Below are 136,598 nucleotides of genomic sequence, written 5' to 3' on the forward strand. Positions count from 1 at the left end.
TCCGGGGCGGGGCCGCTGATCTGCTCAGTTCCAGGCAGGAGCGTCCTTGCTGTCCTGGGCCCTCCCGGCCTCTGCCTGTTCCGGGGGGAGGCCGGATCCTGGGCTGGGTCCCTGCGCCCTGTGCTCCGGGGCCTGCGCTGTTGAATTCGTGCTCCCGCCCCGCAGCCCCCTCCGCGGAGCCGCCGCCCGAGCCCCTCCGAGCTGCTCCGGGTCCCGCCGTGCGAGCTGCAGCCCTTAGGGAGCTCGGCGCACTCTCCCGGGGCGCAGGTGCCTGTTAGTGTCCCTGGGAGCCCGAGGGCATCCCCGCCCTCCTGGGTCCTGCTCTAACTCCCTGCGGGCCCCTTTCCGCCCGGGAAGGTTGGTGCAGCTCCTGCTCCTCCGGGACGGGGCTCTCCTGTCCTGGGGACACTCGCCCCGGCCTCAGCCCGGCTCCTCGCGGGGCCCCTCCCCCTTGGAGGCCTTTTGTTTCTTTATTCCTTTTTCCCCGTCTTCCTACCTTGATAGAAGCGCGAACTCTTCTCACTGTAGCATTCCAGCTGGTCTCTCTTTATTTATTTTTTTTTTAAACTAGATTTATTTTTTTTTTAATTTTTTATTTATTTATGATAGTCACAGAGAGAGAGAGAGGCAGAGACACAGGTGGAGGGAGAAGCAGGCTCCATGCACCGGGAGCCTGATGTGGGATTCGATCCCGGGTCTCCAGGATCGCGCCCTGGGCCAAAGGCAGGCGCCAAACCGCTGCGCCACCCAGGGATCCCTGCTGGTCTCTCTTTAAATCTCAGGCCGAATTCGTAGATTTTCAGGATGATCTGAAGGTTATCTAAGTAATTTGGTGGGGACAGGTGACTTGGGGATCCTACTCTCCTGCCATCTTGCCTGAAATCTTTATTTAATGGTTATATAATACTATGTGGTTGGATTAATCGCTGAAAACTAGTGTTTTCTGTAAGAAACAACTTTTCTTCCATATTTACTAGAACATGAGTTATCTGCTATGATTTCTTTCTACCTTGGTAACTATGAAAAATATTATTTTCTTAAAATTGCATATGATTTATATGCTATGAAAATATTACTTTGGCATGTGTTAATTTAAAAATTTTAGTTTGAATGAGCTAATTACTAGTTATCAACGTCAGATAAATATTTTATATATATATTTACATATTCACTTAGAAATATGTATATATACACATGTGTGTGTCTGTATATATGCATATATGTAAGCAGTTAAACTTTATACTGTGAGGATTAAAAAAAATTCTGTTAGATGGTTTGGAGACTAGTCATAGTAAAGACAGTAAGTTGGTTAAAACCAGACTGAAGAGAGTCTGGTTGAATTTATTGTAAAGGCTGACATCTCACTAATAAACATCAAGTCTTACAAGCCTCCATACAGCTATGTGTTAGGTGTTATGTGTGACTCTCTGACTCCATTCGTAACTACTCATACTCACCTTATTCTTCACATTTCAGCTCTAATGGTTTTTTTTTTTTTTTTTTTTTTTTTTTTTTTTTTTTTTTTTTTGCTTCAACATTGCCAAGCATGCTTACTGCGGGGTTTCTGCATTTGCTAATTTCAGTAGCTGTACACTATCCCCAAAGAGTCATATGACTTGCTCACTCACTTCCTTCAGATTTCTACTCAGAAACCACTTTGTCAGTGATGGCTTTCCTGGTTAAGCTATTCAACTTTGCATCTGCCCTTCCACATTTTATATTCCATCTCCCAGATTTCTATTTTCTCCTTAGTATCCATTATTTTCTTGCATACATGCATCTCTCTTACTTATCTCTTTATTGTCCAGAACACAAGCCAAATGAAGGTAGGAATTTTTGTCTGTTTCATTCATTACTTTATCCTCAGCACCTAGAACAGTGACTGACATCTAGTAAAAGCCCACTAATACTTGTGGAATGAATGAAAGACAGGGGTTCTAATTCCTAGGTATTTCAGAGCATCTGTGAATTAGCTGAAACTTATATAGAACTTTGATGTAGATGTAAATATAATTGCAGTTTTGTTGGGAAAGTGCCCATAACTTTCAGCAGATTAGCAGATTTATTGGTGCAAGAACCCAAAATGCTAGAAATAATTGATGTAAAGAATTTAAATTATTTTTTTCAGATGTAGAGTCAAGAGTTATTGAAGCTTTTTGAGAAAGATTGTGATGAGAGTAGAACGGAACAGAAGATTAATCAGGAAGAATGATGGATTCAAGTCAGGAGAGATTAAAGGTAAAGAGACCAGTCAGGAGGTTATTGGAGTAAGTAAGACAAGAATTAATGAGGTCCTGAACTGGGAGCATGGTTTGGGAATGAAAAGAAGCATTCCATCTCATTATGTGCAAATACTGTCTGTACTGTTACTATGTTAGTGTGATAGCATTTCTGAAATCGAAATCAAGTATCATATTCAGAAAAGTACATTCTTATTTTAAACTAAACAAAACTTCAAATAATGGGATGTTGTGAGCTGAGATAACCTCACTGCATTAAAGTGAGAAAGCTTTCCTTAACAATTTGAATCTTAATCCAAAGGTCATCTTTTCCTTCTGCCTACCAATATCACCATGAGTACAATTGTTTATGAGAAAGATGAGGAAGCATTATTTGCTGAATCCTGTTAGAGATACTGGAATAAGACTAAATAGCACATTATTTACCAGTTCCGCTCCTTTGATTTGACTAGCCATAAATGCATTCAAATATATTCATTTTCAGCTAGAAATCTAAAATATCATTTGGAAAATATCTTAATGGAAATTATTTGAAATGTTTCCCTGAAATGTTCCCTGCAGCAGAGAGGGCATATAACCTTGAGAATTGGCTTTCACATTAAATTAATTCCACGTCCTATGTTTTATGTGCATTTTGTATTCACATCAATAGTTTATCTGTGTAATGTTGATAGGAAACAATACTTAAAATTATTCATTGGCTTGATTCTGATGGAAAAATTGTTTAAGAATACTGATGCTCGGGGATCCCTGGGTGGCTCAGCGGTTCAGTGCCTGCCTTTGGCCCAGGGCATGATCCTGGAGTCCCGGAATTGAGTCCCGCATCGGGCTCCCTGCATGGAGCCTACTTCTCCCTCTGCCGGTGCCTCTGCCTCTCTTTCTCTCTATGTCTATCATGAATCTATCTATCTATCTATCTATCTATCTATCTATCTATCTATCATCTATCTATCATGAGTCTATCATTTATCATGAATAAATAAATAAAATCTTAAAAAAAAAAAAGAATACTGATGCTCTCTTCATAAACCCCCAGCACAATGCTACCTACTCGATTTGGGGAAAAAATGGTCTTCATAAGAATTAGTTTCCTTTTTCTCAAACTTTGCAAAAGGGCTACAAAAAGGTGAACCATGAGCTGCTATAAAATTAAAAATTAAATAATAAAATGTTATTATCTGAGAAATCTGCTATTATATGGAAATTCGTAGTACAATAATATAATTGTGCAATTGGGAAACAGATGCTTTTCACACTGGATTTCTTTGCAGACATATATGAGTTTGATACCCTTACTGCCCTGTTCCTGCATGCTTAAGTCAGGTATCTCTTCCCTTCCATGAAAAAGTCCTAGTTTACAATCTTGTCCCTTAAACTTACCTATAAAACTGCTATATTTCTTCAATTCCTGCAATTTAATAGGTGACCCATCCAAAGCATATGTACCTCATACTATGTCATGGGTGTTTTTCTTTTCTTTCTTTTCTTTTCTTTTCTTTTCTTTTCTTTTCTTTTCTTTTTCTTTTCTTTTCTTTTTTTTTTTTTTTTTGTCCTAGATGTTTTTCAAAATGTGGATTCCTTCTGTGGTATTATGATTTATAACAATATATATTGAGGAAATACATATTTGATCTTCCTTGTTTCTAGCAGAGAGCTCCTAAAACTTAGGATTTCTTAAGTGATAAAACTGATAAAGTTAAAAAAAAAAAGAAGTGATAAAGTTGTTTTGATATATATAACAAGCCCTTTCAATCACACCTGAATCTGTGTTATTGAAATGACTTTTGGACACCGAAGAGCAGGGCTGATTCCTGGGAGAACCAACCTTGTGAGTAGAGGGTTGGAACTTTCAGCCCTGTCTCTTTGATCTCTAGGGAATGGCAAGAAGCCAAAGACTGAACTGGCCATCAATGGTCAATGATTTCATCAATCATGTCTGTGTAAGGAAACCTCCATAAACACTCAGAATAATAGGGTTCAGAGTGCTTCCAGATTGGCCAACCAGAGTGCATCCGTATGTTGCTGTGTCGGGCCCCAGTCTTTATGGAAACAGAAGTTCCTTAGTTTGGACCTTGTCCCATGTATCTCTTCATTTCACTGTTGGTTTATATTCTCTAAATATCCTTTGTAATAAACCAGTAATCTTGTGGGTGAACTGATTTCTTGAGCTCTGTGGGATACTTTGGCAAATTAATCAAACTCAGGTGGGTTTGGGAACCTCTGATTCCCAGTTGGTCAGAAACATAGGTGATAATTTGGGCTTGTGTTTGGCACCTGAAGTTGGGGCAGTCTTGTGGCATTGAGCCTCTGTGAACTCTGAAGCTATTTCCAAGTAGACGGTGTCAGAATGGGGTTGAAATATAGGACACCCAGCTGGGTCAGAGAATTGTTTGGTGGTTTGTTAAAAACACACATATCAGGGGATCCCTGGGTGGCTCAGTGGTTTAGCGCCTGCCTTTGGCCCAGGGCGCAATCCTGGAGGCCTGGGATCGAGTCCTGCCCCGGGTTCCCGGCATGGAGCCTGCCTCTCCCTCTGCCTGTGTCTCTGCCCCTCTCTCTCTCTCTCTCTCTCTCTCTCTGTCTATCATAAATAAATAATAAAATCTTTGGAAAACAAAACAAAACAAAAAAAACCCACACACATCAGAACTGGGTATAGAATTTGGTCTCCCTCTTACTTGTGGCCCTTCTTCTCCTTGTTCATTGACACTTGTCCATCTCAGCCAGCTCTTTGCATCAGTGTCCTAACCGCTGTCTTAGCCTTCAACATTCAAATGTATCTTCCTTGTTGCTGGAAATCTGATCACACTATTCATTGACTTAAAATCCATCAGCAGGTTCTCAAAACTATAGGATATAATTTAGATTATTTATGCATTCACACACACCCCTGATATTCTGACTTTGCGATGAGACACTTGTCTCATATCCATTATTTTCATAGGTTGTGTATTTTCCTTCTTTTTTATGAAACACCATGCTGCTCTCCCCATGTGCGCTAATTCTTCAGCCTTTGTTTCACTGACTCTATTCTCTTTCCTAGGCAAATTCATCCTTTTCTATTTCTCCGTACTGTGTATATTTCTTTTTTAATACTTTGCTCTCAACATAAGTATTTTTTATTTTAATTCCAGTATAATTAACATACAATATTATATTAGCTTCAGTTGTACAATACAAGGATTCAGCAATTCTATCCATTACTCAGTGTTCAGCACCATAAGTATACTCTTATCCATTCTCCCATCCACCTCCCCTCTAGTAACCGTACTTTGTTCTCTATATTTAAGAGTTTGTTTTCCTATTTGACTCTTTCTTTTTGCTTGTTTTCTTTCTTAAATTTCACATTTGAGTGAAATCATATGTGTTTGTCTTTCTCTGACTGACTTATTTTACTTAACATGATACCCTATAGATCCATCCATGTTGTTGCAAATGGCAAGATTTTATTATTTTTTATGATTGAATATTATTCAACCATAATATATATAATATATAATATATTCAACCATAATATATTATGAATGTCAATATTACAAATATGAATATTTTATAATATATTATATATTTAACCTATATATTATATTATATATATAATATATATTATGGAAGCAACCCAAGTGTTCATGGGGATATATATATATTGCTTCCATAATTTGGCTATTATAAAATAATGTGGCAATAAACATAGGGGTACATGTATCTTTGTGAATTCATGTGTTTATATCCTTTGGGTAAATACTCAGTAGTGTGATTACTGCATCATAGGATAGTTCTATTTTTTTTTAAGGGTAGTTCTATTTTTAATTTTTTGAGGAATCTCCATAGTGTTTTCCACAGTGGCTGCACTAGTTTGCATTCCCATCAGCAATGCACAAGGGCTCTTTTTTCTCCACACTTTTCGCCAACACCTGTTGTTTCTTGGATTTTTGATTTTAGACATTCTGACAGGTGTGAAGTGACATCTTATTGTAGTTTTGATTTGCATTTCCCTGATGGTGAGTGATGTTGAGCATCTTTCAATGTGTCTGTTAGCCATCTGTATGTCTTCTTCGGTAAATGTCTGTTCATGTCTTCTGCTGTTTTTAAATTGGATTATTTGTTTTTGTGAGGTCTTGAGTTATATAAGTTCTTTATAGTTTAGATAGTAGCACTTTATCAGAAATGTCACTTGAAAATATCTTCTCCCATTTTATGGGCTGCCTTTGAGTTTTGTTGACTGTTTCCTTCACTGTGCAGAAGCTTTTTATTTTGGTGTAGTCCTAATAGGTTATTTTTGCTTTTGTTTCCCTTGGCTCAGGAGACATAGCTAGAAGGATGTGCTATGACCAATGCCACAGAAATTACTGCCTGTGCTCCCTTTTAGGACTTTTGTGATTTCAGGTCAGGTCTCACATTTAGGTGTCTAATTCATTTTGAGTTTATTTTTGTGCATTGCATAAGAAAGCGGTCCAGTTTCATTCTTTTGCATGTAGCTGTCCAATTTTTCCAGCACCATTTGTTAAAGAGACTGTCTTTTTTCAGTACTTTGTGTATTTCTGTTGAAGCATTACATCATCATATACTAATGACTGGACAATTCCTTAGTCGTTTTTTACCTCCAATCCTAGAATAGTGATTAGTGCATAATTTATTTTTGCAGAGACTATACCTTCAACCAAATAATGATTCTAATAATTGAAATTCTAGGTTACATTCCCATAGGTAGGAAAATAAATATTTTTCAACCGTTCACTTGTGTTTAAGATAGTCTAATCACTGCTATTCAACTGCCACATTTGGGAAACCTCAATCCACCTTTGGCTGATTCATTTTCTGAGTTCTGGCTCTCATAATGAGGCCATGTGGACATCTAAGAATGAAAAAGGATAGAAGGAAAAGTTCTCAGGGAAAAATCGAGGAAATTGGTACTTGGCTTCTATAACCTCATGCATGATGACTTCTGGAACTACAGACAGCTGGGCAGGGAAAGTACTGGCTCTCAAAGGAGATAAACAAATGCCAATGATTTGAATCCTTGCTGTGACTATGCAGGTAAAAAATACAACAGAATAACAACAAAAATCCCACCTCTCAACAAAGAAGTGACATTTTTCCCTCTGTACCAAGGAAATTTCAGCGGTCATGACTGCTACCTTTATTCAGATACTGCTTTTCCTAAACGCAAATAGTAGACCATCCCAGGAATTCTTGGCAGCCTGACAAGAGAGGCATCTAATCTCACTGTCTACTCAAGCTAACCATCTGGAAATGGAATCTGTTTGCTAAGATGAGCCACCTTGTGTGTATGACATCCAGACAGACTGGCAGAGTATCCCTGGCCCAAAACCAGGGTCCTGGTATAGTAGGCCCAACTGCTAGAGCTACAGAAAATACTCTAAATTTCTGGAATGGAGCCCTAATACCTATGAACTGATAGACTGAATTTCATTTGTTAAAGGGTCAAGTTTAATTTACAAAAAATTAAACAATGATTATTTTAGAATAATGACATTCAAATCATTAATGAGTATATAAATTATACATCATTTTTAACTTTTAAACATATTCCTTATATTTTTTCATAAAACCAAATTTAAAATGTATTACCAATAATAAAGCTACTTTTAAAAAAATTATTTATTTATTCATGAGAGACAGACAGACAGAGAGAGAGGCAGAGACACAGGCAGAGGGAGAAGCAGGCTCCATGCAGGGAGCCCGACGTGGGACTCGATCCCGGGTCTCCAGGATCATGCCCCAGGCTGAAGGTGGCGCTAAACTGCTGAGCCACCTGGGCTGCCCTAAAGCTACTTTTTAAAGACATAATTCCACTAGTTTTCTTTTTATTACTATTTTTATATACAGCAAAGTGATATACCTATAATGTGATCGATATTTTCGTATCTTATAATAAAGAAGCAATGAAACTATTCCAATAAGAATTCTATTGAAATCACTCTTATATTTATCCTCCCTCTCCTCATGAGAATTTGAGGGAACAATGTGAAAAAAAAATGATAAAGCATGTACTACATTCAGTGCTTCCTTTTCTCCTTTCTCTTTCAGTATTCCAACTGGCAACATTTGTAAATCATGCTTCATTCAAGATTTGAGAAAAATAAGAAGGGAAGAACATAATTTATATACATAAACAGAATAGTATATTATTTGACCTTGAATTTTGCCCAGGATGTATTTTATTATGCTATCATCTAAGTTTGAAAATGGGTCTGTGCAGTTCTAAGAAACAAAATTTAGAATAGAGTTACCAGGGTATCACCCAACAAAAATATCACTAATTAAGAAATATGTTTATTTAAAAATGATCTAGCTCTACTCCACTAGGAAGGAAAAGATTCATTCTTGGCTCTTGTCCTCAATATTTTATAGATCTCTGGTTACTTCTGAAAGTCTTCTCTATTTTTAAAAACTTGAAACCATATTACAAAATATTTGGTAATTGCATTTCCATTCTATTTACAGAGCTTAGCATCTATACATATTAGTTAAGCAATACTTTTCTTAATAAGGAAAGAAAGGAGTGTTTTGTTTGAGGCAAATTATGCTCAGAGACAGAGATTGTCTTTGCCAATAATTTATCACAGGTTCACTGTGAGAATTATAATTTAAAGCTACAATATTTTACAAGCCAGTAGCATAGAGGATAATATCTCTTAATAAGCCAATAAAGAAATAACATACTCGAAACTAATGATAGGTTAATTACACTCCTGCTCCAGGCAAAGGGGAGATGAAAGATCTAAATTCCAACTTCAATTGAGCCATTCCTTTCTACTAGTTGATTCTCAGTGGAATTGGCCCTTCCAACTAAAAGCTGGGGATCTGCTGCTGGTGTTGGTCCCTCACTGCTGGGTACACAGTTAGCAGATGACGGACCTCGAGTGGCAGGCAAAGTAAGTGCCCTGAAGGTTATTACTCCAAGGACCATTACACAGTTTGTACACTGCCTACGAGGAGTAGCCTCGCCAATGTAGGCATGGATGTCCCTTCTCCTCCAGAGACTACTGCATGATTTAGCCCCACTACCGACCAGGAGTGTCCTGCCCGCCACAGAGGAGAGTGCTGCAAGATCTTTGAAGAGCTATTTAGCTCAGCAAAGAGTAGACTGGCCCAGACTGAACACTCTCGGTTAGTCCTCACAAATTCTTGGTGTTTAAAACCAAAGTGTCCGTTACATCAGAAGAGCTCTTCCATACATTATCGATAGTCTTTAGTGGTGCCCAACTGAATCAACATTGAGCTACTGAGTGCTTATCAACAATAGATGTTGATGACAACATCTTGACACAGCTCAATGTAAACAAATTCATCCTGGGATCAAAGTAATTTCGCTTAAGTGGGAAACAAGGGGATTTGAAATCATAACAAAGCAACAGACAACAGGGAGGGAGGAAAAGAAGAAGGAAGAAAGGAAAGAAATCTAGATCTGAAACCAGGAAAGGATTTTTACCATTGTGCTCCAGTGCCAAAACCACAATACCTTCAATGGGCAATGGCAGAAGTGATCATGTTGACCAGTCTAGGGCTGGCATCTGTGATTTTTCTTGGTACCAACCACTTCAGCAGCAGCAGGAAGCAGTGGTGACAGGGTTGGTAGGAGAGATGGCAGTGGGTAGTGGTGCTGATACAGCCCATAAGAATGCTTCTTGTGGGTTACTTAACAAAGGAGGTCTCACATAAAAGCATGCAAGAATGACTTCTGGGGGACTCTGCCTAACATCCGCAAAAGTCTTTGAAGAAGCTAAAGATACTACTGTATTATGTTTCCAATGAAACAGTTTTACTTACACTGAATATGGCACCATTTTTATACCTGGACCAGAGTAACTAGAAGAAATGGAAGTTAAATTTATGAATTTGTTTTTCTAAAGAAAAATAAGTTGATAAAAATGTGACAGTTCCAGAAGTAATTCCTAGGAAAAAATATATACTTTCAGGGACACTGCAAAGTCCAAAGCCAAAAGAACCAATCTCCAGTTTGAGATCTCATTCAATAGTAATCAATGTAACATAATTGTGAGAGATACAAAGACCCTTTGAGGACTCCTAAAATCACAGTCTAAGTTTTTCTCTGCCCTAATCATTTAATAAATGTAATAGTCACATGAAGTCTCCTAGAAAGGCATTGCCTTACTGCTTGACGATGTGTTATAGACATTTTTCTTATAGAACATGTATTCATTCTTCTCCTTTTAAAAAAGTTTATAAGTAGTTATAAGTTTATTAAAAGAAAGTAAAATCTTTCCTGGGAAATTTGACGGCTGCTGATTAGGACTACACTTCACCCTTAAAAAGGGAGAAAGGATTGGTAGAGCAGATGGAAACATTTTACCTTTTGTGTACTTATTTCAACTCAGGTGAGTTTTATAGCAACTAAAAGCAATTTCATTTGAACTTCTCAGTGACCTTTATGAGATTAGGTATTGGCAGCTTGAGGCTACCTCCTAGAGGACCTGGCCATATTTCAAAAGCACCAACATAATTGGCACTCCTTCTAATAACCTTTTGAAGAGTCATAAGGTTAAGTGGAAACAGGGACCAAACCAAACATCTACATTGGTCTTTCATGGACAAGGTTAAAGTCTTTTTTGTTTGTTTTTGTTTAATTTTGGTTTCTTTTGTGGTCATTTTTCATTACAGAGTGGTTTATCCACAATTCTGCCAATCTAGAAACTTTTATAAATATGGAGACAGAATAAAGTCAACTGAACGTTATATGTATTACCTGTATTATTTACAAACATCGAAAGAGATGTGGAGAAATAGTAGTCAAAATCTGATGACAAAAATGCCCATTTATTAAGCCTCTTCGTAGTCCACGTACTACAGAACAATATAGTTAAGCGCTGAATGTGAGAAGAGCCAGAAGAGCTTTTTTCTTTTCTATTTTTCTGTGCTGGTAAATTGTACAAATAGTATGAAAGTCATGGGGTTGACAGTGTATCATTCTGTTCCTCCACGATTTGGTAATTAGTGGAATATACCAACAGTAAATTAATTGGAAGTATTTTTTTTCTTAATCCTAGGCATAGGGAAAGTGAAATTGTTCCTGCTTCTGGCCCAATGTGTTTTGCCATCTGGACTGCCACTAACTGCTGGAAGTGCCCCCTTCCTCCCAAAATAAAAAAATCAAAGATAAATGCTTCTGAACACCACCTTATGCCTGTTTAAACATCAATTTCTGACTCTACACAGTAGTTTCCCCACCCCTCCCCCTCATTCTCTTCATTTCCCTCCCTCCAACTATCCTGACAAGGAGACAGAAAGAAGGAAATCTTACATGTAGAACATTTCCTTTATGATCTCCAGTGTGGTGCCATTAAATAGTACCCTTTCTGAGTGGGTCTAATTGGCCAATATATGGTGCTTTCTATTGATGCTTTTTAGTCACTACAGAGTTCGATATATGTATATAATTCATCACGCAAAGGTCACTTTCTTCTCTCTCATTGTTCCGCTGTTTAAATTGTTATTCTATGTGAATTTCCATGTAATTAACCAGTTTGGTTGCAATTTCAAGCACTTCAGAAAGACAAAGGGAAAACTGGAAAAAAAAAAAAAAAACACGCCACATTTGTGAACGGATTACATTCAGAAGCATTACTTGTCATTTCCCTAGACCACCAGATGTCAGCCTAAATTGAAGAATGGAAAAGAAACCGTGTATCATGTTAGTGTCTAGTGTGCCAGATGGAGTTTTACACAGCCCTGCAGGAAGAGTTAGCCAGCAGCAGTTAAAATTCAGTGTTAGAAATAGCACAAGTGACACTGCATGCACTGTAGCGTTTTTTGATTATGGAACTTAATTGTATCATAGATCAGTGATAGCTTAATTTATGAGGATTGATTTTGTTAATTCAAGCAGTTCAAAAGTCACTGTTAAAGCTTCAGTCCATTTAATTGTATCTGACTTAAGCTTTACTCATGCTATCAGAAGATAAATGGCTGTATAGAGGTAATACATTTTTATTTTTCCTGCTGTTTGTCCATTTATTTCTACAAGTATCATTGACTGTGATTTACATTTCAGTGAACAGTATTAGATACACGGGGTAGACTTTTCTTTTTGCTTTTCATTGAGCTAAAAAACCAAATGTTAAACTAATGTTAAAAATGTGTCACTTTTGATTTCACTACCACAGGAGTACCCAACACCATAGAAAGTTAAGATTCCCCTCGTAATATTACCATCCATTTCAAACTGGGAGATTATAGATGGTACTTCTTAGCACCAAATTGTGCTTTGGGCTAATCTAATAGAAGTGGTCTGCTGTATTTATTATTAATATACGCAACATTAAACATGTAGGGAAATTCTAGTAACGTATGTGCTAAGAAAAGCAGTCAGGAATACATTTATAATGATTTTACTTATCTTTTGAATTTAACATAGGAGGATGAGTAATATATTAAATTGAGTAACAGAGGAATGAATTTCGAAGATTGAACCTGAGAGAGAAAAGAGAAAGAGAGAATGTGTATAATTTGCCCTGATGGTTTATTTAGGATTCAGTCTTGCTCAAGCTATCTCTCATCACTGATGTATCAATGAAATGAGGCTTTTCTCCCTGTCTCTTCACCTTCTCCTTGAATTTTTAACCCTGACGTTTATTTGAACACCAGCAGCCAGGCTCTTATCTTTTTTCACCCCACCGAGCTATGAAAGCCAAATTCCCTTTGAAGCCAATGATAATGATAATGATAATAAAACCTCACATTTGCTTAACATTCTGAAAATAAAAGAGCTTAAAATACTCAACGGACGTGATCTTATTAACCTCATAATAAAGTCCTTTTTGACATAGTAAATGCGAATTTCAAAAAGGTTAAAGGCCTACTCCATGGTTGCACAGTGTATCGATGGCAGAATCAAATCAAACTTCTTATTTTATCTCAACAGTAGCTTTGACATCTGAACTTCATTTTAAAATCAGATCAGCAGGAAAGAAGAACAAAATAGGAAGCTGGCTTTTTATTCAGTTTTACCTAATCCTTAATAAAAAGATCTTTTATGGTGGCTTTGTAGAAAATAAAATCTGAAGATATAGGTTTGATCATATCCTACATATTATGTTTGTATATTTTGAATCTCAAACATCTGATCTATATGTCTTTCACTTTATCAAATATCACAATAGCTTGGAATTACATTACAAATAGCCTATGATGCAGATTTTGTATTATTTCCAAAATTGGTAATCTTCAGATGGTAGAGATACTAATATCCTAAAGAAAAGAGAATATTCTACTTTCCCAGCATAGCTGCAGTGCATGTTAAGGAAAAGTAAAGAATAGATTTCATTCGATATTTGTAATCGCAGAAATAAATTACAAAGAAAACAGAAGACAGAATGCCTAATACAAGCCTATCCAAATTATCTACACCAGTAGATGTGGAAGTGACATAATGTGCCCTATTACCATGGCTGCAGTTAGAGAATAAGTCTGAACTTCTGCTTCCAGGCACATAAATGTAACAGCATGTAGTGGTTTTAGTTCTGGTTTTTGTTTTTTTGTTTTTTGTTTTTCTTGTCCAAAGTGGTACAAGAGATTTTCTGGGTGTTTTTTGGATTTTTCTTTGCCTATCTATGCTCTCAAAAGTCTCAAGTAAAAAAAAAAAAAAAAAAAAAATAGCTTCTTGCTCTGCAGAAGCCACAAAATAGTTGACAGTAGCAGTTGAACTATTCCAATTTCTGCCAAGTAATTGCTTATTGTTTAAGTCATATAAAGCTTTGAGAATTTCCTCTAGGACCCCCTCACTTCTGTATTCCATACAGCCTTGATGCGAATGAGGACCAAGATTGTGGGGTTCCTTCTACCGATTTGGACTCGGATCAGTAACAGCCCAAGTCCACCACACATAGGAAATGAGCAATGATTTTCCCTCCCTGTCAAGACTGCATAATAATCAATGCTCTTTTTCTTCCAACTCTCTATCTAGTCTCTCAATCAGACAAAATACTTCTCAGAATGACATATATCCCTTTTGTTCTCTGCTCACGCACCTTCCCCATTACGCATCTTTGAGTTTATAATCCGCAACTTGCTTTATCCCCCTTTCCATACTCAGAGCTATTCAGCAAACATATGCCTAACTATTCAGTTAGGCACTGCAGATGGGATTCAAGGGGAGTTACTCTTCCTGTCATGCACAGTCCAGCAAGGACAGTGGACACGATGAAGTTACTGCTTTATCAGTGTAATAAAACTGTGTTAGAGGAAACTGGCCAAAGGAACATTCTGTTCTTTCCTGGATGAGAAAGAGGTGTTAGGAAAGATCCCACAAAGTAGCCTTGAAGCATGGGTAGGATGTTTCAATGTGAACAGTTTATTCTAGGTGGCAAAGGCACATATTCATAAACATGCAGAGGATGTCTGAAGAAAGGTGTGTGTAGAGTGTCCTGGAGGAATGAGAATCTTCAACACCGACTTTATCTAATTGTTTTACTTCAGCTTATAAACCTTCTTTTAAAATGCCTTTATTTACTACAATTCCTATCTAATACCCATTAAGCATTAGACTATGGGGGGATAAATACATCTCAGATATCTTAATATCACTCAATTTTTTCCCCATTCTTTATAAACCTCACCACATTTTGTATTAATTCATTACCTTCCATGACTTCGGAAAAATTGGCAACTCCAAACTTTACTGCCTATTAGGGTCACTAAAAGAGATTTTTAGATATCCATACCAAGGGGCACATGAGTGGTTCAGTTGGTTAAGCATCTGACTGATCTGATTTTGGCTCAGGTCATGATCTCAGGGTCACTGTCTTAGGGTCCTGGCATGAAGCCTGGCGTTGGGCTCTGTGCTCAGTGCAAAGTCAGGTTGAGATTTTCTCCCTCTCCCTCTGTGCTTCTCTCCTCTCTCTCTCTCTCTCTCTCAAATAAATAAGTAAATAAATAAAACCTTAAAAAAAGATATCAATACCCAGAGACCTCTTTGGACAGATTAAAGCACATATTTAGGTGATTTTCCTTGAGAATCTCTAATAAGGTGGTATAAGGAGATCTGGCTTTTTCTACTGCTCATAGCCAGGGCCACTGAAAAGAATTAGCAGGGTAGACCCCTAATACTAGCCCAGGGCCATCAGTATGGAACAGATTAACATCCATCAATCTCTTAAAGCTGTAGCTGCTTCTATCTTTCCTGAATAAAATTCTTACAGTATCTTTCTCTGGGTCTCCGTGGGCTTCAGAATCAAGTTAAAATTCTTAACAGAGCATACAAGACCCTTCATTAATTTCTCGTGAGATGCATGTTCATTCTCATCTGTCGCCACACACACACACACACACACGCCTGCACACACACATGCACACACACACATCCCCAATGATGTGACACACTTGATGTTTTCAGAGTGCGTCAGGATCCCTCACAACTTTCAACTTTGAACATATTTTTCCTTCTTATCCAAGGGTTATTCCCTCATTCACTTCACACCTGTGCAAGACTAATGTTTTTTTAGGCTCTATAAGCAAGTGATTTTTACCAGTGCCCCCTTCATCAGGATGGATTAGTCCTTTCTTTTCTCTGCTCTCCATGCAGAGACCTACCACACTACTTTTTTTCACTCTAATTGCTAACTTTTATAGAAGGTGAGCTCCTGCTGAGTAGACAGGAGGTCATGTTTACTACTGAAATCCTTTATATGTATGCTTGGTATATAACAGAGGCTCAAATGTGTATTGGGGAAAAAAGAATTATATGACTTCCTTGAGACATGTTCTTATTCCAAAATATTTCCAAATCCCTACATTGTCACTGAATGGTTTTTAAACTCTTGGTACATTGATGAACCAAATTTGTGTAGCATGCTTAGCAGTTGCCAGACATAAGCTATCTATTCATGAATAAAACTCCTTTAATTTAGGATTATGTATCTGAAAATTATTCTATATATTTAAAAAAAAATCCCTGAAAATGCAAACTCATGAAATGCTAAATTGTGTAGTCATTTCTTCTTCATATGAATAGCAATTATGTGGATAAGCTTTTCTTTATTTGGAGGGAAGTTGCAATATGAGAAACAAAGTCCTTTTCTTTGCATTTAATTCAGTGTCTATTTCAGCCTTAAGAGAGCAAAGGGAAATGTGAAGAAATAAATTTATTTAAATTGGATAAGCAATTGACAGGTCAGTAAAAAAGAACCTAACTATCCTTGGAAGATCCCTTTCCTTCAAAATTTCTCCCATTAAAAGAGTAAAAGAGCATTGAAATTGCATAAATAATGCTAATTAATATTTAATGAGGGATTGACCAAATGCCAGATGTAAACCTACCGTGAGCAAACCCAAGGAAATATCTTTCAATGGTTTTCACAGCCAATGTCTTTTGGGAATCATTTTGAAATAGGTTGTTAAAATATTCCTAGTTTGTATAATTAGGCATTTAACCTCTGCTTCTATATTTAGGTGAGAAGTAAGACTCTTTGGACTTGTAATCAATGAACTAAAAATTGTCTTGTGAAAGTACAACATTGTGTATTTCAAAACTACTGGAAGCATAAGATAATTTAAATCCTACTATGCCATTTTGACTGCTGTACAGAAATATTCCTATAGTGTAATAACACTTGAATTTAGAGCATTTCCTTTCTATTTCATCTCCATTGATTGCTACTTGCTCTCCTATTACCAGACTGATACTGCCAAGATGTTAAAACTAAAATTTTCCTTCTTAAGTGTTGACAACCTTGGTTTTTCCACTTCATACTTCTTCCTCTCTTATCCTATTTTTTTTTTAGGTCTCTCCACATTTGTAGTTTCCCCATCCCTTTCAAATATCTTTTTACTTATTATGTATTCCTGATAAGAGACTATTGTTTTATTGTCTGGGAAGTCAACTTGAAGATGAAAATTCCATTTAGAAAGTTGATGAGAGTGGTCTTTGGAATAACAACTATGGAAAGGAAAGGAGGAAAGCAGGATTGAGCACAGGGAGGGGTTGAGTGACAGCAACACAGTCAAAGCAAAGACTTTAGCTCAGTTGGTCAGCTGGTCACAAGAGGAGCACCGGGGCTAATGTGGCCTGTCAAAATCTCCTGAGTGTAAGTTTGCAGCCAGGCCTTCATATGTCCATCCAGACCACTTATTAGTTCTGAGCTATCCCTAGAATAGCAGCACCATTTTGGCCAAGGAAGGGCTCTTCACCTGAGCCAATTCCAGGACTTACAGAGAAATCACCAGTGGCTGGGGAAGAAGTTTGTTCCTGAAAGGGAACCTTGGTGGCACATCACAGTGCCCACTGCAAGACCAAATAGTCTCAGCTGTGGCTTTTTGGCAAAGAAAGCTAAACCAAAACTTAACTAAAGTAATTTAATGACTTGCTGACCAAAGGCTTTTGATAATACCATGATGTTTGACATTAAAGGCCTTTTTAAGTAAACAATTGGAGGAACTGAATTAAGAAAAACAATAACAACAGAAAAAAATGGAGTGGAATGAGAACTGTGTGAGGTGGTTTATGTATAGGTATTCATTCTATGGAACAAAGTGTCAGTGAGAAATCCCAAGTACCATGGTAGCCAGAAGAATCTTAAAGAACTTGGTTGTCAATGTCTGTTTGAAAATGGTTGATGTGGTTACAGTGTAAATCTCCCTCAACTCCACCACTCTTACCAAAGTATTTAATTAAGTTTACTTCATGCATGTGTCCTGAATGAGTGATGTCATTTTAGTGAAGATTAAGATATAAGCTTGAGATTCACAAATGGATTGACATAGTATGTGTGCAAATAAAACCCTGGAGATAGAACTGACCATTTAAATATAAGTTCTTGAGAATGTTCTTCAATCTTAGCAAATATTCTCAAATAAGTCTTTCTTAAATCTTGGAAAATTATACATGTGCACAAAATAGGGTTCAGGTTTATCTTAGTGGGTTTCAAGGGAGTGATAAAACTCCAGATGATACATGGATTATACTTATGAAAACATGCCTGGTAGATCTCACATAGTTAATGAAATATTGATAATACAGAATTTAGCAAAGAAACAGCTTTTGAATTCATCTGCCTCCGAAATACTGAAGACACACTAAATATGTTAGTAAAGGACATTTTTATTAGTATGTTCAAGCCACACTCAGCCTAGAAAGACTTTCTTTTCCCACATAAATTAATACTGAATAACCCTCAACTGTGGCTACAGAAGAAGGTATTTTGTGGGAGAAATGTATACACAGGACTTGTCAATGGTGTGTACACACTTGATAGACCCTTGCTGCCAGAATTCCTTTTCTTACATAGATGTTAGTATCAACAATTTAAGAAATAGAGAAATATTTAAGAAATAGAGCAATACAAATTGGGTTAGTAAGATTTGAGAAAGAAAATTATTGCAGTTTTGAGATTGAACCTAGAACAACTGGAGAGAGAAAAAATGAACCAAAGTAAACTTGCCACTTATCAAGTACCCACTCTGCACCAGGTCCTGAGAAAGGTGTTGCAAATCTTCACATGACTCTGAATGGTATGGTCCCATTTTGTACCCTTGGGTCCAAGGGTTATGTTACTGGGTAAAATTTCTAGAATTAGAGGATACACTCTTTTAAATTCTTTTAACATTATTTTTCTAAAGAGGCAGAATAAATAACTATTTGACACCCCTTATACAAACTTCTTTTTTATTTTATTTTATTTTATTTTATTTTATTTTATTTTATTTTATTTTATTTTTACTTTTTAAAGATTTTAGTTGTAAAGCATCTTTACACCCAACATGGGGCTAGAACTCACAACCCCAAGATCAAAAGTCACATGCTCCACTGACTGAGCCAGCCAGGAGCCCTGCAAACTTCTTGTGACTCTAGTGTATTAACCACCACCCCCACTTTAGTACAACTCAGCAATACTTTTCCATCCTCTCTTCAAAGAACTATTCAGTCTTTTTTTTTTTTTTCTGTGTCCCTGGACTTTCTGTCTTTGTGACTTTATCTTGTTCCATTCTGCAACTCAAAAACATTAGGTGAACGAGTGAAAGAAACACTAGAATAGTTTCCTATCACAAAGCCAGTTTCAGTATCTTCACCAAAAGAAGATATTACCACACGGTTGAAAGAGAGCAGATATTTACCAATCAAATCAGGGCTGTCCCCTGTAGGTTCTAGTTCACAAAAGCTTGAATCTCCAATTACTCAGAGTCTGGTCTCAAATATGTTTTCCTTCTAAGCAGGTTTTCAGTAACAGATCCCGTGCCCATAAGACTCTCCCTTGGGCAGAAGCAAGAACAAAGGCACCATTGTCTTCCTCTTGAACAAGATTCAAGGCAACAGCCCTGATTTCCTTGCTTCTCCAAGCCCTGATTTCCAACAGTTCTCCAAGCTGTTCGGAGTGACAGGAGAAAGCAGAGTGTATCTGTGGTCCTCCCACCTGCCACACCACTCAGAGTCAAATGGGAACAAAACTTTGGGTGTCCACATCATGCTTTTGAAGTCCAGCCTACAACTCTTAACAAGAATCTTAAAGAAAAAATCTTTCTTTTGGTTATAGCTTTATAATTTACCTAGTGCTATTTCTTGGTAAGTATAAAGACACATCATTCTGTCTCAGAGGGCGGACATATTCAAGAAATATCAATAAATGCAAATTAACATTTTTCCACAGATCAGAAGGAAAAACAAATGCTTTTTTTCTTTATGTTTTACAGATGTAAAAGTTCTATGTAGCATGACTTTCTTTCGTATAGAATGAAATAATCGTGACTGAGCTCCCACAAATGTACTTAAATGGCTGCTGATGGGATGGAAACCCCAGCCTCACACAGGGAAGGTACAAGTTCTATCAATGAACGAACTATAGCCTTTAGGAATTATAGATTTGTTTATGTGCATCGTGGGCTTCCTTGCTTACTTCTGCTAAGTGGACTTCATATCTTCTATCCTTCCAACTTTTTTGGCAGCAGTTGCCAAATGCTATGCTTTCCCCTTTGTCATTTCCTGCATTTCTGTGTGTCTTGCATTTAATTTACATTATTCATTATGCTGTAGTCTTTTAAATTTCTTTGTCATTCTAAGGCCAAACTAATAATCTGTTTCTCTCCGGTGTTCATATTTTTATAGTCTTTCAACACTTCTGGTTTTAAAGGTTTTTACCTGTGCTTAGTCACCTTCACTCTCATTTCTCTCTTTTTTCATACTTGCTTTTGGGTTAGCATTCCTCGACTGTGATCCCGCTGGGCTACTGCCTGCTACAAAACAGCACAGGAATCCCCTGGGAGTAGCCTGTCAAAATTGTCTACTTGGTGATCCTTTACAATGCTTGGCAGGTGGTGTGTGACTGATCACTGCTTGAGCAGAAATATATTAAGCTGCTATGTGGCCATATTAGAGTCACCTAAACAACCAATTCTAGATGATAAAGGAGCAGAAAAATAAAATTTGAACAAAAAATGAAATTACCAACAAAACCAAATGGAATAATGATAAAATGTCCAAGGCTGGGCCAAAATATCCTTGTTTCTATTGTTCTGGGACATATGTTTTCTCATGCTATGAACTAATTTTGTATACATATGTGAAACAGCATATAGTATGGATATAATTGTGTAAACAGTGATTTTTCAAAATATTTTCTAATTCACATCTTCGTGTTTCTGTTCCCTGTTCTTTCCCAATATTCACTATAACTGACCTAGATACTTCACACTGAAAGCATTTAGTAGAAAAGAAAACATATGGCATTATGGGAACGAATGGAGAAGAGATAAAAACTACTAGGAATGTTACGGGGGCTCCTGATGAGTCCTGGCATTCTGTTTAAGGAAAGCAGGTCCCCACAATATAAAGTTCTACATTTGGGCCTTAATAAAGCCAGAAACTATTATTTTATATACAGTAAATGAAGAAGAGTAAGGATTTCAATTTTGGAAAAACAGCGAAGCAACTATATGAAAAAGGAAATTCAATTTGAATATTTCTTCTCCTATAAAATCAGTAATTATATTTAATCACAGAAATGTTTGATTTTAAAGGCAGCCAAATAGAGAATGACTGTTGTTAGTGAGGACATGGAGAAATTGAAACCCTCATACTTTGCTGCAGGGAATGTAAAATGGTGTAGCCACCATGATACACAGTTGGGCTGTTCCTCAAAAAGTTAAAAATAGGGGATCCCTGGGTGGCGCAGTGGTTTGGCGCCTGCCTTTGGCCCAGGGCGTGATCCTGGAGACCCGGGATCCAATCCCACGTCGGGCTCCTGGTGCATGGAGCCTGCTTCTCCCTCTGCCTGTGTTTCTGCCTCTCTCTCTCTCTCTCTTTGTGTGACTATCATAAAAAAAAAAAAGTTAAAAATAGAATTACCATATGAACCAACAATATCATTGGAGATGTATACCCTGGAAAATAAAAAAACAGGTATTCAACAAAATATTTGTACATGAAGGTTCAGAGTAGTACTATTTACAATAGCCCAAAGTAGAAACCATCCAAATATTTCAACCAATGAATGGATAAACACAGTGTGGGGTACCCATACAGTGACATGTTTTTAGTAATAAAAAAAGAATGAAGTATTGACACATACTACAATAAGGATGAGCCTCAAAAACATTATAATGGATGAACTAAATCAGATGCAAAAAAGTCACATATTGCATGATCTCATTTATGTGAAATATCCAGAACAGATAATCCACCGAGACAGAAAACAAATTAGTGCTTGCCAGGGGCTGAGGAGAGAGAGGAACAGAGAATGACTATTTAGTGGGTACAGGTTTCCTTCTGGGATGATGAAAATGTTTTGGAACTGAATATGGTTAGGTGTTACACAACATTGTGAATCCAGGAATAAATCCTCCTGAACTGTTCACTTCAAAATATTATGCTTTGTGAATCTCACCTTAATTTAAAAAGAGAGAGCCAAATAAATCTTTTTATTGAGAACCAAGAAAAAGGTAAAAATTTTCCTTTTATTTTTTTAAAGATTTTATCTATTTATTCATGAGAGACACATACACACAGAGAGAGAGAGAGGCAGAGTCACAGGCAGGGGGAGAAACAGGCTCCATGCAGGGAGCCTGACATGGGACCCAATCCTGGGTCTCTAGGATTTGGCCCTGGGCTGAAGGCAGTGCTAAACCGCTGAGCCACCTGGGCTGCCCTGTTTAATATCTTTTTAATACATTTTGTTCCTTTTAATTTCTCATATCTTTGTGCATTACTCAATCCCAGGACTCCAGGATCATGCCCTGGGCCAAAGGCAGGGACTAAACCGCTGAGCCACCCAGGGATCTCCCCCTTTTTCTTAAATTTTCATAACAATATGTAGAAATATGTATTTTCACAAAATTTCAATTATCATTTTATATTTGAATGAATAAATGAAATGATTGTTTTATATCTTTTCCTTAGACATTATTCACCATTTATTTATTTTAAAAATATTCATAGGGTTCCCACTATGTTCTGCTCAATTTTAGTATCACTTGGTTCCTCCTGGGGAGATTTTATTTTTATTAAAACAATGTTTTATTACCTTTATGAATAAAAAGAAATAATCACGTCTAGTTAAAATCTATTTTCACATAGTCATAAACTTTAAGAATTGCCAATCCACGTTTTACCTTAAAAAGGAATACATTTGGGGATCCCTGGGTGGCTCAGCGGTTTAGTGCCTGCCTTTGGCCCAGGACGCGATCCTGGAGTCCCGGAATTGAGTCCCACGTCGGGCTCCCGGCATGGGGCCTGCTTCTCCCTCTTCCTGGGTCTCTGCCTCTCTCTCTCTCTCTCTCTCTCTGTCTGTCTATCATAAATAAATAAATAAATCTTTAAAAAAAAAAAAGGAATAAATTTGAAACTGGAATCCAGCCTAACCTATGATCCTCTCCCATTCTCATTTTTTTCTTTCTTACTTCCTTTTTTTAAATTACTAAAGTAGATATATAGAAATTGTTTTTAAATGATAGCTACAGAAATTTAAAATATTATATTCGTTGATATGTTGTATATATGAACATAGCTATGTGGTATACTTTAAAGATGTTCCATCTTTTCTATCTTTAGAAGAGCAATGACTTCCTAATTTACTGTAAAGCAGAATCCTGCTTTTAAATTTAATCCCATGTTGAAGTTCAATATAAAAAACAGATAAAAATGGAGCCTATCTATTTGAAGCTGCCTCAGCTTTGCCCTTCTGCAAAGGCGCCTCTGACCTTGGAACACACTTTGAAAACCACTACTTCAACCAGTTCAATATATTTAATGACATTTATTCTTCCCCTATTTCTATATAATTTGTTGGGCCTGTTACTACAAGAAAGGAACAAATTGCTCATTTTCAGTGATACATGGACTCGGGGATTCCTCCAGAATACATTTAGTAAATTACTTCTAGTGAACTAAATTGTACTTTAGTGGCCTGAAAGAGATCATGAAATTTAGAAGAAAAAAAAATCTATGTCTCATTCAGTTATTTTTGTTAGGTTCTGGACACTCTGGGCAGTTTGGGTCTTTTAAGCTGCTTCATTGTTGTAGTTTGTTTGTTTTATTCCCTTTAGGACCAGTCAAGGATCAGTCTTGGTCTCTCTATTTTTTCACTGTTAACCTCACAGATCATCTGCCTGCACTGTCTTCATCTAAACACATATGACTTCAAAACTGATTCTTGGAAAATGACCAGACATAGTTAATTATAGCAGGAAAAGGCAGGGACTGCATTGACTGATCTAATTGTGGCCACCAGGCAAATTTCATCCCAGCAAGATGCATCTCCACAGGTGTTGGAGGAAGACAAAAATTGAACTTATCACAGCCGCTTACATGATAATGCATTAAGGTGCTACCAAGATAGCTATGTACTAATTGGAATTCAGAAGCTGACCAATGCTTATTCCTACAGAGCCCCAAGACATCCTCCTTCTACAAGTATCAGAGACTGTTACTTTTTCCAAAACTTTGTAGAGACCAAGAAGTTACAAGTGACATCCTTCACTGGCTATCTGTGCTATGGTTTAGCCATAAATCCAACTGTTCAATATAGAATATGTAATTTCAGAGAGGTTGAAGTGCCATAGCCTTCTACGCTCTTCCTCCTTACCTGTACCAGCAGCATACTGCTTTGACCAATAACCCTGAAAAGCTTATATCCACATCATCCTCCATGCTTTTTGTCTCCCTCTTCCTGCTGCCTAGCTTTTTTTTCCTTGACAATATTCATGATAGCCTTACCTTATTATCTTTTTGTTGTTTCATTTTGGCAAAATAACAATATTAGACCAACATAACTCCACTTTTCTATCCCATACAGGAGATACCGAATTCTTACAATTGCACAAATTGGTACTATAGTAAATTCAGGGCATCCAATCTTGATGAACAGACTCCCACTGCTGACTGGCAGTCATTCGGTGGGTCGTCCCCTAGGTATTAAGTCTCTATTATGTGTCAAGAGTTATTCTATGCTCTGCTGATGTAGCTGTAAAGAAACAGAGAGGGATTTTTTTTTTCCCCTCATGACACTTCTATTCCAATTGAGGAGACAGACTATAAACAAGTTAACCAGTATAAAAAATAATTTTAGTTACTGTTGAGTGCAGTCACCAGGATGATATATGATAAAGGTATAAGAGAGGGTCAGTTTTAGGTCAAGGCTAGAAATGGCATCCCTCTTAGAAAAGGTGACATTTGAGTTGATCCAGTAAGACAAAGAACACAAGGAAGGCATTTATATAGCAAATAACTAGATTTGCAATAAAACAAAGGTTTTCAAGACAGGGACAGAAGGCCAATGAGGTCACAGCAGAGTGTATAACAGTAATAGTAGAGGCTGCAGGACTTGTAGCCCATAAAAATAATATTATTCTGAGTATAAAGGAAAGCCCTTTAAAGGTTTTCAGTATTTTTTCCACTACCAGAGAAAGGGATTACAAATAAGCAAAAGGTAGGATGAAACCCAATGATACTGAATTTGATCGGTGTCAGTAGCAACTAATTAAAAATACATATCTACAAGGAGATAGTTATATAAATAAACGTAAATGTAGGTGTGTAAGGGTTGATATACTTATATTTCCTAGCTTCAAACACTGAGAGTGTCTAGAAGCAGTGACTAGTTCATTATCAAAGAGTACATCTAATGTCCAGACCTGGATCTTTAAATGCATTCTCCAATACGAGAAAGCAGAGCCCCTTGGAGAAGCCATGGCAGGAAAAATACAGGATGATTCTAGAGCATCTTGCAGGGCCAGAAAAGTACAAACCTGCTAAAAAAGGGGCAGTTTGGAGGGTATTAGTGACATTTAGAAAAACAATTTTGTCAGAAAGGTGGGGGCGACAGCCAGAGCTGAGCAGATTAAAGAGGGAGAAGGAGGTGAGAAATTACAGACAACAATGGAAAACAGAGAAAAAGTGAGTTCCTGAGAAGTAGTTGTTGAGAATTGGATGTTCAAACAACCAATGGGTCCCTCAGTAAGTGTGAGATGTTGAGCAGACCACAGGATGAACTGTGGGATAGGAAATGACAAAGGTCAGAAAAGGCCCAAATCAGAGGTGACTAGAGTGTAAATATCATAAATTAGACATTAGGCCAGTACCAGACTAACAACAAATGACTGGTTTATACTTCAAGTGAAAAGCATTCACTATAAGTTAACAAAATTCAAAGCCAATCTCTCCATCTATCAGAGTCACAGATGTCAAAGAAGCTCTTAACTCCCAGTTGTACTTTAGAATTTTGGTAAGCAAAAGCAAGTTCTTCTGAATGCCTACTGACTTTCACATCTTCAATTTGTTTTTGTCAGTCAAGCAATTTTAAAGGATCCCGTATTAGTGGAAGAATCCTGTGTAAATTTTTTATAACTGCTGTAACAAATGATCGCATACCTGACAGCTTTACATAGCAGAAATGTATTCTCTCACAGTTCCTGAGATCAGAGTTCTGAAATCAGCTATCACCGGTCAAAATAAGGTGTCAACAGCAGGGCAGCACTCCCTCCAGAGGCTCTGGGGAAGGATCTGTTTCTTGCCTCTTCCAGCTTCTTGTCACTCTGGTGTTCTTGGCTATGGCTGGCTCATTCACCTAGTCGCATACTATTTTCCTCTTTACCGAATACCCCTCTTCTCCCTCCCATAAGGAATTGTGGCTGCAGGGACGCCTGACTGGCTCCGTGGTTGAGCATCTGCCTTCAGCTCAGGGCGTAATCCCAGGCTGGGATGAGTCCCACTTCGGGCTCCGACAGGGATCCTGCTTCTCCCTCTGCCTATATCTTTGCCTCTCTCTGTGTGTCTCTCATGAATAAATAAACGAAATCTTTTTTTTTTTTTAATTTTTATTTATTTATGATAGTCACAGAGAGAGAGAGAAAGAGAGAGGCAGAGACACAGGCAGAGGGAGAAGCAGGCTCCATGCACCGGGAGCCTGATGTGGGATTCGATCCCGGGTCTCCAGGATCGCGCCCTGGGCCAAAGGCAAGCGCCAAACCGCTGCGCCACCCAGGGATCCCAATAAACGAAATCTTTAAAAAAAAGTTGTGGCTGCATTTAGGGCCCATCAGACAGTCCAGATTATTCCCACATCTCAAGATCCTTACCTTCTACATGAGATCAATCTTACAGGTTCTAGGAGTTAGGTTTGGGAGAGAGGCATGCTATCTGGCCTACACAAGTCCTCAGAGATCACTTAGTGTAACATTTTCTGATGAAGGACTAAGAGGCAGAGTTGAAGCAACTTATTTGGACACACACTTCATCAGGGACAGGGCTGAAGCCAGATGCCAGCCTCCTTGCTGGAGACAGCTCACATTAAATTAGAAGCAGGTGACACATTTTCCTGTTTTCTGAAACTGGGCTTGTACAGGCAAACTTTACACAGAGAATGGAGATAAAAAATTTAGAAAGAAATAATAAATCACGGGTTTTGGTTTCAATGATAACCCTACAAACTCTTTTTCACAGTTATACAGATGAAGCTTCTCATTTATAGCACCAATTCGTAATTCAAAACCTTCTGTCAGAGTCAGAGTTGAGTATCTTCCATTAATGTTTATCAACTGGGATTTGGGATAATTTTCCCAAGGATTCTGAAAAATTTTCTTCTAAAGAAAAACAGTATTTGGAAGCAGTGGTATAGATTTGCATTTCAGTGTATTAGTCATTCAGAAAATTAAATATTATTTCCCCTCAATTACCTGGAGAGACTAGTTAAGCATTCTGTGGCCAAGGTACTCCCTGGTGAGGCTGCAGGGAAGACTGGCAGGGTTTTCAGGCTTCTGAAACCATTTTTTACAGTCAGATAGGCACGCTTTTTTCCTCCATTTTATTTGTTTACACTCCAAAATAAGGTTTCCTAGCCAAAGGGAGGGGGAAAAAAAGCTAAAAACAGTGTCTTAGATGATTCAGTCATACCACTGGGAGTACCAGTGTGGTAAAATTGCTGTTGCCAGTCTTCATTCCAGCCTTCACATCAGTCCTATTAGGTGAAAAAGCATACAGTATAAGAGAAAAACGTGCAAATTTAAGTTGAATATTCCACAGTCATTCAAAGCTGTCAGAGGGAGGGATAAAAAGATAAAATTGGCATTTCTTGACAATAAGGGGGTGACGCCTAAAGCTGTTTGAAACAGTTGTGAGTATCTATTGAGGAAGTTTTTCCAAATATGAATGTGTTCAGCCCCACCACACCACTCTTGAAAGATGAGCTTTGACAAATACCATGTTCTGATTCTTGTTTCCTGATTTTATACTCAGGAAAATTCTTCATTTCATTCCTCTGCATTCCACCAATACTTGTTATATTCAATCATTTTATTTTTAGTAATTCAGTGGTCTTCTACTTTGCTTTTCCTGATGTTGTGCATTCCTGAAATGTTCTGTGCCCATTTGAATATCCTTTTCTTGTCTTGTGGAAGACTTATGCCCGGTTCTCTTTTAAGCTGTATTTTCTGGGAATCCCTGGGTGGCTCAGCAGTTTGGCGCCTGCCTTTGGCCCAGGGCGTGATCCTGGAGGCCCCCGGTTCGAGTCCTATATCTGACTCCCTGCCTGGAGCCTGCTTCTCTCTCTGCCTGTGTCTCTGCCTCTCTCTCTCTCTGTGTCTCTCATGAATAAATAAATAAATAAATAAATAAATAAATAAATAAATAAATATCTTTAAGCTGTATTTTCCTTGTTGGTTTATAGGAGTTCTTTGTATGTTCCAAATATAAATCCTTAGTTGGATATATGTATTGAAAATAATCTCTTCCATTCTGCAGGTTGCCTTTCACTTTCTTAGTGTCATTTTTGTACATGGGCCAATGATTAATTTTAGTATCAAAGATTTTATTTATTTATTCATGAGAGACACAGAAAGAGAGAGAGAGGCAGAGACACAGGCAGAGAGAAGCAGGCTCCATGTAGGAAGCCTGACATAGGACTCCATCCCAGGTCTCCAGGATCACACCCTGGGCTGAAGGCGGTGCTAAACCACTGAGCCACCTGGGCTGCCCTCCTTTTAGTATCAAATAAAATCTCTGATTTTTTTTTATTATGGTAGGGCTTACACAACCATTTTTAATGCTAGGTATTAATCACATGATCAACCAGCTGCATGAATTTAAATGACTATTTTGAAACACCAGGTTTATGGAATAACATCAACCTTAAAATAATGAATCTTCAGGTACAAACCCCAATTAGATTTCATTCCTAATTATTTTAATGGGAGTTATGTGTTAGTGTAGCATAATGCGGAAGAGAGTGGATTTTGGCATCAGACATGGCTCATATCCTCCCTGTGACATCCAGTTCAGACTAGTGGATAATCTAAATTTTGTGAGTGCTTCAGTAATTTCTTATGTAAAATAGGAATAACAATGTTTACCTGGTAGAGTCATTTTGAGTTTTACATTGTTATATATAAAATGTCTTAATATGATGTTATTCTAAGATGCCACTTTTGGAAGCATTTAAAAGAAAAAAAAGTACCAAAATGTTTTCAACCTGAACTATAGTAGGATCCAGTAAAGTTTCTTGCTGTCACTAAATATATGAATCAAAAAGTCCCTCTAGCTGTGGAATAAATACAACTCACGTGAAAGTGAGAATTATAAAGCACCATCCAGGTGATGGATGGATGCTCACAATTTTACTTTACAAATGACACTCGGTCACTTAATCAATTTTTAAATTGCTTTTTGAGAGATGAAAAATAAACTCATATATCATAAACATAACAATGTCAACTGAAACTATACTTCAGAATTATGGCCTTAAAAGGAGAATATAACTTAGATGCAACAATTCCAGAGCCACCTTTATTCAATAATTAAATCCCACGGATCTTAATGGTACATTTAAGACAAATGGGAAAATTTTCGGCAATATTAGCAATAAGGTGCTATACAAGCTCCATGAGTAAAGAATAAACCTTATTTAAGACAATAACATATGTTATATAGAAATGTGTGAACCCATGATCAAGTATGTCAAATACAATTGACAGGCCCAACAACGTGGAAGCTGACAACACGCGGTTATCAGCATACCTGAGCAAATGATTGGTACAATACTCTGAAAGAGGCAGCCATCATGCTGTGGAAAGATCAAAACACAGATAGAAATTTCTCATTAAGGTTGTTAGGTTGGAGGCAATTGTGTGTGTTGTCAGATCTTTTTAAAATGCTCTTGCCTGGGGAAGGCAAATTGTTTGGTACCAAAGTAGAATTAAACATCCCATACGGGCTATCTATAAGAAATGATCTCTGTATTCTATTATTATTTTTTTAATTCAGTTAGTATTTTCCACTTTAGACAAATACTTATAAAATTTGCTTGCTGACATAAATAAGTTATTTTGAACTCAATATCTCCTCCAAGGAAATTCACTCAACCGAAGCATTTGATATAGATGCTTACAGATGATATAGACATAGATATAATGTTAATAAATAATATTGTATATTACATATTTATTTATGTTAATAAATAATATTGTATATTACATATTAATTTATCATTGTAGATAACCAATACATATATAAATGATATTATATATAATATATATGTATTTGTTTGCTAGGGCTGTCATAACAAAATTCCATAGACTAAGTGGCTTAAACAACAGAAATTTATTTTATCTGGAAGCAAGAAATCTAAGATGTTGGCAGGTTTAGTTTTTTCTAAGGCCTCTCTCTTTGGTTTGCAGATGGCCCCCTTCTCACTGTGCCATCACATGATCTTTCCTCTGAGAGAGTGGCCCTCTAATTACAAGGGCATAGGTCAAAGGATTAGGCTAACCCTAAAGACATCATTTTAACTTAGTTATCTCTTAAATACAGTCACATTCTGAAGTATTGGGGGTTAGGATTTCAACATATGAATTTTGGGGGGCACACAGTTCAACGCTAACAATATATTTTATATGAATTATGTGTATTATCATATGATTAATAGAGTTTGCTTATAGTTGTTAACCTTTATCATTAGGTTCAGTGTTTCATTTTCATTTCTAGAGGTGTCTTAAATAATGTGACATGGCTCTAGACTCATTTTAGATCTTAGCTGCGACAAAAGTGAGGAAAGATGCCTATGCTCTTATCTCAAATGACCTTTGAGTGCCACTTCCAGGAAAACAAAGTGTTGGGCAGCCCCGGTGGCTCAGCGGTTTAGCGCCACCTTCAGCCCAGGGCATGATCCTGGAGACCTGGGATGAGTCCCATGTCAGGCTCCCTGAATGGAGCCTGCTTCTCCCTCTGCCTGTGTCTCTGCTTCTATCTCTGTGTGTGTCTCTCATGGGTAAATAAATAAAATCTTAAACAAAACAAAACAAACAAACAAAAAAACCCCTGAAAGTGTTGAGAGGTGGACATTGGCAATCTCAGTATCAAGAGTCTGACAACCCGGACAATTCCTGTTCTGGGTTACCTCCCACATGACATTGAATTTTTCCTTGGAATACAGCATTCCCTTTGGGGTATGACGCTCTGAAAGAGGCACTGAGGAACAATAATAAGGCCATAGAAATTATCTTCTATGTGACTCTGGTGACAGAATTAAACTCACTTGTGAGAATAACAGGAAGTGCATTTTACCTTAATATTGAGAACAATGTATGTGCCTTAAAATAGAATGGGCTTCTCATTATGTAATAACCCCCACCACCCAATAAAGTATTTGGAGGCAGGATAATCCCTAGACCACCTTCCATGAAATACTCTTCTCTTTTAATTTCTGTTAATGTAACTGGATTATTTGCATATTATCTAAATTCTGCATGCAATTACTGATTTGTCTGTACCCAGAGAAAAGAACCCTGTAGATATGTGCAAAGCTGCATGCCCTTTTAATATCTGAAGGCATCCAGGGTTTTTGGAAGGTCAAAGACTGTGAAATACAATAGGCTAGTTACCATATTATTCTTCTTAATTTAATAATTTATAATTAAATTGATTTCTTATGAAATTATTATTTTAATTTATTATTAAATTTGTTTGTTAATTTATTACTATTATTAATTTAATAATTTAAAAATCAGCATGAGAACTTCTTTTTAATGACTTCTTTTTGTATTATGCAGTTGTGTTCTCCTCAATATAAAAGACACTATATACTGATGCACCCTGTTTTTTTCACCAGAGAATCAACTGCGCAGTCCATTGTGTGGCATAAGAGCTATATTTTACCATACTAAGCAGATGGATTTTTTAAAAAAAATATCAGAAATGTTGCTCCACTCCGATTATATATCTACTCTTTGTATTGTCTCCTAATTCATGACAGATCAAATGACTAGACCAAAGGAAGAAATTTTTATTCTCAATGATACAGAAAGGCCTGTGCGAGGGAGCCACTCTCCAAGAGAAAAGCAGGCATAAGAGGGAAGAAGATGGGAGATGAGGGTTAAGAAGTGTGACTGAATTAGATTCCCCAGGGTGTCATGTTCCCTGCATAGGATCTCGAAGTCAGGAGTTAGATTTCATCTGGAGGGAGCCAGTACTAGGAGAAAGGGAAACGAATTTGACACCTGTCTTCCTGGCGGGTTGATACTGCTACACCTGACAAGTAGCTTGGTCCTTTCTTCATATTGAATGTTAAGGTGAATTTTTCTCCAATATTTTGTTATAGTTAAGTAAACACATATCCTAAAACAATTTAAAGATATTATCATGGTATTTTTTTTCTCAAAATCAGGCCTTTTTATATAGTTTTAATCTATAATCATGTTATAATTCATGCCAGTGTTATTATTCTCAACTCTAAACAGAACAAGATATTCACTTATTTTATACAATTGCATAAAATAAGTGGAATTCTGAATTTCAGAAAATAATTTCCTATTACATTTCCCCTTGTCTATACTCTCATTTTAAATATCCAGCTTTTTCCTCACAGACTGACTGCTTTACTAGAGGTTAATGACACATTTGCATTTCAGAAGTAGATGGGAAATCCAGAGAACAATACCATTTTCTCTTGGTGCTTTTTTCCCCTAATATTTGTTTTTCAGATGTATGTGTATACATATATATGTATGTATGTATATATACATATATATGTATATACATGTGACAGAAAAACCATAGTATCTTGTTAATTCATTGTCAGTTTTCATCGTGTTGCTTTTCTTTCTCTCTACCAAAATCAGTAATCCAATAGCACAACTGAGTCAGTCTTAACCTAGTTAATTCTAGCCCCATCCTGCTCTACCTATCTGTACTCTTTGTCAGTGGATGTTGGGTTGTTTTAATATGCTTATTCTTTCATGAATAGTCCTTTACTCACAATACCTTTTTACAGTGGTCTACTACTCTGATCTGTGTTTTATCTATACAGAACACTTCACACACCAAATGTGTAGGGTTTTCACACCGAGCAATTCTATATTCTCTGTAGACACCAACTGGGTGTTTTACAATTTAATTCAATTCTGACTAACTACTCAAGGTTAGTGCAGATCCGTAGGTTAAGGGTTCAGTCCCACAAGACTGCCTCCCCACCGTTAGATGCCAATCACAAGTAATAGGTCCCCAGATTACCTACATTTCTGTCCAACTTGGCTACAAACTGGGGGTCTCTATGACCTCGTCCTTAGACTTGATAATTTGCTATTGTGGCTCACAGAACTCAGGAGAAAAACTCTGCTTACTATTACCAGCTTATTATAAAGGATACAGATGAACAGTCAGATTTTGAGGTACATAGGGTGAGGAATGGAAGGGTCACAAGTGCAGGTGCTTCTGTTTCCATAAAGTTTGGGGTACACCACACTCCCACATGCAGATGTGTTCATCACCCTCGAAACCCTTTGAACCCCTTTGTTTAAGGTTTTAATGAAAGTTTCTATTATCTAGACATGATTGATTTAATCGTTGATCTTTAATGATTAACCCAATCTTCAGCACCTCTTCTCTCCTGGAGGTCAAACAAGTGGAGCTGAAAGTTTCAACCCCTTAATCACATGGTTGATTCCTCTGGCAACCACCCCTCATCCTGAAGCTTTGTAGGTTCCAGCCATGAGTCAGCTAACTAATATAAACTCAGGTGTGGTTGAACCAGGCTTATGAATAACAAAAGACACTCCTCTCAACCATATCACTCAAGAAATTACAAGGGTTTTAGGGACTTTGTGACAGGAACCTGGGATAAAGACCAAATATTCATTTCTCATTATATCACCCACATCACAAGTGGATTTACCCACTCTGTGAAATACCTAATCAGAATATTTCTGACTTTCTGCTTCAGTGACAGATAACTATATCAAGCATGCAGGAATCCAAGTGGATTAAGTTTGAACCCTGTGATTTACCTGTAACATAGGCAAGGAACTTCATCATGTAAAAAAAGCTTTAACAGGGCAACAAAGATAGAAGGAAATCATGAGTGGGAAATTGATTTTAGTACTGGAGTATTTCTGTTCTACATTGGCTTACTCAAGAGATTCTTTAAAATATATTTTCTTTTTTTAAAAAAATTTTTTATTATTTATTTATGATAGTCAGAGAGAGAAAGAGAGGCAGAGACACAGGCAGAGGGAGAAGCAGGCTCCATGCACCAGGAGCCCGACGTGGGACTCGATCCCGGGTCTCCAGGATCGCGCCCTGGGCCAAAGGCAGGCGCCAAACCGCTGCGCCACCCAGGGATCCCCTAAAACATATTTTCTATAGCTTTGTCCTTAAATTTGTTTCAGGCAAGATTTGAAGAATCTCAAAATATTTCTTTCAAAGAGATGTCTCTTTGAAATTAAGAAAAAAAAATTTGTTAGATAATAAATTGAAGTGGACAGCTCTAAGCAACACTATACTGACACCCAAAAAGTTTGTATCACATTGTATTTACTTCGAGGTTGTTAAATAATTCTTGCCATCATTTTTTAAGTGAAGAATTCCAGAAACACTACTGGTGAATACTCCAAGAGTACTGATCATGTACCAATTGGTATTCTAAATGTTGCATATTAATTATTTCAATCCAGCACCAAAGCTGGGAGTTACATATTATTATTATTACTTATTTTACAGAAGATAAAACGGAGACTCAGAGAGATTAAGTTACTAACTAAAGGTCACACAGCAAGTAAGTGGCAGAGCCAGGTTTTGAGCTAAGCATCCTTGCTTGTGACCATTATGCTTTCTGCCTCTTTAAACCTTTTAATCTGCCTTCCTTTCGTGTCTTTTCCAGTGTGCCAGAGAAGGGCACAAATGTTTTTATCCAACATTTGAAAATTCTTACTTTAGATAGTTCAATCAAGAAAGTTTAGTGAAGGGATTTTACCAATATTGAACCAAACAATTTTTAGTAATATAAAATGATTTCCTTAATTTTTGTGCAATTTTGATGCATTAGAACAGCCTGTGAAGTTGGACAGCTTTAGCTTCTACCTCTTCTATGTGATTTTTTTTTGACATTTCTGATTTATATAACACCTAAATAATCTATGAAAACTATAATGATACTGATTTTTAAAAAGACAACCATCAAGCTAAAAGTAGATTTTACAAATTTATTCATGTGAAGATTTTGCTTTATCTTAGCAATGATTTCTTTTCATTTTCTTCTATAATTAACCAATTTTTTTATATCTCTGCAAAGTTAAAACATGTCACTAAACATAAAGAAAAGTGGTGAATTAATACAGCACCTAAAATTCAACAAATAATTTTCTGTTGTATTTTCTTCTTCCTCTATCTTCATTTCCCTAAACACTGATGTGTTAGTTCAGGATGAGGTAACAGGCTATTTCGTTTCAGAATTATAACTGGGGCTCAAGGTGCAAGAACCGCTGGCTGGGGGCCCCAAACAGATCACCTTGGGCCACTGGCTGCTGACAAAACCCAAATGCAAAGAAAGGAGTGGTGGTAAAACAAGAATGGAATTTAGTTTGGTGAGACCAACCCCGGAAGACAGTGGACTAACTTCTCAAGGAATGTCTCCACAAAGTGTTGAAAATACTTCTAGGTTTATATAAAGAAGGTTTATATATGGATCAAAGGTCGGTGAGTACTTGCAGGTGGGCAGTGAGGGTCAAGTATTTCATTGTCTTGAGGTCAATCGCGTGGGGACTTGCTGACGTCAGTGCAGTCCCTATTGCTGGAGGGGGTTGTTTCAGTTCTGTCACAGGATGCTTAGCCTGCCCTGTCTTTTGCCTGAGGTAAGAGATAAACTGGGAAGAAGAATTTAATCAGTTAATAAGTACAGACTATGGTCAAAATAGAGGGAAAGTCTGCTTTCAGATGTATGCAATCCAGCCTGCCGGACTTATCTTTTTATCTGTTGTTTTTTTTTTTCCCCTTCAGTTTTTCAATGTCACATGATGCTTGAGCAAGTTTTTTTCTGGTGACATCTGGTGGCATTTTTTGCCCTATTCATTTTCACTAGCTTTCTTATTCTACTAATTCTATTCATTTTGTTACTTTTCTTTTTCTTTGTTAAAACTCAAATTAAATAATAAGGAGTTATGGAGAGCTTGCTGATCACCTCTACTTTTCTATGCATCCCCCATTTCCCCTTCACCATCTTCTTCCTAGCATGACCGTGCTAGCTGATCAGAGAGTTGCTAAGTGCTAGTCATTGTGTTTGATGTTTTACATGCATTATCATCCACATGAGAATCCTAGTAATAAGTAGGAACTGATTTTTATGGCTATTTGCAAATAAAGAAAATGAGGCACAGAAAAGTTCAAGTCAAATGACCGAAGGCTGGAGTTTGAACACAATCCATCCTCACTCTTCAGATCCCCCGACCTTTATAGATTGCCTGTCACATAAACCATGTGTGACCTTTGGGTTTGACCAACTGACAGCTGATTTTGATACAGCAGGCCAGTTCCAAGAATCCAGAGGGGATCCAGCATGACCAGCCAAGAGTCTAAAGCTTTGAGCAGGATGGAAATCAAACGAGCTGAGAGGAAGTGGGAGCCAAGTTTATTAAAGATGTAGAGAGAGTGTAGATGTGAACAGAGTGTCTGGAAGACTTAGAAAGGAAAGAAGAGTAAGTCTCTTCTTTGCTCGGGGTCTGGGTTTTTTATTGAGGGTGGTGGTCTAGTGCACCCTTCTTGTCAGGCATCCAGGAACAAAGACAAGTGTTTAGGTGTTCTCCATAAGTCACTTGTACCCTGGAGGCAGGGGTCCTGATGAGTCAGTGGTCTTGGAAGACGTGTATGGTGACTCTGCGCAGTCACTCCTTAGATGTTATCTATTGTTCTGGAAGACTCCAAAAAAATCATTAAATTTTTTACCTTTACGTGGAGAACATAATTTATTGTATAAGGTGTGTGGAGGCAGGGGTGTAGAACCTAGTAAGAATAGAAGTAGGAAAAGGAGCAAAAAAAAGTGGATTTTTAGGGGGCTCCTTTAGTTTCCCTGTCTCAATTTCTGGCCTTGTTAGGAAAGGAACACCTGATTTTCTTGGCACCTAAATCTGTGATTAATTCTGGTCAGAGAATTTGCTGTAAGTAAGAAATAATGAAATGAAAACTTTTAGCAACACACAAATAGTCAAACTGTAGTATATAAATGATTCTTATAGCCTTCTATTTGGATTTGATCCAGTTCCATGGATTTAATTTAATTGCTACACTGAACAGACAGAGGATTACAGGGAACTGCAGTTATAGGGAAAGGTAGTTTTTATGAACATTTAATATGACTTTTACTATATCAACACCTGTATATATAAATCAAGCAATTTTTATGACATCTTTCTGTGGAGGTAATTTTAGTTACTCTCTTAGGCAACATGACATATTTGTGCACAACGAAAACATATGTCCTATGAACACTTCACTCATATATTTATTTTTCAAGTCAAGCATTCAGTAAACAAATAGTAAACAAATGCCTGCTATATGTTGGCCACTGGGCTGAACCTTGTGAATATTACAAACATCAAGAAAAACAAAAAATAACAAAGAAGTAGGTATTGCAGATTTCTGATTCTGGGATTCTTTTTCTTCCCTCCTCCCCTTTTAAAAAAAATTCTGCAGTAGCTATGCTGAATATAAATACTAAATACCAGTGTTTCTTTGTCATGAAAAGCAGTACGTATAGGGTTTCAGAAATCTTTTCTTTTTAAAAATTTCAGTCATTTGCAAAGTAGCTTTGATTATTTAGAGAGGTCTATAAATTATCCTTTATTCAAAATGTCTATGATTTTAATCATGTTATTTTAATTGCAATAGGTCGTAAATTTGCAATAAAATAACAAGAAGGGAGGCTGTAACAGATGTCCTGTCAGCACATGTGATTTTATCGGAGACAATCAAGCATTCATCATGCTTAATCTTCATCAATTGAAATGTCCTGATTTTCAGTAATGTGAGCTCTGTACACTCAAAGGCTTCTGATACTTAGGAATAAATTTTTTTACTGGGACCTTTTTTTTTTTTTTGTATAATGGCTAATTTACCCCAAGGACTTCTTTATTCACCATTATAAATAATTTTTTTTAGGGGAGCTTGGGTGGCTCAGTGTGTTAAGCATGGGACACTTGGTTTTTCAGCTCAAGTCATGATCTCAGGGTCCTGAGATCTAGCCCCAAGTGGGGCTCCTGGCTCAGCAAAGAGGGTGTTTCCTCTCTCTCTCCCTCTGCCCCTCCCCTGCTTGTGTGCACACATGTGCATGTGCTCTCTCTAGGAAATGAATAAATAAATAAATCTTTAAAAATAAATAAATGATTTTATTTAGTTGTGTATCATGTTCATATTACTTGATTAAAAGGTAGCTATTGTTTTTTTATAGATAGAATCTTTTTTTGTTCTTGTTGTTCAAAACAAAAAAGTTTTGTTTTTTGCACATGGCAGATAGATATTTCATCTACAATAAAATATCATCTATTCTTAAACTAGATACAATTTGTAAATAATGATGTTAAATTATTTCTTTGAGATATACTGCTCAGATAGCAGTTTATTTAGATAGCTATAGAATCCTATGAGCAGCACATTAGCAGTGATACCTTCATAAAGAAAATACAGGTAGGGTTGCTTCAGTACTGTATACAACGAAAATAAATTTCATTGAAAACACAGTACTTCCTAGGATTTTGAATTATTATTGAACCTTAGAAAAAATGGGGTAAAAATAAACTTGGCAAAATGAACATCAAGGTTTTATAATCTATCCATTCTTTAGATAATGCTTTGTGAGAAAGTGTGTAAGCAATGCAGAGTGGAAAGGAAAAAGGACAGGAGGGAGCAGAAAAGAGAATGAAAAATAAGAGGAATACAGAGATAAGCAGAGAAAATACAGTCAGATCAACAAGATAAACAAGAGGGGAAAAGAGAAGGAGAGGCAGGGAGGAAGGGCAAAGGGGAAGGAGAAAGAGGAGAAAGGAGTCACAAAAGAAGCAGTCATGAAAGTTAAAGACCAAAGCTTTTCCTTTCCAGAGCAAGGCCAGACATTCTCTGTGGATGTTCAGAGGCTCACGTAGAGAATCAAGCTGTTGGGTAATGGAAAGGTGATATCCTGCCTTGAGGCTTGCTTTCATAGAAAAGAGTGGATGTGTGTGTGGGGGGCAGAAATGAATAAAAGTTCCTGCCAATGGGACCTGGGGAGAGGCAATTAGGTCTTGGCTACTTCTCAGGTACTGTGTTTGCCCTTTGTCTGCACCTGGAAGCTTCCCGGTGACTGGGTAAATGCAGTGGTTTGAGATGTTCCTGAGGAAAGACAGGGAGAGTGAATCTAGAGGTCCTAGTAAGATGTAAAGTGGGCAGAAGTGGAACAGAATTACTCTTATTTCTTTGCTTTTTCCAACCAAAGGCTTGGAAAACAAAGTAGTGTAACTTCCAGAATGTCTTTCCATTCAACCTGAAAAATTGTCATTTTAATCTTGGATATTCTGTCTCAGGAAGGGAAAATCAGAAGAATGTGCCTCTGATACTTGTTCTGAGATTTTATAAAAACCTCCCCTTCCAAGCTCCACTCCCACAGTTATTTATTTCAATGTTTGTTTACAAGCATTCTCTCCTTTTTCCAAAAGAGATGCAGGTGAAATCGATGAAATTTTAGTTCAGGTGGAAGTTTTCTCTTTTAAGAGCTGTTCTGGAGAGAGAGAAATATGTATTATTACAACCATTTTCTTTCCTTTTTAAAATTTTTATTTATTTATTCATGAGAGACACAGAGACAGAGAGAGAGGCAGAGACACAGGCAGAGGGAGAAGCAGGCTCCACCTAGGGAGCCTGACATGGGACTCGATCCCAGGTCTCCAGGATCACGCCCTGAGCTGAAGGTGGAGCTAAACCTCTGAGCCACTCGGGCTGCCCTAGAACCATTTTCTGGTCAATTTTTATGCTGAACCTACTTTATATTAATGGAAATCTGAATTCAGTGTATATTCATTTTAAAGCTGCTACTCTAAGAAATTAAAAAAAATTCTATAGCATTTTCTTCACTTAGAGCTCAGAAAACATAAAAAAATCTAAATTTGCTTACTTCCTACATTTATTCAGCAGCAATGCCTGTGTAGAAACTTAGCAATTCCATTACTGGAGCTTAAGCTCTATTTATTAAAAAATGTACCCCCTTTCCCCATTTATGACTTTTATTTTAACTTACAGAGCTGCTTCATAGGACTTCAAGAAGTATGCTGAACAACATATGATAATCATGTTATCTTGGGATTCTACTAAAAGAATATGTGTGGGGTGTTAAGTTTTTCTCTTGTTAGACAATTTGTCTGACAATTTGCCATATTTAAAGAAACAAGGGAAGAAAAAATAAGAACACATTAACCACAAAGAATCTTGGGATTTAGGGAGTAATCCGTGTTCCTTTCCTTCCTAGTTTGTGAGGCTATTGTTACAATTACTCAGACTAGCATTCCCCAAAGTCAAAAGGCCAATATATGTCTTAAAGTTTTTTCAAGACAAATTCACAAGATTTCAAAATGGCAGCTGGGGGGTAAGTAGAGGCAGTAATTTCCTTATCATAAATTTCTTCTGGGGGCCCCTGGGTTGAACATAAGATTCTTTTTTGTTCATGGATTGTGGGTTGGAACCGCATGTCAGGCTTCGAGTTCTGCTCCTCCCTCCACTCATGAGCTCACTATCTCACTCTCACTCTCTCTCAAATAAATAAATAATTCTTTAAAAAAAAATAAAAAAATTTCCTCTGCTAGTTTTCTATGTTATCTGGGCCAGAGAGAAGTTGATGAAGTGATAACAGTATTTTACAACTCAGTTGCTTTTCACTCTTTATCTGTCTCTCACCACTGACCAATTTGGCTCTTTTTTTTTTTTTTTTTTTCCAATTTAGCTCTTGGTTTTTCTTTTCCTTCTTCCTGCCTTTCTCCTCTCATTGACACTCACCTCCTCCCACTCTTCTTCCTCTTTCTCCTCCTTATTTCTGATTTGTTCTTTTTTCTTCTTCTTCTTCATATCTCTGCTATTTTCTGACAGCTACCAGAAGCAAAAAGGAAAGAAAATACATAGGAGTTTTCTCCCTGAAGTTTGCATTGCTTTTGACTTTATAATTGTAGGGGGAAATGATGTTATAACTTGTAAACTGTAGTGATGTAAGAGAGATTAGTAACTTGAGGTCTTGTGTACCTCAAAAAGAAAATGGCAGACCAAATTCTGCCTAATTCTTTACTCTTTTTTTTTTTTTTTAATTCTTTACTCTTGAAAGTGATAATTTTCCCTGAGGTGGTAACTGGCCCTATTGCAAATAGTTGTCTCACAAGGTCACTTGCTAAGATAATTTTTCCACTGGTGTGAAAAAGATGTATCTTGTTGTCAAAACTACATGAATATATTAAGGTTATATCTAGAGCATGTAGTAGCTATTTGCTACATCCCAGAATGAGAGCATTTCAAGAAAATTTCATGTTGTCATCATAGACCTAAAACTTCTAACAAAGATGTCACCTTTTAATTTTCTAGATTAAAAAAGAAGAAAAATTGGAATAGTTTTGGGATTGATGATTACAAATTCAAGTAGGTCTCCATTAGTCTGAGTAAATTAATTTTCCTAGAAAATTTTCTAAATTTCTAAAATTTAATTTAATGAATTTAAAGTATTTCATTCTTTCCACAACCTTAGCACATTTTGTGCATTTACTAATATCAATGACCTTCCACTAGCTGCAGTGCCAAGAACATTATCAATAGGCCTCATGGAATTTTCAGAGGCTATATAGGCATCTTAGTCTGTCCATTTTTCAGAACAGACTGCAAAATCAGTTTTCAGATACCAATATTGCTCCATAATACCTACAATGTATTAATATTTTTATGGTACTCAATAATGTCTTTAGGTTATATAGGTGTTATTGTTTTCCCAAACATGTTCTACTTTACATATGAGAAGCCAAAATGATACAGAAATGCTGTGATCATTTTTGGTTATTACTTCCATTCATTGCAGAGGGTAGAGTTCAGAGTTTGCTGTGAATGTGGAGACAGCTGTGTTATGGACTAAAACCCATTGATGACCTCTTAGTGTGCTGACGATCTAAAGGAAATAACATTAGAGCATATGAAATAGAATCCTGATTCAAAAGATTTAATGACAAGATTCAGAAAGGACAAGGAAAGTCACATTAAAAAGACACGTGATCTCTGGAGGGTCTTTTAAATTTCATCTACAGAATAATTTCCACACTATTTAGCTGGCTCCTCAGCAGGATTAAAGAGATCTAAACATATTCGTTAAATAGCAAATCTACAATGATGAGAGAGGGAGTAAGGGATAGTAGGGAATTGAAAGAAAATGAGACTATGGGAGGCATCTCTGTGGGATATTCTCTTAACAGCAAGATAACTCTGTGATAAATCATGAAAATCAGTGCATGTGAATATATCTATGAAATTAAGGTTAAAAAGTGTTTTTGATGTATATTTGATGTATAAGTAGCCACTATCTTTGTCAAAGTTTAATATTTCTCTTATCATATGTTATCCATCTAGCAACCTCAAATCATTTTTGGAAATGACTAGGTAATATGAATAAATGAATTTTTCCTACACTTTTTCTGACAAATTACTGCCATCCTAATCTACAGATTTCATAGAGATAAAGAAATAGACATGTGGTTCCCTTTATACAAATTATGCACCATCTAATGATTTAGTGGTAGTGATGGTGGTGGCAAAGATAAATGAGGGTAAATAAATTAAAAAAAAAGTTTAGAAAATATTTGTAATCATATCCTGGTAAGAATCTAGTGAGCTATTTTTTCATTAGTGGCTGAAGTAAGCAAAGTAGAGTAGTATTTAAAAAAAAAACACCACCACCCACCCTCTGGATAGTGTCATGTAGTATTCTCACCCTTAATTTGAATAATTTGAAACAGTATTTATTTTAATTCAAAAAGTAGGAAACTCAAATAAGTATTTGAATCCAAATTTTTGGATTTAGTTTCAGATACACTGAAAAGACACTGGAAGAAAAACAAAAACAAAAACAAAAACAAAAAAAACAAAAACAACTAACTCCCAGATTATGTCATGGAGCATTTTCACTGTGATCTTCAGTGGGCTTGATATTAAGTATTTATTTGCATCTAATAGGAAATCACATTACAACCAGAATCTACTATAGAGTGATATTTTTAACTATGAAAATAACATTTTAAAATATTCTAAATATTACTACATTCAATGCTTGGTAACTGTAAGATGTTTTGACTAAAGCCTTTGACAATTCATGAAGCAATCCATGAAAAGAAGTAATGAAAACTCCAAAATTTGGACTTTTTCCAGAGTTTAGGATTGTTTAATTAGGATGTCAGCCCAGAGAAATGAATGCTACTTTGTTGTTGTTTTCTCTAAACACAAACACAGTATAGCTCATTGAAGATTCTCACTGAGCTGTGATAAAAGCTCTCAAGGGAAGAGGCTTTATAACTCTCCTTGGCTTGTTGATGAAACCTCAGATTTGAAACCACTGGGGCAGCAAACATCTTTGCCTCCGACAAGGGATATCCACCCAACTAACTGTACAGTCTAAGAGGGCAGGCTTAGCATTCTAGCTTTAATGTGTCCTGCATGCGCCTTGCAAGGATAGAGGACAGAGGAAGTTTGAATAATAAGGAAAATTTTGTTACATTAAAGATCTTTTTTAATGAAGATGAAGAATATTCCTCAACTAGTTTTTTTAACTAGTTTTTAATATGAAAAAGTTGATAGTAAAAAAAAAGAAAAAGTTGATAGTAGCAGTAATTTTTTTTAAAAGGTTGTCAACACATTTTCTTTAGACTCGAATGAAAAGTATGTGATCAAAACTTTAAGTTTTATAAATATATATTATAATTTATATATGAGATAAATATATATTTATGTTAAATATATATTAGATCAATGAAAATTTTAAGTTTTATGACTGAATGCATATATAATATTAATACAAATATATTTATAAATAACACAATTATATATAATGTAACTGAGCTTCTACAAACCAGAAATTAGCCTGGGTGGCTCAATGGTTTAGCCCCTGCCTTTAGCCTGGGGCATGATCCTGGAGTCCCGGGAACAAGTCCCTCATCGGGCTCCCTGAATGGAGCCTGCTTCTCCCTCTGCCTGTGTCTCTGCCTCTCTCTCTTTCTCTCTCTCTGTGTCTCTCATGAATAAATAAATAAATAATCTAAAAAAAATGGAAATTCATTTGATTCAGTAAACTTAAACTTTGAAACAGATGAACAGTGACAAAGAAAATCCCCTCTAAGGAGATTAAATAGGCTAGTCAACCGATAATCAAGACGGCTTATTTTAATAAATTTAAATTGTCATTTCTTAATGCTCAAATGATACTAGCTCATTCTTCCAAAAGAAGAGTTTTGACTGATACAAAAGAATAAGGAAGAACAACTTAGGCACACCTGGCTTTGAATATGAACTTTTTCAATTCCTGGAGTGATACAAAGGAGGCAATGGGAGCTTGGTCACAGATGCAGAAAAAAAAGGGGATTGTTATTAAAGATACATTTACCATCCTTACAGAGCTACTTATGATTTCAGTGGTAATAAATGTCAGCATGAGTCTGGATAATGTATTTCAAATGCAGCATCTGTCTGTACTGATTTATTTGATATTTATTTTTATGTTATTTAAAAATATGATTTATCCTGCCTGTCACAAAGTAGGTATTTATTAAATAATTGATTAAGGAATGGATATGAGATTGTCATCAGTAACTAGAGTCCAACTATACTTCAGGAGCTTGCTGGGCAGGAGGATCTGGCACTAGAGAAGGGCTCCAGAATTTAACTACAAAATAATATCCATGTAAGTTGCTGTCTCCATAGGAGAAATCGAGAAAACCCCAGTGCTGTATTTTTTACACATGGATAAGTTTGGCCATGACAATTAGAAATACATTATATTGGGTGGATTTTAAAAAAATAGCCAAACAAGATCATAGCAACTTAAAAGTTGCTACAATGTCTCTTTGCTATTGGTAGCAATTTGTCATATGTATATTTCTAAAATATGTATAAAAATAAAGAATTATATTAATAATTAAAATTCCAAACACCAAAGCATCATTTAATGCTAAATGTTCTTAATTATCTAATTAAAAAATCAATAAACTAAATTGTGCATGGCAGTGTCAAATATTGTCAAATGATTTACTTTCTTCTGTTCTAATATATTTTTTAAGATTTCATTCATTTATTTATTTGAGAGAGAAAAAGAGAGCTTGCAAGTGCAAGGAGGAGCAGACAGAGAGAATCTTCAAGCAGAATCCCTACTGAGTACAGAGCCCAATGCAGGGCTTGATCCCAGGACCCTGAGATCATGACTTAGACCAAAACCAAGAATCAGATGCTGACCCAACTGAGCCACCCAGACACCCTTGTTCTGTTAATATTAAAGTACATTTTAAAAAATACAGTACATTGAAGTCTTTGGAATCTATATTGAAAGTACGTTTGTAAGACAAAAATTGTTTCATCTATGAGTACTTAAAGAAATACAATGAAAAACATTTTAGATTGTGATGCAATTTTAGGCAGGGACTAAAGAAACTATCAAAACTTTCTAAATATTTTTGAAAATGGCACATTTACACAAAATGGAACAGAAATTGCAAGTCACCAGTCCTCCACTTACCAGTATCTAGCTCACGTAATTCCTTGGTAGCCTGAGTCTCTTACCGTGTGAGGCTCTATAAGCTATTTCGGCTCAAAATGAGACATGCTGATGGGTAATACTAAAGTTAAGGACACTTAAGTTGTATATTTGGAAGTTGCTTAGAGTGTAATTCTTAAAATTTCTCATCACTAATATATATATATATATATATATATATATATATATACACACACACACTAGTTATAACTGTGTGAGGTGATAAGCATTAATTAAATTTATTGGGTAATCATTTTGCAATATGTACATGTGCCAATTCATCATATAGTGTACCTAAAACTAATACAAAATTATATGTCTATTATATCTTAATTAAAAAAAAAAAAAACACTCACTCCATACTTTTCTGCAGAGTGGGCCAAGTTTTATGAAGCTACAGTTTGAAATATTCTCCTACATAATTATTATGAGATTATACATGTTGTTGCATGCTAAATTCCTTTTTACTGCTTGGTAGTCTGCTGCATAGATACACTAGAGTTTGCTTAACCATTCATCTGCTGCTGGACATGTGGGTGGTATTTAGTTTTTGGCTATCACAAATGAAACTGCATGAACATTCATGTACAAACAAGTCTTTGTATGGACATATGCATTCAACTTTTGGCAAATCTGAAATCTTTTCAAGCTTCTGCTATAAGAAAATACCATTTTCACCTAGATTGGCAATATTTTAAAAATTGTCAATTTTGATGAGGGTGTAGAGGGAATAAAGAACACTCTTTCTCATGGGCAAAATGGGACTTTGGATGGGCACAAACTTTTCATGGGCAATTTGATAGTACTTATCAAAATTTTAAAAAATATGTTTATCTTTTTTTTCAGAAATTCCCCATAACTTGCTGTAATTACCCTCTGTGTATCTCTGTTTCCTGGTAGTAGAAAGACAATAACGCTTAATATGTATCTCATAGGTTTAATATGTAATTCATAGGATTATAGTGAATATTAAATAAATTAATTCATGAAAAATGCTTGCCATGCCAAAATTCTTTTCCATTATTATTTTTACTATTACTTATAGGAACCTATTCTTCAGAAATACTTTATCAAATATGTAAGAAATGTACCTTTAAGGGTGTCCACTACAACAATATTGTTATAATAAAACACTATAGAAATGCCTGGGAGGCTCAATGGTTAAGCATCTGCCTTTGGCTCAAGTCGTGATTCCAGGGTCCTGGGATCCGGTCCCCGTATCAGGCTCCCCACAGGGAGCCTGCTTCTCTTTCTGCCTGTGCTCTCATGAATAAATAAATAAAGTCCTAAAAAAGGCACTATAAACAATCTAAAGAGATTATTACATAAATTGTGGTATATCTGTTGGAGGCAATATAGACAAAGTGTGACAGGTGGCCCTGGAGGAGACCTGGCCTGGTTCTCAATCCTGCCTCAGTCCTAGCTAGTTGTGGAGCTTGGTACATTCTTTAATCTCTCAAAAGTTTCAGTTTCTTCATCTGTAAAAATGATAATACTAATATCCTCTTTATAAGAGTTTTTGTGCAGAATGAATGAGACATTACAGGTAAGCTCTTTAGAAGAGAATCAGGACGTAGTGAACATTCGTAAATCATAGTATTACTTTGGAATGTTATGTGCCCTTTATAAGAATATGAGCAGGCTTGCATGAACTGCCTTGGAAAAATATTCATTAGAGGAAGCCTTTATTTTTTCTCTGGAGATATTGTACAATGGAGGCAATAAAATAGAGATGTAAATGTTTAATTATTTGTCAATTATTACTTTAATTGACTTCTTATTATAGGTGGATAACAATAGGTAAGCATATTTTAAGTTTCAAGTACAACTTTCTTAATTTTGATTACAAATGAAAATTTAAATACATAAAGTTGATCAACCCAAGATTGAAGAATAAAAATCAAAGTTAAAAAAAAAAAAAAAACCCACTCCTTGGTCTTTGAGTAATTTACTTGAATTGTGAATTTAGGAACTATAAACAAAAGGTAAACATTTTATTGGAAAGACTACTGTGACCAACACAATTGAATGATTGCCATTTAATCATATTACATTGCAATAAAGTGACTTAACACAAGAGAATAAAAGTCATTATGTTATTAAATGCACTTCATTGTCTCTGCCACTAAATCTCTTTAGGAGCAAGAACTTCTTTATATACAGGTTATCCACAAGATATTCAAATAATTTTATGACATAAACAAACTTATGGCCTCATTCAGATTAAAAAAGAAATTAGTTTTCATTTCATGTAGAAAAGCCAAAAACAGAGCAGATGTGCATGCAAAGATAAGTAAAAACACTGGTTCCTTCTCAGTAAAGGTGATAGTCTGTCTTTCATACTAATTTATGTACGGTATAATAAGTAACCACTAAATGTAGTAGCAGGCGGAAATTTGGCTGGAATTGTTCCTTTTACAAGTCGCAACCACACTTCCTGCCCATAATTTAATTCTAATAAGGCATCCCCGGTTAAAACCCTGTCACAGCGTATTTCACTGTTAATATTTTCTGATTCAAATGCAAGCTTGTCTATTCCATCAACCACTAAAAATCCAGAGATATGGGCACTAAATGACTCAATGGTATACTTAAACACATACACCCCAAGATAAGGAATTCTGAATTTTCCAGTTCTTGGAGTATAGGAAGCTCCATAATTGACATCCAAGTTATTAAATAGGATAGGACCAGGTATCGTCATTCCATATGTGTGAGATGCAAAAAATGCTACCATCGGTGCATATCTGTATGATCCTTGGGAAAAATCTGTTGGAGGAAAAAAATAGGGTCAGGTTTCATGTTTTTTTTTATCATGTTTTGTCTTTCTTCACTTCTTTATCATTTTATTTCAGTTATAAAAAGGGTTATCAGAAGGAAAGAAGATCATTCATCAGTTTTAACAAGGGTATAGGTGTCTGGATTCTTGCCTCTTCTTTTGGCTGAATTACCTGAAATCATTTGCTCTCTGTGAGCCTCAGTTTCTCTATTTTTGTCAAGATAGAATGATAATAGCGCTCGATACATCTCTCATAGAAATGCCTCAAAGATTAATTTGCATGTTGCTTTGATCTCCCCAGAGATAAAGGAATTCAAAGCGCTCTATGATTATTATGGTATGCCAGAGTGTTTTAAAGCCCCTTGCAGGAATTGAAGCTGACATGATGTAGAAACAATTTTTCCAGCACCTTGTCAAACAGTTCCTAGAGGCTAAAACGGAAACCAAACCAAGTCATACGTACTATAGAGAAGTAGACAAAAGCAATTTTCCATGTAATTAATGCCAAATGTACTTACAAAGGCTGAGATTTAAATAATAGGCCAAAAATTTTACTCTTTGCTATGCAGTGTATTATTAAGAAAAGCCTGATTTGGAATATGTTTTTGCAGTCAATAAAGAAAATATATTTTAAATGTGGCACATATTTTCTTATATAGAAATCAGAAAAGGTACACTCTTTAAGCTAGTTTATAACAAGCAATATTTATGAAGGGAAATGGACAAAAAAAGTATCTTGTCCTACTCAATCCATTTGAGCATGTTCTAAGAGTCCTCACCCAGGCGAAATGACACTATTAGCTTAACATTCATGGAAGACATGCTGCTGATTACTTTTTAAAATCTTCATTTAAATAATCGTATCTGATACAAATCAAAGATATATTTCTTTATCAACTTGTTTCAAAAAGAGTTTATACCAATCAGTTATATATATATATCTATATATATCTATATATATCTGTATTTTCTTTCAAAATCCACAAGAAAAAAAAAGACTGCTTCTGTCATATCAGTATTGAAAATTTCAACAAGTGTATGGATTTGCCTGACAGACATTTCCACCTGTAAATCGTGTGTATTATTCAATTTCAGATGTGAAAGGAATTAATTCTCACATGAGTCCAGATAACCAGGTTTCAATATTCATTTGTAAGTATTTTCAGAAAGTGTTTATGTGTAGGATACTGAGCAAATCCAAGGATGCATGTACTTTCATACCTGGAGCTAAAGCATTTTCCTGTACCAGCTTGATAGTGCAGTTGTCGCCAGTGAAAGGATGTCGGCAAGCACAGACAGAGCTAGTTCTTCCATTTATACAGGTGCCCCCGTTTTGGCATGGGGAGCTACTACAGTCTGAATACTCCTCTGTTACTGAAAAAGAACCAAGATAAAAGAGGGTGAGAGTGACCTATTTTCTCGTTGATCTTATGGTTTGCAACAGAACACGGAAAAACACTGAAGTAGAAATAAGAAAAATGGGTCCCCAGGTCCAGGCTGGCTGCCAGCGTAGTCACAGGACTTCATATAGACCTCTTAACTCTCTGAGCTCCTTCTACTGCTTCTTTGAAGTAGGAATCATTTTGTGATATTCAGAATGGGGATAGTCCGTTGCATGTCTTTGTGTGAAAATGTTAAGATTTTGGTCAACTATAGAACAGAAAAGGGTTTCAGACACAGATTTATATATATTTGGAACTGATACATAATAAAGGTAATATTTCAAATCACTGGAGAAGAAAAATATTTATTCAATCCATGGTGCTAATATAACTGAATATGCACAAAAATATGCTTTCCACATGTACAAAAATACTAAATGTAAAAACAACAAAAACAACAATAACCCATATGATTGTATTACAATCAAGTAAAAGGAATATCTTCATAGAGCTTTAAAATTTTGGAGAACTCAAAGCAAAACTTAACAAAAAATCCAGAAGCCATAAGACAAAAGTCCTGACATTTGACCACCTAAGTATTAAAACATATTTGCATTATCAGGTTCAAATATAAGTGACAGAGTAAGAGAAAAATGTTTTGACAGACACAAAGATCTAATGAATAATATCTATAACATGAGAAGTTCTGACCAATCTAAAAGATTGTGGGAAAAAAAGTGAAAAATGGGCAAATGATAGGAATTGGCCTATTACTGAACAAAACCACAAAAGTTAATCAAAATTCTTAAAGCCTATTCAACCTCATTGCTAATTATGGAATAATAAATTTCACCACCAACATTTTACTATCAGGTGCCAACATTCAAAAAGATATTCAGTCATGAAGAAAATGGGCATTCTCACACAATGATGATTAGAGCTTAAATTGTTAGAACCTCTGAATGAACAATTTAACCGTATTTATCAGAATTAAAATTAGCAGGCTTGGAGCCTGCTATATCCTGATATACTCCAGAGATGCCTATATATACAAAGAGAATTGCTAAAAAATGTTCTTTACGGCATAATTTACATTAGTGAAAAATTGTGATACACCTAAATGACCATTTCATTGTTAAATAAATTATAAGTATTTTTTTCCCCTGGGGAATATTAGACAGCAGTTTTAAAGAATAAGATAGATCCCCCAACACGTTTGATTTACTGAAGGCAGCAAGCTTCAGTTCACACATTAGATACTCAATAATTCTAATTATTTAGAAAACCTCAAATTATGAATATGGTTATAAACATAATACATAATTATGTAAACAAAAAAGATTGGGGAAGAATACATTTCTGGCCACAGTTACCACTATGGCGCCACCTCGTGACAAAAGTGTAAACAGTTTAAAATTAATTCAGTCATTTCAAATCCTAATTGTTGATGATTTTTAAATCTAGGATTATTTGTTTTTTTTAACATTTTTCTCAAGCAGTGAGATCTGTAAATATTTTATATACATTATGTTTCGTGTTTAAATAATTCAAATTCACATAGAATGTGACCAAACTACATGCATGTATTATTAGAATTTTTTGCAAAGAAAATAGATATTATTTATGCAACTAGAAACTGGTTTACATTATTTTGGTATATTCTCTGCAATATTCCATAAACTATTTTGCTCATTAAGACACATATGGAAAACATTACATATGTGCAATATCTTTTCAAAAATGTTTCAAACTGGCTTATGTTTCTTTAACATCATTTCCTAACCAAATGAATAGGTTATTAAACCATTCCATTTACTGTTAGCTATCATTCTAAAACCTAGCCCATTACTTCCTAGCTTTAAAAACTTCAATGATTCTTTATTACCTATGGAAATGTGAATTATTGATGTCAAAGCACTGGCTTCATTTGTTTTCACATTTTCTGAATCTAGAACAGTGATCAACTCACAGGGTAGTGTTCATTTACTGTGTTTCCCTTAGGAATTAATCAACTATACTGTGGGGCTAGGGGGACACTGAATTATTTATCCAATCTGATTAACTCTGTAATTCTTATTTTCCCAGATGGGGAAATGATACTCTCACCTGTAGACTCTGCCCCATGCATGAATCAGGGATCAAACAGAAATGTACAATTTTGTGTTGCTATTGGCTCTACTATGATTCTACATGACCAGGTCCTTTGCCTTCTGTTTAATGTCTAGGATGCACCTTTTGTTTTTTTCCTCCCTCTATTCCATTACCTCTAGGAATGGGGTATTTCCTTGTTCTCTTTGAGTCGTTTTAAAGGATGCCATTTTGTCCTTTATTCTGATTTCTTTGCAGGGTCATTCATCTGGAGAAAGGGTTCACTTGAGTTTGCTTGGAGCCTGCTATCTCCTATTGCTGTCGTAGCCCGAACTATGAGAGTATACATGGTTTGCCTCTGGGGCACCTCTCATCTTCCCACTGAATTCCTGTCCAGGGTGCCTCACATATTTGTCTGCACCTGCTTCTGTCACTCATGTTTTAAGTTCCTTTCTTGCCTTCTTTGATATTTTAGACAGCTCTGGTCTCCAAGTCACTGCCTAAATAATTCACATTATGATACATAAAATTATGCCCATGGCTCTGAACACTGGGTATATTAGAATAGACTCTAATTAGAGCAGGCTACAGTAACAATTGCCAGTATGATCTTGTACTGAAATGAAGTGACCTTATACTTCTGTTAACATTATATAGGCATTAAGTGTTCATTGTCTATTTTTTGCATCTGTATTACATTGTGTCATAACAGGTCTTCTATGCCCTGATGTCACCGAAATTGTCAAAAAATCTCATATTTATTTAATTTATCTTAGCATGAATTTACAATCATTACCAACAATTACATTTATCTTATTAAACTCGACATATCACTTGTCCATAGAAACTGTTCTTTGTTTTACTTCTGTGTACAATGTTTTAATTAACTCTCCCAGCTTCATCATTTCCAAATGTATGTTTTATGTGTTCATCCAAGTCACTAATAAAAATCAGTGTCAAGCATAGAGCTTTATAGCAACTAAAGACGGTTTGGCATTGATTTATAAATTGAAACTTTGTACATTTTGATATGCAATCAGCTAAAAATCTCCATTTGTACATCATCCAACTTGTATATTTTTTGCTTTATTACTAAAATACTTAAAAATGGTTAGGCATCTTTATAAGTTCTGCACATATTTGTACTCAAAAGGCAATTTTTTCTTGAATTAACAACAAAAATCAGACCCCCACAAAAGCATAATTAGCATAATTTTCTTTTTGAAATCGTCTCTTATCCCTGTCATTTGAATTAATTATGTTAATTCCCTCAATTATTGTCAGATGCTCAGAAGTTCTCTTGTTGAATTTATCACACTCCACTGTAATTGCTCCCATGTTCTTCTGACTTCCAATTAGATTGTGAACTTTTGTGAAGTCAGGGCTTGGGTCCTCTACTAAACTTTGTGTCATTACTAACTAGCACAGCGCCCCACATACCGAGTACTAAAATGTCTTTTTAAAGATAAACAAAAAAGCCCAGTGTGATGTATGGAATTGCGGAATCACTATATTGTACATCTGAAACTAATGTGTAGGTTTTATATAATATATTTTATTTTTATTTTATTTAGTATTTTTATTTCATAGTCTTGTTTTACCATCAATATTTTCTTTTTTTCTTTCTTTAATTAAACAATAACATTACAGAAGGCAGATCACCTTGATCTCTGCTTAGAGCAGAGTGGAGTTTCCCATAGATTAGTGAGGAAACCTAGCATTGCCCTGGGCCAGTTTTGTCAGACATGGAGAAACACATTATATACAAATCCACTACTTTGCTCAAGGTAACATGTCCACACAACATTAGGACTTTATTTCTCATCCCAATTCTGATGCTTTCTAAAATCATTTCTTCCAATCCTCTGGTTTCTCTTCAGATCGCATAAATCTTTCGCCTTTTTAAAACGATTTCTTCCACTTATGGATACATTAACTTTCAGCACTATACTGTGTCCCCATTTATCAAAATTGTTCCTATCAAATAAGGTTTATCCTTCCATTGCTCTAAAAATACTCTGTATGCTCCTTTCCAACAACTTCAAGAAATGTGAATAATTATTTGTTTATATTAAATTTCTAAATGTATTGTTCTAATTACTCATATTCTGTCCATGCCATATAGATGGATAGAAATATTGTTTCCAACAATCTTTACTACTTTTTCCTTCAAATGATTAGTTCTTATTTTTGTTCTTTTTAAATCACATCTGTTGTTCTTAATATTGCTTCTGGGATCTTTTTTCTCAGCCCTTCAAATATATTTTTTTCTTCTTTTTTCAAATATAATTTTAAAGCTCATTTAATCATATAAGCAATCATTACCAAATGTATTAGCCCTGTCCCAGAAGATTTAGTCTAACCTTTGTCATTAAATTATCATTCATATATCATTATAAGCCATGACCTAGGAAATGAAATGTTTTTATTTGATATTATCAACTCTTTTCACCTTTTTCTTAAAAGTTATAACCTTTAATCAAAAGCACTATTTAAAAAATGAAAAATACATAAAATTTGTTCAACATCATTAGTCATTAGGAAAATACAAAATAGGGATCCCTGGGTGGCGCAGCAGTTTGGCGCCTGCCTTTGGCCCAGGGCGCGATCCTGGAGACCCGGGATCGAATCCCACATCAGGCTCCCGGTGCATGGAGCCTGCTTCTCCCTCCGCCTGTGTCTCTGCCTCTCTCTCTCTCTCTCTGTGACTATCATAAATAAATAATAAAAAAATAAAAAAAAAATTAAAACCCCAGGGGTACCCAGTCATAGCAGGGTACCCACAATTTAAAAAAAAAAAAAAAGGAAAATACAAAATAAAATCACAGTTAGATACAACTACACACCTATTAAAATGGTAAAATAAACAATATTGAGAAATGTCAAGTATTGGCAAGCTTGTGGAACAACTCTTGTACATTAATTACTAGTGGAAATGGCAAGTGGTTAGCCATTACTTATTAAAGCTATGCTTATTTATAAGCAAGATATGCTGTTACTATATATTTATTCAAGGGAAATGAAAACTTGTATACTCACAGGAACCTATGTGTGAATGTTTATAGCAGCTTTATTCATAATCACCCCACACTCGAAACAATCCAAATACCTTCAACGGTAAATGGATGAATAAACTGGGGTATGTCCATGCAGTGGAATGCTACTGGGTAATAAAAAGGAATACATGTAACAACATGGATGAATCTCAAACATATTATACTATGAAAGAAGGCAGACTCAAAAGCCTTCGTACATGCATTTCATTTATAAAATATTCTGGGAAAGATAAAACTGCGAGGGATGACAATAGACCACTTATTGACAGTGACGGGGAGTGTGGGTAGAGTCTGACTACAAAGATACATAAGGAAATTTTGAGGTGTGATGGAAATGTCGTTTGTTTTGACTGTTGTGGTGATTACATGACCGCATTTGTCAAAACTCAGTCTGCCATATCCTTCCACATCCCTAGGTCTTATCACTCACTCCTCTTCTCCCTCAGTGATCTCTCTATTTCTCTCCCCTACTCTCATCAAATATAGGAAATCTCCATGTTTTTATCTTCTTTTCTCTGTCCTTCGCTATCTAATTTACTTCTGTGTCCTCAAATATCTCCTCTGTGCAAGTAACTTCCAACTTTTACCTGCAAGCAATTTTCTGGTTCCAGGCCTACATTACTAACTAATTTATGGACTTTTCCATAGAGATAATGGATCTTTAAACTAACGAATCGCAGACTAAATTTGTCTTCCTGTATACATTTGTGCTTCCTCCTTAACGTTCCTACTTCCATTAGAGGAAAGATAAACTTCCCATCACTGATGCTTTATTCAAACTTTGATGTTACTCTTCATTCTAAGACTTAGTATTTTCAATTAGCTGTTCTGTACTAAATATATATTCACATTTAACTGACACTCCCAGCTTCTATTTCTGTCTCTGCCACCTAGTTGAGATCTTCATCAATTCCTGCCAGAGCTGTTATAATGATTTTCTAATTGGTCTATCTGAAGAACAAAAACTTAAAAACGCACATACATGATTAGCCATATTCCTGCTTAAAAATGTTGGTTACCAACAGAATGAATCTAAACATAGTACACTCAACACCAGACATAAATGATTGATTGAGTGAATACTCAGCCCAAATCTACCTCTTACATGATATTTGCCCAAACACCTAGTTCTCAATAAGAAACTCAACTCATAATAATGGAGACATATAACACTCATTAAGTGCTTAGTACATGCTTTGGTATATTTCTTTCATATTCAACATAGTCATAACAATGTGATGTTCATAGACATATGAAAAATTTTTAAGAAATTAAAAATACATAGAACATAACAACAACCAAATATCAAATTGCTGTATAGGTACATCCTCCACTATCAAATCTTGTTAAAATAAAATTACAAAGTTTCTGAACCAGGGCCTTGCTTTCTTTCCCTTTTTAGTCCCACTTACTCGAGCTCACTATTTGTCCACAATTAAAGTTTATCCTATCATCTTATTTAATAATGCTGCAAGCTGCTCTCAGCATACTCTGGTATATCCCACAGTACAGACTCCCTTACCTTTCTTTGCTTTTTCCTTTATACATAGAATTTATTACCTTTTAACATATAACATAATTTATATTTTTATTTATTATGGGTTTTTTTCTCTATCACTGCAAGAGTGTAAACTCTAGGAAGATAACTTTTTTTAAAACACTGTGATGTATGTGAGGTATCTAGAACAGTATCTGATTCCAATTAGCACTCAATTATATTTGTTGAATTGAACTGAACAATTATGAATTATTACTATTTTTAAATAACAGTAATAACTCTAAAGACATCTATTTAACCCTAAGAAAAAAACTGCTTAAACATCTTTGAGCACATTTTGAGCTAATATCACACTGAATAATATAAATTATCTTGTACTTTTATTTCACCTTTAATCTAGGAAGGTATTTTTAAAAGATGTAGAGGTAGATACATAATTTGAGGTTGGTTTTTTTTGTTTTGTTTTGTTTTGTTTTGTTTTGTTTTAGCTAGGAAGGGAGGTTTTTTTCCATTACAATTTGAGATTTTCAAGCAAATTTCTTAGTTTACATGAAGTCACTGAGTTTAGATTTTAAAAAGTAGGTTCACAATATGTGATTTACTCATCCCAATAACTTTTCATATTTGATGGGCAATATGACACAAAATAATACCACATGGGCCATTTTGAATTTATAGTGGTTTTGATGACTAGGAGAAAGATATCTAGATATTCATTGTATTTAATTGTAGATTAGTTAATAATCAAATTTGGTTTCGACTCCTGAGTGCCAAAGAAATAATCTAATTGTTAAGAAATAGCCGTGACTCTTGTTAAAGAACCTCAGCCTGTTGAGTGTCTACGTAAATGGGACTTGGTGTTCTGTTCCATTTCCTTTGTTGTCAGACCATGTGTTATAAATTTTGGCTCCTATTTTTCTCTTTTAGATTGCTTCTATCCTCAGCAATGATCATTTTAAAAAGTTGTGTTTTATACACTCCCAAGTCTTATATAGAATGTGGTCTTTCTTAAAAGGAGTGGTTAAGGAGGCAATTACGAATAAAAGAGGTTTATTATGAGAGTTAAGTATATCTGGTAAATACTGGGAAATGGTCACAATAAAAAGTCAGTGGTCTCACGAGCAGCAAGTGCTTGTCCTCCACAATGTCGCTGCCGATGTGTTACAGCACGATTCAGCTCCTCTTAGAAGGCAAACAGCCAAACCCTCTCTGCAGGGACGAGTTGGCCAATTGCTGTACAAACAAACCTTCAAAGATGAAATAAAACCCTCTCCGTGTCTATGGGAATATTGTTTAGACACAAATCAAATATTTAGTGATTCAACCGGAACAGCTTATCAGCAATGGCCTAGGAGGAATCATAATTAACATAACCGAATGTTAGGGATGCCTCACAGGAAGTGACAGGGATGAAGACTCTGAATTTTGCCCTTCTGCATCAGTCAAAAAAAAGATCTTGTGAATAATTTATGGTCACTTTCAATGACAACTGCCCATCAGCCATATCACAGAAAATCCAAACTGAAAAGTAGCACCTTTACTTCCTGGTAAGTGCAGAAATGAACAGCAGTAGTGGGATCCTCAAGAAGGGAAATTCTCTTGGAGTATTGATTCTAACCATCTGGAATATTCAGATATGGCCAGACTCTGAGATAGATCTGATGCACTGAACAGAAGGAGAAGGAAGAGAAAGGCTGGTGAACATACTCCATAATCTCTTTGAGAACAGTAGTTGATGACTGAGCCCTGAGTCTAACAGACCAGGATTCAGGCTCTATCACTAACCAGTTGCATGACCTTAATTAAGCAGAATAGGTCAGTTCATCTCTGTGACAGTTAGTTATATTCAAAAAACAATAATGATAGCTACTTCCTAAGTGTTGTTAAATGAGCTAACATATATAGTATAATTTGTACAGCACCTATGATATAGGGTTAATAAGAAATATCCAATATTATGTTACTATAATACTACTATTATTAGGCTTCAAAAGAAGTTACCAGTATTAAAATTAAGATTAAATTTTAAAAACTAAATTCATAGTTTTTTCATTTTATTAAATGCACTTACTATTCGCAAATGATAGTGGTTCTAATCTGAATAATATTGTGCAGTTCATAAGGTGATGATGAATTATCTTCCGATGTTAGTTAGGTAGGGGAGTAATATGGCTACATGGTTTTTATAGTGTAATAGCAGAGGTCAAAGGAAACACAGCCAAATTTAGCCAATGGCACATACACCTGGTATGAAACAGGGTATCAAATGAAGGAGTTAATTGCAATTGGTTTATTCTTTTTTTTTTTTTTTTTTGAGAGGGTGAGAGACAGAGAGAGAGAAAACATGAGCAGGGGAGAGGGGCAGAGGGAGAGAGAGATGCTTAAGCAGGCTCCATGTCCAGCCCACAGCCCAAAGTGGGGCTTGATCTCACCACCCTGAGATTATGACCTGAGACAAAACCAAGGGTAACTGAGCGATACAGGTGCCCACAGTTTGTTTAGTCTTCTTACAGGAGAACTTACTCTGAGTCCACAGGTTCCATCACCAGGCACAGACTTCACCAGCTCAGATGGCCAATGAATGCCGTCAGTTTTATGGCCCACGGAAGCTGGCTTAATGAGCATGCATATCTACACACCCACTAAAAGGGTCCTACACATTATGCTGCTGGTTCTACATAAAGTGAATATCCACCCAGGTCATGAAATTAGGCCAATATATCTTTATTGCCCTGACATTGTTGGCAATCTTTCCTGAAATAAAGAACTTTAAATTAATTATTAATTTTGGTAGATAAGTCTATAAAAATTTTAATTCCAATACATAAAAGAACAGGAATCAATTTTATCAGGGCATCATTGAAAAAAAAAGGGAATTAGAACTAAGTTAATTATTAACCCATTAAGCCCAATATTGAGTCAGCTACTATATAACATCCAAATACAATTTTTATAAGCTCTTAATATGCATTATTTATACTATAAAAGTTTATAAGTTCTTATGTCCTACTAAACCTTTTACCTCAATTAATTTTGAAGCTATTTAAATTTTACATTTACTCGACAGATCCAGGCATTTTTGGTTTAAGAAAAAAAAAATGACGTGGTTTGCCTGATGTATGATCACATGTGCAGCAGTAGAGCTTCACTGAAACTCATTTGCAACATCCATGGGAAGACTAAAGATTGTAATAAAATGGAAAAAGAACAAGTTATTATGCTTCCTAAAATTATTATTACAAGAACATCTCATATTGGACTACTACTACCTTTCTCTAGGAAACATGTACATCTGAATCATTTGTTCTGTGATTCCACATGACAAGATCAGTCTTCCTGGGTCAGACTAAGTCATAAATAAATACAGTAATTTAAGTAGTCAAGAAACAATGCAGCTTTGTACTATAGTCTGTGGTTTTTGATATTATTGAAACATTCAGAGATTAAATATGGAGTCATATTATGTCAGGACAATGATCACTCTTCTGTAATTAGAAAGTAATAAAATAAAAAATTCATCCAGTTGGACATATAATTTAATAGCAGACTCATATGAGAGAAATATTGCCATTTCTTTTAGTAAGAATCAGTAGCTATTCTTTTCATTGCGGAAGATTATTTAGTATTACTTATACACCAAACATATTCATGAAACACTTCTTTCATACAGAAAGACTTCTGAGTGTTTATATGTACTGCATTGGATTCCTCCTTCCTCCCAAATTCATGCTTCTCCTCTGGTGTTTACAACGTCTATTAATGATACTGCTACCCTTTCTTTTCCCAAATCCTAAACTTCAGAGCATTCTAGATCACTTCCTCTGCAAGTGCCTTACCTTCAGACTGTGAACAGCTCACGTTTTTTTACAATAATGCGCTCGGTAACATATTTCTACTAATGAGCTCAGCAAAATACCTACTGCAATCCCATCAGTGAAAAGAAAGGAACAGAGACCCCAAGAGGTGAACTTGCTTAAATTTACAGAGAAATCACTGAAACAACCAGGACCAGAATCATGATTTGCTGTTCCTTGGATCACCAATTTTTCCACTCTCCTGCTGCTTGTTAATTTTACTTTCACATGTTTCACATTTGTCCCCTCTGTTTCAACTTACTCTTTTTTAGATCTGGCTTTTACTGCTCTTCCTAATACTGTCCTAACTGGTATCTCTAATTTTTCTTTGTAGTCGTGCTATTTACTACTGCTAGCTTCATGTTTCTGAGACACAGTTTCCACCATGTATAACCGTGCTCCAAATTTTCAAAGATCACTCTTACAAAATCATGTCTAAATGCCTTAGTGTTATGATGTGTCTGCTCAAAATGCATATATTGAAATTCTAGGGCACCTGGGTGGCTCAGTGGTTGAAGGTCTGCCTTTAACTCAGGTCATGATCCCAGGGTCCTGGGATCAAATCTTGCATTGGGCTCCCCGTCTCTCATAAATAAATAAATAAATAAATAAATAATAAATAAATAAATAAATAAATCTTTAATTAAAAATAGAAAAATTTCTAAACCCCAAAGTTATTAGAAGGTGGGGAGGTAGAGCCCTCATGAACAGGATTAGTGTTCTTTTAAAAGAGACCCCAAAGAGATCTCTCACATCTTCTACCATGGGAGAACATAGCAAGAAGTCACCAGCTGTGGCCCAGAAATAGGGCCCTCACCAGAATATAACCATGCTGACACCCTCATCTTGGACTTTCTAGTCTCAAAAACCACAAGAAATACATTTTTGTTCTTTGGAAGCCACCTGGTCTTTGTATTTTGTTACAGTAGCCCGAATGCTTAGCCTGGTATTTGTGGCTTGCTGTGATCTACACAAATAGAATTCCTGCTCACTTTTGTGCTCATTCATTCAGTCATTCAACAGATATTTATTGAATTCCTATTGTATACCAGACATTTTTTTAGAGAATGCCAAAATGAATAAGACTCTGGTCATTTTCATCAAGAAACTCATTATCTAATAGCTTTCCTTAATCACATATGAAAGCATAAATGTTCTATGGGCAAGTTTGATTGTATTATAGGGGATGTGTCAGAGAAAAGTTAAGAAAATGTAGACAAATATTTAAACCATAAGCACTTGATGCCTAATTACATAATATGGAATCAGATTCAAATAGTTTTTTAGTGACCTTTGAATTACTTAACTATTTGCCCAAGTTCAAGAAAGTGTCTTTTATATCTTATGGTCTTGATAAACCCCACAGATCTCCTAAATACCCATTAAATAGAAAGAGAGATTAAAAATTATTATTTTACCAATAGCTTACCAGGAACTAGAATGTTGTCTGTATTTCTTTGGTTCCGGCCTATCAGGACAGTGGTAAGATTCACTGTTGGTTTTTTAAGTGAATTGGGTTTCTTCAGCAATGGTTTTATTTGCTTCTGAGACCTGACAACATTTGCAAGACTATCAGACAGCGTTCGATTTATATACCAAGTTAAATTAGATATGGCAATTTGAGTTTTTATTTCAGTTATTGATTCCACAAATTCTGTGAGACCTCTCTGAAGAAGCTGAATATCTGGTAGAGAACTTTTTATCTGCTTAGTTATGGTTGTATTAAGTTCTGAGATACGTGTAGAGGCATTATGACACATGACTAAAACTTCATACAGAGTTTTGTTAAGTGAAGTGAAGTGAACTGAGAGGTGAATGGATTTTGCTTCCAGTGCCTTAAATCTGGAAGTTAGTACCTGCATTTGAAGAGCCTGGTCTCTCTCATTTGTAGCCACACCACCTTTTTTTAGTGAAATGTAATAAGGTATGAGTGTCTTAGTTATTTTTGTCTCAATATCTTGCAACTTAGTTTCAAAATTTTTGGAAATCTTTGTGGCTGAGAGTATTTTTTCCTCCAAATAACTCATATTTTGCTGATATTTTATCACTTGGGAAGTGGTTTCATTGAACATTTGATAAATCTTCTGAAAGCCAGACTGACTTAGTTTTTCATCTTTGGGAATATCTGCAAGGACCTTGGCAACTTGCAAAACAAAGTTGTATCTCTGATTGTCATTGACCAACATCTGAATAGAATCATTCAAATATCGGAGTTGAGGAATAAATGTCAAAATAGTTTCCATATTTTGGGTACATTGATGATGGACTTCAGGATTATACTGTATTGTACTTAAAGACTCTTTTAGCATGTAGTTATCTTGAATGAAATCAACAGCATTATTTATAATAGTCATTGTGTTATTTAGGCCATCTTCCATTTCTAAGGCGTATTCATTGATACGTCTGTCCAAGGCATCACTACGACTCTGAACTTCATTCCTAAGTAAATTGTGTCTTTTTGAAAGTTCTTTGATAAGAATATTTAGACTGTTGACAGAATTAGTCAGATTTTCCACTTTTTTTCTTGTAGCTATTGCTTCTTTTGGTTGTTCATGTACCATTGTCTCTCTAAATGGTGCTCCCTGCTCAAGCAATGGTTGAAGGATCTCCATATCATAAGTCAAATCATTTAGCTGCTCATTCATTTTATCCATCTTATTGTCCATTGGAAAGAGAACTTCAGCCAATGTTTGGTTTAAAACTTGTAAATTCTCTTCTGTGTCCTTAATTTGAAATTTAAAATCATTTCTGCACTTGGATAACATGTCTTCACATTCACCCCTGACAGATTCTTTCTCCATCTCCAAAGCAATGGTGAGATTGTTAATCTTGGTGTCTTGGACGTGCAAATCATCAAACATTTGCAGCATCATCAAACCCTGCTTCTTTATATTCTCTTGTAGAGCAAACATGTACTCAGTGACATTTCTGCTAACTGATTCAGCAGTTGGAACACCCTTCTGATCTGATACTTGTTCAGTTGATAAAAGCTGCTCATGCACTTCCTTCATTTTAGAAAGAGTCTTGTTGAGGGATTCGTAATACAAAATGTTCCATGAGTGTTCCTGTTCTAAAGCACCCTCTAAATGAGTTTGCTTTGCTTCTAGTTCTTTAATAGGCTTTTCACATTTAAAAGTCATTTCTTGCCTTATATTCACAATGTGATTTTTTAGGTCTAGTATATCAGTCAAAGTGGGCCTGTTTTCCTGCATTAAAACAGACTTTTGCTGGACTGCTATTGAAACCACAGATTCATTAACTTGTCGGATTATTTGTCTGGTGTTTTCAAGGTCCTCTGATAAGCTCGATACAGTCTTGAAGAGCTGTGCTACAGTCTCTTGCATGTCATTTTGAAAAATTTTAAATTGCTCTCTTACTATGTTCTTTACCAGATCATTGATGCTTTTGGATTTTAGACCTAGAGAAAGAAATATTAAACAACAATAAATGATATATCATTTTAATTATGTAAAATTCAGATATCTCTAAAAAGATAAAAAGTTGGAGATTAAGAAGTAATAACATGTAATAATAAGAATACATCTTTACTACACTTCTGAAATTTTAAAAATTACTATAGTTCATAGAAGGTGATGCCTTTCTTAATTGATAAGTCTAAGGAGAGAAATCAATTGTGATGTAGAACATACCAGAACCAAAAACAAAAGACATGAAGGAACTGCTACTAACTTTAGTTAATAGATCCTTGTACATTATGATTCTAAGTCTAGTCTTACTCTGGTATGAAAATAAATGGCTTTGGGCTTTCTGGTTCAGTAAATAATACCTGGTGTTAGCTCATGACTATGTTATTAAGTTGCTAGTAATTAGGTTTCAGAGCTTGTGTTTTGAGCTCATAAAAACTAATAAATTGACTGCAGAGGAGAAATTTAATGAGATTCCCAAATAAGGAACAATATGAAGTAATAGTTACAAGATTCAACAATAGTTTATAGCAACAATAAAATAATAATGAGAGGTTTGGGGATCACAAAACAAAATAAAATGAAAATAGGAATTCCAGATTTGCTTGATTACCATAATATGACATTAATTCTTAACAAAAATAAAAGGAAACTTGCCATTAATGAAACACATATTGGTATTTCCAGAATTAGAAAGCATGGACTGATCATAAATCAGAATTATGGACAGCTCTAAAAGTAGCATTAAAAAAAAGGAAAAGAATCCTGAAGTACTCAGAACTGAGAACTATTCAGAATGGGAAATTAATATTTAAAAATGGAAAAAAACCAACCAACCAAACCTGTTACATACAAATATAGAAAATGGGAAAAAGTAAAAAAAATGTTTTAGGTGTATTTATAGAACCTAGCTATGAAGCACATATAAATGGAAGATATCTCCACTCCAATCCAAAATGTAGCTAATGACTGTAATGTAAAATACCGGTAACATACTACAAAGCATTTTGAACAGGAAGGTCTGCATAAATGTGAAATGAATTATGGCTGTCCTAAAGTCTATTTAAGAAAGGTAATTGTAGAATAAAAATATACAGTCTCTACATATCTCTATTTTGTAAGCAAGTTTTAAAAAGTATCTGAGATGCACGAGAGATTTGCATAAAAAGTACATGAAAGATCAATTATAACAAATAGAATGATGTATTGCTTGAGCATCCTGATATTAATCTGGTACAAAGAGGAAGCTGTAAATGTTTACATGAACAAATATTTCCCTGGAAATCCTACAGGTCAATATTGCTAATTGATCTTTAGTGAATAGTATTTTCAGAGTGAAAATATAATATTTTACATTTCTATACATAATGAAAACTGAAATACATTTATTTTTTTAAAGATTTTATTTATTTATTCATGAGAGACAGAGAGAGAGAGAGAGGCAGAGACACAGGCATAGGGAGAAGCAGGCCCCTCACAGGGAGCCCCATGTGGGACTTGATCCCGGGTCCCCAGGATCATGCCCTGGACTGAAGGTGGCGCTAAACCACTGTGCCACCCTGGCTGCCCCTGAAATACATTTAAAAGTCCAAAAATATAAGTAAGTGAAAATCAACTTGTATGTAATGGAAAAAATAATAGTAAAAATGTGAAGTATGGGAACACTAAATAATGACACAGCACCAAAGTACTAAGGAAAGGTTAAATTAATTAGAAAAATTTAAGCAGTCACAAATAAGATAAATTATACTGAAAGAGTCCTAGCCTTTGTATGCAATAGCAAAAATAATCACACCAAAAGACTTTTTTTTTACACTTAAAGACTTTTAAAAGGTATTTTTATTTTCTAAATATTACTTAGCCTTTAGTCAGTTACCCATTTACATAACAAATCTTCACTGAGCATATTCTGCATACTACACAGAAAACAAAACTTGGAAAATTAGATTTCTGATACTATAAATAGAATATATTAGCTTCACTCAGTATAAGGTGCTACTAAATAGCAAAGTTATTTTTACTGTACTTCCCACAAGATCATTTAGTCATTTCCTGTTGGTTAAAATGGTCTTAAAATTCATAAGAACTTGATGAAATACAATAAAAAATTTAAGGTTAGGGATCAGATCTTTTTGGAATTTATATCATTTTGGCTTAAAGTGTTTTTCAAGATTGAAAACTTAAGTATAACTGAATTAAATAATTGTGAACAATAAAAATAGCTGTTTAAATTCAGCCAACAGAAACCAGTGTGATCTGGGGCACCTGTGTGGCTCAGGGGGGTAAGCATCTGACTCTTGGTTTCAGCTCAGGTTGTGATCTCAGGGCCATGAGATCAGCCTGGTTGGGCTCTGCATTCAGTGGAGCATGAACTTGAGATTCTCTCTCTCCTCTCTCTTTGCTCCTTCCCCAGCTCATGTGCACACACACTCAAATAAATAAATAAATAAATAAATAAATAAATAAATAAATAAATAAATAAAATCTTTAAAGAAAAAAACCCAACTATGTGATCTGAAAGTCAAAATAAGAATGATAGGTAAAAGCACTGCAAATAGGCAAAGCTTAGTTTGGAGTATTTGATCAAAGTAACTAGGAAAAAAGTAAACGGTGACTATGGAAATTAGGAGGTACTTTAGCTACTATATTTTAAATCTTTAATGGAAAAATACACTGGATAAGGGTATCCAGTGTATTAAAGGGTAAAATCACAGCAGTGTCTGAAAAGAAATCAAACAGACTATTAGCTTTAAAAACAGATCTCTCTGGAAAAGGAGATTTTCAGATAACATTTCTATAATTTATTGCTAAAAAATTGTCTGCAAGAACCTGATTTTGCAAAAATACATCAAAGTGCTTTATGTCAATATCTGAAATGGGGACATAATTTTAACTTTATTTGATTCTGCTTCATGTGACTCATAGGATATCAAACCCATAGATATGTTATCAGACACGTGGGTGTATCCCTTGTGGTTGTGAATGTATGGCCTGTTAACAACACTCAGGTAGGTCTTAAGGAATTGGGACAATTTCTGTGGTTACTAGTAGATAAGCCCGATTCCTCACTGTGGTTGTAGAATAAGAAAGAGAAGAGGCTGTGGTTTTGCTAGGCCAAGTGCAGCACCCTGGGGTGAGTTTAGTTTCTGTTATCTGAATGAACATTCATTAACTACAAAGCTCTCAAGATTCTTTCTTTCTTTCTTTCTTTCTTTCTTTCTTTCTTTCTTTCTTTCTTCCTTCCTTCCTTCCTTCCTTCCTTTCTTTCTTCTTTCCTTCTTTTCTTCTTTCTTTCTTTCTTCTTCTTTTTCTTTTTTTAAGATTTTATTTATTTATTCATGAGAGAGAGAGAGAGAGAGAGAGAGAGGCAGAGACACAGGCAGAGGGAGAAGCAGGCTCCATGCAGGGAGCCCGATGTGGGACTCGATCCCAGGTCTCCAGGATCACGCCCTGGGCTGCAGGCGGCACTAAACCACTGTGCCACTGGGGTTGCCCCCTCTTTCTTTCTTTTTTAAGATTTTATTTATTTACTCATGAGAGGCACAGAGAGAGAGGCACAGACACAGGCAGAGGGAGAAGCAGGCTCCCTGTGGGGAGGCCGATGTGGGACTGGATCCTTGGACGGAGATCATGCCCTGAGCTAAAGGCAGAGGCTCAACTGCTGAGCCACCCAGGTGTCCCTCTCTGGTTTTCATAGTTGATTATGCTTAGTACACAACTAATGCCTTCTATTGAGGGGAGAATTTTGTTGTTGCTCTTATGAATGGATGTTTTTTTCTATGTCATTACCAGAATTTTTGTTAGTAGTTTCACAAAAAGCTATTGACAGGCCTAATTCTCTCTAATTCTCTTTGGTTATGATAACCAAATTTTGCTTAAAATTTTTCATTATGGCGGTGTTAGTCAATTATATACTGTTTCTATTTTATTTCTTTCTCATGTTATCACTTCAGAGAAAATATATTCCTCTCTCATGCTTGTCATTGGTAAGTTTGGCCATAGGGGGGTCATGCCAGAAATGTAGGGCAGGGTCTTGCCTTCAGGGGCTTAATAGCATCAAATATTTACATAATTTAAAAAAATCATGGGGACACCTGGGTGGCTCAGCAGTTGAGCATCTGCCTTCAGCCCAGGGTGTAATCCTGGAGTCCCGGGATCAAGTCCCTCATTGGGATCCCTGCATGGAGCCTCCTTCTCCCTCTGCCTGTGTCTCTGCCTCTCTCTGTGTGTCTCTCATGAATAATTAAATAAAATCTTAAAAAAAAAAAATCATGGTTGCTGTCATACTGGTAGATGATATGGAAACCTCCACCTTATCTTTTACCTGCAAACTACAGATGAAAAATAAAGAAAAAATAACATTATAGTCATGGGGTTGTACAATGAGTATATGTTTATGTATAAAACAAAGTAAAAGGGAACAGTAATCCTGAAATTTGGAAACATACAATAAATCCGGAGAACTGAGATATTCCTAGTGACAAAATTCCTTGCCTAAAAAATCTAGGTCCTCCTTGAAACTCCTTTGCCTAATTAATTCCTCCTGGTACCTAGCTTCTTAGTTGAGATGGTTTCTTTTTGTAGAAGTCTTCTCTGGTGTCCTTAGCTTGGATTTGTTGAAACTATCAAATGGTCACATTGTACCCTGTGTATAACATTACTATACCAATTACTCACTACCTACATACAGATCCCCATGGTAGGCAGAATAATGCTGCTCTACTCAAGATGTCCACACCCTAGATTCCTCAGCCTGTGAATATGTTACCTCACCTGGCAAAAAGGCCATGGCAGATGTGATTAAGGCTAAAGACCTTGAGACAAGGAGATTATCCTGGATTACTCAGGTCTGTCCAATGTAATAACTGAGCCCTTAAGAGAGGAAAAGGATGGTAGAAGAGTGGGTTTGAAATATGCCATTGATACGGAAGAGCTTAGTTCTTGTCTCATGAAGTAGAAGAATGAATCTTGCGGACAATAAAGTGAGCAAAGTGATAGAAATTTATTAAGCAGAGATACAGAGAAGGCTCTCAGAAGTGAGTGGGGTCCCGACAATATTGCCACCGAGGACTTTTAGTGGCAGTCTTTTATTGAGAACCTAGCCAGGGAGTCCACGGCCTTGAGATTCTTGTGCAGTCTAGGTTTGAGCAGGGACTATTGATAATCCCTTAATGACACATTTCTTTGTGGTCTGGTGTTTTTGTGATTACTTAGTAGCCATTATAGGGAGATACTCCCTAACATTTTGGAGCTAGGGAGCCAGGTTTATTATTTTTCTGGTTTTACTATCTTATCTCTGTTTTCTTGGGATGGGTAGGAGCCTGGCCCAGGCCTTTTGGCGTCCTTAGGGTTTATGGGAGCCCACAGATTTCTGGGATCTTGACCCTGGCCCTTTCCCTTATCTTTCCCTTCCTAGTCCCATCTGCCCCTAAGTCATTCCTACATCACCACGAGCACTCAGCAGTGTTGCTGGTGGTTGAAGATGGAGGAAAAATGCCATGAACCAAGAAATGTAGTGGCCTCTAGAAGCTAGAAATAAGCCTCAGTTTATAGCAATCAAGAAAATAAGACTTCAGTCTCACAACTACAAGAAAATGAACTTTGACAACAACTGGAATGAACTGGAGATGGATTATTCTATAAAACCTCCAGGAAGAAATACACCCTGCTGTTTTAAGAGCACAAAAGTAGGGCAAAACTGATTCACATTTATAAAGAAATTATTATTTCTATTACCTTAGATGTTTTAGGATATATTTTATTGATTATACTCCATAAACTAGATAATTTCTGGGGTAATAACATACTTAGATTTATCCTCAATATCTTCATCAATATTATTGATACAACCATATTATCTAGTGCCTTGGTAATCCTTTTTAACCTCATCTTCATCTTGAACTGGAAACCACAATGGAAATAAATTAATTATGGCTAATTTTAACTATAAAGAAATAAGTTAAGCTGTAATTAGTACTTAATAAAAATAAATCAGATGAAATATTGAGTAAAAGATTGGCTATGCAGTATAAAATTATTTAGATGTTTCATATTATTTTAGAAATTGATTTACAAATATCTAATTCCAAAAATATAAGTCTTAGACTTTTATACCATCTAATCTAAAGCAAAGATTCCAAAATATGAGAAAAGATAAATGAGTCATTTAATTTTTGTCTCAACTGAATGAATATTTTACTTTTACCTTTTAGAAAAGATTGAAATTCTCTGTCTTTATCTTCATTGATTTTTCCTTCTAGGGAGGAGTACGTGTTCCTTACATCACTCACAGCCAAAGAAATATTGTCAATCTTCTTCTGGAGAAGGGTCAGTTTCATTGCCTGGTAGTTCATCTGCTCAGTCATCTTTTGTGTCACTGCTGCATGTAGAAGAAAAGAATATTGGAAGTATTTTTAAAAAGTATATGTATTTATATACATATATATACAAATAAATCATGTTTTGTTCTATATACTTGAAAATACAGACTGCTGTATATGCACTTAGCAAATGGTAGCCTGAATTTTACACCAAGGGTGAACATTTATACTATATAAATATAGAATGTATAAATATAGAATATATATATATATATATATATATATATATATATATATATATATTAGACTTCTAAAATGCTTTAACTTTGCCCGGAATCTTCAGTCTTTTTTTTTTTTTAACTTCAAAGAGTTATTGTTATATTCTTAAGAGATGAAGAAACCAAGGGACAGAAAACCAAAGTAACTGGTTTGAGGTTGCAGAGCTAATTCCTCATCTTCTGCTTTCAAATCCAACATTACAGGATTAAATATGTGTAACTATATATATGTATGTAGTCATTTCTGCAGTCTAAGGATTTTATTTTTCACTAAGGTATTCTTTAATGAGTGATAAAGATTCAGATTTAGTTTGAATCATTTAACATAGCAATGATACTTTCCATGCTTTTATGCATGCACTTCAATAATTCAAGGAGGATTTTATAGTATTTTATGAAGATACTGAGTTCCAATCCCTTTAAAAAAAAAAGTACAGTTTTTATGATATATTCATCTTTATTCCCCCTAAATCCCATTTCTCAATTTGAGTGCCCTATTTAGTATGATTAGATCTGTGGCAAACACATAGAGACGTTTTCAGTGGTAACCAACCTTATGTCTCTAAGAAATAAAGTTAGGCCTAAAAGAAACAGTAAAATATTTATGATTAGAAAGATGAAAAATATGTAGCTTGCCAACTTTGGATCAATGTGAAGTTCTCAGTCACAATTCTTTTCCCTAGTCAGTGATCCACAACCTCAGTGATCTCTTATCAATCAATGGACAGGAGCTGTCTCAGCTCTTTTAAATGATCACCTCATTCCTTCTACCTCAAGATTCTTCCATGAATGTACTCTTTAGAGGAAAAAAGTTTTACCTTAATTTGGGAAACTGTGATTTCCTTACAACTAGTGTAACAGCATTTTTAATTGTCTTCTGTTTTTGTACACAGGGTTTCAAAATTTATGTGGTCTCTTCAGGCTGGGAACCTACAGCTCATCCATAGTTTCTCTCCCAACATGAGGTACCCATAGAAAAGGATTCAGGGGTACGCTAAGGTGTCAGCATCAAACATTGGACAGCCAAGTGATTTCTTGTTTGAAAGTTGTTATAAATAGTGTTGACAATAACTGGGTTAGGGGTGTTAGTAGTGATAATCTGTGACCTGGATCACCACAGTCTTGCTGCTGCTGTTTCTCAGCTGTCTCTCTGCCAACAGCAGTGTGACTCTCAGCTTGGTTGCTGTGTATCAAGTGCTGCTCTTCTTGGGCTGGATGAACACAAAAAGAGAAGAGAGAGAGTTAAGCATGAGGACTGCCTCATTTTTTTTTCCCTCTCTGAGCAGTGCTGTGGCTACCATTCATTTATGGTGGGTACTGATGGTTTGTGATGATTGCTGAGTGAGCTGCGCCGCCCCCACCTGGAGGGTAATGTGCTTCCACTTTGTGTTGGAAGTGCTGGACTCTAATTCTGTTTGGAAAAAAAGAAAGTATTCTGGTCTCCCTTTAGGAGAAAATGGATGGTAGTTAGTGGCAGCTGTGCAAACTGGCTGATGTAACCTGCCTGCAAAATTGAGGGGACTTTAAAATCAGCTGTGTTAAAAGCTATAGTGGCTTTATAAGTAGACTGCCACAAAAGCTGTCTGTTTAACAATGCAATTTCCAACTGATGTCTCCTTGGAAATAAGGGAAAGCTACAGGTTCCTTGGTGAAAGAATATCTGTTTAAATAAATGAGTTGTTCCTAGATTTTTAGGAAATACATAGACTCAAAACATAAGGACTACAGGTAAAAGCAAACTATCACATGGCAAGTCTCAAGGGGATCAGTGAAATTTCAGAAAAATAGAAATTCTTATAAAACTACTCTGTTGAAGAATTGGTTCCCCTTTCCCATGACCGGGTAATATTTCAGATGGAAATATATTTTTTCATTGGAGAACACAATTTAGAGCAAAAATTTATTAAACATTTTGAACACATCAAGTAAGGTAGGTCTGTAATTTGCAGACTTTTAATAAACAAATGTATTCATTGAAGTCTGCATATCAGACATGAGAAAACAAGTGTTTGGTGTCTTACTATCCTTCTTCCCATGTGAAATTATGTAGCAATGAAACTGTACCTTGGGCACATGTTAATTATGCTTCCTGGGGCACCTGGGTGGCTCAGTGGTTGAACGTCTGTCCTTTGCTCAGGTTGATCCTGGGGTTCTAGGATTGAGTCCCACACAGGGCTCCCCACAGGGAGTCTGCCTCTCCCTCTGCTTATATCTCTGCTTCTCTCTCTGTGTCTTTCATGAATAAATAAATAAATATTTTTTAAAAAATTATGCTCCCTAAGGCATATGTAGCTTTGACAATAGTACTGAAGGATCTCTACTCCATAGAAAGAATAATGTATTTGTCATTAATGTGAGTCTTTATTGTTAGACTGAATTTTGCATTGCTTTTCTTCAGGGCATTGAAGTAAACTAACAAATTTTCATTCATGTTCACAGTTTTTGTTTTGATATTGCTTCTTTTTTCTCTTCACTGTATTATAAAGTCCTGTATAATTATTGATTTATTTGGAAGAAAATGATCCACAGCTTGGGGATATTATACTTATTTCTGGGCTGCAGTAAGTGGCAAAAAGTGTTCATTTTCTCTTAGATCCTAGCAATAAGGTTCCTTTAGCCTAAATTCAAATTAATTCATATAAATATATCTATTAAGTAATTGCAGAGATTTTTATCAAGCTTCCTCTTTAGATGATGTACAAGCATTTTTCTGGCTATGCAAGAGAGTGACTCAAAAGTGAAGTGATGGGTCTCAAAACAGGGTCCCTAGATCAGCAGTATCAGCATCACCAACTTTTCTTTTATGAGTGACATTTTTTTTCACCTGCAAACTTCTGAAAATACAACTTCTGGGCCCCATCCTAGACCTGCTAAAAGGTCTGGAGTGGGGCAGTAATTTGTGTTTTAACAAGCCTTGCTGATGTTTCCAATGCACGCTGAAGTTTGAGAACCACTGGAGTAAAGCATGAAGATCTTCCTAGCAACTGCCTACCTCACTCCCTTCCCTATTTCTCAAAGCAGTGGAAGAAGGTTCAGAATATGGGTTCAGCAAAAGGAACATGCAGCTTCAATAGGATGAACAAATGATCTTCACATTTTATTACTGCTTAACTTTTTGATCAAATCACAGGAAAACAAAACCAAAAAGTAAGAAAACAAAAAGAGCTGGTGCATTTAAAGGCCTTCCATGAAACAGTAGACAGAAGGTACTTTGTTAAGAAGCAATGCACAATTGTAGTAAAAGCAAAGACTATATTGTTTTGTGGCATACAAACAAGGTGACAATTCCCATTTCCTTTTCTATTTTTAATTTTTTAACATGTTTTTAAAGATTTATTTATTTATTCATGATAGACATAGAGAGAGAGAGAGAGAGAGGCAGAGAAATAAGCAGGCTCCACACCGGGAGCCCGACGCCGGACTCAATCCCCGGACTCCAGGACCGGGCCCTGGGCCAAAGGCAGGCGCCAAACCACTGAGCCACCCAGGGATCCCCTATTTTTAATTTTTTTAAAGATTTTTTAAAATGTATTTATTCATGAGAGACACACAGAGAGAGAGAGAGAGGCAGAGACACAGGCAGAGGGAGAAGCAGGCTCCATGCAGGGAGCCCGACGTGGGACTCGATCCCGGGACTCCAGGATATTGCCCTGGGCCAGATATTTTTATATTAAATTTGTAATCTAGAAATTGATCTTCATAGACTTTTAAACAACCACACTTGCCTGTTGATAACAAGAACATATGTTTTATTTTTTTTTAATTTTTATTTATTTATGATAGTCACAGAGAGAGAGAGAGGCAGAGACACAGGCAGAGGGAGAAGCAGGCTCCATGTACCGGGAGCCTGACGTGGGATTCGATCCCGGGTCTCCAGGATCGTGCCCTGGGCCAAAGGCAGGCGCCAAACCGCTGCGCCACCCAGGGATCCCCAACAAGAACATATGTTAAAGACATGATCTATTTTTTTTAAAAGATTTTATTTATGTATTCATGAGTGACACAGAGAGAGGCAGGGACATTGGCAGAGAGAGAAGCAGGTTCCATGCAGAGAGCCTGATGTAGGACTGAATCCCAGGACTCCAGGATCACTCCCTGGACTAAAGGAAGATGCTCAACCACTGAGTCACCCAGGTGTCCCAAGACATGATGTATTATATTAAAACTCTAATAAATGACAACTTTGAGTCTCCAATCATGCTGTAGAGAAGTAGGCCTTATATAAAGGAAGTAATTTTAATAAACATAATTGAGGAATTTATGATATATTATTGAAAACATTGGAAAAGAGACAAAAGTTTAAATTTTGGAAGCACTTCATATGAATGTGATTTTTTTGAAAAAAGAAAAAATGACAGAAATTTTATCAATAGTGGGGATGCCTAGGTGGCTCAGTGGGTTAAGCAACCAACTCTTATTTCAGTTTAGGCCAACACCTCAGGGTGGTGATATGGAGCCTTTCCCACCACTTCTCTCTCTCTTTAAAGAAAAAAACATAATTCTGGAACATCTTTTGATACGTAAAACATCAATTGATATAAAAAATCAATTAAATATAAAACGATGTAATTCTGGAATGGAAATTAATTTGGTTTTATTTTCAATAAAAATTTGTGGATTTTTACATGCTATATAAACTTTGACTCAAATAATGCTCTAAATTTTTGTCTTTTAAAATTAAAATTACTAGATTTATTGTTCATGAGAATCAATTTCTGCTAAATTTCATTTGCAATGAAGAGGAAAATATTAAAGAACTTTGTAGAATTAGTCTCATGAAATAAGTTTTTGAAATAAAAATTTCAAGTAAAGCAAAATTTTTGAAATAATAAAAAAATTCCACACTTTATCAAATAGTGTTAATTTAAAAATCTATAAAAGAAAGGAAAATGCTTAAGCAATAAAATTAAAATTTTAACATTATATAATTTAAATAATAGATTGTTTTAAAAAAGAAAATATTATAGAACTTAATATAATTTCTATATAGATGTATCATTGCCATTTATGTTTAGAATTTGGATAATAAGCCTTGTTTTTAAAAAGTAGAGAATTGCTTTTCAGAAATGAGACTTTTTAAAAAAGGCTTGCTTTATTTATTTATTTATTTATTTATTTATTTATTTATTTATTTGAGAGAGAGAGAGAGAGAGAGAATGAGCATGAGCAGGGTGGAGGGGAGTAGCAAAGTGAGGAGAGAGAGAATCTCAAGCTGACTCCACACTGAACAGGGCCTGCACTTGATCTCACAACCCTGAGATCAAGACCTGAGCCAAAATCAATTCAGATGCTTAGCCCACTGAGCCACCAGGTACTTCCAGAAATGACATTCTACTAGAGATGTCAATTCTTTTTTAACTCTGTAGGGGAAAAAGGTCACTTCGTTAAACTGGAGATAATTTGAAAACTGAAAGACATTTCAGACATGAAAAATGTATATAGAGTATTTGAAATAAAAATTAACACGTGATCAATTACATTAGAAAACATCAATTTTTCTAATATGAAAATAATATTTATATGACAAAACTCAAAAAATGTAATGAATGTTTACATTCCTTGATTTATTGTGCCACAAATTTGACCAAATGACATTTGCAAAACTCTATGACTGAACTAAATAAGACATTCTTACAATTTTCATGTTTTAGTTAGTAATAAATACATTGAATACTTAAAGATATACATAGTATTTAAGGGCTAGATAAAATTTGAATGCAATCATTGTTAATTCAGTAAAGACAAATAGATCATTCAGCAGGATGGCACTATCATTAATGTTAATAGAAGTGATCAACTTGCTGAGTCTTGATACCACTCAATGTCTCTAAATCTGATGGAGAATTCTTTAAAGGAGTTTAGGATGGTACTCTATATTAAATCATCTCTCTAATAGATATATCACTTAGCTGGTATCACCCATGTAAAAAAAAGAAGAGCATGCCAGTAAGTTTTAGAAATTAATAAATTATTATTTTTTAAGATTTTATTATTTTATTCATGAGAGACACAGAGAGAGAGGAAGAGACATGGGCAGAGGGAGAAGCAGATTCCTTGTGGGAAGCCCAATGAAAGACTCAATCCCAGGATCCTGGAATCACACCCTGAGCCAAAGGCAGATGCTCAACCACTGAGCCATCCAGATGTCCCAAAATTAAGAAATTATTTAAGAATTACTAGAATAATAAATGAATGATTTGTGTCATGGTTTCTTTTACCTTATATTTTATATTTTATTTTAAATTAATAAATATTTATAAATGTTCAATTATTAAATATAATCACTATCATTAGATATTTAATTATTTAAATAATCCACAATATTTATTTTTATGAAATATATTTATGCATTGAAAATATATGCATTAACATAAATGTAATACATTTTTAACCTTTGATTTTTATATTGATTTATATATTAACTGATATTATTAAATTAGTTGTTAATATGTTTGAATATGGCCCCTGCTCCTTTTCACTCCATCATCATAATCAAAAGACAGATCAGCTTGGGTGCTCATCATCTTGGAGTGGAGTAACAATAAAAATCATGACAGCATTTTGTAAAGGGTTTATTTCCAGAGGCTAAAAATACTTTGCTAAAGCTTAATTATAAATAGTAATGCATTATTTTTAATTGTTGTATTATATTCCAGTGAGATCAAGTCTCTGTATCTCACTCTTCGTATTACATGTTGCAAATTTAATGTAGAGATTATAACATTACTTCACTTAGTATCCTTTCTCATTTGAGAAGGACCAGCAAATCAGAATATCACACACATAGAAGGAGGTAGAGGATATTTTAAGTCTTCTAGAATCATGTCTGACTGGTTAGTTACTTCCTTAAGTCACAGTTCTCTCAGTGTCATGTGGTCCAGGCAAGATCCTAAATGTGCAAGAGGGAAAAACAAATCAAGGCAAAAAGTAAAAGGGTAAGAATAAAAAGGAAGTAAATGAAGAGGATTCAAGTCTGATTTTCTATTTCCCTTAGGGTCAAAAGTATTTCAGACAAATACCATTCACGCAATCTGGAAAAATGCTATTTACTGCATTGTAAACAAGGGAATAGAAAGTGACATACTAAAGAAAGGCAGAAGATTAGAAATAAAAACTAAAAAGACAAAAAATAAACCCTGTAGAAACAGTGACAAATGGAAGAGAAAGCAAATAAAACTGTCAGAGAAAAAAAGAAAGCTATTTAAAGACAATTATACATAGAAGTATCAAGTGAAAGCTTTAGTATTCTTGCTTACTAATCTTCAGTAATTCACTCCTCATTTTATGAAAACATAATAGACATGAAAGAAGAAAAATTAAATTTTCTCCATATTTTTGTAGAGTTAAGATTGATTTTAAAGAAAATGTAATTGGAAAAATACTTTAAATATTAAATGACAAAAACTGTGACTCTGTGTGTGCGCGCGCGCATGTAAAACTTTCCATTTGCTCTTAACATAATTGTTTTTAAAGTAATTGTTTTAAGAGGGACCAGGTGAGGAAATTGTACTCCTAAGTAAAAGAAACAACTGTTAACCATCACACTAAGATCCTTGAGATCCAATTGTCATATGAATCTCTGTTTTCTGAAATTCAATGGATCATGGGTCCCTACCAAGGCTGTTAAAAACTTGACATGCCTGTTTAACAAATTCAATAGTTTATCTTTTCTTAGCTCTGTTTGTCGCCTGGAGTTCAATACTTGCATTCATCTCAGCTTATTGCATGGGTTTTAGCCGATGGAGATCCGCTGATAGGATCGCTGACAGTGGAGTCAGTTACTCTCCTGTGATAAAGTTCCTGGTTGATCGATGCTCTTTTATTTTTTCATTTAGCACTCTTTCTGTCTTCGCAAATGTATTCCCTACCACAAGGACTGCTATACATTCTAGATTTCCCAGGCAATCTTATCTCACAGTTCAGCACAGACCTTTGCTTTGTTCTATAGAGCGGATTTCTAAGTCTCTTTTTCTTGGTTCTTTCTGAAAGATAGGCACTGGGACAGAAGGACATTTATTTAAGTCAAATAACTTTTAAAGATCCTTATGCATTTCAGATTTTTAAAAGTTTTATTCATATTCAGTTAATTAACATATTGTGTATTTTTGGTTTCAGAGGTGGAGGTCACTGATGCATCAGTCTTATCTAATACTCAGTGCTCATTACATTACGTGCCCTCCTTAATGTCCAGATTTAAAAAAGAAAATGAAATGTATTTAAAAAATAAGATTCCTTTTTTTTTTTTTTTCTATTTCCTCAATACAATTACTCTTTTTTTCCCCTGTATGCAAACTCTGACCGTGGTGGATCAAGGACTTAGAGAAGCAAGGTCAGCGAGTGTCAAGAGCAATAACTTCCTTATTAAGTGCTTTTTCCTTTCTTTCCTTTTCCTTTCCTTTCCTTTCTCCTCCTCCCCCTCGCCTTCCCCTCTCCTATTAGACAGATGTTATCTGTGAGTGTTTTCTTTTTTTTCCCTAGACCTTTGAGGCATGCATATAGAGGAGGTCATTAATGGTAACTCAGAAATGAGGAAGCTTGCTCTTAGAACTAGAAACGTTCCTGTGTGACCAGATCAGTTTCCCACTGATCCTGCAATACCAGGTGAATGCTCACTTGGTGATGTTCAGTACAGATATAAAGATTTATTGAGATTTGGCAATCAAATCAAAGAAAGCAATTTGAGACAACAAAGAACTAAGATACATGGTGACTTTTGACTAAATGTATCATAATTGAGTTAGATGCTTTTAGGAGATCATGTTCTGTCTTAAAGGGAAAACATTAAACGCCACCAGAATGAATTAGATATACAAATACACAGGAAATATAGAGACTATTTTCTGTTTTAAATAATTATATTAATTGAAGCAATATTTTAAAATAATTTTACAGGTGTAGTCCCATATTAAAATAGTAGCTACAATAGCTTCTAAAATTTATTGAATTATTTCACAGCATTTGTAAAATGAAATATTTTTATATATTCATAACATATGGCAGGGGTCAGTTTATTTCAAGAACTGCATGATTGCATTTTTCAGCATTCATAATACCTGTGATGCATTTTATAAAACATAATTTTCCTATATGGAGCATCTGACTAAAGCTGACTGGATATTTTTTTTAACAGATTTATGAAGAAGCTTTTCTTTCCTCCTCTCTAAACTAACATTATTTGAACTTAAATTCCTGTCTTTTGTGTCATTAGAGCAAGCCACAATTTCCTCGTTCTACTTCAGAACATTTTAGAGACATCTACTGGAAAAGCACATTATTGCAAATTTCATAAAATTGGTTTAAAAAGTATATTGTTGCTGATGTTCCAAAAAAAAATGTCTGTATCCCACATCACAAAATTAGGTCCCCTTCTGAATTCCCTTTCTGAAATTCTTTGATCCTTAAAAAGGTATAAAAAATGTAAAATACATCAAAACTATTACTTTGCTAATAGACTTATACTTCTTCCCTTTTTTTCTCAACAATATTCTATTCACTTAGACTTTTACAAATATGTTTCCTCTTCATAGTATGACTAATATTCTTAATAAGCGAATCTAGAACATTTTGCCAGAATTTTTATTATCTAAATTGTAGCAAAATGAGCATGTATGGAAGTTCAGTAATATTAGAAATAGCATATTGTGGAGTAAGAAAACAGGAGTAATTGCCTCATGGATTTCTAATCACAACATCCCTTTCTAACAGTTGGAGATGGAGTTATAGAGGGGTGGAGGGAGAAAGAAAAATGTAGAGAAGTGGAGGAGAAATAAAAGAGAATATAGTTGCTAGCTCTTCCATTTTATTCCTTCTATGGATCTTCCTTGTATATTTAAAAAGATCTCCCTTCTGCACTCTCAATGAAAAAGAGATTGTTACTTTTCTTTTATGACATTTATTTTATTTGTGGGGATGAAAATTTTGGGGAAGTAGGTATTTGTAAAATTTATATAGTATTTTACAAATTTTCTATGGGTAAAATAATCTCCTGATGTGAAGGACTAGCACTGAAGTAATTATCACAGTAGCTACATGACCAGTTATTCCAAACCCGTGAGGGCTCTGAAGAAGTTTAAAGAATGGATGAGCCACACTGATTATTCTTGTCATATTTGGGGCTGCTTGTCATATGAGACAATGCTAGAGAGTGTTGTCAAAGGAAACCTGACAATTTTCACTTCCATATAAGAACAAAATTATTGGCACATATATAAAGTGTGATACGGTGAGTGGGTGGGGGGTGGACGATTTGGGATGTAGTAGGGGAGGAATCAGAAGGGGGAAAATGTGGAAAGGAAGGAAGGAGGGGAGGAAGGAAGGAGGGGAGGAAGGAAGGAAGGAAGGAAGGAAGGAAGGAAGGAAGGAAGGAAGGAAGGAAGGAAAAGAAGCCCAGGATAGATGAAATAATCACGATTGATTCAAGGGACAACGGGACACAGTAGTTCTTGATATTACCAGTGCATCAACCACACTAATAAAAATTCAATAGCTTTTATGTACTGCGATAAAAGTGAAGAGCGGGATGGTCAGAATATAGGGAGCAACAGTAGGTTTTATTGGAATCACTGTTATAACGAATTGATTGTATGACATGACACAATGGGCATAGCTGCCATCAGGAAGTTACTCCTACCATAGATTTCAATAGAAAGATGACCTTTCCACAACAGCTTAATCAGCGGATGCTTGAATCATGAGTAATTCTAATTACACTAATGTAACAGAAAGTCATTGTCAGATCTGTTCTGGAACATTTTTGTTAATGGATATAAAAGATAATGATTTGTAAATCTAGTATTAAAAATATCCATAGGTTATTTCCAGTTAGAACATGAGATGTCATTAAATAATCAGAGCTAAACTATTTGAATTAATTTAAATATCCCATGTGATACTTTGAAAAAAAAAGAGGATGACAATATATAGTAGATATTCAAAACTCTCAATTAGCCTTGTTTCTTGTATGTACATTTATAATGATGGATTTCTATGATTTTTCCTCACAGATGTATACTGTCCACCTTAGTGGACTGTAGATTAGTAGATATAAAAGGACAAAGTATAAGGTAATGGCAGTTCTTATTAGCTGCAGCTCATGGCATTCTTTGACATAAAGATTTTGTTTTCTGCCATACCTGAACGTTCAGTTCCTTAGGTGCAACAGGGTGTGTAATGACATTCTAAATTTCTAGAAAAATATGCTGTGAACAAACACTTGAATCTTTAAGAAATAATAATGGAATTAATATTCCTAAAATGAGGGCACCAGGGTGTCTCAGTGGTTGAGCGTCTGCCTTTGGCTTCAGGTTGTGATCCCGGGGTCCTAGGATCGAGTCCCACATCGGTCTCCCCACGGCAAGCCTGTTTCTCCCTCTGCCCATGTCTGCCTCTCTCTCTCTGTATCTCTCATAAATAAATAAATAAAATCTTTAAAAATATATATTCCTAAGATGTCCTTCTTTGTAGAAGAAGGAAAATAAAAAAAAACTAGTCTTAGATTTTAGAAATACAATTCTAAATACTGTTCAGAACTTTTAACCATCTGCTACATATAGATCATACAAAAATATGTTTTACCGCTGTGAATATTTTGTGCACCTAACAAAATTCAGGAATCATTTGAAAGTGAGATCATATTTGGACTTTTTTAGAATATGCTAAATTACCTTGTTTCTAAATACTTTTGGTATAGATGATATTTTATTTAAAAGTTTACTTTACCTGATTATGAATGAAGTACATATTCATACTAGACCCTGAAAATGTATTACATTTGTATAACATTTCTGAAATTCAGGCCAGACCCAGAATAACAACATTACAGTTGAATTTGCCTACAGATTCTCCTGAATGGGCTAGAAAAACCATTTATGACATCCCTAACGAAACTGCAAGTTTCCTAGAGCTTTTGTATTACAACTTTCTTTTTTCAAATGTGAATCATAATGGTTTCTCCACACTTACATGAATTTTTAATCACAGTCTCTCATACTGCTGATTGAATTCCTCACCACTGCTAATGGTCTTCCTTGTAATATTCATTCATTTAAAATATGTATGCTGATGCCATATCTTATTTTTCAAAGGAAACCTGTTTAAAGCCAAAAGCAAAATAATAGCCACATGGATGTTAGCCCACAGCAGGTTACCATGTGTTTGATTAGCCTTGTCACCAGAAAATCCTTAAAATCACAGTTGATAAAATGGCTCTATTAGGATTTAAGAAGAAAAGCACAATTATTCATGCCACATTTGTATATTCTTTTTTAATTCAGTATATTTTTTTATTGAAGTTCTATTTGCCAACATATAGTATAACACCCAGTGCTCATCCCATCAAGTGTCCTTCTTTAAAACTGAATTTGTTCACATACATAATATTATTTCGAATAATTGAACTGGAACAAAACTAGAAGGTAGTTTTTTTTTTTCATATAGGGTCATTACTAGTGATTATTTAAAATACAAAATTAGGATTTCTGATATTTTAATGAGGCATGCCTCCACAGCATATAGTTAAGAAAAAGTGAGATCTCCACTTACTCATCCTCTAAAACTAACATAACAATATAAGAATATATAAGCTATCTCATTATGAGATTTAGGATATTAGAAGAGCTACAAAGTTAGGAAGCTCCCAAGAGGTAACAGTTTTAATGATTTGGCTATCTGTTCATTAACTGTGGTTCAAAAGGGAAAATACAACTCTTCTTCACTAGAATTAGTTGCTTATTCTTCATAAGTTTTATGCTTCTAGGTGTTATTATAAAATTACTATTAGAATATACCTTTTAGCTGACATTTTGCTCCACTGAATCCAGGACAGCACTTCCATTCCAATGAGGTAACGATTTTATGTTGCATCCTGTAGACAGGATTAGATATCTTCTGAGATCTGGAGAGGAGAGCAATTATTTGTCTCACATTAAATTATCAGTTGGGATAATTACAGTTTTGGAGACAATGCCTAAAATACAAGAAACATTCAGTAAATGTTATCTGTGATTATTATTATAATCTTCATCAACATTATTATTATTATTATTATTATTATTATTATTATTATAGAGAGAGAGTGGGTCGGGAGGGGAAGAAGTAGGGGGAGAAGGAGAGAGAAAATCATAAGCAGGCTACACACAGCGCAGAATTGATGGGCTCAATCTTATAACCCTGAGATCATGACCTGAGCTGAAATCAAGTCAGACGCTTAACCAACTGAGCCACCAGGTGTCCCTCATCAGTATTATTGTTAAACTTACATTTCTTTAAATAAATTACAAAAAAGCATGAAGAGTTATGCTATTTGGTATTTTAAGTTTATACCTATCCTTACATTCTCCAAACATAGTATAGCTTTTCCCTTGATAATACTTTTTACTAAACCAATATTAAAACTTATTTAATCTTATTTTTAAAATAGCTTATGAGGATAATTTCTTTGATTTCAATTCTTATTATTCCTTGTATCTTTATAATTAAAAGGATTTGTTTTCCCCCAGATCAACATCAAACATATCAACATCAAACATTAAAAACTGTATATCAAAAAAAATAAATAAAAAAACTGTATATCAGTGATCTCATTGAAATTATGATAACCACTATGATTTTTAACCTGCACTTTTTCCTTTCTCAAGTTTTAACATTTTTATTTTTAATATTATTTCTGTCATATGGTATTTGTCTCTGATAGAAAGAAATGGGGAAGAGAGAGAGAGAGAGAGAGGAAGAAAGAAAGGGATCCAATATGTGAAAATATTTCTGAGAAGAAACCATGGAAGCAGGGGGTCCCTGGGTGGCTCAGTGATTTAGCACTTGCCTTCGGCCCAGGCATGATCCTGGAGTCCCCAGATCGAGTCCTGTGTCGGGCTCTCTGCATGGAGCCTGTTGCTCTGCCTATGTCTCTGCTTTTCTCTCTCTCTCTCTCTCTCTTGTGTATCTCTCATGAATAAATAAATTTAAAAAATTAAAAAAAAACATGGAAGGGAAATGAAGAAATGGTAACATTTTAACATGGCAATCAATAAAATGGTGAATAGTACTAAATTGTAGGCCCTGTATATGTAAATATAAATCACAAATACAATTTGGCCATATTATCCTTACCCCTGTGACTTCAATATTTAGCTAATATTTATCAAGTGGGCCTATGAAATGACTATATAATATATTGTTTAATTTTCTTATTAATTCTATGTGGAAAATATATTATTCTCCTGGTATGCTGATGAAGAACTTGAGGAACAGAGAGATGAAATAACTTGCTCAAAGTCTCGAATCTAAAAGTGATCAAGGCGGGAATTTAATGCATACTGCTTGGGTTAGTCTCCGTTTTATTATCTAGAATGTGTCCCATACAACTATATGGAGACAACAATAGTCAGTTTCATGGATAGACCCTGATCATGTGAAGGGAATGTGCTGGAATTCACTGGGCTTTAGGAAACTTGGGTTTTAGTTTCTGCTGTGACTTGAAGGGTAATTCAATATGGGTAAGGTTATTTTTTAATTGTAAAATGAGCTATAAATTCTTTCCATTTCTAAAAATAGGCTAGATAAATTAGCATTTATCTGTGTTTATTTCAGGAAATTATATTCAGTAAATAACTCTTGTCAGTGAAATATCTCCAGTCCAGTAGCCAAAGCTGAATAGAAAGTAAGGCTGTTTGGAAAAGGACTCTTTAGAGGTTATTAGGATGAACTCAAGCAGTTAGCTGCATTATTATTAGAGTCCCTGCTTTAGCAAACTGGATCCCTGATAAATGTGGCTCAGACATAATAAAAGAAAAAGTGACAAACACTGTATAGATTGAAATAATGAATGGAGAGACCCATTTAAAGACAGAGAAAGATAAGAGATGAGAATAAAGATACGAATTTCTGGTTCATTTAAAGGGAGAGAGAGAGAAAAAAAAAACTCACCTTGAACTCCGAAGGGCAGTATAATGGGGTTACTGTGGTAATATTTTCATTACTGAGGAATTAACAATGCATTCTTTGTATCTCCTGTCGATGAGGAAATTGCCACAAAGGGAGTAAATGCTGAAAGCGGAACTGGAGCTCAGCTCTCCCAAATCCCTAAGGTGTGCTTAGCTCTCTGGACCATGAACCTTAGCTATTCCTCCAGGGAGTAAGAAACACCTTGGTTTTACATATCCTTACTGTGCATTGTTCCTGATTGCACTGTGTCAGATTCATTGCCTGAATTATTTGTATGACAATTTGCATAACATGAGCCATCATGGCCTGAATAATAATTTTAGTTTTTATTTCAGGGTCTTCTGAAACACCCTCAGATAAGCTACTGTGACTGTGTGAATGCAGAGAATATATCAGTTACTCAGCCCCACATCTGAGGACAATTTTTAAATGTCCTAAATAGGTTTTTTTAAAAAAATGAAAATTAAATAACATGAATAAATGGAAATTAAATAACATGAATCATTAAGATAGGCATATATAGAAAGGCCTCAGTTAGCTGTTTTATCATGCACCATTGCAATTAGTGGCTTGCCAAGTTATGGACTTCTCTCTTACCTAGTATGAAGCTTAAATTATCAATAAAATCTTAAAACTGTGTATGAATTTTATAAGAATTCAAGGACAGGATTATTGATCAGGTATAGAATAAAAGTAATAGTAAAAATGGAAATAAGCATGAAAGTTAATATTTATTGAAGACTCACAAATTACCTGTCCCTTTACTAAGCATATTACTGCATTATCTTACATATTCAAAAACTCCTGTATGAGGCATGTATTATTGGTATCTGCATTTTAACTTACCCCAAATCATGCATATAATTTACTGTGATGACCCTACCCTGACCCTATTATATGTATACACCTGAGATGATTAACTTTCTCTATATATTCAGAGACATACACGAATACGATATAATCAGTGGCTATTTAAAAAAAAAGTCACATACCTCTGAGGACAGGATCCACTGGTCCAGCCACAGGGTCCTCTTCCATTTGGAATATAAGTGACTTGGTTGTCTAGGATCACTGTAGGAGATAATCTGGTATGTACATAAGCACACCAATTCCTAAGGAAGAAACAATTTTTGTTAAAAGAAATCATTGTTAAAAAGAATTCTTTCCATTAAAATTATTTTCATAGGCCTGCATCTACTGCTATCAGTGTTATGGATTAGATAATTTGAAAAATTGGTATCTAGCTTTAAAATATCTGGAGACAAGAGAAAACATACTTGTTAATGCATTGCTATAAACATGAAAAGTAAAGACACACTACAAGATGAAAGGAAGTTAATAAAAAAGAGTTAAACCAGAACTTGTATTGTTCCGCTGTAAGGTTAAGTCAAAATCCAAGATTGCTCTTATGGCAAATACCAGTATTAGTACTTAAATTAGAGACCCAGACCTAGGTCCATTACTTCTATTGAACAGTGTGCAGTAAGACAAAGGAAAATAAATAAATGCTGTGAGAATAAAAAAAGACAAAAAATGACTGTTACTAGCAGCAGATGATATGACTTTGAATAAAAAACTATGACATAGTCTAGATGCAAATGATTATGAGTTTAGCAATGTAGTTAAGATCAAGTTCCATTTTTATTAATTATAGTAGTTAACATTATTAATTAATGTAGTTAACATTAGTTACAGTTCAATGTACCAACAATAAATTTTAAAAAGGTACTTTTTGAACTTGGCCATAGCAACTTCTTGCAAGATACATCCATGAAGGCAAGAGAAACAAAAGCAAAAATGAATTATTGGGACTTAAAGCTTCTGCACAGTAAAAGAAACAGTCAACAATACTAAAAGACAACCGACAGAATAGGAGAAGATATTTGCAAATGACAGATCAGATAAAGGGCTAGTATCCAAGATCGATAAAGAATTTATTAAACTCAACAGTAAAGAAACAAACAATCTAATCATGAAATGGGCAAAAGACATGAAGAGAAATCTCACAGAGGAAGACATAGACATGGCCAACAAGCACATGAGAAAATGCTCCGCATCATGGACATCAGGGAAATACAAATCAAAACCACAATGAGATACCACCTCACACCAGTGAGAAAGGGGAAAATTAACAAAACAGGAAGCAACAAAAGTTGGAGAGGATGTGGAGAAAGGGGAAGCCTCTTGCACTGTTGGTGGGAATGTGAACCGCTACAGCCACTCTGGATAACTGTGTGGAGCTTCCTCAAAGAGTTAAAAATAGATCTGCCCTACAACCCAACAATTGCACTGCTGGGATTTACCCCAAAGATACAGATGCAGTGAAACGCCGGAACACTTGCACCCCAATGTTTATAGCAGCAATGTCCCCAATAGCCAAACTGTGGAAGGAGCCTCGGTGTCCATCAGAGGATGACTGGATAAAGAAAATATGGTCTATGTATACAATGGAATATCACTCAGCCATTAGAAAAGACAAAAACCCACCATTTGCTTCGACGTGGATGGAACTGGAGGGGATTATGCTGAGTGAAGTAAGTCAATCGGAAAAGGACAAACATTATATGGTCTCATTCATTTGGGAAATATAAAAATTAGTGAAAGGGAATAAAGGGAAAGGAGAGAAAATGAGTGAAAATATCACTGAGGGTGACAAAACATGAGAGACACCTAACTCTGGGAAACCAACTAGAGGTAGTGGAAAGGGAGGTGGGTGGGGGGTTGGGTTGACTAGGTGATGGGCACTGAGGGGGGCACTTGGCAGGATGAGCACCGGGTGTTATGCTATATGTTGGCAAATTGAACTCCAATTAAAAAAAAAAGTACTGTTTACAATAGCAAAAATAACATTATTCTTGTTAAATCCAATGAAGAAGTATAAGATATAATATATATAACTTTTAAGCTTTATTGAAAAGCCTGAAAGATATTACTGCATTATCTCACATATTGAAAAACTCCTGTATGAGGAGTTTTTGCCTCTATGTATGAGGAGACTCTCCTCCTGTATGAGGAGACTCTGCCTCTTAGAGCCCACACTTGCTCCTCACCCCACCCTGGCCCGCCCATCCTGTGCTCGCCCCTAGAGGTTTCCCAATAAACTTCCCCCAGTGGCAAAAAAATAAAAAAATAAAAATCCTGTTAATGGATGGTAACAGCCAAGGTATATGTATCAATCCTCCTCAAATTAATCTACAGATTTAGTTCATTTTCAAGTCAAACCTTGATCTAAGGGTAGCCCGGGTGGCTCAGAGGTTTAGCGCCTGCCTTCGGCGCAGGGCGTGATCCTGGAGTCCTGGGATGGAGTCCCACGTCAGGCTCTCTGCATGGAGCCTGCTTATCCCTCTGCCTGTGTCTCTGCCTCTCTCTCTCTCTCTCTCTGTGTCTCTCATGAGTAAATAAATAAAATCTCAAAAAAACCTTAATTTGATATGTTTAATAAGCTTATTCGATTTTTTGTGTAATAAACTAAAAACATGAATTTCAGAAATTTCTGGCTCTGGCCATAACAGAGCATGGGAAAGATTTACTTTCCCTTGGTAAAATCTATAAGGCTGGGCAAGATATATAAAGCAATAATTTCAGATGTTAAACAACAGACGATGCAGAGAAATGATTTTTTGAGAGAAGGGACCAACATAATGTGAATTCTATATTAAATCTAGTTTTCTGCCTACAAACAATTTTCAAACTACATCACAAAGGGGTGGGCCCCAAAGAGAGAGAGTACAGGGTAAAGGAAATAGAGATCTGAGTTTGGGGCTTACAGAGGTGGTTAAAATATGTGGATAAAGGTCATAAAATGAGCGAGAGTAACAGAGATGCCATCTTAAAAGTCAACACAGGATTTTTGAAAAATCTTGGGTTGAATACTATGCAGTGCTTGCAAAAAGTAGTCTTTGCAAGGCCACCAGAGAACAAGTATTTTGAAGCTGCATAAGCTGAACAGAGGTACCAGATTTTACCCCATTGTGGAGAATTCTGATCACCAAAGAGAGAGTTCTTATTAAACATTTGAGTATTCACCTGAAGCTAACAATGACTGCATCCAGTAGGGTCAGGCTAATCTAGACCCACCCCAACAAAACCTTAAAAAAAAAACAACCCTTGATATAAATAAGGGTTCTTCTTTTCTTCATGCCAGAAAAGAAGTCAATGCTCTTTAATGGAAGACAAGAAAATCTGTTCATAACATAGCAACCCAGCATAAAAAACAAACCATGATAAAAACTGGACATGTGAAGAAGCTGGAATATAGGACCAAACATGAGTTAAAATCCAATACACAGGGACAAAACTAAGCAGAGATGACACAGATGTTGAATTAGTAACCAATGACTAAAATAGTTATTGTAAACCTTTTCAAGATTATCAAGGGAAAAAATGAGCATAGTGCATAAACTCATGGCAAATCTCAAGAAAAAAAAAGAACCATTAAATAGAACAAAAACATGCAGGATATGAATAAAAATGGACTGGATTGGGCTTAATAGAAGTTTATTAATTTGTTTTTTTTTAAGATTTTTAATTTATTGATTCATGAGAGACATACAGAGAAAGGCAGAGACATAGGCAGAGGGAGAAGCAGACTCCATGCTGGGAGCCTGATGTGGGACTCGACCCAGGGACTCCCAGATCACACCCTGAGCCAAAGGCAAATGCTCAACTGCTGAGCCACCAGGTTGTCCCATTAACAAAAGTTTGAACTCTGGACATTAAGATCAATAAACTTGGAAGCAAGGCAAAAGAAACCATCTAAACTGAAGTTTGGAGGAAAAATTATTAAAGTAAAAATGAAAAGAAACTCAAATGGTCTAAAATATATTAGTTAAAGTTCTAGAAGAGAAGCAGAAAGATCAAGTTTGAGTAAACAGTTGAAGAAATAAAGGCCAAATTTTTCTAAATTTGGTAGAATATCAGTCTTCAGATCTAAGAAGCTCAATGAATCTCGGAGAATGACCACAAAGTAAAACTTACCTTAAGCATGTTATAAATTCCAGACAAAAAACATAAAGAGAAAAAAAAGCAGACAAAGCAAATTATGAAGAGAATGGACTACCTCAACTTGATAAAGGACATCCATGAAAAACCTACAATTAACATCATACTAAGTACTGAAAGAATGAAAACTTTCCTTTGAGATCAGGAATAAAACAATAATGTGTGCTCTTGTAAACTCTATTTAACATTTTACTATAGGTTCTAGTCAGGCAATTATGTATTTTCATTTCTTCTATTTAGAAAATTATTTAAATCCCACAAAAACGCTACGAAAACTTATAAGCAAGTACAGCTAGGTTACAATATACTAAAAGCAGGATGCCTGGGTGTCTTAGTTAAGTGTCTGCCTTGAGCTCAGGTCATGATGTCAGGGTCCTGGGATTAATCCTTCTTCCTCTGCCTCTGTTCTCTCTCTCAAATAAATAAATAAAATCTTTTTAAAAACCCCAATATACAAAAAGCAATTGTATTTCTACACACAAGCAATGAACTACTCAAAGATGAAATTAAGAGAACAATTCCATTTACAATAGCATCAAAAAGAAGCATATGCCCAGGAATAGATTTGACAAAAGAAGTACAAAAATTACAAAATATCATCGAAAGAAATACAACCTAAATAAATGGAAAGCATTCACTGAATAGAAGACTTAATATTATTAGAATGGTAATAGTTTCTAAATTTATCTACAGCTTCAACACAATCCCATTCAAAATCCCTCCTGCTATTTTTTGCAGAAACTTAGAGCTGTTCTTAAAATTCATGTGGAAATGCAAGAAACTCAGAATAGCCAAAACACCATTGAAAAATAGAGGGCTCATTACTCACACTGTCCAATGTCAAAGCTTATTACAAACTACAATAATTGAAAGTGTATTTGACCAGCGTAAGAATAGTGCTATTGATCAATGGAATAGAATTCAGAGTCCAGAAATAAACCTTTATTTTATTACATTTATGGTCAACTAATTTTTGACAAGGGTGCCAAGCAATTCAACAGGGAAAGAATATTCTTTTCAACAAATGATGGTAAGACAAATGGGTAACCACAGGCAAGCAGGGAAAGTTGGACTCCTATCTCATACCAGATCTAAAAAATCAACTCAGATATTGATCAAAGAGTTAAAGTTAACAGCTAAAACTGTAAAACTATTAGAAAAAAGCAAAGGCATATATCTGCATGAACTGGGATTTCTTGCTAGTGTAATAAGGCAAGAAAGAAAAGTGAAATCACCCTGACTAAAAATTAATAAGTAAAATTATGTTTCCTTGCAGAAAACTTGGGTTTTATGTAGAAGATCATGATGAATCTACAAAAAAAAAAAAAAAAAGCTATTGGAGATAGTGAATTTAGCAAGATCTAAAGCAAATATACAGGAAGATCAACTATACTTATATGTACTAAATAAAATACTTAACAGTATAAAGTTTAAGAATTTTTGTTCATGTGAAGACACCAGAAGTGATGAGAAAAGAAGAGTCTATGGGGCCCCTGGGTGGCTTAGTCAGCTAAGTGTCCAGCTTTTGGTTTTGGCTCAGGTCATGATCTCAGGGTCATGAAATTGAGCCTCATGCAACTCTGTTTTCAGCAGGAGGTGAATATTCTTTTTTTTTTTTTACAAGGTGAATATTCTTAATATGAATAAGAATATGCTTAATATTCTTTCCTTCTCCCTCTGCCTCTGTCCCTCTGCTCTCTCTTTAGAAAAAGAGAGAGAGAGAGAGAGAGAGAGAGGCTATAAATCAGAAGTTTAGCATTCAGAATATGTAATAAATTTTCATCATTAAGTATGATATGGACAGGAAAAAATAGAACAATAGAAAAGTGGACAAACTATTTGAACAAACTTTTTATACAAGGACATACCAATGACCATTAAACATATTTTTTTTAAAAAAGGTCCTTTTTGTTGGTATCAAAAAGGTGAAAATTAAGATCAAATGGGGTAATATTTTATGTTCCAGAATAATCAAACATTGAGAATTTGACAATCTCACATGTTCAGAAGATAGAGAATAGAAGGAATCTCATAAATACTGTTAATAGAGGATAACCATTTTGAAAAACAATTTGTTAATATTATGTAAAAATGAGCATGCAAATCCCTCTGACCCAGTGGTTATACTTCTTGATATATATTTTAGAGAAATGATTGCAGAAGTATACCAGTAATCATATATATTTATAGCAGCAGGCATTATTCATAATTATCAAAAGCTAAAAGTAACTCAAATGTCTATTTAACATGGAATGGAGAAATATGTGCTGAAATATATACACAATGGGCATTATTCACCATTGAAAAATGAATATAAATGTAATGTATATTGGATAATATATAATATTATCAAATTTAGCTTATTAAACTTGTGTGACACAAACAGGTTACAGAAGAAATATAATATGATGCTTTTTTCTTATATAAAGTTATAAAAAGTCAATAGTATATTGTTATGATACCTATATATTTGGTAAAATTATATTTAATAACGCAACAATTTTATATGAACCAAATATAGCATAATTTAAAATGTTATGATCATGAGTAAAATAAATAAATCCTGTCTTATAGATTTAGCTGACTTGCTGTTCTGTTACTCATGTCTTATCAATTAGACCATACTGTATCTATAACTTTTCTCAAACCAGTTTCTAAGAAACTTTCTTTATATCCATCCATGTATCCTTATTCTCTTCAACATATAAAATAGTATAGAAATAGCTGGGAAACTTTCACCACATCAAAGTCATTTGCCACAAAAAATGTTATGATCAGACAAAAATAGCCTTTATTTTGTATTTTTAGTATGTATTTTTAGATGATATTCAAACATTAGAAGCCATCCAAAGCAATAGAGATATTTAAAGATATTCCTTACCTCAAGGAATTTTAAATTGTAAACATAGATTAGTGCTACAAATGGAGTTGTATGGGATGAAGAGAGAATTAAATAATACCTATTAAATAAGAGTAGACACAAAACATTATTTGCAATTGCATAAAAATAAGTTATTAAACAAATTCTATGAGAAAATAAATTATCTAGCACAGATGGGTGAATCTAGTTGCTATAGGCAGAAGTCTGGAAAGTGTTTTTATTGTGCTTATAATGTAACATAAATCACTTTTCTAATTTTTATTTATTTTATTTTATTTTTAAAGATTTTATTTACTTATTCATGAGAGACACAGAGAGAGAGGCAGAGACACAGGCAGAGGGAGAAGCAGGCTCCACGCAGGGAGCCGATGTGGTACTCCATTCCAGGACTCCAGGATCACGCCCTGGGCTGAAGGTGGCGCTAAATCGCTGAGCCACCCAAGCATCCCCTCTTCTCTAATTTTTAAAGGTAGGCAGCAGAATATCTATCTATCTATCTATCTATCTATCTATCTATCTATCATCTATCTATTATCTATCTAAATACTGTTTAGAAAAAGAGCAATCAGCTTCACTCCTGGTGCAATACCAGCTCTTCTATCATAAAAGACTCTGTGCCAATCTATGGAAAATTCTTAATAGCTATAGGTTAATTGAATGATTAGATCTGATTTTTTTCTCCTTATTTTTTTTCTATAGTAAATAAATGCAGCTCGTTATGTTTAATTTATATTCTACCCTCCCACTTAGGATGAGTTTTTTTGGGGGGGAAGGGGCAGGAATGATTTACAAAGTATGGTATGAAAACAAATGTTCTATGTATGGCTGTATAATCTAATTGCTACAGTAAAAATCAGTATGACATACATGCCTCTAAGTCAGTAGAAGATTTGAAATCTACTTTGCCTAAAAATAAAAATCATAATTAAAATAATACAAAAATCAATCTAAAAGACCAAAGGGGGAACAGTTTTTCCTGATATTAGAGCCACTGAAGTTAGTAAGCATCTGGTTTGGAGTATTTAGGCTTCTTGGGACCAAATTTTTTTTTACAAATAAGGCTGACTCAGTCATTCATCCACCCATGGCAAAAATATTGAGCACCATATAGTTTATTTTGCATGGATCTTTTGAATGAGAAGTTTGAATATTTAGTTTCATAAAGATAAAGACCTTTTGGCACATTTTATAAAAGCAGGGTGATCCTTGCAAAAATAATATAAAACAAAGTACTGGCAAAAGCAAGAAATATAAATAAGAAAGGTTTCAAATGGACACGATCACAAAAAAAGGGGTATTTATAAAAATTAATTAGATTTCTTATGCAAATCCACTGATTATCCTAATTATAGAGAATCACTAACTTCAACAGAAGCAGTTAAAGTCTGTCACATGAATTGGCTGCATGACTGTTGAGGGCGGTGTATGAGGCAGGAAAAATAAAGTACTGCCATCCCTATGTATTCTGGGCTTTGGAAAAAAGATGATAGATAGATAGATGGATAGATAGACAGATGATAGATATAGATATTGTTTGTGAGAATAAATCCCAGTGTCACCTGGAGAGATTTTTTAAATTCTCAAATTCTGAAACAATCTCATGACTGAGAGAGTTGAGTAGGGAAAAAGCAAACCAGCAGATCGCTCATGGCCCAGCAATCTTTGATCCGGTATAAATTGGAAGAACTATCCACAGCCAAGGAGCCCCTGGTGTGACTCATAATTGGGTTTATGCTACTGATGAAATAAGCTCATTAAGGGATGTTGAAAATGTAAATAGAAAATTTAAAACCAAATTATCAGAAAATATAAGTTTCAAAACAGAAAATTAAGGATGGTAAAATGGTGACCGACAGTATAAAGGCAAATCAAATGATCCCAGACAAGCATTTTGCTGAATCTAAAAATCCTTTGTACCTTTCCAGACTGATTATGGTGGATGGTGAGCAGTTACTTTGAAGTGTTTAGCTTTCCATGGGGTCATAACCCTCCAAACAGCATACTGCCTTTGGGATTCTCTATAAGAGTAATAACACTGTTTCTTTTGTGCAGCAACGTGTACTGAAAAAAAGCTTGTATTGATTCTTTGGATTTTCCAAGTTAATAGGTAAAAGATTTGTTCTAGGAAAAACCAGGCAGTTTTGGTTTTTTGTGAACACCAGCCTAGCTTGCAGAGCATACAAAATAGCAGGGAGAAAAAGGATTCTAGTTTGATTTCCACAACTCAAAGTCTCATGGATAATGAACTAAGAGAAGCATTGTAAATAAACAATCTACTGTACTTTTGATTGAAATGTTTTAGAAACCCAGTCTTCCAGGGAGCTAGTAAAAAGACTAAATTTTTAAAAATGTTCCATTAATTAGTGATTTGTGATTTGAAGCATACCCTGACCAAACCATTACCCAATCATATCCATTCTTATCCTAAACCAAGAGTGGACTGAGCAACAAAGGATTCATTTAAATAATGACCACAATAATATTTTCTTTAAGAAATAAAAGATAACAGTCAACATGTCCATTTAGACTAGTCCTTAAAACTCATATTAATAAATTGCTTGCAACCATATTCATAAAAGGATGAATGTTTAAATTTGGATCATGATAATCTGTGGCTCAAATTGACACAATAGCACAATAGGAACAGATCCTGAGGATATTCACTAGACATCAAGGTAAGCCAGCAAAATCTTCACCATAAATTACCCAATGGTATGTAATTTTTTTCTAGGTAGTTGGGGAAGATTCTGTGTTTGGGGAGACTTTATGAAGTGAAGGATCTTTATGATTTTGTCTCCTGCAATCTCCTTATTGAGATAGATTTAGGAATTCAATGAGGAACAAGAGGGAACTCAAACACAGACAGGGATACCCCTGAAAATTAAAGCATTCTCAAAGAGGATTATTTTGTAACTCTCCTATCAGTCTCCGACACCTCACCTAACATCCACCTATGCCTCTAACTTGAGAATCTTCTTTACCTTGTACCTAAAGATGACTACAAATTACAGATGATAAAAATGTATACATGTATTAATGAGTTCATAAATGCCTCAGAGAAAGGACTAAGTTTTCTATGGGATTTAATTTATAGATGAGAATATTAATTAATCCTTCACAAAAAAACCCCAGTTCATTCATGTTGCCACTAATTTATCATATGAAGAACCTTTTTGTTTTTATTACAAGATGCTGATTACATGGATATAGATTCCAAAAAAACCCTACCTGAGCTAAGTTTGACCATCACTGTTTAACAGCAAAATTATGGTGTAGTACACTAAACCCCTCAAATACAGAGCAATTAAATTCCCACCAAATTCAAAGGTGATAAGTGAGATGAACATATTCTAAATATATGAAAAGCAGTCATGTGTTTTTAATGACAAGTGTTTACTACTTTTATAAATCCAACCTACTCATTTCTCAATAACATATGGAGTCAATTTCTTTTCTCTCTTTTTGCCTTTCTTTCTTCTATAAATTAGTAAAAAGTAATGCACTTTAAAAGGAAAATAAATGTTAAAGTTAAGAATATATCCTCACAAGTCTAATTTCATTGATGTCAATAATTAGGAAGGAAAACAATCAAACAAAGCCTTATTTGGTTCAATTGCTATTGAACTATTATAAGTTCCGGAGGATAAATATATGTTCTACGTTTGTAAAAAGAGAACAGATTTACCATTCAGGGTAAATGTTCTCTTTAGCACACTATCTTAATTTAAGAACATCATTAAAATTTCATGAATACCAATAGCCAAAAGACAGAAACAGAGTGTGTATGACAGATGAATGGATAAAGAAAAGTGATATATAGGTATCTATCTATCATCTATCTATCATCTATCTATCATCTATCTATCTATAATGGAATATTGTTCAGCCTTAAAAAGGAAGGGAATTCAGCCACATGCTATAATATGAATGGATGAAAAGGGAAAAAAAGAAGGAAAAGGAAGAGAAGGGAAAGGAGGGGTTTGTCTCAACTTCATAGCCATCACAAACACAGGCTTTTTTCACTTCTCTAAGTCAGACTCAGAAGGTCATTTCTGATGATGAAGGGCTACCTCCTGAGCAAAATTTTTATTCTCTTTTACTCCACATATGCGGGCAAATGAACAAGAGATTGCATTTATGTGTCTGGAGTTTTTGTCTCTGTTTTTTCCCCTGAATGAAGAAGAGGAAGAGCAAAGACTGGTATACCTGCATAATTGAAACAAAATAATAAGGAAAAATTTCCCTAACTAGAGAGGAAACATCGTTGTTGACTTATGCTCAAGTCAGACTGCTTACTTTTAGATTTTGACTCTACAACTCTTAGCTATTAGCTTGTTCATTAAATGTGGCTTCCTCATCTATACAATAAGTATAATAATATAACCTATCTCACAGGGTTGTTGTGAGACCAAATGAATTAATATAGTAAATATAAAACCCTTGCTGCTGCTGAAGATTACAAGATTCAGAGAGTTTGTAGGATTTTTTTTATAAAGGGAATACATGTCTGTATATCTATCTATATATTTATATATATCTCCCAATTTTTGTCATATATGCAAATAGAGAGACATGGCTCCTTTTTTACTTCTTTAATAACCTGATAAATTTATCTTAACCATAATTGCTTTTATATATATACATACATGCATATATACATATATGGCACCCCAAGCACCCTAAAATGTTTCTATAGTCTTAAAAAATTATGAACATAAATACTTCCCAAATGTTATGAAATCTTTATTTTATGTCTTTAGTTTTTAATCAAATTATAACAAGAATACTTTTATCAAATAATTAATTTGAGACACTAGAATTTACATGAGTTCACGAGTCATAAATGAGAAAGTACTCCAAAGGAAATATATATATACACAATATGAAAGAAAAAAATAGAAATTGAAAGTAAGTACTTAGATTTAGTAAAAAGATTCTTGATATGTAAATCATACATGAATAAAACATTAGATTTTTTACATTTAGTTTGGCTAATAGTCCAAAGGTAATTTCATATAGATACTAAGCTCCTTAAGAAAATAACTATTTTCAAACAAAATTTGTGTTTGTAATTCATTAATATTTTAGTGCAAGTTCCTTTATATTGTCCATCTTTATCTCAAAATTCCACATAATATTTAAACTGGGTAGAAGTATTAATTTTATAAGAGTCATGTAAATAAATGTTTAAAACAAATTTTGAAAGGCAATCATGCAAAGCTCAGATCACGGGGAATTTCTGGTATTCTAATATTTTAATTTTCTGGTTAAATTAGGTTTTAAAAAGAAACTCTTTCTTTATATACCAACTTTTGCAATTAAAGTCTTTTGGCAGGCATCATTAATTTGCCTTCCATCGTGGGCAGTGTATGGTAAATGTAATTGAATTTTTGATGATAGATGACTGTACAGTGCCTCAGAGTCACAAATTATTGTGTATATACAATATTCTCAGTGTCAAATTTTAGGAGAATGAACCGAATGTGTCCATTCCAGGGGATATGTATGGAGTTTGCTTTTTGATCCACTATTTTTTTTTTTAAGATTTTATTTATTCATGAGAGACACACGGAGAGAGAGAGGCAGAGACACAGGCAGAGGGAGAAGCAGGCTCCATGCAGGGAGCCCGACGTGGGACTCAATCCCTAGTCTCCAGGATCAGGCCCTGGGCTGAAGGGGGCACTAAACCGTTGAGCCACCCGAGCTGCCCTTGATCCACTATTTTTTAAAGTTTAAAGTTAATGATATATTTTTAAGAGACACGTTGAATTAGTAATATATAACATATATATATATATATCGTTGTATATTTATAAGTAATAATTCTTAAAGTTACTTAAATATAAGCTTTTTCATAAATTTGTTGTATTTCACCTAACTTTTTTATTTTTTGTTTCTTTTCCCCAAACTGTGACTTCAGCCTATTCGGAGACATTGTAAACTGTTTCTACTCCAGTAGGTGTCAGGCTCTCACAGTGTGCAAACCAGAAAGCCTCAGAAAAGGCAGGCTAACAGATGCTATGATGCTTAGCTCTATACTTACTCTAGTTGTTCCTGTAAACTAAGTCTTTTAGCATTTTGTCTTAAATAATAGATGTTTAAAGTAATATTTTCATATTAAAAAAGCCCAAAGGTGTGGAAATACAAAAGTTTCTCATTTAACCACCTAGGACTATATAAGCACTCCTTAAATTCTAGCATGTATAATAGAGTATGTATTTATATATTCAATAGTAATTTAGAGAGGAAAAATATGAAAGGAATGAAATAAAAGGAAATGATTAATGAGAAAAAATTAAGACACAGAATGTACTCCACTGAGTGTTAGTTTTCACTGGCAGTAATCTAGTAGTTGCATTTATTTCCCAAGGAAATTAAAAAAAAATACTGTAACATAATGGTGCATTTCTCTTGAGAATTTTATAGCTTGTGAGAGCAATCCCTTTGTATTCTATTAGGTCTGATAATAACTTTGCAAAATACACATGACATAGATCGAATGTTTGTGTCCCACTAAAATTTATATGTTAAAATCCAAATGTCCAATATAATAATATTGGGACTGGGGTCATTGGGAGATGGCAGTGCCTCTTGATGGGATTAGTGCCCTTATTAAAGAGGCCTTAGAGAGATTCCTCATCCTTTTCATCATGTTTGAAATCTGGAAACCCAGAAAAGGCTCTCCCTTGCCCATGTTAGTCTCAGATGTCCAGCATTCAAAACTGTGAGAAATAAATTTCTGTTGTTTATAAACCACCCAGTCTGTATTATTTTGGTCTAGCAGCCACAAGGAACTGAGACAACATATAAATTTAATTGATCAAATTTTTCACACATAAAACCTACCCATATTTCAAAGATATAAGCAGCAAAATGCACATTATATTAGTAGAATTAATTTAATGGTTAGTTTTGCAATTTCAAGCATCATGTTTTTAAATGTGGTGCTTAAAATGTTTATTTACAAGTGGTCTAGTGAAAAAAGAACAAGTGGTCTAGTGAAAGATCTTGGAGAACTTACCATTTTATACATTATATTAGAAGTCATAATTCATTTAAAGTAAACTACCTATTTGTGCATAAAGCAAGTTATATAGCTTATGGAAAAAGAATAAAGTTCTAAAAGAAAAATCATTAAATTTAGCAAATAAAATGTTCATCTTGCTTGATATTCAACTTTTATTTTGCTTCTGGAATCTTTCATTAACATTTTACCCTATTGATGACCCTTATGTATATAAAATAACATAATAAAAAGTAGAAAACTCTGACTAGCCATAGTTGCCGCTAACTTTTGGATGCATGTGAAGTTCAAAGCAGAGATTAAGACTAGAGATATAAGTTTGTAAAATATAGAAATATGGACACTTGGCTAAGGAGAGTTTTTTGTTCATTTTTGTTTGTTTGTTTGTTTGTTTGTTTTTAAAATACAAGGGAGGGGAGAATAGAACAGAATAGAGAACCCAGAAATGGATCCACAACTCTATGGTCAACTAATTTTCAACAAATCAGGAAAGAATATCCTGTGGAAAGAAAAGAAACAAAACAGATGAACAAAGGGGAAGGGGAAAGAAAGAGATAGGGAATCAAACCACAAGAGACTCCTACCTACAGAGAAACTTGAGGGTTACCAGAGGGGATATGGAGGGTGGGTTGGACAGATGGGTGATGCATATTAAGGAGGGCGCTTGTGATGAGTACTAGGTGTTATACGTAAGTTCTGAATTACTAAATTCTACTCTGAAACCAAAAAAAGAAAAAAAATAAGAAAAGCAATGTTCCCATTTTCAGGGGATATATGTTCTATTGTGGAAAAACAAAAGATACAATCATCTACATAAATAAATCCAATATTTTAATGTGAGTGCCATGAAGAAAAAGATAAAGGTGATACAATAAGAACAGCAAATTTCCATATGGGTAATTAGATGTAATTAGGGTAATCTCCCTCTCATTGAGGAGGGATATTAAAGCTAAAGGTGTATGAGGAAAAGAATTCTCTCTTTCCATATACTGAAAGAAGAGCATTCTAGCAAGAATGAACAGGAAGCTTCCTTGAGATGCATATAAACTGAACAAGTTCAGTACCCAGGGAGAGGGCCTGTACGGCTGGAGGAATGGAAGTTGAATGAACTTAGAGTGTGATGATGATGGGATCATGGAGATAGTCAGGGGTCATAACAAGCAAGACTCTGTGGGCCACAGTGAAGATTAGGATTTTATTCTAAATACAATGGAAATCTACTGAGTGATTTTTAGCAAGTCTGCCAAATGCTAAAGTCCACAGATTTGAAGACGATATCTCTGAAATCAAGATTACATTTTAAAATCAATGGTATTTTTCGCTCACTATTGTCAGATAGTAGTTATTGCATTGCTATAGAGACACCTTGACCAGTTTCATTTATCTTTTCATTTTAAGTATGCAAGAGTGACATGTATATATAGAAATAAAAATAACCTCTAAGAGATAAATCTAAAAATTGTAAGAAATAGTGATATATTTTTCTTATTAGTATGATAAATAATATCACAAAAGATGAAGTCTTACACAAAAGAAATGCATTATTTCAATTTAAAAGTTTAAACACCTTAAATTTACACAATGATATATGTCAAATTTATTTATTTATTTTTAAGTTTAAAGAATCTCTTGCTTGTGTGGAACATGGATTACAAGGGACAAGAGTGGTCACATGTGGACAAGCTACGATTCTGATGGGGGATAATGATGGCTAGGAAAGGAGAGTATAGGGAAGATAGAGAGGGATTGGGGATATAGTAGAGGGAGTACCAATAAGACTTCTTGATAGATTAGATAAAAGCTGGGAGGGAAAGACAAATGTCAAGGATATATCCAGGGTTTCTAGTTACAGAACTAGAGATTTAATGGATGGTGAAGATTCACATATATGTAAGCAGGGGTTGGGATTGTGGGAGAACTTAAATAGGCAATGACATCTCTCAATACCTCATATTACTTAGTATGCTCTTAGGGAGGCTTACTCACCTTCAGAGTAGGCCATTCACTCTGTTACATACTCCTGTAAGTTTCATTCAGAATGTTTACCACCCTTTGGATTCAATATCAGCATTTGTGATTCACTGTTTTTCTTTCCAATGTTCTTACCTCTGGACTGTAGACCCCATGAAGGCAGAAGAGGTGGCAGTTTTTGTTCACTATTTTGCCCTCAGCACAAGTATAATGCTGGAGACAAATTAGGTCCTCAGCAAATAATTGTTCAATGTATAAATATGTTAATTCTAATTTATTTTTATCCTGCTTATTTCAAAGTGCTTGATCATTGACCAACAACCACTCTACCAGATAGGAAACCACAGCTCTAGGGTAACCAGGAATTTCTGCAGCACTAAATTGAGAGAAAGTACAAGATGAGACAAAAATTTGCCAGAAAAATCTTTAGACAGAGGTATTCCTTTTACTTAGAATCACTATAAAATTCCAAGGGCAGTAAGAAACAAACACAACATAACAACAACAAAAAACTAAAATGAATCAGCTAGATTTCATCATAGAGAAATAAGAATATTTCTTTGGGGAGGATTCCTCTTTATATTCACATACTAATCTCTAAATTTTGTATCCAGCTTGTTAAATATTTATTGTGTACCTATTATAAACCAGAGACTTTGCTAGCATTCATAATATGTCTCCATAAGAAAGGAGATCACAAAGTTCACTCTAATTATAATATACTACTGTAAGTGTAGTGATAGAAGAATTCAAGGAGAGCTCTATTAAAGTTAGAAGGGCCACCTGACAGCCTGAGAAGGCTTCCTGGAGCTATTATTATTGGGTGTAAAGGAAGTAGATGATGAGAAAAAACCATGTTAGCCAAAGGGACAAGGGACAAGCAGGGTACAAGGATAGGTTTAATGAATAGCATATTGTAGACCAGAGACTCACAAATTTTACTGGCCAGCAAGTCACAGAAGACAATGCTGGGGAGGTAGGCAGAAGTCAGATCAAGGATGACATTGTATAACTAATTGGGTAAGGATCTGAGCTTTATTCCGGAAGCAAAGAATATCCTCTGAAGACTCAGAAGCAGGGAAAAAAACTCGTAACTCTCATTTACCCACTTGGGAGAACAGACTGCACTTGCTAAAGGAGTATAGTGTAAGGGTTGAAAGTTATGTCCCTGAAGCCAGCCAACCCGAGCTTGAATCTCTGCCCTGAGATTGACTTTTAAGTGATCTTAGCTAAATTACTTGATCTCTCTTAATCTTCTTCATGGAGTTATGATAGAGATTAAATAATTGAAAAGTGCAATACAGAGCAATACAGTGCTAGGAACAGATGTCATAAAGTGTTTGCTATTGTTATTACTTCCTAATCAAATGAAAAAATGAAAGACTTCATCAAAGCTTCTTTGCATCAGCATTGTGTCCATAAGGCATGGAACTGTTTTCTCTAGCACCATTTCAATTGCATGGCAAAACAAGTAATAAATCTTGGACCTGATGGAAAGCATTACCAAAAGAAAACTTCAGGCTTTCCAGGGCCTCAGGCTATAGAATAAGTACAGTCAGTACTTTTCTCTAGAAAAAAATTTAAATTATTTTCATTGGAAAATCCATGGACTAAGTTCCCTTCAGTGGGTTACACCTTAAATATCATTTCCTCCTAACACATATTGAGTTTTTAAAAACCTGCAGATATGTTATTGCTTACTTTTTGTAAGATACATCCATGCAGGCAGAATCATTCTTAGTTTTACAATTTTATATATCCTTAGAAACTAGAATAGTCTTAGGCACATAATAAAACAATTAGCATTTATTTAAAAGCTAGCATTTCTCAAATGATCAATTACTAGTTCTAATTAGGAAGCAATTATATGCCACTTTCTATATAAAACTTAAGTGACATTTTAGTGTGAATTTTCCCCTTCTTGTTTTGATTGTATTTCATATTCTATTGAAAAATCTCTTGATGACAGCATCTTTCAAAAATTCATGATCATTTTCAATGAGTGCCTAAGAGTTCTATATAATTGGTTTGAAAATAAAATTATAGAGTCTAATAAAATATGACTAATAGAAATGATCATATAAGTGGCATGGCATTTGCTATCATTATTTAATAGACCACATTCTGTTGCCCCTCAACATGAAAAAGTTTAATTCATATCTGTCAAACTGTCTGTTATAGGGAAAGTTTATCCAACCCTAAGTTGGACATTTTGTAATCTGTAAGTTTGGATTGTTCTAAATTCCACTAAGTATTTAGCTTAAAGCAGATTTACTTATATATTTTTAAGAATTCTATAACCTCTGAATACATTACATTTGAATCTATTGACTTCTTTCCGGTGTCTCCTCATATTTATATCAACAACAACTTTGACCTTTCACAGAACAGGTGTAAGCTCCTATCATTAACTTAAACTATGTTATATAGTTAGTATGATCTTTAACTTAACTAAGATCCCAAGGCATTATTTGATGTCTTGAAATTATTTTATTCCAGGTAAAAGGTATTTGAAAGTTTAGTTTCATAACTCTAAACTACTAGCATTCCAAACAGATCACTCAACATTAAACAAATAAAAACATTGACCTGAATTTTTCACAATACTATTTTTTTTATTAGTATGATTTTTTTTTGGTCCTTTTCCACATCTTCTTTAACAATCCTTTTTAAAGTTTTATTTTTTTACTTCAACAGTTCACATAGCATTTGCTTGAATTTTAAATCAAAATCAACTTGAAAAATTGGCTTTTCTATTCATCACATTCATGATAATGGCATAACTCAACATAACAGTACTAGTAAAATATGTTTCTTACCACCTGTTCTTTGAGAAGGAGGCATCTAAGTATATCTGATTAATCTGAACCTTGCACAATCACCCCATGAAGTTGGTATTTTTATCTGTACTTCCTATACTATATTTGTATTTTACATATAAAAAAACTCCTCTGTTTCAGAGAGCTCATTTAACTTGCTCAAAGTCACAAAACTAGGCAATACTGGAGACATGATTCCACCCCAGCTCTCCTTGGCTTGATCTTCATAACTATACCCTGCATAGCCAGGCTATGTCAGTTTTTAAATCCGTTTATTCCCCAACTGTATTGTCATTTTTTCTTTCATGTTGTGGGTGTCCTGAGCACCGCCAACATATCCTTGAGTTGAATAAACAACTAACAGTCACTGTGGTGTTACATTGTTAGTGAATATCTCAAGTAAAAGCCCTTTTATAAGTGACTTTGATTGGTTCAATTAAAACAAAATTGCTCTATTTTTTTGTTCATCTTTTTTCCATTAGATAAAGTAATGCTTAATTACCTTATCTAACTGAAATGTGATCCAATTTCATCTTGACCATGAAAACATTTTCTGAGGGTGAGACAATTTAACTGTTAGCTTACAATCTTAAAGACTTTACAGTTAGGGAGAGACAAGAAAAGAAAAGACTGTTTCTTACTTTCCTCTTGTTGTTTCAAAAGTTGATTTTTGAGAGTTGGTTTTCTGGCTTCCACTGCTGTCACCTCTGCTGAGGTACGTTTCCCGTGGGGATCGATTCCCCATGCTGCCCTCAACGGAGTTGGGAGCGATCGCTTGTTGGTTCGACTTTCTGACAAAGGTCTGAAGAAATTTCAGTGTAGAGTTGGTAAGGACCACTGACTCTGCTCTTGGATTCAACTGGAGGCTAGGGTTGACTGGGAGGGCAAGAGTCTGTAACTTCAGCAGCTCTTCTGTCTTCCCTGTGGATGTGAGAGTTTGGCTTCTCATAGCCTCAGGAGGTGTGCCTGTCTCTGAAGGAGGCAGTGTGGATTTTAGAAGACTCTCTTCAGAGGTTCTTGCCTCAGGAATTGTGGCTATCTCAGCTGATGTGATCTGAGGGGTTGGTAGCATTTTATTTTGAGAAACTGTAGCAGAGGCTATGTTCTCCTGGGAGCTTGCATCCTCAGGGGTAGTCCAAGTATCCGTGGTGTCGATAAGCCCAAAGCCCCCATTCCATAAACTAGAAAACAGAATAAATAGCCCTGCTCCCTTCATCTCAGTAGTTTGAAGTGAGAAAGCTCATGTGAAATTGGGAGATATAGTCCTCCTAGTCTTTTCAACAGCTGCTTCCACACTGAATCCGCTAAGACACGGTTTTGCCAATTTGAGATGTGTAGAGGAAATAGGTCTCTGTGTTTTGTAGTGGACTCAGGAAGTTTGATTTCCTGTTTCTGTAGGTTTTGTGTGATCTGTGACCTCTGGTAGGATGGATCTATGGAGGTGGTGAAGGGTTTCTGACGAGGCTAAGGGTAAATGGGAAAACAGGCAATTATTATCAGGAAAACCGATGAGAAAAACACGTCCTTTCCTACGTCCACTCATGTTTCATTTGTTGCTCATTTTGAAGAGAAATTTCACATTGATGACAGGGAGTATGGAATTTTGTTTGGATGAGCTGAATCAAGGAATTTAACATTTTGTTCTACTACACAGGGAAATTGAGAAAAAATATGTGACATTCTTTTCCATTGTGCCCCATCCAGAGAATCACATTTTGTTCAAGTGCTTACACACATGCACATACATAAACAAAAACTCATTGATAGAGTCTCTAACCTTTTATGCATCACAAGCCAAATTATGAAAAAATATTTATATACCCCTATTTTTATAAATATAGTTCAACCAAAGTATTACTTGAAGTTATTCTCAATGGGAAAAAAAAGTTATTCTCAATGATGATGAGTGATAACAAAAAAGAAAAGTATAAATTATTGAGTTATACAGGTATACATGGAACTCGTTTTAAATTCTGCTCTCAGAACTTCTACCAGAACCAGTTAATGGAATGAATAATCAGAATTTTGGGTAATAATGGATGAAGAAAAAAATGAAGTCACATAAAAATAAATTAGAATGGAATCATATATAATGCTTTTGTACTTTTGCCGTGGTGCAAAAATATATTAGCTGCAGATAATAGAGAGCTAAATTGATCAAAGACTTTCTTATGGTTGTTTTCCTAGTAGAGATGCTTCATGGGATTTATGATTTCACTACTAAAGCAAATCTCTGATTTTCAGGCTTCAATTAAGCTCTCTCATCTGTAAAAAAAATTTCACAGCAGACTCTTTGGACATATAAGTAACATGTTATAACAGTTCATCCATTCATTCATTCTTTCAGTAATTACCCAACCCTCAGTCAGCTTCAGCAAGGTACTCTCTTAGGTGCTGAGATTATAAAGCAAGAGTATTCTTGGCTCTCTATTTGCTTATGGTATATTATATTATCTTAAAGCTAAATCTATGTGTAACTAATCTTTCTGTTAATTTTTGTGCCAGGCATTAGGCTCTTGCTGAATATTCATAGATGTTTTTCTTTCAGAATTGGATAACTGGAAACCTCTTGCCTGTTGGGTTATATACTATTGTAGATATATACTTCAGTCCCTAATCCTGTATACAGAGCACCAGGCCTAATTTTTCTCTGAATTATTAACTAGTTGGTCTTAATACTTTTTCTCCCCTTAGTTTTTGCTATTTATTTCGACAATTAAATTGTTGTCAAATTAGAGACACATAATATGAGGTTATTTAAACTAAGACACATATTAATCAGCAGCAACCCCAATTAACTTTGGTATGAACTACAAGGCTCTGTTTCTTGGATATACTACAAAACAATCCTACAAGCCTTGCATTAGTAAAAGAGCAAATAGTTCCAGCACAGACAATCCAGGCAGCAATTCATCACTAAAAAGGGCAACAAAACTGCCGAATTTTCATAATACAACATGTTTTTTTCAATACTAAGAAAAAGATAATACAGCATCTCTATCTGTAAAAGACACAAACAACTAGCCTTGGCTTAGAGCAAACGAATAATTCAGAAAAACCCAATTAAAAATTTTCTACTTAGTGTACAATTTTAAATCCATTCTTCTAGATTAGGAAAAGTAGATGAATAGACTATCTTGAAGTTTAAAAAACAACCAGAATAATGGCACACAAAGATTTTTTTTTTCTTCTTTCATGGTTTGTAAAACACATCTTGATCCTGTTCAGGACAAGTGAACTTCAGTGGTAAAGGGTCACTCATTGGATCTATAACCGGTAACAAATAGCTCTCAAACGGTAATAAAAACTGAACCAAGCTAAGCAATTCATTTTGCTCTTGTAAGGTATTGACCAATAATGACTTTTGGTTACCCTCTTCCTAGCTTACAAATGACCTTGTGATCAAAAGGCTAAAGGTTCTGTATCTCATTATCAGTCCACCAAGCCATCTTTCCATTTAACTCCCCCGAGAATCCCGAGCTCATTTAGAGGTTTTAGGTGTATGGATCATCCTGTAATTGGAGACATAAAATATCTGTACTCCAGAGACTGTCAGAGGCCTAACCTCAAATTCTGCTTTCTCAGACTCATTAATACTCATCAAATAACAATTAAGAAAAATAATATCCCTGCGATTACTGCCTAGAGAGTACTCAATCCATTCTTCTAGCTATTTTAAATACTATCTGTGGATTAAACTATACCATCAGAGTTTTATATACATGTATCCCATCATTTTGCTACACCTCCCCATTGCCCACTAGCTTGCTTACAGTATGTTTTACCTTACTGCCATTTATTCACTTTGAATAATTTTATAAGAAAAGAACTATGAAACTCATTATATTATATGCTATTAGGAGGATTTTTTGGTCATTTTTCATTGTATCATAGACATAGGATTGAATACATATTGCAAAATGAGTTCTCTCTAGATAATGAGATACTGGGTTCATTGTGTTTTTCTTTTTCCCTTATAATATGCGTTAGTCAATTTTCTAATCACTAGGAAAAACCAAAAAAAAAAAGTTTATTATGTTGAAATAAAAATATAAATGAGTTAAAAGAGAATCTTAGATTAAGGATTTCATAGTACAATGGTGTTATATATTACTTAAAGCCACTTTTATGGGTGTAAGAGTATCTTTTTCCTTTCTTTAAAATTTCAATTCAGTCTGCCAACATATAGCATAACACTCAGTGTTCATCCCATCAACTGCCCTCCTTAGTGCCCATCACCCAGTCACCTCATCCCTCCACTCTCCTTCCCTCCACAACCCTTTGTTTCCCAGAATTAGGAGGCTCTCATGGTTTGTCTTCCTCTCTAATTTTTCCCCACTCAGTTTCACTCCTCCCTTATAGTCCCTTTCACTATTTCTTATATTCCACATATGAGTGAAAACATATGATGATTGTCCTTCTTCATTTGACTTGTTTCACTCAGCATATGGCTGTAAGAGTATTATTCCTTGTAGAATGTTGGGGTGTAGAGTAACTAGATTAATAGGATTTCTTAGCAGCTTCTTTGTTTTCTTTTCACATGAGAAATTCTTATTTTTAAAAATAGTTTAAAACTTTTATTTATTTTTTTATTATTTTTTTAAATTTTTATTTACTATTTATGATAGTCACAGAGAGAGTGAGAGAGAGAGGCAGAGACACAGGCAGAGGGAGAAGCAGGCTCCATGCACCGCGAGCCCGACGTGGGATTTGATCCCGGGTCTCCAGGATCGTGCCCTGGGCCAAAGGCAGGCGCCAAACCGCTGCGCCACCCAGGGATCCCCAGTTTAAAACTTTTAAAATAATATTTCATTATAACCTTCTTCCATAAATTGTCAGTGTCAAAAAATAATCAGAGAAAACAATGTTCTAAGCCTTTTTCAATTTTGCGTTGCTTGAAAATATTGAAAATCTGTTGAATGTATATATAGACAAATGGAGTTGTCCATGGGCTAGGGAAGGGAGAGAAACAGATTTAAGTGAGATTTTGATAAGCCATACAATGTACTAGATAAGTTAAATTTGGCATTTTATTTAATTATTACATAGAATACTTAATAGGTAAGTATTCTACTCTCATTTTGCTGATAAAAAAATAAGCTTAAGGAAGTTAAATAATTTCCTAGAGTAACACACTGGTAATTGACAGAGCAGATATTTATGTCTTATTCTGATTCTTTCCACCATCTATTAATACACCCCATAAAAGAAGTAGAAAACTTCTAAATTCACAGAAATTTGAGGAAAATAATTGCCGTTGTCTCAAATTCAATCCTCAGTGATTTTTAACTTCTTTATTTTTGCTTCTATCTCACAGCTAAAATGTATATTGAGGTACACTAATAATTTAATGACTTCAATTAGTTTGAGTTTAAGGAATTAGAGGGGAAATTTTGTGTTTTTATAAGTTTGCTTTTAGTCTAAACTTTTCTGTTTGCTTTTTTTTCTCTTTGGTTGGGTGCCTTTTTCAATTTCGGTGCAGTATTGTAAGGGATGACATTGCCTTATTTTCAGCAGCACAATACTACACTTCTTTTATTTGTTAGAATGGAACCTCCCCAACATCTAGAACAGTGCTTAGTTGGCATTCAATAAATATTTGTTAAATAAATGAATGAATGGATGAAACTGTGACTGTACTTCAGTAAAAGCACCTGTCAGAGGGCTAAAAAGGGATCTATTTTTCTAACTCATAGCCACACAAAAGAAACAAAAAACAGTCTAAACGAGCATGATATACTTACTTTACAAATAGAGTTTCAGAAGTCTCCTAAAATACCCCTTCAACCAGATTGTCTTTTGTAAATCTGTCCTACATAAAATTTAGAAAGCCCATTGTTTTTACCTCGCCTGTTTTCAAAATATATTTTAAGTAGGTTATTTTGAAACCATCACAGGCAAATGAGGATCAAAGCAAACCCTAAGAGCTGTGTAATAAAGGATAATGAAGCAGTGGTAACACCAGAGAACAATCTAAGGTATGTGAACAAATTAAAATGAAGAACAAAATTTAGGTCTTAGTGGGTTGGTAGGAAAACATAGTTTGCCTTAATATTAGATTTTTAACTTTATAATTAAGAACATAAAAAACACATTGATAAAAGAAGATCAAATATCCCTCATAAGCAAATGTCTATATTGATAGTTTGCAACATTATCCTAATGCTTAATTTAAATTTCCCATTTAAGTAGAGCACTACACTTCAAATGAATTAAGACTAACTTCTTTTGAGAATTTTAGAAAGGAAAATATTTCATTTCCCAATTTACATCTGTTGAGTGACTTCTCCCAAAAATATGGAATAGATATAATTTTCCATTATTCTTCATGCTAAGTACATCTAAAAATCCTGCACAGTAGTTATAAAACAAACATAGGAAGACTCAGAAAGGTAGAGAAATAAAGGTAGACTGGCTCGGATGATCCCAGGAACAGCACAACACTGAGTTCTCTGAATTTTCTTTTTGTCTCTTTTCCAGTGCTGGAGAATTTGTCAAACTAGAAATACCAATGACACAAACAACAAAAGCCCCAAGAAAACCAAAAAGGACTTAAAAATGGCCAGCTCAGAAAGACAGGAATCTATTCAGACAATAGCCACACTACCCCCACCAAACGCCACAGAAAAAATGTGATCCCATCTGCACCCTTGCCAGCAAAGACTGAACGAAGAGCCTTAGACTTCTACCCTCATAAGGTTGCAATAAGGTGTCAGCTCCCATCCCTCCCTTGGGTGTCAGAAAAGGCCAATACAGAAGCCAGGAATTTCATCATTGAAGGAGCTCTATTGACTAGTCAGTGCTATCACCCTACAAGGGCTGGGTAAAGGGCAAGAGGACTGGGGGAAAAAAAAGAAAAAACGCTTTGAGGCATTCCAGGTCCTCACTAAGTACACTTCAACGGTCCCCAAAAGACTGGAGATAAGGCAAAAGTTCAGAGAGATATCTTCATGGTGAAAAAATTCATAGGCATATCTAGAAAAAAAAGACAACCCACCAAAGATTTTTAAAAAGTGGCTTCTTACTACAAAGTATGAGGGCTCCCCCGTGTAATAATCATTTCTTCTTCACCCCACTGATGAGGGAGGAATTCCCACCCTACGGTTAAGGCGGTAGCTGACACCGGATGGATGAGATTGGCAGCAGTTCATACATACACTGGGGAGGACAACATCATCTATCAAACAGGGCCACACATAGGTAGCACTCAGAAACAGAGTGAACAACTAGGGCTATACGAAACAGGCTTTGTAAAAATGAGAGGGTAGGCTGTCTCTTGGCTTTGATGGGAGGATGCACTTGGCTTGTTTAAATAATTCTACAGCTTGGCAGGGAATTGAAACCCCACTACTTAGAGACAAGCAGGAAATGTGCTTGGTCCCTTTGATAAGGAGGATTGTTTAACCAGAATCCCTTATCCACCAGAGCAAAGTGGGGAAGGCAACTTGTGGTTAGGCCATCTAAGGCCTTCTGGGTTTCACATGTCAAGGCAGTACATAATATTGCACCTTAATTTTAGACCTTATACCACATACAGTTCAGAGAGCCTTTTTTCTGTGTTGTAAGGGTAAGAACTCTCTGGAGTTTTGTCTGTGTTCAGAATGCTTAGTTTGAAGGAAAATCCTGATCATGCTGTCAAAGTATTTAAAGACTATGTCCAGTTAAAAACCAATAAAAGATAAAACAACTTTAGTCTAGATTAGATCTAGCTCGACTACAAATTGATGACTCAGCCCCCACACTAAAGGCCTGACAGGACCAAGGTTATGCTCTTATCTGAGACAAAGTTTATTTACTACAGTTCTTTTACACGTAATGCTTCTCAAAAATTATGAGACAAATGAAGGAATAAGAAAATATGACCCGTAGTCAAGAAAGAAAACATCCACAGACAAATATTCTGGAAAGATTGAGATATTAGGTATATTAGAAAGACAAGTTAACATAACTATGACAGAATGTGGTAGCGAATGCAGGCAATATGTCTGACCACAAAGAGAATTTCAGCAGAGACAAAATTGTTAAAAACATTAAATGGAAATGCTAGATATAAAAAAACATGACATCAGGAATAGAAAACTCATTTGATAAGTTTAATAGCACGGTGGAAATATCAAAGAAAGCAATTAGCTAATTTGAAGACAGGCCAAAAAAAATTATCCAAACTGAAAGACAAAAAAGATAAATGTGTAGATGAAAGAAAGGAACAGTGCTGGAGATCTGTGAGACACTTTCATAAGTATGACATACATATAACTGGAGTACATAAAGACAAAAATAAAGGAGAAAAGAGAAATTAGGACAAAAGATAAATTTTGAAAGGTAATAGATAAAAATTCTCCAAAATTGATAAAGCACATCAATTTAAACATCAAGAAGTTCAGAAAACCCCAGGAGTGGAAATTATGCCTAGGCATATCACAGGTAAAATCCTGAAACACCAAGAATAAAAAGAAAATATTGAAAGCACACGATAATTTTTAAAAAATCATATTACATAAAGAGTGAAACAGTTATGGCTGACTTTTCATTAAATATAGTCAATGTGAGATGAAGCCAAATGACATCTTTAAAGATTTCAAAGAAAAAATGAAATCTGTTAGTTTAGAATTATACATATAATAAAAATATCTGTCAAAGGGGAAATAAAGATATATTTATTAGGCAAACCCTGAAAGAATTAGTCTCCAGAAGACCTGTATACCAATATATTGACAATTTAAATGAAATGTATATCATTAAAAGTGATAGAGACATAGAAACAAAAATCTAAAAAGCTCCATTCATAAAAACAACTTTCCAACAAAGAAAACTCCAGGCCCAAATAGCTTTCCTAGCAAATTCTAACAAAAATTTAAGGAAGAAATACCACAAGTTTTCACGAAGTTTTATCAAACATAGAAGAGGAAATAATATATCCCAGCTCAATTTATGCAGCCAGAAAAACACGAATACCAACTATTACAATACCAAATATTTCAATAAAAATAAAACCACTGACTAATATCCTTCACAGTCATGAAAACAAAATACTCTAACTAAATTGCACTATGTGAAAGGCTAATATATCATAACCACATGGAGATTATTCTAAGAATTCAAGGTTGATTTACATTTAGAAATCAAGCAATGTAATTCACCATATTAGCAAAAGAAAATAAGTTAACTTTTAAAAAGTATGTGTATGTGTAATAAGTACTAAATAAGTACAGCAAAAGCATTGAACAAAATTAAATACTGGTTTATTTATTTTTTTCAAAGATTTTATTTATTTATTAATAGAGACAGAGAGAGAGAGGCAGAGACACAGGCAGAGGGAGAAGCAGGTTCCATGCAGGGAGCCTGACATGGGACTCGATCCCGGGTCTCGAGGATCACGCCCTGGGCTGCAGGCGGCGCTAAACCGCTGCGCCATCAGGGCTACCCTAAATACTGGTTTATATTAAAATACCTCTGCACACTAGAAATAGTAAAGCATCAACAAGACATGTGCTGATAACATCTTTATTAATCATGAAACTTTAAATGTTTTTCCCCCAATATAAAAAACAAGTAAAAATGTTTGCTTTGACAACTTCTATTCACTATTGTGCTGGAAATCTTGGCCATTCCAACAAGGTAAACAAAAGAAACAAGCATAGTGACTAGAAAGGAAAAAGTGAAATGCTTTTATAAGATGGCATAACTATGCACACAGAAAGTCCATAAAATCTTCAAAAAAAAATCCTACAAATCAGTGAATTTAGGCAAGTTCACAATATAATGGGTGCAAAATAGTCCAGAAATTTTTTAAAAGAACTGAATTGAATTGCTCACACTATCTGATTTTAAGATTTAGTCTATAATAATCAGAACAGTGTAATATTGGTGTTTCAAATAATGTAAGGGTAAGAGAGTTTTCTCTTAAAATAGAATACTTGAAGAAAAGAGTGGGCCAAGGAATCAATCCACAATGATTTTGAGAAAAAGCACTGTCAATTCAATGATGATGATGATAATAATAATAATAATAATAATAATAAATCTTTTTAAAAAATATTTTATTTGAGAGAGAGAAAATGAGAGAGAGAGAGAGAGAGAGAGCAGGAACAGGGGGGAGGCTTAAAGGGAGAGGGAGAAACAGACTCCCCACTGAGCAGGGAGCCCAGTGTGGAACTCTGGAATCATGACCTGTTTTGAAAGCAGATACTTAACCCACTGAGCTACCTAGGTGCCCCCCACCAACATCTTATTAACAAAAGATACAGGAGCAAATAAATATGTAAATTTTAAAAATGAAATTTCACCTCTAATACACTTTAAACTTAAACTTAAGATGGATCATATACTAAATACTAAATAAAAACTAATCATAACCTTTAAGTAGCAAACAGAATAGCTTCATGATCTTAAAAAAGATTTCTTTGATGGGGCACAGAAAGTATGCACCATCAACAAGGTGATACATTGAACCTCTTCAAAACTAAAAGCTTCAGCTATTTAAAGGACACAATTAAGAAAATGAATAGCAAGCCCTACACTGAATAAAAATCATAGGCATTTATATATTTAAACAAATTACTCATCCAGAATATAAAAGAAATTCCTATAAATCAATTATAAAAAGACAAACAATCCTACTAATAAATTGGCAAAAGCCCCTCGAACAGACACATAACAAAAGAAGATGTACAAATGGCCAACATATACCTGAAAAGGTGCCTGATATATTCAGTTATCAGAGCAAAGCAAAGCAATTAAAACTATAATTAGGTGCCATTTCTCAGACATTAGAATAACTAAAAGTAAAAAACAAAAACAAGGTTTTTGTTTCCAAGTGCTGGAAGGGAATAAGGTAATCAGAAGAATTTCACATATTTCCAGTAGAAATATAAAATGGTACCACCACTTTGGAGAATTGTGTGGCAATTATGAAGTTGAAAGTGATGTGGGAAATAAAGGCAAAGGAAATGTAGCTTAAATTAAAATCTCCTACAGCTGGCCATGCACTGAGAGGTCCCTGAGACATGAAGAGCATAACTTTCCTCAAGGAATTTGTGGCTGCCTTTGTGCCTTTATGTTTAAAAGTAACCTTACCATGGCAGCAGCTGGCCCCTCGAGGTCCTGAAAGCCTTGCTTTCATATTCTTTGGAGACTGGAACTATCCCTCACCGACACTAATTAAAAAGTATATAATCAATCACTTCTCACAATCCCAGGATAGCTCTTTCTGCCCACAGATGTGGTCCCGTGAGTATGGAAGAGGGTAAGTGGTAGGCAGGAGAGAGAGGAGGCCCCTGCCTCCCCTGACTGCCTAGGAAACTATTCCTGGCAGGTGAAGACAGTAAGACAGAGGGGAATAGAGATAAGGGAACAAACCAAGATGGCACAAAAGTCTCAAGGCCACAAGTTTCCTAGTCAGTTCTCAATAAAAGACTGCCATTGACAATCTTCAGTGGCAACCCATTCGGGACCCCTCTTGCTCTAGAGAGCTTTTTTCTTTCTTCTCTGTTCTCACCTGCACTTAGTAAACTTTCACTTCACTTCACCCTTTGTGACCACGAGATTCATTCTTCGATTTCGTGGGACAAGAACCCTGAAATCCTGCAACAAAGTACAGGTACCTCACCTGTGACAAAGGAATTTTACACTGATGTACTTACCCAAGAGAAATAAAAACATGTCCACAAAAACATTCGTTCAAGAGGATTTAGAAAAGTCTTATTTGTAGTAGTAACCCCAAACTGAGAACAATTCAAATGTCCATCAAGAGAAGGTATAAATGAAGAGTGAAATGTCTAATAGTAAAATACAACTCTACAATAAAAAAGAATAAAATGCGGATGTATGTGAATAACATGAATGACTTCCAAATTAATATGCTGAGTGAGAGATTTGAAGCAGAAAAGAGTACCTATGTTACAGTTCTGTGTATGTGAAATCGAAGAACAGGAAATACTAATTTACGGTAAAAATCAGAAAGTAGCTTCCTCTGGGCATAGGAGGATTTATTAGCAACAGACATGAAAGATCTGTTTGGGATAATGGAAATATTTTACATTTTGCTTTGGGTTGTGGGTACTAAGTATATACAATTGTCAAAATCAATGAATTGAATACTGAAGAGCTGAACATTTTATGGTATGTAATTTACACATTACTTTTTTAAGTGTAAGAAAAATAACTTAATAAGCTTGAAATCAAGAATGTTTGCCTCTTTTCAGCAGCGAGTTGATCTTTTTTAAGTATACAATCTTTCCTTTTCTAAATAAAACAAATCTAATTCTTACATCCATCTGTGAAGCAGAGATGATTTCTAGGACAGAAAGTCATCTTAAGTTGGCTTGATATTTACCAAAAATTTCATATGCCTGGGACATGAAATGGAGGTTAAGAATACAGTGGGACATTAAGGAAACTTCAGTGTTAGAACCAGGACTAAAATTTAAGTTTTCTAAAACCAAGTCAGTAGTCTTTCTATACTTAACTCTGTCTTCATAATACATTCTCTTAAAACCACATAAGCCCAGTTAAATTTAGAGTTTAGACTTGTTCTAATTTTACTAATGGGGGAAAATGTTAAAGTACCGTTTCAATAACATGTATTTACACACACATACACACACATATATATATATATATACGCACATGTCTAATTACATATATCCATATTTATATTTACTGTTAAGCCAAAATATTGGTAAAAATGGTTAAATATCAAAATCATAAATTTATGAGATGCCTGAGTGGCTCAGTGGTTGAGCACCTGCCTTTGGTTTGGGTTGTGATCCCGGAGTCCTGGGATTGAGTCCTGCATCAGGCTCCCTGAAAGAAACATGCTTCTCCCTCTGTCTATGTCTCTGCCTCTCTCTTTGTGTCTCTCATGAATAAATAAATGAATTTTTTTTTAAAAGAGCATGACTTTGTAATAAGACAGCAATAACAAAAAGACCTAATACTAAGTAGTTGAAGATAAATCCAACAATTATGATTATTGTTTTTTATCACAACAAAACCCACTTATGGTAGAAAAATGAAAAGCCAATAATATTTCTCCGTATTATAGAATTAAATTAAAGGAGAATGCTTGTTCTACTGAAATGTCATTGTAACATATAGATATCATCAAAATATGAAAGTAATCTTTCTGCAAGGGTTACTTTTCTTAAGCAGCAGGAAAGTGGTTAATATAACCCCTCAATCTAAATAAATTTAACTTAAATTTGGAGATATATCAGCTGCTAACAAACCCTCATTAGTAATAAATTTAGGAAATGGCCAGATGTCATAAAGAAGTGTTATAATCAGAACAAAAATAGCTCACAAAACACTTCATTTTCATCTGAAGTATTCTTAGTAACTTTGACACATAACTTATTATACCAAATTCCTTCATTAGTTGTATCATTACTGTTCAGTTCTCAAAAGCTAAATTATAAATTGAAAGGAAGCCCTGTGGAAATTGATTCAATATATAATTTGTAACAATACATCAGTAGATGGAAGAAGGTGTACAATACTTCACTGGGTGGGATTATGTATCAATGCTAGATACACCATTACTAAAGTTGTAGTAACAGTGCTGATTAGAATGACATCTTACATTTGCCCTGGGCAACACTGACAAACACAAAACACCTTTCATTAATATTCCTTTCTCAGGCCTTCATTAAAAAAAGAAAAGAAAAGGCATATATAATTTATTCATATATTATCATTCACACAAAACGAGAACACTTGTTTTTAGAGTTAGAAGAACTCATTTTAACAAAACAAGTACACCCGATATTAATTCTCAAATTTTAGAGATTTTGTGTGTCATGACTTAGAAACCTCGACATTCCCTTGGAGACCTTTAATACCTTAGAATAAGCAATTCCTAAATTTAAGAAATGTGTTATAAATGTATTGCTTCAAATTTACATATGAAGTTTTTAGTTCGGAAGTATGTATCTGCTAGATTAGAATTTACATTTGATTTAAATTTAGCTAGATGCTAGCAACACAACAATAAAATTAAGAAATTACTTCTATCAGTAGTTACAGTTTGTTGTTTATCTTACAGAATGCAAATCTGTGTACCACTGGTTAAATTAAAGAACCAGAAAAGGGTATTATCTGCTCAAAACATTCCTAGGAATATAGGCACAGAAATTCTCCAGATTTTCATTGAAAAAGCCAACAAATAACCTTCCCTTAATTTTATCAGTGCTGCTGCCTCCAAATCCCAAGAGATAACAATCTCCCCCTGAATACATCTAGCCTAATAAAACACAATGTTTCTCTCGTATTTTCATGGACCGCTTTCTTCTAAATCCTTTATTCTTTTTAGAACCATAGGCAGGGGGCATAGAAAGAAGGCAGCATGTCAAATGCCTGCAGGTTTGAACCCAGGATCTTTTTCTCATCTCATTCCGTCATGTACCGCTGGTATGGTTTTAGACATGTGTCTTGGTCTAGACAAGCTTCAGTTACCTCCTCTGTATTCTTCCTCCAATGATTACATGGCTCAGGGCCTATGAGACCATTTTATACAATGTAAAGTCATATATTAATAAAAGTTGGAATATTATTATCTCACAAAACCAGAGCTATACTTTACCAATCCTCTGTTTAATTTCCATTACATTTCCTCTCCTCCTACCAAGACAAGAGCCTGGACCCATCCATCCCTACTTGTTTTAAACCTTATTCTCACTCTACATACTAGAAAGCCTTCTGTATGGCTCCCCTGTTCTATTAACTCTCAATGGACAGATGTTAGGCCAATAGAAGAACAGATTAACACTGATTTGCCTTCTCCTGACAATTATGATTGTTAGCTCATTATGCACTGATTCTGTGCTAAGCATTGCATCAAGTGCCACGTAAACTAAATTAATCCTATTCAATTTCTCTAAGACATGTGACATGTGATTCACAATCTCCATTTTACCAGGAAATCGAGTAACTGGCCAAGGTATTTACTGGAAAATTACAGAACTGCCATTTGAATCCAGATCCTTTAAGCCTACAGTTTAAACTAAACCTTCTCTCCCAGGTTAACCTAATCTCACATATTAATTTAGATTCTTAACTTTTGTTAACAATAGAAGTCAACTTCTTGTTACATTAGGGAAATGGTAGAAACAATGAACACAGAGCTTGGTTTCAAAAGAAAGCAGCCGTATTTACAAACATACTAATTGTCTCTCCCTATGGCTTCTACACCCAGAGCAGAGTATCTGTGAAATTAAAGCAACAACATAGGACGACCAAAAAAGTAACAGTTTCATGAAACAAAGACTATTGATTTAGTAGATGAGTTAGTCTATCAACTAAAAGAATAGCCATGCAATTGACTGTACCATGAGTGATAATAACATTACAACAGTTTCAATGAAATGCTTTTCTTCAGGCTATTTTCATAAATAATGTAAAATTTGACCAGAAGATTTTATCTACACACATTCCTACTGGATTACAATGTGTCACATATTTTAAAGGAAAAATCCTGTAAAATTCTTTTTCATTGTATGTTACAGAAGTACTAACACTATTAATAACTCAAAGGTGACCAGTAATCTTGTTAGAAGCAACAATAAATAGCAAACTTCTCTATCTTTAGGATTTTTTTCTTTCAGGCAGAATGTTGATTAAAAAAAGAAATCATGGGTCGTTCTTACCTTAATATCCTTTGCACAGGATATATACATGTGGAAACTTCTGTGGGACTCTCTTTAGGCTGTCTCCACAAATATTCACTTGTTTGCTGAAGCAGAGAAACAGGAGCTTAAGAAGAGCAGGGGGGGAAGCACCCTTAGGAGGGCCTTGCCATTATTCTTTCTGTGAATGCCTAGCAACAGAAGCCCAGAGACCAAGAAACTAAGATGCCTGAGGGCACTGACCCCGGCCCGCCTCCTGTCCTTTCAGTGTTGCATTTAATCCTAGATTCTTACTAAAAAGTGTTACCCAAGATGAAGGTTTAGTCACCGCTGTGATTAATGTGTTCCAAATAATGCAAGGCTAAAACTTTTCTCCAGTTTCTTGATGGCAATATATTTCGTTAATCTGTAATATTAAAGCCTGTACGAAAGCAGGCATAAGATGTAAATCATCGTTTTTAAGAGTTTGACTTTTAATTCTATCCCATTTAGAAACAAGAAAAACTGTAATGGAAACTAGGGTAAACTGCTCTAGCTTTCTGATGAACACCATTATTGCAGCCCTGGGCTGCATTCCTGAGAGCATTTCAGAGCCAGCCACACCTCACTGATAAATCTAATTCTTTGCTAGAGCATTCTATAGTTTCTTCTACAGCTCTTGAAGTGGGAGGAGAATGAGTTCTTCGAAGTTTGCATCTCAGACAAAATTTTTCTAGAACATAGATTTCAGTCAACTGAATCCGCTCAGTTCAGCTTCTGCCTATTTTAGCATTTGTTACCTTTCTTCTATAAAGTAAACAAATCTTATGCAAGCCAAGGGAGGACCCCTGCTCTGTTGTCTTTTAAATCCTCAGAACCAATCTTACACAGGGTAGGTGATCAATAAATATGTGGTGCCTGCCCCTGTAGCTAAACGCAGTGGAAGCTTTGACACAAGTTTGAGTTCTTCCTCATGTATATTTTGCTCCCTTAAGATTTTTCTCTACAGTCAGCTGAGATTCCCTAACCAAACACATTGTTCATTGTTGAAAAACAGTCTCCAGGAATCTCTGGGTGGCTTGGCCTTTGAGAGCGTGCCCTTGGCTCAGGGCATGATCCTGCAGTCCCGGGATCGAGTCCCACATCGGGCTCCCTGCATGGAGCCTGCTTCTCCCTGTGCCTGTGTCTCTGCCTCTCTCTCTCATGAATAAATAAATAAATCTTAAAAAAAAAAAAAAAAAAAAAAACAGTCTCCAGATTTTAGGGCACTCAAATGTGTTTGTGTGAAACATTTTTGAAAGTTTAGATGCACATGGGTGGAAATGTCATTATAACTAAATTTCAGTGAGTTTTTTAGTGTCTATTTTTGAGGGACAAATTATATATCTATTATATAGAGATATATAAACAAAGACATTTTTAGAGAAAAAAGGAATAACTAGAACACAGTGGGTTTTTTTCTGTTTTGTTTTTTTTGTTTTTTTTGTTTTGTTTTTTAATGAGGCATGTATTCCATTAGCTATCTAACTTTTGAGAAGTAGGTAGAACCATAAAATACTATCATTAATCTCTCACATGAAGTAATTCAAAATTCTATCCAGAATTCTATACGAATACAATGTCATGAGGAATATTGTATCTAGCTCTTCTCTATGCTCCCCAAGCCTGTCCTATTTATAGTCTGGGTAGAAAACTCCTGAAATACCTTATATATGTATTATCTCATCACAAATAGAATGAATTGAATCATGAGTCATAGATAAATAAAAATATTTTTGTTTTGGCACTAAATGACTTAAACATTGCATTGTAAAATAAAAAAATTATGCTTGGATGGATATAATTTCACATAAAATTGAAAAAGAGGCAAAAGCATTTAAAACAATAATTGTTCATTACAAGAAAAATATAAAATTATTTTCACAGAAATATATAAACAGAAGTATGTGAATTCAACAGAAAATATTGTGTGAGCATATGTGTAGCATTAGGCATGATAAAATTGAGATTCTACTATTTAAAGTATTCTAATAAAGTTAGTATCTTACTCAAATTTTTTAAAAACATGAAAACTCATTATTTTTACATAATTTAGTATATAGTACATTATATGTAATGTCTATGTGGAGTTATGTATATATCGTATCTATGCATAATGTATATATGTATATATGCATAAGTACATGTATAGCATATAGAATATATAATTATATATATATAAGCAAGGGAAAGAAATATATATATATATAAACAAGAGAAAGAGTATGTGTGTGTGTGTGTGTGTGTGTGTGTGTGTGTGTGTGTGTATCTCCCAAATAGCTCTAATACAAGGTAAAGGAATAAGCATTTCATTTTTTAAAAAAATATTTTATTTATTTATTTGAGAGAGAGAGAGAGAGATGCATGAGCAGGGGAGGGGCAGATGGAGAGGAAAGAGAGAAGCAGACTCCCCACTGAGTGCAAAGTCTGACAGGCCACAAGGTGGGGCTAAATCCTAGTTCTCAGAGATCATGACTTAAGCTGAGGTCAGATACTTAACTGACTTAGCCACCCAGGCACCCCAAGGAATAAGCATTTTAAAGAGCCAATAGAAAATAAAGAGACATGGGAGTCATTCAGAGGTTACTTTCTTCCATACTGATTTTCATAAATTTATGTGCTGGTATGTGTATGTAAGTAGAGAGAGAGAAAGAGAGAATCTCCTTGTGGAAAAGAAACTTCATGAGTCAAGATTTTTCTTTTGATTTCATTATTGCATCTCCAGAATAATTGTTGAAAGCAGTTTTCCAAAGTAATGTCAAGTTAGGGTGCCTAAGTAGCTCAGTGGGTTAAGCGTCTGCTTTCTGCTCAGGTCCTGATATCAGGGTCCTGGGATCAAGCCCCGCATTGGGCTCCCTGCTCAGCAGAGGACTCAGAAGCAGGCTTCCTGCTTCTCCCTTTCCCCCTGTTCCCCCCACTTCTGTTCATGCTCTTTCTCTTTCTCAAATAAATAAATAAATAATCTTAAAAAAAAAAAAGTAATGTCAAGTTTTCTGAAGCCTTCTCAATCCCTAAATATCACTTTCTCTACTGCAGCCAGGGGTAATTTACATAAAAGTCTAATCAGATTATGTGTGTTCCTGTGTTCAATTCTTGACTTTTCCACAATGCCTAAAATGCAACCCAGATTCTCAGGACACTAATGATTTTACTTCAGTCTCACCTTACACTACTCTTTTCCTTGCCTACTGTGTCCTAGTCATGCCGATGTTCCTTTGGTCTCAAATTTGCTACTTTGTGATTGAACATTTGGGAGCCCCTTGCCTAGAAATCTGTCTTCCCAAGGCTGCTTTATTCTCATCATTAATTCTCAATTAGTTCTCAACTGTTCCTTCTCCCTTACAAGTATCTCCTTCAAATATGTATTTCACAATTAGTTGTTTATTTAATATTCATTTCCTTCCTACCACATATCACAATTAGCTGTTATTTCACTTACTTGTTTTCAATCATTCTCCCCCAAAGGGAGAAATTCCATGATGGCAAAGGAACACATTAATCACATTCATTTGTTTTATCTCATTGCCTAGCATGAGATTTAACATACAGTAGGTTCTTGATAAGAATTGTAACTGAGTAGATGAAAAGTAACTTCTGAATTCCCATAGCTTTTTATTTGTACTTCTCTTTAAAGATTTAATCCTTTCTACTTGTGTTAGAGCTATTTGGAATATAACTGGCACATTAAGTCCTCAAGTGTACAGGGCAGGATGTGCTCTTCCTCCCTTTCTTTCTTTCTTTCTTGCTTTCTTTCTTTCTTTCTTTCTTTCCTTCCTTCCTTCCTTCCTTCCTTCCTTTCTTTCTTTTTTTTTCAGTTGTCCATAGCACCAATCTGCAGTCTGCTGTGGTAGATGCCACCGAGGTTCCTCTTCAGGAATAAAGAATTTATTCCCCCAACTACTGGAAGAGAGCCTGAAACTGTCAACTTTCTTTGGGAATTATCTCAGCTGAAAATAACTGCCTTGCTCAGGGCTGGACCTTTTCCCAACTGAAGCCCACAGCAAGTGACCAAAGTTGAAATATAAAGACTCAGCTTCCTCAAGCTGACTACGGATAATTCTGAATGGATTGACCTAGGTCTTTACTGGGACTAAAAAGCATCTCAACTTGTCTCCCAGCCCACAACTGCTCCCTCAGCCTTCCATAACTGTTGCTCTCAGGAATACTTTCTAGTAAACACCCTTGGAAGTAATCTCCATTTTTTTAAAGATTTATTTATTTATTTATTATTTATGATAGACACAGAGAGAGAGAGAGAGAGAGAGAGAGAGAGGCAGAGACACAGGAAGAGGGAGAAACAGGCTCCATGCTGGGAGCCCAACGTGGGACTTGATCCCGGGACTCCAGGATCATGCCCTGGGCCAAAGGCAGGCACCAAACTGCTGAGCCACCCAGGGATCCCCTAATCTCCATTTTATAATCTGTTTCCCAGAGACATTGAACTGTAACATCTGCAAATATCTAATTCCCCCTTTTCCATAGTAAAGGACCCCTTATTCTAGCTGAATGAAGGCCACATGTCCTAGTATTCCCTGCAGTCTACTACAGCCATGTGACTAAATTTAGTGGGTTGTAATGAGAGATTGTGTCGATCTGCCAGAAAATGTTCTTAAAGAATTGCATTTGCATCTTTCTTTGCCCCTTCCTTCTTTTTGGATGAAATATCTGGAGTTCTGACAATCACCTTGAATCAAGAGAATAGCTTGGAAACAAAATCCAAGTATGAGCATGGAAGAGCCTGGATCCTTGACATTGTGGTATATCTCTCTGATGCTGGACTGACCATGTCCAGACTTTTTAAATAGAGAGAAAAGTAAACTTCTATACAATTTAAGCCACAGTTAATGGGGATTTCCAGTGATTGGCATTCAACCTAAGTGCTGAGTAAATTACACAGAGCTTCAGACATTGTTTTGAAATTTGAATCAACCAATCAATAATTATAGGAAAGTGATCATTTTTAGGCAAATTAATATGATTGAGAGATAATGGGAGAACATATCAAACCTATCATAAGTTAACTTGGATCTTTCAGTTTTTCCTAATTCTTGAGATCATACTACTTATTTACAAAATAATGAGACTAGTATAACCCATGTTTTCAACCTTGTGTCCCTAAACTCCAATGAAAACCTACACTATATTTTACATTTAAAGCATACCTGTGGGGGCACCTGAGTGGCTCAGTGGTAAAACGTCAGCTTATGCTCAGGTAGTGATCCCGGGGTTCTGGGATCGAGTTCCACATCAGGCTTCCCTCAGAGAGCCTGCTTCTCCCTCTGCCTATGTCTCTACTTCTCTCAGTCTGTGTCTCTCATGTATAAATAAATAAAATGTATTTTTTTAAAAAAGCATACTTGTGAAGGTGGAAAAATGATTCCAGTTGTGGGAAGTTAATGTCATGGTACTCAATGTCAGTCAGAGATCAACCTCCATTATGAAAAGTTTACATGTGTGACTTTAATATGTTAGAATCTTCAAATCCCCTCTCCTTCGAACTTGAAGGACACTGGAAAGTTTACCATCAGTCAGCATATGATTTTTGGGAAAAGAGAGGAGAGTTAATTAAAGTTGTGTCCTAAAAAAAAAAAAAATAAAAAAAAAAATAAAGTTGTGTCCTTTGATCAGTTAAGTTTCAATAATGTATACTTGAAGATAACACAAAATCATATTTTCCGGGTATTTGATAAATGGGGCCATCAGTATCAACTCATTTTCTACATTCTTTACACCAAGTGATCTGCTACTGAAGAATATTTAATAAAGGAAGGCCAAAACTCAACAAATACATGAAGCAAAAGAGAGATGCTATCATTGATTTTGAACTAAAACAGGAGAGAAATTTTTATTTTTTATAAAAAATGCATGAGTAAGCTTCAGAGAAATATATGAAGGGGAAATTGAAGCTTTGTAAAAATTCTGCTACGGATTCATATGACCTAAATCAAATGCTGTTTTGTAAATGTATTGCAATAATGTTGGAACTAAGGTTTAACATTCCTAATAGTAATATGCAAAATAAATCCTTATTTGAAAGGACACTGGGTCTCCACTTATCCCTGCTGGGACCATTTTTAAAAAGTAATTAATTAATTAATTAATTAATTAATTAGAAGTATTAATCTGGAGGTCACTTCAAGACCTCTGCTTTATTTTTTTTTACATTGGTTTTAAATTCGATTTGCCAACATATAGTATAACACCCAGTGCTCACCCCATCAAGTGTCCTCAGTGCCCATCACCTAGTTACCCTACCCCCCCACCAACCTCCCCTTCCACAACCCTTAGTTTCCCAGAGTTAGGAATCTCTCATGGTTTGTCTCCCTCTAATTTTTCCCACTCAGTTCCCCTCCTTTCCCTTAATGCCTTTCACTATTTCTTATATTCCACATATGAGTGAAAATATATGATGATTGTCCTTCTTTGATGGACTTATTTCACTCAGCATAATATTCTCTAGTTTATTTTCTATGCTGTTGTCACCTGGGCTGCTTTTCCTATTTTCTTTCCTGTAGTGATTTCGCATAAAGTTTGAATATATCTAAGCTATCTGTATGTAAGCTAAGCCCTCTATGGTTTAAAAAAATAATAATAAAACAACAGATCTACAATTTAGGTAATAGTATAATGAATTAGTTGATTTAGTAATAGCAGCAATAAAATTAATACTAATGCATTAATTTTGAACATCTTCATTTAAAGTCACACACAGTATAGAATTTGTGCTTGTAATTATAATTAACTGCTTAATTCTCTAATTTAGTAGTCAAGAAAACAAAAATATTTTAGTAATAAGATGATTTAAGGTGAGACCGCATAGACAGTAATATTGTCATTACTCTAGGAAGTGCCATTGAGTTTGGGTATTGGTGCAAACAAGTCACAAAAAGACATTTTGAAAAATCAGAGAAATTTGGTAATGAACTATGTTAAATGAACAGGAATAATCTGATATACTTATCTGTGATAATGGTTTTGCAGTTACATGAGAATATGGTTCTATATTTAGCAATGCAAATGAATGTATAAGGGTGCAATGAGCAGATCTGGAATTGCCTTAAAATATTTCAGGAAAGGAGAAAAAGAATAAAATACCCATAATTTTATAAAAATATTGATTCTCTGGTTTTGGTATGGGAGTTTATTTTATTATTTTCTCTTTTTCTAATACATTTTTACAAGGATAATTGAGTGTAAAAGCAATGAAAAATTGGTGGTTAGAAATGTATTAAAAAAGAAATATGTTTAATAGTTTTTAAATGCCATCTATTTTGCTTATTTATGTTACGCTCTTCCAGAAAATGATTTGAACAGAAGAATCCCTCCATAGGGATGAGTGTTGTGTGTCATTGTTTCAAGATCACTTGATTACCTTTTTAGAATGGCATATATGGCCATATAGCTCTGGTCTAGCCACATCTGACCATGACTCTACTTCTTGCTCACTGTAAACTGCATGCTGGCCTCCCTGAATGGTTTTATGTCAAGGCCTTTAAATAAGCTGTTTCTTCCATCAGGAACACTCTTTTCCAGGGACCCTCATGCTTGCCCCCTCATTCTCTTAGGTCTTTCCTTAAATGTTGGCTCATTGAGGTTTTCCCTGATTATTTTATTTATTTACTTATTTTTTTGAATTGAGGTATAATTGACAAAATTGTAAGATACTTAAAGTGCATAAGGTGATGATTTGATATGTGTATGTGTAAGGATTCCTTCAATCCAGTTAATTAACACATCCATCACTACACATAGTTATCTTTGTGTGTGAGAGAGAAAAGATTTAAGTTCTATTCTCTGAGAAAATTTCAACTATGCAATACAGTGTTATCAACTATAGTCACATTATGCATCAGATCTGATCATTTTCTTCAAAATGGGAACACCCACCTGCCTTGCCCCAATATTCTGTATGTTTCCCTGCTGTATTTTTCTTATTCAGCACTTATTATTGCATCATGTACTCTACAATAAACTCATAATTGTATGTGTTGCCCACTCCTTCTCCATAACACTGTAAATTCCGTGAAGGCAGAATTTTGTTCTACTGCAATCTCTATAATATTTCAAGTACTTGCTAAATAAACTTGTAGGGCAGATTTTAAAAATAGAATGGTACAAATACAGCAATTGTTATACTTTCATTTGTGATTACCAGGCAAGGATTCTGAGACTGAGGGAGTATCGAAAGAAGAGCAGTGTGGTTCAACTCAAGTGTGGTTTGGCTCAAAGTCACCAGAAAGCACAGAAACCGTCTTCTTGTTCAAAAATATCTCATACAACATTCCACACCATAAGATTCCACTTGGGTCAAAAGTCATGTTTTAAAATAACATCTTCAGAAAGTTAAATCTTTTATTTTTTCAAACTTTATGATGAATTTCTTAGAAAAGATTTCTGTGACAATCAAGAAATGACAAATATTTTCTTTTTTTCAAAGATTTTATTTATTTATTCATGTGGGACTCAGAGAGAGGCAGAGACATAGGCAGAGGGAGAAACAGACTCCATGCAGGAAGCCAGATGTGGGACTCAATCCTGGGACTCCAGGATCACGCTCTGAGCCAACTGCTGAGCCACCCAGGCATCCCAGTGACAAACATTTTCATGTGAAAATGATGAATGATGAAGGCCTTTTTATATTTACAATGGAACATTATTCAGCCATCAGAAAGAATGAGATCTTGCCATTTTTCAAGGACATGGATAGAGCTAGAGAGTATAATGCTAAATGAAAGAAGACAGTCTGAGAAAGACAAATACTGTATGATTTTACTCACATGCAGAATATGAGAAACTTAACAAACAAGCAAAGGGGAGGAGAGAGAGAGAGAGAGATCAAGAAATAGATTCTTAACTATAGGGGACAAATTGGTGGTTACCATAGGGGGTCAGTCATGGGATGGGTAAACTAAGTGATGGGGATAAGGACTGTTCGTGTGATGAGCACCAGGTGATATATGGAATTGTTTAATCACTATTGAAAAAAGGAGGAGGAGGAAACCTGAGTGGTTCATTGGTTGAACGTCTGCTCCCTGCAGGGAGCCTGCTTCTCCCTCTGCCTGTGTCTCTGCCTTTCTCTGTATCTCTCATGAATAATTAAATAACATCTAAAAAAAAAAACTAAAATAAAAAATAAATAAGGGGAGGGGATAAAAAATTCTGAAACCAAGGTCTTTATCCTAATTTTAAAGTGCTGATCTAATAAATATATGATCTTGTACTTCACTTGTACTTCACATATATGATCTTGTACTTCACAGAAATAGTCTTTGAAATATCCTTATTTCTCTACGTTTTTTCATGTTTTCTGAAAAAATTTTTTAAATATTTATTTATTCATTATAGACACAGGGAGAGAGAGAAAGAGAGAGAGAGAGAGAGAAAGAGAGAGAGAGAGAGGCAGAGACACAGGCAGAGGGAGAAGTGGGCTCCTCGCAGGGAGCCCGATGCGGGACTCAATTCTGGATTCCGGATTCACGCTCTGAGCCGAGGGCAGACGCTCAGCAGCCGAGCTACCCAGGCGTCCCCTGAAATTTCACCTGAATATATGCTTGAATTATCTTGTACCTAAATGCTGAGACAATATTTTCATCATGTATAATATTGCACAAATGGGGTCAGGTCCCCATTTCAACAAATATGAGAGCCAGAAACAGATCTTAAATAAGAGAGGTTTAATAGCAAAAGTGTATAGAGGAGAAGGAGAAAGCAAAAAGATAAGAAAAACTGATTAGATGAACACAATGATACTCATTAAAAGGATTCTCTTACTTGGATTTTTTTTTTAAATTTAAAGATTTATTTATTTATTTGAGAGAGAGAGAGCAGGGGGAGGGCAGAGAGAGAAGGAGAAAGAGAATCTCCAGCAGACTCTTTGTTGAACAAGGATCCTGACTCGGAGCTCAAATCCCAGGACCATGAGATCATGATCATGAATGTTTAACTGATTGAGCCTCCCAGGTACCGTTTGGCATAATTATTTTTATAATTATCCATGTATCAGTAGTTCATTCCTTTTTATTCCAGAGTACAGTTTTATTCTGTGCATGCACTCCAATTTGTTAATCTTTTTATCTATTGATATACATATGATTGTTTCAAGTTTTTTTTGGCTATTAAATAAAGCTGCTCTGAATATTCATATATAAGTCTTTGTATGGACATATGCTCTCATTTTTCTTGGGCAGATGTATATTTAACTTTTAAGAAACTATCAAACTATTTTCTGAAATGGTTGCATCATTTTAAAGTTTCATCAAAAATGTGTGAGAATTCCAGTTGTTCCACATTATTGACCATCCTTGATTTGGTCAGTCTTTTTAAATTGTAGACATTCTTAAATATCAAAAAATATACTAAAAGAGTTTAATACTTGTAGATTTATTTCTTTAAAAGTTTTACATATATGTTTGTTTATGTTAGCTTTTTAAATATGTTTGTCTGTTTCTGGTATCAGAGTTGTGGTGGCCTCACAGAATAGATAGAAAGCATCCACATCTCTTCAATGTTCTGAATAGGTCTGTGTAGTATAGATATTATTTTTTCCTTAAATGATTGATAGGATCGTCCAGTGAAGTCATCTGTGCCTGGGATTTCTTGTCAGAAGATTTTAAACTATAATTTCAGTTCAATTTCTTTAATTAATATAGAGCAATTCAGGTTATCTACTGATGTGACTTTTTTCTTGAGTGAGACCTGGCAGTTGATGTCTTTCTAGGAATTCATTTATTTAATCTAAATTTTTGAAATTATTGGCAAGAAGTTGATCAGAATATTTTCTTTTTATGCTTTTTATATCTGTAGGTTACGTAGTAATGTCATCTCTTTTATTCCTGAAATTTATTCCTCTATTTTCTACTTCATTGATTTCACTCTGATTTTATTATTTCCTTTCCTTTTGCTTATTCTTGGTTTTACTTGCACTTATTTTCCTGGTTTTATGTCTTTTCTAATATAGGCATTTATTTACTTATTTAAAGATTGTATTTATTTATTCATGAGAGACACAAAGAGAGAGGCAGAGACACAGGCAGAGGGAGAAGCAGGCTCCATGCAGGGAGCCCAATGTGGGACTCAATCCCAGAACCCCAGGATCATGCCCTGGGCTGAAGACAGATGCTTAACCGCTGAGCCACCCAGGAGCCCCTAATATAGGCATTTAGTGCTGGTATGTCCTTATTTTATCTGTACTCCCAAATTTTTATGTGCTGTGTTTTCATTTTCATTCTTAAAGATATTTTAAATATCCCATTTCTTTCTTCTTCAGCTCATGTGTTATTGAGAAATGTATTATTTAATTTCCCAGCATTTAGGGATTTTCTGGGGAAGCTTTTTGTCATTGATTTATAATTTAATTTCATTATGTTCAGAGAACATGCTTTGTATGAGTTTAATTATTTTAAAAACGTGTTGAGAGTTGCTTTATGACTTAGGATATGGTCTATCTTGTTAGACTTTCAATATGCACTTGAAAATAGTGTATGTGCAGCTGATTGGGGGAGAGAGTTCTAAAAATATCAATTAGGTCAAGTTTACTGGTAATGTTATTTAAGTCCTTCATATCCTTAACTAAATTTCTGTCTAGTTATTTTATAATTGTTGAGGAAAGACTGTTGAAGTCTACAGCCATAATTATGGATTTGTCTATTAGTCCTTGAAATTCTGAGATTCTAAGACCTGGGATCTTGCCCCCTGATGTACCTGTCTATATAAAATCCTTGGAGTGTTTCCTTGGTGGACCTCATCTAATCAGGTGAGCTTTAAAAGGGACAAGTGTAAAAAAAAAGGGGGGAGCGGGACAAGTGTCCAAGTGAGAGGGATTTGAAGGATGAGAAGAATTCTGTGTGAGGGAGACTCCTTGTTCCTGGCATTGAAGGTGGTGGGGTCCATGTGGCAAGGAATTCAGAGGGCCTCTAGGAGCTGAGAGAGGCCTCTCAATAACATCCAGTAAGGAAATGGGGACCTTAGTCCTGTGGCCACAAGAAAGTAAATTCTGCAAGAAGTATGTCAACTTGGAATAGGACACTGACCTCCAGATTAGAACATGGCCAGCTGACACCTTGATTTCAGCCATCTGAAACTGAGTAGAGAACATTGTGCCCAGACTTTGACCTATAGAACTGTGACCTAACATATAGGTGTTTTAAAGTCATTACATTTGAAGTAATTTGTTATGCAAAGCAGCAGAAAGCTGAAACAGTGCATAAGCATTTAAGATTTCTATGTCCTCATAATTAATTGGAAGGTTTATTATTATGAAACAAATTTCTTTACCACTGGTAATACTCTTTGATCTGAAATCTACTTTGTCTGATGTTAATAAAACCACTTTACATTTCTTTTGATAAATGTTAGCATAGAATATCTTTTACAATCCTTTACTTGTAACCTGCTTGTGTTTTATATTTAATCTGGATTTACCATAGACAGCATATAGTTACTGTTTAATCTGATGTCTGCCTTTTAATCGGGATGTTTAGATTCATCACTGTTTGATTATTATATAGTTAGATTTAAATTTATCATCTTGCTATTTGTCTTCTATTCATCCCATCTGTTCCTTGCCACCACATCCCCCACCCTTGCCTTTTTTCCTTTGTCCTGTCTTCCTTTGAATAGATTAAGTTTTAAGATATACTTCATGATTCTTCTTTGCTGGCTTATTAGCAATAACTCTTTATAATATCATTTTGGTTTCTTTTTTTTTTTAAAGATTTATTTATTTATTCATTCAGAGAGAGAGAGCGAAGAGAGAGGCAGACACACAGGCAGAGGGAGAAGCAGGCTCCATGCAGGAAGCCCCATGTGGGACTTGATCCCGGGTGTTCAGGATCACACCCCGGGCTGCAGGTGGCACTAAACTGCTGCGCCACCGGGGCTGCCCATCATTTTGGTTTCTGTAGTGTTATTATCCATCTTTAAATCATCACTACTTACTTTTAGGGGATATTATACTACTTCCTGTAAAGTAGAAAAACCTTACAAAAGTATTCTGCATTTTCTGCTCTTCCACAATTTGTGCTATTTTGCTATATATTTTTCTTCTGCATACGTTGTAAACCACACAATATATCAACGTTAATTTTTTGAATTAATTCTCTCTTCGGGATCCCTGGGTGGCTCAGAGGTTGAGCGCCTCCCTTTATGCCCAGGGCGTGATCCCAGAGTGCCAGGATCGAGTCCCACGTCGGGCTCCCTGCGTGGAACCTGCTTCTCCCTCTGCCTGTGTCTCTTCCTCTCTCTCTGTGTGTGTCTCTCGTGAATAAATAAATAAAATCTTTTTTAAAAAAATCTCTCTTCAAGAGATTTAAATAATAAGACAAAGAACCTCTATATTTATTCACATAGTTACCATTTCTCGTGTGCTCTGCATTCCTTTGTATAGGAATGCAATTTCACCTGGTATCATTTTCCTTCTGCTTGAAAAGCTTCCTTTAACATTTCCTATCGTGCAGGTCTGCTGCTGATGACTTCTTTCAGTTTTCATGTCTAACAAAGCCTCATTTTACTATTACTATTATTATTATTGTTATTTTATTTTTATTTTGCAATTACTGATTCATTCACTATTACTTTTGAATGATATTTTGGCTGAGTGAAGAATTCTAAGTAGTAGTCTTTTTCACCAGTGCTCTAAAGATGTTACTCCAAAATCTAGTTTGCATTGTTTCTGACAAAAAAAAAAAAAAAAAGAAGAAGAAGAAGAAGAAGAAGAAGAAGAAGAAGAAGAAGAAGAAGAAGAAGAAAGAAACAAAGAAAAAACAAGTACGGACATCCTTATCTTTGTTCTTTGTTCCCCTCTACACAATGTGTCTATTTTCTCTGGCAGCTTTTGAGAGTTTTTCCTAGGCAATTTCTTTTCTTTCTTTTTTTTTTTTTTTTAAAGATTTTATTTATTTATTCAAGAGAGGCAGAGACAGAGGCAGAGGGAAAAGCAGGCTCCATGCAGGGGGCCCAATGTGGGACTCGATCCCGGGACTCCAGAATCATGCCCTGGGTGTGAAGGGAGACGCTCAACTGTTGAGCTAACCAGGGATACCCTTTTCTTCCACTTTTGAGAGTTCCATATATATTTGGCTACTTGAAGTTATCTCACAGTTCACTAGTGATGTGTTCTTTTTCAGTTGTTTTTCATTCTAGGTCTCATCATGGGCACTTTCTAATACTAGATCTTCAAGGTGACTAATCTTCTTTTGCAATGTTTTATCTGCATTAATAATCCCATCCAGTGTATTTTCCATCCTAGACATTGTTTGAGTGTTTTTTATATCTTCTCTGTTCACACTTACTATGTTTAACCTTATTTCTACCTTATTGACTGAATGGAATACAGCTAAAAGTGTTCAATATCCTTGTCTACTAAATCTATCTTCTGTGTCATTTCAGGGTCATTTTTAGTTGATTTGTTTTTCTTCTCATTATGAGTTTATTTTCCTTTATCTTTGCATGTCTTGTAAATTTCAATAGTATGCCAGACATTGCAGACTTTTCCTGTTGAGTGTTAGATATATTTGTATTCCTTTAAATGTTAAGTGTTGTTCTGGTATATGGTTAAATTACTTGGAAATAGTGTGCTCATTTTAATTCTCACTTTTAATTTTTGTCAGGTAGAGCCAGAGAAGCATTTAATTAAGGGCTAGTTTCTCTTGACTACTGAGGCAAGATAATTCCTGGTATTCCAATGCCTTGTGAAATATGTGGTTTTCTACTCTGGGTATGAGGAACAGACACTATTCCTGGTCCTATGTGATCTCAGGAGTTTGTCCCCTTCACACTTTCTCCATGGTCCTTTCCCATATATTTCCTCATATGTTTATATTCAGCAGTATCCAACTAAATACTATAAAGTGGCCCTCTGCAGAACTCTGCAGTTTTCTCTCTGGATAGCCCTCTTTCCTCCAGTATACTGTCCTGTAAGCTCTAGGCACCTTTGGTTTTCCAATTCCCAATTCTATACAACTACTTGAAGAGAATGCAGTGCTCTGTTTAGGATCCTCTTGCTGTGCCATGGCCTGGGCACTTTCTCCAGGCAGTAATCTAGGATAGCCACAAGGTTCACCTTGGTAACTGCTCTTGTGTCAGCAATCACTGTTCCCTGATATCCAATGCCTAAAAAGCCATTACATTATATATCCTTCCTGATTTTTTGTAGCTGTATCATGCAAGAGGATAGAGTCACTCCCTATTAACTCCAACTTGGGTAGAAGCAGAAGTTTCCTAATTCAATTTCTTTTGGGGTTTTTATCTGCAGGAGAGATAGGGATGGAAGATTTTTTTAAACATTTGGATTCATGTACTGGTCTGATAGGTTATACTTAAAATACTCTAAAATAAATTTATTCCTGGAATGAGGTTATTACTAATGAATCTCATTTAGAATTAAACATAAGAGAAGAATATAATCTTCGTGAACTCTTTCCTTATGTAAGCTATAGTAGTGTCTAGCACATTCTGGAAAAAATTGGGAATCCTCTATTTTTACCATTCTAGAGTATTCTTAGAGTAATTATTAAAGAGAATCCAATTCTACAAAGTAGTTTTACAGTTCTACTTGTAAATTTAATAACATTAGAAAAGACCCTAACACGAACTAAATTGAAATGACTTAGCATGTAAATGTTTAAACTACCTCTGTGAACAAAATAAAGTCATTTGAAATGTAGCCCAGATGAATGATCCTTTTGTAATATCACAAATCTAAATTGCTCAGACCTTCCCTGGATTTTCTTTTATCTGTTCATATGTTAACAAATTCATTATATAAAATATCTTTTTGACTAAATGGGGAGACGGATATGACAAAGATTAAGCAGTAGATAATTTACATATGAAGACTATTAGCTAGTTATGAAAGGAAAATGGAACAGAGAATTTAATACATTTCTTTGGGATTTTGCTTCTATTTATCC

General features: G+C 35.1%; 1 protein-coding gene across 1 annotated transcript; it reads right to left on the reverse strand.

Annotated features, from left to right (window-relative positions):
* Window positions 1–47,482: 47,482 nt before the first annotated feature.
* MMRN1 (multimerin 1) lies at window positions 47,483–120,871 on the reverse strand. The gene is made up of 9 exons (XM_025998082.2): window positions 120,694–120,871; window positions 105,691–106,513; window positions 86,346–86,465; window positions 83,202–83,308; window positions 71,523–71,627; window positions 70,024–70,197; window positions 61,823–63,811; window positions 49,737–49,889; window positions 47,483–48,505 (listed from the first exon to the last, which is right to left on the reverse strand). Exons 2-9 carry the CDS (start codon window positions 106,263–106,265, stop codon window positions 48,084–48,086), a joined length of 3,645 nt encoding a protein of 1,214 aa, XP_025853867.1. The 5' UTR covers window positions 106,266–106,513; window positions 120,694–120,871; the 3' UTR covers window positions 47,483–48,083.
* Window positions 120,872–136,598: the final 15,727 nt, after the last annotated feature.

The sequence above is a fragment of the Vulpes vulpes genome, chromosome 4 (genome assembly GCF_048418805.1).
Source record: "Vulpes vulpes isolate BD-2025 chromosome 4, VulVul3, whole genome shotgun sequence".
Lineage (NCBI taxonomy): Eukaryota > Metazoa > Chordata > Mammalia > Carnivora > Canidae > Vulpes > Vulpes vulpes.

Excerpts from the sequence above, each read along its gene's own strand:
- MMRN1 (XM_025998082.2), bottom strand. The coding sequence starts at position 106,265 with ATGAAGGGAGCAGGGCTATTTATTCTGTTTTCTAGTTTATGGAATGGG. Across the intron at positions 70,198-71,522 it reads GCAAGACTGTGGTGATCCAG|CAGTGACACAAAAGATGACT; the intron begins GTCACAGATTAT and ends TTCTACATGCAG. Across the intron at positions 49,890-61,822 it reads AGACAACATTCTAGTTCCTG|TAACAGAGGAGTATTCAGAC; the intron begins GTAAGCTATTGG and ends GTTCTTTTTCAG.